This window comes from Diabrotica virgifera, chromosome 3 (genome assembly GCF_917563875.1).
Source record: "Diabrotica virgifera virgifera chromosome 3, PGI_DIABVI_V3a".
In the NCBI taxonomy this organism is placed as follows: Eukaryota; Metazoa; Arthropoda; class Insecta; order Coleoptera; family Chrysomelidae; genus Diabrotica; species Diabrotica virgifera.
Window position 1 is genome coordinate 128,374,941 of NC_065445.1, and position 109,947 is coordinate 128,484,887.

The 109,947-nt window shown below is 32.7% G+C and overlaps 1 protein-coding gene across 1 annotated transcript; it reads left to right on the plus strand.

The window, feature by feature from the left end:
* Positions 1-2,293: 2,293 nt before the first annotated feature.
* LOC126881308 (nose resistant to fluoxetine protein 6-like) lies at positions 2,294-108,165 on the plus strand. The gene is made up of 13 exons (XM_050645515.1): positions 2,294-2,625; positions 32,680-32,852; positions 35,788-36,002; positions 40,931-41,007; positions 42,297-42,493; positions 65,237-65,403; positions 69,550-69,718; positions 80,125-80,324; positions 83,119-83,245; positions 93,789-93,975; positions 94,170-94,312; positions 105,560-105,671; positions 107,933-108,165. The coding sequence occupies exons 1-13, from the start codon at positions 2,430-2,432 to the stop codon at positions 107,986-107,988; spliced, it is 2,019 nt and encodes a 672-aa protein (XP_050501472.1). The 5' UTR covers positions 2,294-2,429; the 3' UTR covers positions 107,989-108,165.
* The last annotated feature ends 1,782 nt before the right edge of the window (positions 108,166-109,947 follow it).

The following is a 109,947-nucleotide window of genomic DNA, read 5'->3' on the forward strand; positions in this document are numbered from 1 at the left end:
ACACGATTTTCGGGTGCCATTTTGTTTATAAAAAAAGTAGCACACTATCTGCGGACTTTGCATACCTATATTTTTAATATATACAATCATAAGATTCGATTCCAGCAATAAAATTGCTGGTAAATAATGTTTCCCAAAAATTGCTTATTCTCCGATAATCTGCCCAGACTATAAACAGATATATAGATTTCGAACCGGACGTGGATTGTTAATTTTACATTTAACAACAAAGAAACAAGTGATTTTTTTCTACCACAGGAGTTAATTTTTTAATTGTTTATTTTATTATTCCATTAAAACCCATAAGTTATAATAAAATTGTTTAGTTTTGTGTCGTTTATTGTTATTTTTATATTCAATTAATTTATTCAAACAAATAAAACGTTTTTCTTGAATATCTCCAAACTAAGTTAATGTCAGTTCGTTCCTTGTTGCATAAGGAGTCCAATTGGTAGGAAGAAATATTAATGGCTCCGAAACCTTCGTCAATGGACTGGCTTATCAGCAGATCAACTATTACATGCCGTACAAGATCGAGATAACGATATTGGTTTTTTAATATTATAAAAAATCAACATTAGGAACAAAAGCAGCAAAAACGCAACTGTAAAAACGAGAATTAAATAAGTGAAACAATATCAATTGATTCGACGGGAGAAAGACAACGCCGCCTTCTTGATAAAATTTGTCATCACAACAATGGTAATTTTTTTAAGCTTTTTGAGCTCTTTAGAAAACTTGATTATGTTTTACAAAAGCACGCATTAGGAGAACAACGAATGGTAGTAACAAGCAGCGTTACTACTTGAGAAAACGTATTCAAAACGAAATTATTCAGCTCCTCCATAACCAAATCAAAATTAAAAACTTTCTGAAATCAGAAAAGTATTATGGTATAATTTTAGATTGTACACCTGATATTTCTGGGATTGAACAGATGACTATTGTTGTACGTTTTGTCGATATAGGTTACTGTTCACAAAGTGTTAAAATTGCAGATCTTTGTTTTGTGCCTGTACCGGAATCCACAGGCTTGTGATTTACAGAAGATATTTTGCAAAAACTGAATGAACTGGGAATACCTTTGGAAGATATGAGAGGACAAGAATATGATAATTTGAAAACATGAAAGGGAAGAACTTGGGAGTTCAAAACAGAATTTTTAAAATGAATCCTAGAGCATTTTTTGTGCAATGTTCTAGCTATTCACATTCACACAACTTTGTCGTGAACGATGCTGTTAAAGCCTCTCAGTTTGCAGTTTCTTTCTTTTCCTTAGTGTCAAAAATTTAAAACTTTTTCTCAGCATATATTCATCGTTGGGCTATATTGAAAAATCATATTTCTAGCATAATCATTGAAAAATTTGTCCGAAACTATATGGGAGAGTAGAATTGATGCAATTACTCCCATCAGATACCAAATTGAAGAAATCTACGATGCTCTTGTAGAAATCAGTGTCAATAATAACAACGATAAAATGGTTGCTCATGAGGCAAGCTGTTTGGCAAATCAAATCCGTTATTTTAGTTTTCTTTGCTCCTGTGGTAATATGGCATGACATTTTACTTCACATCAACGTAGTCAGCAAATCACTGCAGAGTATTGATATGGGAGTGTATCAATTTAAAATCTCATGGAAGTGATTTAAAATTCCTGGGCTATTTGACAGACGCAAAAGAGTTAGAAATTGAGAACACGAAAATCGGAGACACAGTAATAGCAAGAAAGAGAAAAGTGAAAAGGCAAATGGACCTAGATCCAGAGACACGATATAAAGTTGATTTCTATTTAAAAATTATACACAACTGTTAATGCATTAAGTGATAGATTTCAGCAAATTAAGAGCCATAGTGAAATTTGAAACGACACTAACATAAAATTTTTGTGTGTTTGAGTCTACGATGGGGGGGGGGGGGGGTGGGCGGCTGTCGCCGATCTTGCCCAAGGCGGCAAAATCCCTAGGGCTGGGCCTGGATATCGGCAAATTGTCATGGAAGCTATCCACGCCTAAAATTTGGGCACGGTGCTTAAATAAGAAGAAAATTGCATTTTTCACTAAAGTCAATTAAACATTTCTACCCATTTTTCTATTGTAGACTTTTTTCCTGGCGTCATCCCGGACCCAAAACATTAAGTTGGTAAGTGGTTTATTTAAAAATCGATTTATTTTTCCTAAATGCCCTGATATATTTAGATCATTATCGATTGTAAGTAATTATCTGGTGTTCTTTATATAAATACGACAAAACCATAAACTAGTTTTTAATTAGTATAGTTGTACAGTCAATCACATTTTGTCCAGTCTCTCTTTCAACATGCTTGTCGATAGATAACGTAAATTTCAGAAAGATTTTAAAAATATTCGTATTTGTAAACAAAACATACTCGCATAAGAATCTAATAGGACAAAACCGTAGGCGGAAGTAATGAAGTCCCAAATTCCAGTTTTATTAATATTTGTTACCATTATTTTGGCGTTAGTTTTGTGTGAAAAGAGTATTGAAAATACAATAAGTGATGTACTAGAAAACAAGAATACACTATCTAAAAGGTGTAAACAGGATTTGAAAGTTCTACTGGAGAGGCTAAACAGTACTGAAGAAAATACATGGGCTTCAAGGAGTAAGTAATTTTTAACACCAAATTTTACCATCTAAATACAATATCAAAAGCTAAAAATGGGTTGTAAAAAATGACTATTGTACCAACATTTATCCTTCTGAACATATTTATCTTAAGGTATTATTAATGCCTGGTTGCACCAACATATTTTAAGCTTAAAACCTGCCTTAAGCTCAGCCACCTAAACATACGCGTTAAACAATTGAGTCTTATATCAATTTTCAGCTTGCCACAATGGATTGTCACATGTACTGAATCTTAAACTTCGTCTCAGTTAAGACCTGCTTAGATAAAAATCGAAAATTATGGTTCTATGAGCTGAGCTTAGCTAAGCTGACGCTTAAGATTTGTTGGTGCAACGAAGCATAAGTAAAGTAACAAATAAAAACTAAAACATCATCTTTTTTGTATTCTTTGACGAACAGTCTTATATTTGGTTAAATTTTTGAAAATATAATATATTATCTACAGATTGTACAAAACTTACTCGTCTATAACAAATTAAACTATTGCCAAAATGTCGAAACCCAAAAGACTCCATCTTTAAACAAATAAATGTTTAAAAATAATAAATCTTTGGATTTCTTAGTTCGGAAACAGATTCTCTCTTATACCTATTCCCATCCTTCTAAAAATTGCAAGGAAAAGGGTGATGAATGTAGAGACATGGGGAGTCTACATAGTTGCACTCCACAACATATCAATTCACCGAGGTTAAGATCAACAAATCTGCTTCCTAGTACTCGATACGTGAGTAAAACCGTGGGTAGATAAAGGGCACTATATTTAATTTCGATTCAGAGATCATTACCATCTTTCTATGGACCATTTCGAACTCTTTTGTTCTCGTCAGGAAAGCATATGTAATGATGTTCTGAATCGAAAAATAAATATCTTTGCCATTCATGCCAATTACAAAATATAATATAATATTTATAAACTATTGCCCTTTAAATTATCGTTTTGTATGTCTAATTGTTTTAAAATATATTTTCTTTTTCTAAGTTTAATTATCCTCTAAGTTTAATTATTGTATTTAGATGTATTACTAAAAGATTGGAACTCTCATTGTGAAAAATATTAAGAGAAGGAATCATTTTTGAAAATTAGTATGACCAAAGTCACTTTTAATGATTTTTGCTGTTTGTATCGGCAACTCTTCTTTGGCATTTGGGCACTAGGTAATCGCTAATTATTCATCTGGAACTTCTTCATCTTCATCTATTTTACGTCACTGATTCTTCTGGATACTATTTTCTTTATTTTTACTTCACAATCTTCACATGATAAAATTCCACTTTCTTCAAACTAATTAATTGTACTGTACAAGGGATTTATTCAATTATTATTAGTATCGTTAGTTTATCATTTACTTTTCTTGATTTTATTATTTCCTATGCATCAGTATTCTTCTGAGTTTACTTTTGTGCAAATATTTTCATTAGAAATAGAGCCAAATTAATTGTGCTACAATGCTACATTCCTCCCATATTGCTAAAATAAGAGGATTTAGACGAAAAATAAGTAAGATAATTTGAATTATTCATAGGAATGGGAGTAGGGACTGCTTGGTAGTAATCATAAAGGGTGTTTGGTAAAAAATGGACCATAGCTTAACATTAGATTCCTAAGTTAAAAATAGGTCGATTTAAGCTACATTACCTTAGTACAAAAGTTGATAATTACCGAAATACAGGGTGCCAAAGTCAAACTTTTATTTTATTTATCCTTGAATATTTCCTGACAGGCATGAGTTAACAACACGAAATTTGGCAGGCGGGGGTTTTTTGAGACAAAAATGATGTACTGCCCAGAGGGCGCCACATACGTCTTTCAGCGCTCATTTAATACGTTCAATTTTTTAACCCCCACTTTACATACTTTTTGAATCAAAACTTTTATTCTCTTAATATTTTTACTTAAAAAGGGTATACTACATTTTTTATCTCGATAAACTCAACCGTTTTCGAGAGAAACGCAGTTTAAACTGCGATGCAGCATAATTTTATGCATATATCATTGTATGTATCTTCTTCTTCATGTGCCATCTCCTCTAAGAAGGTTGGCAACCATCACGGCAATTCGCACTTTCGATACCGCTGCTCTAAAGAGATCAGCAGAAGTGCAATTAAACCAAGCTCTCAAATTGTTTAACCAGGAGATGCGTCTTCTTCCGCGACTCCTTCTACCCTGTATTCTTCTTTGCATTATCAATTGTAACAAGTTATAACGCTCGCCCCTCATAACATGTCACAGATATTGCAGTTTTCTGACTTTAATTGTATTTAAAACCTCTTTATCTTTTCCCATTCTTCTCAACACCTCGATATTCGTGACTCTATCGACCCAACTTATTCTTAATATTATTCTGTAGGCCCATAACTTGAAGGCTTCTAATCTGTCCGAAACATCCTTCTTTAATGTCCAAGCCTCCAACCCATAGAATAATACGGAGAACACGTAGCATCTCAGAAGTCTTATCTTTAAAGAAATTGTAATGTCCCTGCTACAGAGTACTTTTTTTAGTTTGTTGAAAGCATTTCTTGCCTGTCCTATTCTTGCTTTAATCTCTTCTGTGTACTCATTAGTTTCATTAATTATTGTACCCAAATATTTATATTTTTCAACCTTTTTAATTTGTTCTCCATGTATTGTTATGCTTTCTTGGCGCTGTTGAACTTTTGTGATTACCATAAATTGTGTCTTTTTTGTGTTTAGGGACAGTCCGTTTTCTTGGCTGACTTCTACCACTCTGTCAACCATTTGTTGTAAATCCTCAAGACATTCGGCTAATAAAATAGTGTCGTCGGCAAACCGTATATTATTGATTGGTCGACCATTTACTTTTATTCCCGTGGTTAGGTCTTCTAGTGCTTCCTGGATTATTTCCTCTGAATACAAATTGAACAAAGTAGGAGACAGGACACAGCCCTGTCTGACGCCCCTCTCAATACGTATTTCATTTGAAAAGGCGTTGTTCTCTTTTACCACAGCGATCTGATTATAATAGATAGCACTAATGATCCTGATGTCCCTCATATCTAAGTTTTTCTTTTCAAGTAATTCGATAAGGCGGTTATGTCTGACCTTATCGAAGGCTTTGTTGTAATCCAAGAAACACATATATACTGGCTGATTAACATCCATGCACCTTTGCACAAGTACATTTACAGCGAACAGGGCTTCCCTCGTTCCCATTGCATTTCTAAATCCAAATTGCGTGTCGCTTATGTCCTGCTCAAGTTTGTTATGTATTCTCCGGTGTATAATTTTTAAAAATATTTTGAGTGTATGACTCATTAAACTCATTATCCGGTGGTCTTGGCATTCTTTTGCATTTGGTTTTTTTGGCAGTGTTATGAACGTTGACAGCAGCCAATCTCTGGGAATGATTCCTGTACTGTATATTGTATTAAATAAGTCGACCAATATTCCAATTTGCTGGTCCTCTATTAACCGTATTATGTCTACAGGTATTTGGTCAGGACCTGTTGCCTTGTTGTTCTTTGTTCGCTTTATCGCCTCTAGTACCTCATCTTCTGTTATGTCTGGGCCGTTGTCGAACTTTTCCTGCTACTATTTCAGTCCGTTCGTCTTTAAATAGCTCTTGAATATATTCCTGCCATATTTTAAGCCTTTCACCGACGTCTATAATTATTTTTCCGTTTTTATCCAGCAGTATGTTTGATTTTTTCTTAATATTAGTGCCTGTTATTTCACTAATTTTCTTATGAAGGTTTAAGTTATCATGTTTCTCTACCAACTGTTCAATCTCTGCGCATCTGTCACTATACCATCTTTCCTTTGCCTCTCTGATCTTTCTCCTTATTTCTGTGTGTATAATATTATACATGTTTTTGTCTTTGGTTTTATAAGATCGCCTTGCTTCCATGAGATCTAGAATCTCCTCGGTCATCCATTCATTTTTATTCTTAATTAGTTTAGGTGTAAGTGTTGTCTCACATGTGCGGATAAGAGCATCTTTTAACATGTGCCATTTCCTGTTCGCATCTTCAGTAGGAATAATTTCTATTTTGGTGAGCTCTTCTTTAATTTTTAGTGTGACTTGCTCTTTTGTTGATGGATCTCTCAAACGAGATACTTGTATCGTCTCTACTTTAGTTTTAACCACAGGCTTCTTTAGATTAATTCTAAACCTTCCTACAACTGGGTTGTGATCTGATCTCACACCAGCTCCAGGGTATGATTTTACTGATTTTATGGAATTTCGGTATCGTTTGCAGATGAGAAGGTAGTCAATTTGGTTTCTGATGACGTTATGTTGGTTGTCTGCTGGTGATTTCCATGTATAGAGTCTCCTGGTCGGCAGATCATAATAAGTATTCGTGACAATAAAATCGGTCTCTTGGCAGAATTGAGCCAATCTTTCTCCTCTCTCGTTACGAGTGCCCAGTCCAAAGTTTCCAATAAAATCACCTTGACTTCCTCTACCGATTTTTGCATTTAGATCTCCCATTACTATTGTAACGTCTCTAGACTTGGTTACTTCTAAAGCTTGTTGTAATTCGTTATAAAACTGTTCGAGCTCTTCATCCGATTTATCTGCTGTGGGAGCATATACTTGAATTATATTGACTATAGACTGGGCTGTTTTGAGTGTTACCATCATAACTCTATCCGAGATGGGTAAGAAGCCAGTTACAAATTTCTGGGTGGTTTTATCAACTAATATCGCTACCCCGTTCCAGTGATTTGGGTCATTGTCATTACCAGAGTAGTATATCTTTGTTTGGCCTACTAATATGTCACCTGAATTGGGCCATCTGGTCTCACTTAATCCTAATATTTTTATGTTAAGTCTTTCCATTTCCTGAATGACATTATGGACTTTACCTGCTTGGTATATTGACTTAACATTCCACGTGCCTACCTTCATGCACTTTTTGTCGATTTTAGTCTTCTTTTTGGACGATGTGTTACTGATGGGTATTTCACAGGGATTTCGTTTGATATCGACCTGAGAGGCCCTGTGGTCTATCTGTGATTTGCCTCCCCTGCCGGATCTTGGTCTCCGATATCCATGATCAGTAACAGAGTTACTTTTTTGTACAGCCATGACAATTGTACTAGGGATATCCGTATATGATCTTTAATGTAGTGGTTTCCCCTTGCCTTCTACATCCTTATGCCGTTGACCGTTTTTTTTTTTTTTGTTCATCCGCCTTCGAGGCCGATTTCTCAACCCCAGGACAAAAGAGTGCCCTACCACTTACTAACTCATCCGCCCGAAGCCGTTGGTCGGTAAGTGGGAGATTGCTTATACCGGCAATCACTCGGTGAAATTATCGCCATATCTGGCTACCCTCACTTAGTTTAGCCTGCAGACCAATGCAGTTGCCCGGGGTGTGGCACGTGGAGCCATAAGTGAGAGTTAGTTGTCTTATGAGGACCAGTTATCAAGAACCATCTCCCGTCTATGACGCTTGATGTGGTCGTTCCGATAAAAGGTGCTACCTCTATAACACAACCCTACAACCCATTGTAGTATAGCCCATGTATGTATAGCCCACAGAAATAAGGATTTTCTCAGGACACTCAAATATCCAGGTAGCTGACTGCTTTTTTGGTTATTGTAGACCTTTAGGAAAAAAACGTACCTGTTTCCTGCCTACAGTTCGCGTCCTTTTTTTATTATTAACAATTTAGTGCAAAAAACGACATTTGCTCGATTTTTGCACCCCATTAAAAAGCTAAATAGTTGACATAAAATTACAAAATTTGATTTTTTAGAACATTGAAAAATCTTCAAATACCGATTTTTGAATATTAAAAGTCAATTTGTTGTTTGGTAAATTGCAAAATAAGTGAAAACCGATATTTGTTAATAACTGTTACTAAATTTAATTTAGAATTTTAGGGTTTAACCCAAAATAGGACGTTTGGTGCAAACCCTCAAAATTTGAGACCGATCCATCAATAAGTTTAAAAGTTATTCCCTTTGTTTATCCAAGAGACCTTTATTTTGCAATAACATAGACAGAAACTAATCAATATAGGGCAATTTGAGTATGTCAAATGAAAGTAGAAGAGAGAAAGTATCAAAATGTATTAAAAAAAATAGAAAAATATAATTAATATAATCAAAAATCCTAATACCAAATTTTTGAATATTTGTAGTTTATAAACATTTATAATAATTTTCACAATATTTCCCGTATAAACAATATTTGTATATATTCGAAAAGCTAGTATTTTAACACGAATTTTTAAATAAAAAAATTTAGCCTGGATTCATTTAGGACAAAGTTAGCCATGTGTTTTTTTAATTCACATCTAATTTGTTTATAATAATTAAGGAGTTTCATTGATGCCATTTTAAAGAATGGGATTTGTATCTTCAAAATCTGCACCAACATTGTACCTTCACAGCAACCTCTACGAATTTTTAAAAATGTAGTTCCAATGGTTACTAAGGGGAAACTACAAATCCACTGAGTTCAAATACCCAAAAAGCAATTTCACAGTAATACATTTTTTTTATCTCCGGATCAACTCCATGGATTTTGCTCTTTCTTTTTTTAATTTGGTTAATATCTACGTACATTACAAATATGCATATTGAAAACATAATTTTTCTTCCAAAAATCTATTTTTTCAATGGTAGTACCATTAATGATTATAGAAAAAGTTAAAGTACACTATAATAAATAAATTATTTTTATTAGATAATTATTTATTGAAGATAATTTATTTATTTATTAAAAAAAATTATTTGAATTGTTTAAACAAATTAGACTAAGTCTTTATTAATTAATAAATGTCTAGACAAATAGCATATTTGTAATGTACAGAAAAATTACATACAAATTAAAACAAGAAAGATCAAAATATATTCAGTAGATCCCGAGATATAGAAAACTATAGTAGTTTTAAGTTGCCTTTTTTAGTTTTTAAACTCGTGCATTTGTCGGCTCCCAGTTCCCCCTTCACTTACCACGACTAGTCATCAATTGAACTACATTTTTAAAAATTCGTGTAAAATACCAGCTTTTCGAATCTGTAATAGTTAGTTATGATATAAGTGTTAAAATTACAATTTTAAGGCACGAATGTGAAAGTTTAAGGCATGAGTGCCTTAAAAATGTACTTTTTAATACGTATACCATACAATATTTTTTCTGCAAACGTTATAAATTTATAAAATACAATATTTTTGTTAATTGCTGAAACCATGAAATCTATGACCCGTAAAAGGTAGAACTGGTTGTCAAAACTCGAGGGAAATGTCTAAAAATTCTTAGCGAAAATATTATACCGTTACATAAACTTGTTTTTTCTACAAAGGTGTTAAAAATGCAATAATACAGTTTAAATTAAATTTTAAAAACCCTTTAACCCTCGTAAAGCGGTGCTTAGATTCTTACGTAAACAACGGTGCGGGGTGCATTTGCACCCCATCTGTATATCCATTTTTTTATATGTGAACGTCGGGAAAATTGATTTGAAAGATAATTAGGACTTGTTTATTATAGTATGAAACATAATTTTAGAAACAAAATACCCATTTCTTCTTAAAACAATAATTATTATCGTTGCAAGATAGACACATGAAATTTTTCACAGAGTGAGCGACACAAAGTTTTTAGATATAATACAATTATGTCGGGACTTTCGGTCTTTTTTCTCTGACATAAGTGACACCGACCTTGTCCCATAGCTCTGTTAGCTCCAAGTGGAACACCAGAAACCTCCAATTCAGGATATGAAATTTTTTGCACAATACAGTAATTTTTTAAAAAATCACGTAAACGTAAAATGTTTTAGATGCTGCAGTGGGTGTAATGTGTTTAGAATTAAATTTAATGCTAATAAAAAATGGACAAAAAACAAAAAAAAATATTAAAAAAGATAGGTGAGAAAACGAGGCCTGGGGTGCACGTGCACCCCGGACCGCCTTACGAGGGTTAAACCACCGTTTTCAAATTGCGCAAGTTGTAATATTAATATTAATGTTAATAAATAAAATATAAATATTTTGACGTTTCACATTTTGACAATTCACTTTTAAATGCAGTGCCTTAAAATTTTTAAAGCACTAGTGCCTTAAAGTAGCATTTTAACGCTCCTATGGAGTGCTAAAAATTGCATTTTTAACACGGTTGTAGAAAAAATTATTTTATCTACTCTATGTCATATTATGTATAAGTTTTTAGTTTGTGAAAACTGTCATTATAGATAGAAGTGCGTGAAGGATCTAAAGTGTGCGTGAAGTAACAATATATTTTAAATGGGATTTACTTTTTCGCACTGTTTTTTGGCACACTTTCATATAATCAAATATCCTTAAATTTTGCGTTGTCATGGTGATAATATGTGAGCAATAAATTACAACAAAACTTTTAACAGTTTTGTGGTTTGAAAGACGTTAAAATTTTTAAATCTCGAAGTTCTAAAAATTGTATAATAGAAATGAATTCCAGTGTCGAAGAGTTACAGTTTTTTATTTGTTTATCGTAGATAAAATATTGTATGAAACTGTGCGTGAAGTACTTTTGCGAACTTACGCGATGTATAGCACTCGCGCCGCTATCGCTCGTACTTTAAACATCGCGTGCGTTCGAAAAAAGCATACTTCACAGACTGTTTCATAAATAGCTATTTTCTACGGACAATATTTTTAGAGTTATTCTAAACTTTTATAAACTACAAAACCTCAAAAATTTGGCATTAGGATTTTTGACTACGTCAGATAATTTTTTATCTTTTTTATGACATTTTGGTAGCATAACCTTTCTACTTTCATTTGGCATACTCAGAGTTGCTCTATCTTCATTATTTTTCTGTCTTATGTTATTGCAAAATAAAGGTCGCTGGGATAAACAAATAGAATAACTTTTAAACTAATTAATTGATCGGTCAAGTTTGAGGGTTTGTTAAATACCCCAATGCCCAGCTTTGGTTAAAACACTAAAATTGGAAAAAAATCCTTTGTAAAAGGTATAAAATTTTTTATTAAAAATCCCTTTAAAGGGCTACATCACAACAAAACGTTTTCGATTTTTTTTAAATCATCATCAGTGTTATGATCTAAAAATAAGTATAACCGAATTAATAAATGCAAAGTTGGTATTTAAATTTTGACTAGGGTTATAATAGCAAGTTGGTTATACTTACAAACTTGATTCTAGCTGAGCCACAAAAGAAAAATATTAGGGTAAACACTCTTTAAATATCACATTGATGCGTTATAAGTGCATACTTTGAAAAATTGCCTTGTGATGGTTACATGGCAACTAGGATAATTCCCTAAGGTAATGTATATCCCAACACGTGGGATCCAAAATTTACTTGTTTACATACCGATGACTTAATGGCAAAATGAAATGAGTAATGTTTCTGAAAGGTGTCAAAGGACAGACCGACAACGTGACGTATTACCACTGCCAGCACGTAACACGTAAGTTACCCTGTATTACCACAGTCAGCTTATTGTAATAAAAGATTTTTTTAAAAAAATTTCAACAGTAATAACAAACATCAACAAAGTTGTGGCTATAATTACATTTGAGTACTTTGATTATGAAAGATCTAGGTAGAGTATAAAATGATTTTTATAATGAAAATAGAGAATTAGCCAGAATGTTTGCAGCCATCTATACATAATTCAAATGTAGTCGAATAAATAAGCGAATACTGGATCCATTTATGTTAAAGAATATCTGGGACCAAATAATTAAGTGTAAAATATTTTTGCTAAGATGTTTTAATTTATATGAACAGGTTGATAATTGTGGTTTTTATTCAAAATTGGAGTGAGTCCAACGGTGTTGATGAAAATTTAATTTACTAAGGATTAAAAAGGGGGGTTGTTGAGTCTGTAATATATGGAAGTCTGATATCAAATAGTGTTGAAGTTAGGATAAGTAATATAAGTTACAGGAGGAGACTGATATGATATAATGATATGTAAGTTAATTAGTTATAGATAGCTGAGTGTTGAAATTTTAAGTGAAAACAGAATATCAATTGAACTAATAACCCGGGTAAAAGTATGAGGTCCTTTTATGTAACATAGACATCTAGGACTAAAAATGTTTTTGAATTAAGGATTTTTTTTAAACAAGTTACTGAGCTGAACTGAAAAGGTTTAAAAAGGATGAATGTATGAAGGTGTTTTAGAAAAACTAGCATTATTGGTAAACAATGGTAGGTAATGAATAATGAATAGTGTATTCTTTGATATCAGAATTGTTTGCTGTAATGAGTTTTGATAAGAAAGGCTGGGTACCCCAGAGACCAGACCCCACACCCCATGGGTAAGAGAGTGGAAGTGTGAGGATGAACAATTTTTTTTTTGTATTTTATCTTTTTTCCTGAAATTTAGTTGAACCTAGGACGAAGACTTGAAGCAAATGACGATATGTTGTGAAATGGGGGGAGAAATCAAATAGTCTCACAGTTGTGACTGGCTGATGTAATGAAAACTGTGGAAAGAAAGTTAAAGTAGATTAGAAGACTAGTAGAAAATAAGGGATAATGAGTTGATGTTAGAAATGTCAACTCTTAGACGAGTAAATATGGAGGAAGTCAATGTAAATGAAAAAGAATTTGGAAACAGCAAAGAAGTTCGAAAATTTAGGTTAAGAAAAAAGTTGACGATGTAAGGGATTGAAGTCACGATTGAAAGACACATGGCGGTTGACACAGTTAGGGCCTCTGCTTTTCTCTAATTATTTCCAAGTCCTCGTACAGGTCCAGTCTTAAAAAATTATTTTGTGGTATGTTGTGTATTATAGAAACATTTTCCGGAATATTAAAAGTATGACTGTTTTCTTTTAAATGTTGAAAAAAGGTGGAAGTGTTTTCTCTTTTTGTGTGTTCAAGGGAACGAGATGCTAGTGACCTGCAAGTTCTTCGTATATACGTAGCATCACAGTCAGAACATTGAAGTTTATAAACCCCACTACTATTCATGTAATTGATAGGGTCTTTGGAGTTAGGAAGACATTGTCCTAAATTATTGGAAACTTTAAAAGAGATGTGTATATTGTCAACTGATCTCTTGATAATATTACTGATATCACCGAAAAGGCTCTCTTGATGGAAAAGTAATGAAGCGTAAATGGGTCTGGTAGTCAGGTCCCTGGGAAACGCAGCATCCCTCAGAACCCTCAGTTGTCTCTTATGAAGGAGTTTGGTTATAAGGTTCGGTTCGTAACCGTTATTGAAAGCAATTTGTTTCAGAGTGTTGAGTTCTTTAGTGTAGTTATATTGAGATAGGGGGATGGTTTCTAGCCGGTGTATGTAACTGTGGAAGGCAGAGTATTTGTGTGACATTGGATGGTTTGAAGAAAGGGGTATGACATGATCAGTCTGTGTTGGTTTCCTATAAATACTAAAATCGAAGTGGTCATTTAATCTGGTGATGGTGAGGTCGAGAAAGTTAATTGAATTGGATGATTCGAGTTCCATAGTGAACTTGATGTTGGGGTGGATTTGATTATTTTTAGAAAGCAAAAAATTTTCTAAAATTAATCAAATCCACCCCAACATCAAGTTCACTATGGAACTCGAATCATCCAATTCAATTAACTTTCTCGACCTCACCATTAAGTCATCGGTATGTAAACAAGTAAATTTTGGATCCCACGTGTTGGGATATACATTACCTTAGGGCATTATCTCAGTTGCCATGTAACCATCACAGGGCAATTTTTCAAAGTATGTATGCACTTATAACGCATCAATGTGATATTTAAAGGGTGTTTACCCTAATATTTTTCTTTTGTGGTTCAGCTAGCATCAAGTTTGTAAGTTTAACCAACTTGCTATTATAACCCTAGTCAAAATTTAAATACCAAGTTTGCATTTATTAATTCGGTTATACTTATTTTTAGATCTTAACACTGATGATGATTTTATAAAAAAAATCGAAAACGTTTTGTTGTGATGTAGCCCTTTAAAGGGATTTTTAATAAAAAATTTTATACCTTTTACAAAGGATTTTTTTCCAATTTTGTGATTGATGGTATACAGCCAACTACAGGAAAAACATTTCTTTTTCTTTGTGGATTTTTTAAAACACTAAAGTTTTAAGGTAGTTTTAGTAAAAGTTCTTAAAAAATAACGACCTTCACTTATTTTGCAGTTTGTGTAGCAACAAATTAATATTTTAACTTCAAAAAATCGGCATTTTAAAGGTTTTTCAATGTTCTAAAAAATTGAATTTTTTGTAATTTTACGTCAACTATTTAGTTTTTGAATGGGGTACAAAAAATCGAAAAAATTGCGATTTTTGCACTCAATTGTTAATAATTAAAAAACGGGACTGGCCTAATCGAGCTAGAACGAGTTATTTCGCATTGGAAGACCTCTGTAATATTTTGCAGTTTTGGTGGAGAAAAAGTTGATGTTAATTGATAGGAGTCACAGTGACGTGAATTTATTGTGTTGTGCCCCTGCTGGTGATATTTCGGTGAGTGAAATTTAGTTTTACTGCACTTACTGGCACTAAATATAAACATTCACAACACCATATTTGCTAAACAACTTTTTGCTTCTCTTATCAATAATCACAACAAACCTATTATTGGAACAACTAATCAGCTGTCGATAGGCAGCCAGAATTACGATGAGTAATTACTGGTTGCTGAATATAATATACACAAATAGAAGCCAAAAATAAAAGATCATCTCTAGGGTTGCTTTTGACTACGAGGGCACCCTAAATAAAAAAATATGAGTTTACCAACCGAAGATACCACCACAATGACAAACACCTCACAGCCTTCCACTTCGTACACAGCAGCAGTAAAGAAAAATATACCACCGAAAGTATCCTTCCCCAGCAAACAGCAAGCCGTAGTGATGCACTCTGAAGAAGACCTTAAGTTATACGACTACGTCAAATCCATAAGAGACGCTTCGCCTCAAGGATCTCAAACAGCAGAATATGTATTTATTTAACCAAAACCGACCTAGTTGAGCAGCTTATTTCCACAAACCCTACTATTAACATCGGAAGCCATATCCTGTCAGTAAGAAAATTAGTCACACCAGCAAAACGACTGATCATATCTAATATATGTCCCTCAATACCACATGAAATGTTAGAGATCGCCCTGAAAAATATAGGACTTCAGTTAGTTTCTCCAATATCATTTCTACGAGCTGGTACTCCAGGAGATGAATACAACCATATTTTGTCCTTCCGTAGGCAAGTATATTTTGTTCCACCCCATGATAATCCTGAACTTGAAACATCCCTGATTATTCCATTTGACAATCTTGATCATAGAATATTTTTATCCACAGATAAAATGATTTGCTTCTTATGTAAAAAACCTGGCCACACTGCATCAAATTGCTCCACCCCTGAATCTAATCAATCAGAAAATTCGAACAAAACACCTTCCCCTCCTTCTGATATTTCCCAAGTTGCAAGTCTAAACAAACCACCGGTAGCTCCACAAGACCATAATTCGGAAACTCCCAATGACACGCAAAAAATGGATATAGGTTCAAAAGGTGCAAAGAGACCAAAGTCATCGGACTCGTCAGAAATAGAACAACCAACTAATTCAGAGTTTATCAGACCAGAGCAAGCCACAAAAAAAGCAACTCAACCCAAAAAGAAAGTCAAAAGGGACTCTTCAATTCACGATGACTGCAAAATATCTTTGGAATCCAAGAATGCAATCAGAGACCACTACCAAAAAGATTCTTTTATGTTACCGGTCGATAACTTCATAGCTTTCTTAGAGAATTGTTACGGTAAATCCAGCCCACTGAGTGAAGCACTTCTGTTTACAAAAAATATAGAAGATCTCCTCTCTGATATTTCCAAGATCCACAAATCACTAACAGATAGATCTCTCAAAAATCGACTCACTAGAATTATTAAAAAAATTAAAATGGAACTAGGCTCAAGTAATTCTGACGCAGAAAGCATAATCTCGGTATCCTCACAGGACAATTCAGAAATATAAAGTAATCATTTTCAATTTAATCCAATGGAACTGCGACGGGTTTTACCCCCGTCTAGAACGTATTCAACAATTAATTATGGACACGAATGCTGACATTATCTGCCTACAAGAAACAAACTTCAAGCAAACGGACAAGGGTTATCTTAATGGTTTGGAAGCACATCACTTTTTAAGAACAAATTAAATTAGAGCTAGCGGAGGCACTTCGATATATATTTCTAAAGACTACTATTGTCAAGAAGTACACTTAACTACCACACTAGAAGCCATTGCGGTTACTCTTTGGTGCCCAAATATAATTACTATCTGTAGCATTTACATACCACCTTCCCACAATCTTACTGAATCGGAACTAATAAATTTAATTAATCAACTTCCAGCCCCCTTTATTTTAGTAGGTGATTTTAATGCCCACAATTCACTTTGGGGATCGGAAAGAACATTTGGTAGAGGAAAAGTCGTAGAAAATGTTCTAAACTCCTCGAACATCTGCATCTTAAATACTGGATCCAAAACACACTTCAACATTTCTAGTGGTAATTTCTCCTCAATTGATCTCAGCTTATGTGATCCAAGGTTAACACCACTTCTAACTTGGACCACAATGGACTGCCTTTATGATAGTAACCACTTTCCTATCTTGATTTTTAATTCTATCAGCAAACCCAGAGCAAAAATTTCAAGATGGAAATTATCTCAAGCTAACTGGAAAAATTTTTCAGACTTCATTGAAAACAAGATCAACCAGGTACAACTATCAGAAGATCCTGATACAGCACTAGACTCCTTAGTGAGTTTAATCTCCCTAGCCGCTGAAACACACATTGGAACATGCACAATATCGGCTTCTCGAAAAACTGTACCCTGGTGGAATACTGAATGTAAGAACGCTATCCGAGAAAGCAAAACGGCATTAAATAAATATCGTAGAACCAGAACCGAGGCAAACCTGATCAAATTCAAACAACTAAAAGCTATAGCGCGACGAGTCATAAAACAAAGTAAAAAAGACTGCTGGAATAAATATATATCTTCCATATCTGTTGATGCTCCTTCCGGTCAAGTTTGGAAGAAAATCAAACAAATGCATGGGAAAACAACACACTTGTCAATTTCAGCCCTTAGTTTTCATAATTCAATAGTAACGGAAGACGACCAAATTGCTAACACCATGGCAACTCATTTTCATAATAAAAGCAAAAATGACCACTACAAAAATACTCTAATTCCCCATAAAGTTATTTCTTCTACTACAGATCTGTCAGATGACCTTCACGCTTTAAATTCACCTTTTACCTTTCAATTCAAGAGCTTACTTTTGCGATATCCACGCTAAAAAATTCTGCGGCAGGAACTGACAATATACCATCCATATTCCTCAAAAATTTAGCTATCAATGGACTTACAAAATTACTTTCATTTTATAATTCTCTTTGGATCAACGGAAAGTTTCCTAACCTATGGAGACAATCAATCATTCTTCCAATTAAAAAACCCGATAAACCTTCAATAGAGCCATCCTCTTATAGACCCATCTCATTAACTTGTTGCATGTGCAAATTAATGGAAAAATTAATCAATAATAGACTTATCTGGTTTTCTGAAAAGCATAACATAATTAGCTCGGTTCAATCGGGATTCAGACCACAACGAAGCGCAATGGACAATTTAGTATTACTACAAAATCATATAACCGAGAATTTCAATAAGAAACATGATACAGTTGTGGCAGCCTTCGATATTGAAAGCGCCTTCGACAATATTCCAAAGAATGTAATATTACAGAAACTCATCGATAATAATATTACAGGCAATATTTACGCATTCATAGATAACTTTTTAAATGACCGTAAATTTAAAGTTAGAATAAATGGAAGTGAGTCGCATCTTCTCGAACAACTCAATGGTGTACCTCAAGGCTCTGTTTTAAGTCCAACTTAACAATTAATGATATTTCAGAAGAAGTTAATCAACCGGTAAAAGCTCTACTATACGCTGATGATCTACTTATTTACTGTAGTGGAGCAAGCATATCCAGTACATTAAATCTTATTCAAAATGCTGTAAACAACGTATATTCCTGGTCAACACAACATGGCAGCAAACTTTCCAACTCAAAATCTAAAATACTAAGATTTACCAGAAAGCAATGAAGTGCTCATAACCCGGAAATATATCTAAACGATGTTGCTTTACCCACAGTAAATCATCATAAAATCTTGGGGCTAGTATTCGATCAGAAGTGCAATTGGAAAATACACTTAAAAAAATGTAAAGGACAACTGTGCTGGTAAACTAAACATCTTGAAAACATTTGCACATCATCAATGGGGAGCAGAAGAGAAAATGATGCTGATAATATACAGATCCCTGATTCGTTCCAGGTTAGATTATGGTTGTTTTTTGTAAATGACTGCATCAAAATCTGATTTAAAGAAGTTGAATCCGATACACAACAGTGCTCTGAGGCTATGCTTGGGAGCATTCAGATCCAGTCCCTCAGATAGTTTACACGTTGAAGCTGATGAAGCTCCTCTTTGGGTCAGACGCCAGCAGCTACTACTTAACTACGCTGCTAGGATATCAGCCACTCCCAGTAATTTAGTACATTCTTTGATAGCTAACCCCCAAGAAAATATTGGTCTTACCTCGGGCAAACTACCCACGATTCGACAGCTACTCTCACCGCTTTTACAAAATATAGACTTGACAGCTACTTCCCCCAATAAGATCTCCTCCGTTCCTCCTTGGAATAAAACTATCCCCAAAATAAATACTACCTTAAGTCAATATCCCAAACATGAAACTCATCCGTTAATTCTCCAACACATGTTCCTAAATATTCTAAATCTACACTGATGGCTCCAAGAATAATGGCAGAGTTAGTTGTGCAGTCACAACCTCAACAGAAATCATCAAAACATCGACCCTCCCATCATTTTGCAGCATTAATACAGCTGAATTAGTAGGAATACTTCACGCAATAAACTCTTTATCACATAACTACGCATCTCCAGCAATTTGCACTGACTCCTTAGCATCTATCAATTCCATAAAAAATATTTTCACAAGACATCCAATTGTTAAAGCCATCCATGACTCAATTAACTTACTGACCTCTCAAGGAGTCTTCCCGACAATCATCTGGGTACCCTCCCATGTAGGTATTCAGGGGAATGAAAGAGCAGACGCCGCAGCCACATCAGCACTATCATCAACCAGTGATCCTGAATGTATCCAAATAGACAAAGATTTCAAATGTCATTTTAAACATTTAACAGGCAATTGCTGGCAAACCCATTGGAATAGGCTGCCTTCGAAACTGAAAGAAATTGAACCGAATATTGGTACATTTGCACCGCCGAATATCTGCAGAAAATCAACCGTAGTACTTAGAAGACTGAGAATTGGGCATACCAGACTAACCCACGGATATTTAATGGCTTCTGAAGACCCTCCTATGTGCCAATATTGCCAATGTCAGCTGTCAGTGAAACATATCCTATTCGATTGCCCAAAATATCGACATGAACGACAATTTCATGGACTAAAGAGTAGCCTGAATGAAGCACTAAACTCGCCAACTGATATTCTCCACACCATAAGCTACCTAAGAAGCATAAATATTTTCACTAGTAATACCACTAGAGGTCAAATTATTTCCGGAAATTTTTTTGAGATCATGAATATTTTGAAAATTTCCCGAGTCGCAGACGAGGGAAATTTTCTAAAAATATTCATGATCAAAAAAAAATTTCCGGATATTAATTTGACTTCGCGTGGTATTCGGTAAGAAAATTCCACACCAAATTTGCATTTGAAAATCCAAAGCTGCATGAACAGATTAATAGCGCGCCATAGCTTTGTCAGCAATTATTTAGGCTTTCAAATTCGTAATTTCTACTCATTGTAGTTGCATGGGAATACCATTTCAAGATAGAAAATAGTATATTCTTCAATTTTACATAAGTTTTGAGTAACTACAAGTGATAGAAAATGAATTAAAACTAAATTATGTAAAAAAATAAAAACCAGTCTGTCAAAAATGTTCTGTTATTGTAAACGTCAAAAAATTTCCACTATTCGCTGTTGGGTACCCCACGAGCAAAAATTTCCGATAAAATACCTCCGTTGCCATGGTGATCTGTCAAAATAACCTATTTTGATTGGTTCAAAATTGCAGGTGTGGAATTTTCAATAAAATATAAATGTTCATGTAATGTAAATCACTAGTATCTATGTATTAATTGTATGTATGTATTGTTCAATAATGTATAATTGTACCTGTGTCAATGATCATTGTAATCCAGACACGTTAATTCAATAAAAAAAAAATTAAAAAACGGACGCGAACTCTAGTCAGGAAACAGGTAGGTTTTCTTTCTGTAGGTCTACAATATCTAAAAAAACTAGTCAGCTACCTGGATATTTGGGTGTCCCGAACATGGCCTATTTCTAGCTTATTTCCCTGGAGTAGTGGTTACACCCGAAAAATAAACTTAAAACCATAATAAATTCCAAAACTGTATCACAAATTTCTTCAAATGGGATTTGCGATGCAATAGCATAAATATGAGAACTTGCAAAATTATTATGGTTTCAAGTTTATTTTTGAGGTGTAACTACAATGTTATTATGTAAAAACTTATGTTGCACCGAAGAATTAAAATGCGTATAACTCGAAAACAGTTGAGTTTAAGGAGATACAGGTAGCATACCTTTTTAAGTAAAAATATTAATAGAATAAAAGTTTTGATTCTAAAAGTATACAGAGTGGGGGATAAAAAAAATGAACGTATTTCATCAGAACAGCACAAAAAAACCTCGCCTACCAAATGCCGTGTTGTTATTCGGTACCTGTCAGGAAATATTCAAGAATAAATAAAATAAAAGTATAAATTTGACACCCTGTATTTCGGTAATTCGGTAATCAACTTTCGTACTAAGGTAAGTTAGCTTAAATCGACCTATTTTAAGCTCACGAATCTAAGGTTAAGCTATGGCCCCTTTTTACCAAACACCCTGTATATTTCCGATTCAACGAATGGAATCTCATGACCTAATTATTTTTTTTAGTGTAATATCAAAAGGCATTAAGTAATAATATTGGTCAAAAATGAATAACCATTTTCAATTTCGTTCTTCTTCTTTATGTGCCGTCTTCTACCGAAGGTTGGCGACCATCATACGATAGGTTTCTCTGTTTTGTGCCGCATGTATTATGTTCGCAGCTTCTGGTATTTGAAACCATTCTCTCAAGTTTCTCAGCCAGGATTTCTTCTTCCTGCCCAAACCTCTTCTACCTTCAATCTTGCCTTCGACGATAAGCTGTAGCAGACTGTACTTATCATTACGGAACACATGGCCCAGGTATGACGCTTTCCTCCTTTTAACAGTTGTTAACAATTCCAACTCTTTACCCATTCGTCTCAATACCTCTGTGTTGGTCACTCTGTCTGTCCAAGGAATTCTCAGTATGCGTCGATACAGCCACATTTCTAGAGCCGCTAACTTCTTTATAGTTGCTGCTGTTAACGTCCACCCTTCTACTCCGTAAAGTAGCGTAGAGAGTACATAGCATTTTGTGGCGCGCCATCAATTTCGTTGCAAAACAAAAATACAGCCACATCATATTCTAGTCCAATCAGAGGGTGCAGCAAGAACCTCTACCGGTTTCGAAACTTATTAGTCTCTCATTAGGAGGCACATATGCTGCTCTCTCTAATCCAACCAAAAGAAACCCAGCCGTGCAGTCACGGCCCAGCGGCAACTGCTATCAAAAGACTAAGTTTTCACTCTAATGGCATATAAAACAACATAATGTTACTCTACATCTCATCAGACTGAAAACAATGGAAACCTTCTCTGGTTACACCTCCGAGGCTTCTACAATTTGCAAGCCATACTGATGCTGAGACTAAAGAAGATGAGGGAATTTTACAATTTATAGTTTACATCCCATCTGCTCAGCGCGGTAAAGTTCCAACGAGAATGGTTTCCTTCGTACTCCAATCAGAGTAAACATGTAAATCAAAAATGAATAACCATTTTCAATTTCGTTGCAAAACCAAAATACAGCCGCATTATATTCTTTACCGCGCTGAGCAGATGGGATGTGAATTATAAATTGTAAAATTCCCTCATTTTCCTTAGTCTCAGCATCCGTATGGCTTGCAAATTGTAGAAGCCTCAGAGGTGTAACCAGAGAAGGTTTCCATTGTTTTCAGTCTGGTGGGATGTAGAGTAACATTATGTTGTTTTATATGCCATTAGAGTGAAAACGTAGTCTAATAATATTGACTTTGTCTGAGATTTTGCTTTCTTTATTTAATTTAAAAGTTCTACTGGATTTACTATAGAATTATGCAAGGTACCTATTTGTTTTGGCAAAAGAGATTGAAATTTCTACTTTTTTAAAAATGTCATTAATCATTTTTTGATTGAACAACCTGATTTGATTTATTACTATAAATTAGTGAATATGCGTATACATACTCGTACTTTTCTCAAATACGACTAATTAGTCATTCAGCCAGTTGCAACACATTCTCCAGTCAGACAAATACACAATCCTCTCTATAGCTTCATTTGATTTCAGAATCCTGCTCTTGAAGTTTCTCCCACATAAAAATTGTTGTATTCACAGGGTAATTTGTAGGTGTAGTTTTTCGACCTTTCTCTGAAAGAGTTCCCTGTTTGTAAATGCCAATGGGTAGTCATATTTTGTTAAAACCTTTGTTAGCAGGTTTTTTTTCTTCCTGAAATACCTTTCCAATGGGGCAGTTCTTTTGGACTCTATTATATGTTTTGATAATTCCAGTTTTGAGGTTTATGTTCAAATTTGAGTGGAAATTTAAATATCTATGGTTGTGGGTTAGCTTTTTGTTAACTTTGTTTGCGTATTCTGTGTCTTCTCTGGTAATTAGAACATATAGAAAAGGAAGTGATTACATTTTTTGTTTTTCCATGCTGATATTGACTTGTTCTTCTTTATTTATTGTTGATGTCGGTCGGGAATTTGTCTGATGCTTACTGTCCTATATTATGGGTTGTTTGTCTTGTTTATGTACAATATTTTGTTCGAAATGCTCCATAAATATTAGCTAATAATGGAGCTATAGTCCACAGTACATCGTCTTTTTTGGAAGATAATTACAAAGGCTTAAAAATGGTCTTAACTGGTTAGTTTCCCAGAATGCAAATTTCAGAATGCAGGTTGGATGCGTTTCCGCGTCCAGCGTCATTAAAATATTTAAGTTGTAGGACTAACGAAACGCGGCTGTAAATTTGTCGGACTAGAGATCGACAATATTTATTTATTTAGGGCCGGTTGTTCGAACGCTAATCAACAATGATCATTATCAAATATTTAATTAGTGTTACCAACTGTCAATGTCAACTTAGATTGGGCTGCTGAAATCATAATTATTGATTTCAAATATGAAATTACTTAATCAATTATGTCAATAATTGTTAAGTTAAATGATTACCTAATCTCCAAATTATAATTAATTATGTTTTCAGCAACCCAATAAAAGTTGACATTGACAGTTTGGTGACAGTAATTAAATATTTGATAGTGATCATTGTTGATTAGCTTTCGAACAACCGGCCCTAAGCACTGTAAATTGAAAATTAAGAGTTTTGTAATAACAAAATCGTAGAGTATCGGGAGACACCCGCAAGATGTCCTTCTTGCGCGGTATTTTTGTTATTACGTAACTCTTAATTCTCAATTTAAAGTACTTATATTTAAGTATTAATAAAGATTGTCGATCTCTTGTCCGGCAAATTTACAACTGCGTTTCGTTAGTCCGACAACGTAAACATGTTAGAATAGAATAGAATAGAAATATGCTTTATTGTCATTGAAAATTTTTACAATTTTATGGACAAAGCTTACATATATAGTCAAAAGAAAAATAATATAAATAACAAATAACAACTACAATTTCCTAAAATTAGATAAATCGTCATACAGTACATAAGATATAAAAGCAAAGACAAAAACAATTTATTGCAAAATTTATAAAAATTGCAAATACTTACAACAAATAAATAAATAAAATAAAATAAAATACAACATTAGGAACTGACAAGTTTAAGCTAGTGCATATGAAACCCAATTTTCTTAGTTATTCATTAAGAAATTCTTCTATTGAATAGTATTGTCTTTTAGATAGATAGGTTTTTGTCATTTTACGGAACTTTGGGAAATATATTACAGATTTAAGTTTTAAAAGGAGATGGTTGTAAAGTTTTTTTTTTGGGAATATAGTATAGATTTCTTTACTAACTGAGTGGATGGGATCGGTAAATAAATACCAAAGATTAAATTTATGGTGAAGTAAAGATGATTTGGTCTTGCTGGAAAGACATGAAGGTGTTTCAGAATTAAACAAACCGTTTCTAGAATATATAAAAATACAAGTGTTAAAATTCCGTAATCTATGAAGTAACTTCTGCAACGTGTAGATCTTCTGAGGCTAAACAGATATCTTATTGCTCCTTTTTGCAATTCAAAAATAACATCAAATTGGGCAGCTGTACTACAACCCCAAAAAGGAAGACCATAAAAAACAACGAAAAATACGTTATTTTAGAAGATGCTAAATTGAGTTCCCTTGAGACAGATCTTATTGCATAGCAAGCTGAGGCGAGTTTCTTACTTAACGAATCGATATGAAGGGGCCATTTGAGGTTGCTGGCAAGTTAATGACGCGGGACGCGGAAACTCGTCCAACTTCCACTCTAAAATTTTTCAGAAAGTGTTAGACTCACTCAAATGAAGCAGTTAAGACCATTTTTAAGACTTTTGTAATCATCTTCCGAAAATGACGATGTACTGTGGACTATAAGGATGAGCTCATGAGTAATCCAAAATTTTGCTTACAGAAAGCATTATTATTGATTTGAAAATAAGTTTGTGTAATGTTAGTAGCTCCATGATTGCTGATACACAAGTTTGGTTATGAATTTTAACATTATTTGTTTCAATACAGATTTCAGTCCTTTACATATTATAGATTCTCGTGAATTTTGATATTAAATTCGGGAAACACATTAAACAGCGTTTCTGTTAAACTAATTAACTGATCTTTGCCGAGCCTATGACATTCGAACCCAATTATATAATATTGATTAACTTAGAAATTGGGTACTAGTCATCTTTCTAATTGGAAAATACTGCAGCATTGTGTAGCTGGGTATAAATATTTAAAATTAAAGAAATTTCAACAATTGTAAATATTTTATAAATGTACTTTTAATTGTCTCTAATTATAAAAGACTTAAAACGGGATTTTATCAAATTAAATCATTTGGGGATAATGGACTTTTTATCGCCATTATTCAGCAACATTTGTGTTTGGTAAACAGATGGACATCACAGTTTTATGGACCACGATGTTAGGACATCGAACAGATATAAAAAATATTCATAAACAGGGTGTAACAAAAATACAGGACATAAATTAAATCACATATTCTGGGACAAAAATAGTTCAATTGAACCTAACTTACCTTAGTCCAAATGAGGATACAAAAATAGTTACAGCCCTTTGAAGTTACAAGATAAAAATCGATTTTTTTCGATATATCGAAAACTATTAGAGATTTTTTAATGAAAATGGACATTGGCATTCTTAGTGGCATAGTGGCATTTTTATGGCAGGCACATTTTAAAAATAAATTATAGTTAAATTTGTGCACCTCATAACAATTTTATGGGGTTTTGTTCCCTTAAACCCCACCAAACTTTTTTGTACGTTCCAAATTAAATTATTATTGTGGTACCATTAGTTAAACACAATGTTTTTAAAACTTTTTTGCCTCTTAGTACTTTTTGGAAAAGCTCGTTTTTATCGAGATATTTTGAATATTTGTCAAATCCACCACGAACTTGTATACTGTTGTAGAGACCTGGTAGTAATATGAAATCTATTTTATAAATTACAGTTTGAGGTATATTTTGAACCATATTAGAAAAGAAGCCACATCTCGATAAAAGGTGTCTCATCGAAAAAATACTAAGAGGCAAAAAAGTTTTAAAACATCCTGTTTAACTAATGGTACTTCAATAATAGTTTAATTGGAACGTACACAAACATTTGGGGGGTTTAAAGGAACAGAACCCCCATAAAATTTTTATGTAAACATATTAAAAAAGAAACCGCATCTCAATTAAAACTGGTTTATCGAAAAAATAATAAGAGGCCAAAAAGTTTTAAAAACATTGTGTTTAACTAAAGATACCACAATAATAATTTAATTGGAACGTACAAAATGTTTGGCGGGGCTTAAGGGAACAAAACCCCCATAAAATTTTTATGGGGTGCACAAATTTAACTATAATTTATTTTTAAAATTTTCCTGCCATAAGAATGCCACGTGTCCATTTTCATTAAAAAATCTCTAGTAGTTTTCGATATATCGGAAAAAATCGATTTTTATCGTGTAACTTGAAAGGGCTGTAACGTTTTTGTGTGCATATTTGTACTAAGGTAAGTTAGCTTCATGCTAATGTACCGTTTTTCTAGCCTCCAAGGAAATCAACATTACGAACACATTTATCTTAAAAAATATACATTTTTAAACAGTTTTATGATTGCTACATTTTTATATACCTTATAGTCTAAGAGCTAGAGCCGAAAAATCATCGTCATAAGTAATATGGAGTTTGGCATGTGAAATGTGTCTATTGTATATTGATAATTATGACCCCTTTCAGGCTTACACCTCAGTGGATACAGGAGGTAGCAATAAAGGATGAAAGAGGAAAGTTAGTGTAGTCATTAAAGGTTTTCACAAACTAATTTTTTAAACCTCCATCGATATGCATGAAAATTGGTGACTAGTTAGATCATACCTCAAAAATAAAACTGATTTGGTGCCAACTTACACTTTTACCCTGGGGGTGGATACCACCCCTTCTCGGCGGTAAAAACTATTTTATTAAAAATAACCCCACAAATCCATAGAGGGACACATTTGAAGTAAAATTTGTTATATCATGTTATTAAAATAAATCAATAGTTTTTGAGTTATTAAAGATAAAAGATTTGTCTGTTTAAGAGCACATGCGTGAAGTTACGGATGATAAAAAGAACATATTAATTAATTGTATCTTACTAAAGTATTATTTTTATATTATTTCGATATTATAAATTTAGCAAGTGTATTCGAATATATCAAAAGTACCCATTATTGGACACCCCCAGTTTCTGAATATATTCAGTTTATATTGATAGAAAAAATTCTAAATATCGAAATAATATAAAAATAATATTTTACTAACATACAATTAATTAATATGTTCTTTTTATCATCCGTAACTTCACGCATGTGCTCTTAAATAGACAAATCTTTGATCTTTAATAACTCAAAAATATTGATTTATTTTAATAACATGATATAACAAATTTTACTTAAAATTTGTCCCTCTATCGATTTATGTGGTTATTTTTAATAAAATAGTTCTCACCCCCGAAAAGGGGTGGTATCCACCCCCAGGGTAAAAGTGCAAGTTGGCACCAAATCAGTTTTATTTCTTGAGGTATGCTCTAACTAGTCACCAATTTTCATGCAAATCGATGGAGGTTTAACAAAATAGGAGGTGAAAACCTTTAATGACTACACTAACTTTCCCCTTTTATCCCTTATTGCTACTTCCTGTATCCACTGAGGTGTCAGCCTGAAAGGGGTCATACTTATCAATATACAATAGACACATTTCACATGCCAAACTCCATAATACATATGACGATGATTTTTCGGCTCTAGCTCTCCATCTATTATAATCTATTGAATTTAACAATAATTAAAAATTAGTGAACATCCCTAATAGGGATGCTAATAAAATAATTGACAAACAAACAAACTCAAAAACTCATACACATAAACAAACAAACTCATACACACGCATTAGGCTTTAAGTTACTAGACTATAATTACTTGTTTTTACAGGAAAGGCTGTTGTGGCACTTAGAATTACAAAAAACGCTTAATTTTTTGCATTTGTAGCATTTTAAATTGCATTGGCCACTACAATTTCAATGGCGGAATCCTTAACTGCCTAAATTCAAATCTTTACGAACGCATTCACTGAGACTTATTTTAGTATCAGGCGCTACATTGACTGAAATAAGTGTTTCCTTGCAGGTGGTAAATTCGTTTCTTGCATGAAGTTGGTTTAAAATACCATGCTTATTGCCTAGATTGTATAGCTTTTCATCTATAACGGAACTAATAATGGCAATCATGTTTCGGATATCGGCTTTAGCTCTATCAACTTCTGGAATTCGTACTCGAACACTTTGACCCACTTTTTCAACAGGGAATCTATTATCAGAATGCTTTAACTTTCTGTCAGATTCTTTTATAAGTGACTGTTTAGCAAGATGCCGAGTCTTCTGAATTTTCTTTTGAAGTTTTGTCAATTGCAGTGCCATCTTTTTCGTCTAACTCTTTTTCTTTAACGCCAATACTGGCATTGTCAAGGATGTTTTTAATCCTACTTTAGCCTTATGTATTTAATACATTAAATAGTGTATTGCCCAGTGGCCGCTTCTGATTACAGATTGACTAAAGCGCTGGTTTCCTCGAAAGCGGTGCCGACAAACTACGACCGTAACACTGCGATGAATGACGTCATAAAACACTGCATCATGCAAGATGATAGCGGTGGTTTTCAAGGATGCGTTGGAAGCCGCCGCTTGCTGAGTTTGCACATTCCATTGCCGCAGTGAAGAACCTTGAATTTTTCACCGTAATCTGACGTTATTCATCGCAGTGCTACGGTCGCTGTTTGTCGGTGCCGCTTTCGAGGAAACTAGCGCTTAACACTGTGGTATGCGCTATGCGCCGTATTTAACTTGGGTATTTTACAGTGACTAATAAACCTCCCTACACTCCGCAAACTTCTACGCACTTAACGGTATTGCAATTTATGGGGTATTCCCATCTCGGCTCACTATAATCCTTTAGTCCTTTATGATACCCCAGGTACATTTTAAAAACCCCCAAGTCGGCTCGAAGATTAACAGGTAGGTATTAGCATTGATTAATAACTACAGGAATATTTATAATCAATGGTATTAGTACCATATTAGGGGTTCTTTGCGAATTTAAGAAACAGTTTCTCTTGGTTGGAAATGTTGGTCGTGGAATCGCTTTCACTACTGATACATAGGATAAAGTTTGGTTAGATGTTTGAAACATATTGACTGTTTGAGTATCTTCTACGCCACTGCTCATGTAGTCAAAAGCAATTACGCTTTTAGCTTGAAATTATACCTAATTTAGCTTCTATGTATTATGGTAAAGGCTCAGCTTTTTATCTGTTTTACAATAAAAATAGATTGCCGATTGTAAAGCGATCTTGTTTAAATTTTTCTTCTGTTTTTAACAGGTGAAACAAAAAATAAACCTCAACTAATAATGACTGATTTATACATACATCTGTTTCGAGTTGAAGGTACACTAATATCACTAACAACCCCTTAGGGTATAAAAACATATATTTATTGCCCTTGATACATAAATAACTAGTTTTACAATGAGATGTAAAATTATTTGATATATGGTAACAATTAATATCCGATGAGCCGAGCTGGTATATTTTATATCGGGCAGTTTTAATCCTTGCGCCGACTTGGGACATTTTTAAAGAACTACCTGTTTCTTGGGCCGAGATAGACACTGCCCCAGTTTATCACATCTACCCTTCTAATCCGGGATTTATTAATAATTACCGGTCGATGTGATTAATTCGGGCATATTTATTACTTTTACTTCGCTATTCGGTTTGTATTAATAATAACCGGTAATTATTAATAATTTCCAATTAATCATACTAACCGTAATATATATATATATTATAAACTGTAGGATTTTACCACCCATACTAGACATTAAAGTAGACAGTGCAACAAGTGAAGGGTCTACTACTGTATAGTATAAGCCCAACGTACCAGTGTGTCTAGTATCGTGGCGGTTAATGTATATCTAAAACACTATTAATGTAGAGATAATTTTTTTTTGTGGAACATCCAAAAAAGTTAAATTTCCTCCCAAATGGATGGAACATCAAAATTTAAAAGGGAAAAATCTGTGTGTTCATATTTTTTTGTTAAAATGGCGATCACTTTAAAAAAACTTAATACTGCTTGTAACTTTGATATTATAATGATTCCTAGAGACTACTGAAATATTTTTTGCAGTTAATTTTATCTACTTTTAAGAACCACTTCGAGTCAAGGGGGCATCGGTATTAAGCAAAAATAATTTGCAAATTTTTTAAACGCTTTTCGTATCTGTTTTCGCATAGCAGTTGGAAAAGTCGTATAATGTTAATTAAAATAAAGTTTATTAACAAAATATTTATTTTTTAAAAACCCATTTTAAGGACCTTGATATTGTGTTTGGCAGAGTTGGCAGTTAGATTTGTACAGTGTGTTAACCTTACCGAATTTCGCGTAAAGTATTTTATTTTAACGATTTTCGAAAAATTCTTAATGCCGGGTACGTCAGCAGCCAAATGTCCAAGGCTAGGAACTGACATTGTCCACAACTCATTGAAGAAGCTAAGGCCAAGGAAAAAGAACCAAGTTCGTCTCTAATTCTATTGGTGCAGATGGAAAAAATAGTCGAATTATTATATTCATTTAAGAAAGCTAAGAAAAACTTGTATATCAAATATTAATCTAAAAAATAATAACGTTTCATTAAAATAAACCATAATAAAAAAAATTGTGCCAAACAACAATGTTTGCCATTTTCTTATTAATAAAGATACGTGTAAAATCGGGTTTCAAAATACAGGGTGTAACAAAAATACAGGTCATAAATTAAACCACATATTCTGGCACCAAAAATAGTTCGAATGAACCTAACTTACCTTAGTACAAATATGCACATAAAAAAAGTTACAGCCCTTTGAAGTTACAAAATGAAAATCGATTTTTTCGAATATATCGAAAACTATTTGAGATTTTTTATTGAAAATGGACATGTGGCATTCTTATGGCAGGAACATCTTAAAGAAAAGTTATAGTAAAATTTGTGTACCCCATAAAATTTTTATGGGGATTTTGTTCCCTTAAACCCCCCCAAACTTTTGTGTACGTCTCAATTAAATTATTATTGTGGTACCATTAGTTCAATGCAATATTATTAAAACTTTTTTGCCTTTTAGTATTTTTTCGATAAGGCAGTTTTTATCGAGTTGAGGCTTATTTTTCAATATGTTTACATAAAAATTTTATGGGGGTTTTGTTCTTTTAAACCCTCCAAATGTTTGTGTACGTTCCAATTAAAATATTACTGCGGTACCATTAGTTAAACACAGTGTTTTTAAAACTTTTTTGCCTCCTTGTATTTTTTCGAAAAGGCACCTTTTATCGAGATGTGACTTCTTTTTTAATATGGTTCAAAATATCCCTAAAAATGTAAATCATAAAATAAATGTTCATATTATTACCAAGTCTCCATAATCGTACTAAACCATATACAAATATGTGGTGGATTTGAGAAATATTCTAAATATCTCGATAAAAACTGACTTTTCGAAAAAGTACTGAGAGGAAAAAAAGTTTTAAAAATATTGTGTTTAACTAATGGTACTACAATAATAATTGAATTGGAACGTACACAAAAGTTTGGGGGGGATTTAAAGGAACAAACCCCCCATAAAATTTTTATGGTGTGTCCAAATTTCACTATAATTTTTTCTTAAGATGATACTGCCATAAGAATGCCACATGTCCATTTTCAATAAAAAATCTCAAATAGTTTTCGATACATTCGAAAAAATCGATTTTCATTTTGTAATTTAAAAGGGGTGTAACTTTTTTTATGTGCACATTTGTACTAAGGTAAGTTAGGTTCAATCGAATTATTTTTGGACCCAGAATATGTGATTAATTTTATGACCTGTATTTTTTTTACACCCTGTATAATTGGTAATATTTTATTTAAAAATATATAGATATTTTTACCAGCTTTGGGGATCGATCCCCGTCCTTCTACGCGAAGGTCAGACAATCTACTGCCCGAGCTATCCTGAGCTATGTATGCATATAAATATAGTATAGTTCTTTTTTCCCAGTGATAGAATCAACATCAAGAATCGCAACAAGTAAATCTTCGTATGACTATGGAGACTCAGGTCATTTTGAAGAATGTATCCAATTACAATCAAAAGAAGATCATATTAAAGGAAAATACTGTATTGCCGATATTACATATCAATATATGAATTTTACATCAGAAGAAAATCCGGTAAGTAAAATATCTTGTAAAACTTTCCTGCATACTTTTTTTAATCTATAGCTGCGCAACGTCTAGTAAGTAATCTTGAATTGGAACAATTAATTGGAGATTTTGTTACTCACAAACAGTTATGTTACTGGGCGTCTCGCCTAGATCTCCTTTGGTCTTCCATTGCTATTCCTTTCAGTAACGAACAAACCAACAATTTTCATATTGGGCAATTAACATTTCGACGTTGGACATATTATCTGAACCATATTAACCAATAATCTCTTATTTTGACATCAATTAATGCCACTAGACTTTCACTAAAATATTTTTTCCACCTACCTCTACCGAAAGTATACTTTTCCTGACCTGATTGTAGAGAGCATCCCTAGGGAGGAAAAGTAAAAGTGACGTCATGGTATTTCATTCATGAATTATAACTTATTGGCGCCCTGTACAATATCTATTTTCTAATACGTAAGTATCTAACTTTTATTCTGTATAAAATGAGGTGTGTTCGTTGGAGAATTAAGTAACGAAACTACTGAAGGAAATGCACAAATTTATTGAGATGTTAACAGTTAGAGATACAAAACGATACTGAATTCCAAATTAATGAATACAAAATGTCTTAAAACCTCTCACAGTCCTGGCACATGTCATTGACAACTCTAAATCATCAGCGTGGGTGTTTCTAATCTCCGCTGTAGTCTAGATATGAGAATAAAAACGCACACAGTGGCGTGCTCGCCATAACATCTATACATTTTAACGTTTATTTATAAAACACCCTGTATTTTGCAGAATGGTAAAAAACAGTAAATTGTTATTTTGATTTAACAATGTTTACATTAATAATTTGACTTATATTTGGCAGTTGACAGTTATATTGTACCTACTTGATAGTTTTAGTTCTAATAAATTTTGTTGGTTAGTTACATAAATAAATTATGTAAAAATGAAAAAATGACTTGTTATTTGAGGAACGTGGAAAAACCATATGTATAACATGGGAGTAAAGTGCATTTTCCTCCTTTGAATGATTTCCTCCCATTTCCTCCCTTGAAACTTCATTATCGGGAGGAAAAGTAGCACTTTCCTCCCTTGTTATACAAATTAGCTATAATTTTATCCACTCATCCATATAAACATTCTGATTTCCGTCACATGCATTCGTTGTATAATTTGAATATTTCTGTCACACAATACACCACTCGCTTCATATCCATCTATTTTCTTATTATTCTGTAATACTAATATTAGGTGATTAATGCCTCGTTGCACCAACTGATCTTAAGCTTAAGACGTGCTTTAAGGTCAGCTTACGAAACATACGCATTGAACCATTGAGTCTTAGAATAATTTTCAGCATGCCGCAATAGATTGCCACGTGGATTGCTTAGATAAGAATCGAAAATAATGCAACGTAAATGAGACCTAAGGCGGCTCTATCTATAAGCTGAGCTGGGCTAAGCTGGAGCTTAAGATTTGTTGGTGCAACCAGCCATTAACCTATTATTTTCCAAAATTATTTTAAAATCTAAAATTAGAAATATATTTTTACGAACTGTATTTTTAAATAACTAAACATTCCAGCTACCCTACTTTTTTCCTAATAAATTCTAAACCTTTTTCATACGAACTTGTCTTCAATGTTCCTGTTTTTGTTCTAAATACATACCTTTCAGTGTTTCTCACTAACACTACATTATAAGCATACATTAAGCACCAGGGAATGTTTCCCTATAGTTTTCCTCTTATCCGATTTAACACTAATAACGACGAATACGGAGCCCTAGTGCAATCTTACTTTCATATGAATTTTAGCTCTTTCCTCCTACCACTGTTCTTGCACTAGGGGTTACTCCCTCATTACGTATTTCACAATATACACATATTGTCCAGGAACTCCTTTCTTATGGAACTTTCACCACAAAATCTATCGATAAACTCGTCATATGCTTTCTCAAAATCGATGAATATCATATGCGCTTTTTTTCTTTTTCCTACATTTTACTGCAGCTGCCTTGTAATGAGCGTTGTATCTGTTGTTGATCTGCCTTGCATAAAACTGAACTGATTGTCTGATATCTCGGTTTCTTCATCGAAATTTACGGGTCTATCATTACCCCTTCAATATTTTCATGGAATGACAATCTAGTTTGATGGCCATATAGTTCGTGAATTGTTTTAGTTCTCGTTAGTTTTTGTAAACAGATATGGCTTCTCCATTTGATTAAATAAACCTGTTAGCCAACTCGTTCCTATCTGTCTTAAAGCTATCCAAACTCCCCAGGAATATCATCTGGTTCATCTACCTTACTTCCCTTTATTTTTTTTAGGTGTCTGAATGACTTCTTTGTTTGTTGTTTTAATGATCATATCTTTTATCCATTCTATTTTTCAAACCCATTTAGCGCCAAAGGTGCGAAAACGCACCATTTTTTTGTAGATTTTTTTTTGAGAATTCGTTAATGTTTTTAAATTTTTGTATTTTTAAGCAGCCAGAAAATATAAGTGTAACTAAATTTAATTCTGTTTAATTTCCAAACTCATGCTTTCATCACAAAAATATTTTCTAAATGTCCGACATTTTCAATCCTTCGACACAACTTTATTTTTACTGTAATAATTTTATTGGCATACCACTTTTGTGGTCAAATAAATTAAAACATTATTTTTTTAACCTATTTGTACACCAATTGTTATAAAAATACAAAAAAAAAATTTCCGAGTCATCAAATCTCGTGTTTGAAAATAATGGTTCGATAACGAACCATTGGCGGAAGTCGACATATAATCCTGTCTGATCAGGAATTTTTATCTATTTATCTACGTTTTTAAATTACCTTTTCCCATTTGGATTTTATTTTACTAATTTTTTTATTTCTAACCCTCAACTATTTTAAATTTAGGCTATACCATAACATTTTCCATAAGTTTTCATTGTTTTCAGGTTCTCTTAAAAGACTTAACATTAAGAATCACAGGGGGAATGCACATGCTTAGATTTCCAACACGAGCAGTTTGTCTTCCAAGTAACTGCTCTGATGCAGATGCTGGTTTTATAATGAAAAAACTGCAATACTCCAATACCACTATAAAGTCTCTTATGTGCCAAACTAAAGAGGAAGTTTATGAACCATTGGATCGCAATGCGTATGTGGGAATGTGAGTATACAATATTGAATTCTTTAACTTTTCTCTAACCAAATATTTACATTTCGCCTCACCTACTTTAGTATTTAAATAACTTTCACAACTATATTAGTCCAGGGCGCATCTGTTTTAAGATGGACGTTGAAAGGTGATTCAAATTTTTTTGCATAAATGCAATGTAATAATAATTGAGTTATTCTCCCACTCAAAAAGGTCCGGAACATTGTTTAAATAATCAAAATGTCAAAAAACGAAGGAAAAATTCGAATTTTTGATTCGTTTTTTGATTATAACCTTAAAAGTATTCATTTCCGAGAAAAGTTGCACTAACATAAAAGTTGCGTAATTAAATTTCCTACAATATAGGATTGGTTAAAACTTTTTAAAAATTGTCACTCTTGTTACAAAATAGCAATAATTGCAAAAAAACCATCAAAAAACAAGTATTTGCATTTTACGTTTTTCAACCATTTATGCTACACTTAAGACCTTTGTATTTTACACAGAAAAACTATATGATAAAATAAAACAATAGTATAAAGTTTAAGATCGGTTTAGCAGATTTTACAAAATAAATTTTGCAATCCAGGTTTAGCTAAAAAAATTCATTTTTTCAAAATGTTGCAGGACTGAAAACAAAGCAGAGAGTAAGTTGAATTTTTTTGCATAGAGAAGAGTACCGTACCTTTTACTTGCAATTTTTAGAATTAAAATCGATTAACTACCACGGCGTCAAGATTTTTTTTTAATAAACATTAATTTTTGGTGCTACGCGCAGGACAGCGGTGTTAGATTCACACAAGTTGATTTTCACCAAAATTTCTTCCAATCTTTATCTAATATATTATTTTCTTGCTCTATATTTTGTTGTATTTTAATATTTTAATTCTAAAAAAATCAAACTAATTTGATTATTGTTTTGTGAAATTATGTTTAAATAATTGCATATGTTTAAAAATAATAAACTTTTATTCTCTAACTTTTATTCATATTTATATATGAACAAAGAAGGAAGCTAAAAAATTGCTAAAAAAAGTGTTATTTCAAAGGACAGTGTACGTGTTTTTATTTTGCAATAAACAAATTTATTTATATATGTATGGAAATATACTAAAAATTAAAATATATTAATCATTATCAAAGGTCATTGGAATGCCCAATCAGCGCACACTATCCGCTGTCCTTCGCGTAGCACCAAAAATTAATGTTTATTTAAAAAATTTCTGACGCCGTGGTGGCCAATCGATTTTAAATTTGAAAATTGCCAATCAAAGGTACAGTATTGTTCTATATGCAAAAAAAAATTTAACTTGCTGACTGCTTTATTTTCAGTCCTGTAACATTTTGAAAAAATGAATTTTTTTTGCGAAAGCTGGATTGCAAAATTTATTTTGCAAAATCTGTTGACTCGATCTTAATATAATTCACAGTATTTTTTTACTACATCATATAGATTTTCTGGATAAAATATGAAGGTCCTAAGTGTATCATAAGAAAAATATAAAATGCGAATACGTGCTTTTTTATGTTTTTTTCGAAATTATTGCTATTTTGCAACAAGGATGACAATTTTTAAAAATTAAAAAAATCCTATATTATAGGAAATTTAATTGCACAACTTTTATGTTGGTAAAACTTTTCTCAGAAATGAATACTTTTAAAGATATAATCAAAAAACAAAGAAAGAAATCGAATTTTTCCTTCATTTTTTGATATTATTGATTCTTTAAACAATGTTCCGGGCCTTTTTGAGTGGGAGGATAACGCAAATATTATTATTTGAGTTATTTTCAAGCAATTTCTGCAAAAAAATTTGAGTTACCTCTCAACGTCCAAATGTACTAATATTTTTACAGATGCGCCCGGGGCTATATACATATTATAAGAATGAAGTGCTGATCATTCTGATCTTCTTCTTTACGTGCCACCTCCGCGACGGAGGTTGGCAATCATCACTGCTCTTCTGTTGGCAACAATCATTCTTATACACATCATTAATCTTTCTGATAGAGGAATTGCATCCACCAAAATTCCGACTTCTTTTGGATGGCTCTGCTAATTGTCGCTTCCAGAATAGTATAGCATCCCATATCCCATTGCTTGTGGGGCATTTACCATTACCTGGCCATCTGACCTTACTAATTCCTAAAATTTTGTTTTTGAGTCTGGACATTTCTGTATCTAAATTATATAATTTATTACCTTAAATAAGTCTGCCAGGGACTGAGGGCCTTACCTTGTATTTCTGAGTAAAGAACATAATTTCTTCCAGGCACCAGGAGATTGGTAGATAATTATGGCTCACGTGATCAGGGTTGCAATCCTAAATTAGATCTGTTTCCTACCGGCAAGGTAAAAGGGTATCTACCAGATACAAGCGCACTGTACATGAAAGAAAGATATGTAGAATGTTACTTCATCATTCAATCTTCACTTGTCCACAGCTGGACATAGATCTCCCTCATAATTTTTCATCTATTCTGATCTTGTGTCTCTTTCATCCAATTCCTATGACAAAGTTTTAGATCATCAGTCCAACGTGTTGGTGGACGACCTCTGCTTCAGTAGGCATCATCTCTCAGACTCCATTCCAGTATCCGCTTTGTCCAGCCATTATCTGTCATTCGAGCAACGTGACCTGACTAGCTCCATTTTAGTGTTGCTACTCTACTGCATCAGCCACTCCTGACCTTTGTCGTAGCTGGCGGTTTGGGATCTTGTCTCGTAGTGGAACGCACAACATAGAACGCTCCATCTCCCTTTGAGACACACATCTTATGCACTGTTCACCTTGTCATAGTCAACGTTTTCGCACCGTAAGTCAACATTGGAAAATCACAGTGATTAAAGGTTTTTCTTTTAATGCATATTGGTGTGTCAGACGAGTTTAATGATAATTATGAGTTTATTTATTATTTTAAATTGGAAATAAGCCACAATTTAACTTAAAAAATGATTTTATTAACATTTCAACTTCCACTTCGGACTTCGTTGTCAAAACAATAACTAAATTGCCGATATGAATGAGCCAGGGTAAATTAAATTATTAGAAGGAGACTAAGTTTCCACTCTAATTGCATATAAAACAACATAATGTTACTCTACATCCCACCAGACTGAAAACAATGGGAACCTTCTCTGGTTACACCTCCGAGGCTTCTACAATTTGCAAGCCATAACGGATGCTGAGACTAAGCAAGATGAGGGTATTTTACAATTTATAATTCACGTCCCATCTGCTAAGCGCGGTAAAGTTCCAACGAGAATGGTTCCCTTCGTACTCCAATCAGAGTAAATATGTAAATCAAAAATGAATAACCATTTTCAATTTCGTTGCAAAACGAAAATACAGCCGCACCATATTCTAGTCCAATCAGAGAATGCAGTAAGCAAGAGAGCAGCATATGTGCCTCCTGATGAGAGACTAATAAGTTTCGAAACCGGTAGAGGTGCTTTGCTGCACTCTCTGATTGGACTAGAATATGGTGCGGCTGTATTTTCGTTTTGCAACGAAATTGAAAATGGTTATTCATTTTTGATTTACATGTTTACTCTGATTGGAGTACGAAGGGAACCATTCTAGTTGGAACTTTGCCGCGCTGGGCAGATGGGACGTGAATTATAAATTGTAAAATTCCCTCATCTTCCTTAGTCTCAGCATCCGTATCGCTTGCAAATTGTAGAAGCCTCGGAGGTGTAACCAGAGCAGGTTCCCATTGTTTTCAGTCTGGTGGGATGTAGAGTAACATTATGTTGTTTTATATGCCATTAGAGTAAAAACTTAGTCTTTTGCTAGCAGTTTCCGCTAGAACATCTATGCCATTTCGTTCGTTGCAATCCGGGACTGCACGCCGGGGTTTGTTTTGGTTGGATCAGAGAGAGCAGCATATGTGCCTCCTGATGAAAGAATAATAAGTTTCGAAACCGGTAGAGGTGCTTGCTGCACTCTCTGATTGGACTAGAATATGGTGCGGCTGTATTTTCGTTTTGCAACGAAATTGTAAATGGTTATTCATTTTTGATTTACATGGTTACTCTGATTGGAGTACGAAGGGAACCATTATTGTTGGAACTTTACCGCGCTGAGCAGATGGGACGTGAATTATAAATTGTAAAATTCCCTCATCTTCCTTAGTCTCAGTATCCGTATGGCCTGCAAATTATAGATGCCTCGGAGGTGTAACCAGAGAAGGTTCCCATTGTTTTCAGTCTGGTGGGATGTAGAGTAACATTATGTTGTATTATATGCCATTAGAGTAAAAACTTAGTCTTTTGCTAGCAGTTTCCGCTAGGACATCTATGCTATTTCGTTCGTTGCAATCCGGGACTGCACGCCGGGGTTTGTTTTGGTTGGATCAGAGAGAGCAGCATATGTGCCTCCTGATGAGAGAATAATAAGTTTCGAAACCGGTAGAGGTGCTTGCTGCACTCTCTGACTGGACTAGAATATGGTGCGGCTGTATTTTCGTTTGGCCACGAAATTGAAAATGGTTATTTATTTTTAAAATATTAGAAGAGTTTTTTTACTAAGGACCATTTTTGTTTAATTTATTAATATTTTGTATTTTGACAACGACGTCCTAAGTGGAAGTCCAAATGTTAATAAAACCGTTCTTAATAAAATCGTTTTAGTAGTTCTAGCACAATCTCCAAGGCTAACTTTACCTTTCATGTATTACAATGTTTTGGGCCTATATCTGTTATCCACAAATAATTATCATGTATTCTTATCCATTAGGACTAATAAGTCCGATATTATCGGACATATTACCATTATTTTTCTTGTAGTCTTTGTTACATGATGTTTTCTTGATGTTTTTACATAATGTTTTTAACAGGTATATTTCTAGGTACAGACAACCTTTATTTAAAAAAATTAATCAAATAAACATATTATTATAGAAAACATGTTATCTGCATTTAAATCTTATTTTTTTTAGAGTAATAATAGTGTTAATTGCTATCGTGGTTTTTCTTGCAACAATGTACGATCTTTACTGCCAGAAATATACGCAAGGTAAGAATTCTCTTTCAATATAATTGAACCCTGCATCGTTTTCTTTCTCATAATCCTTAGTGTCCTTCAGGGCGTTGGATGTCGGGTTCGGCCTCTTATCCATTTCTTCCATGCGCTTTTATTGGTGGCCAGGTTCTTCATCTCTTATACTCATTTCTCTCCTTTCACCTATATCCTGGATCTGGTCCAAGAAGACATGGAGTCTTCCTCGGCCTTCCCTTTTTTTTAGTTTGTTTCCCATTTTGTTTCCATGTACCTTCTTTGTTAGTCTGTTTTGTTCCATTCTTTGTCTGTGGCCAAAACAGCTCATTTGTTTATTTTCGATTTTCCTCATTACAGGTTCTTGTTCCAGCTCACTCACTTTTGCACAATCCATGTTTGCGCACCATAATAATATGTCATTATCGTATTTACTATAATACTGTTACATACTCCGAGTTGAATATCTCCATTGTTAGGTTTTGTATAGCCCAATTGTTCCGAGTATATATTTCTCCATTTATTTTTAGTAGGTTATAGGTTAGGAAAGCCCTGTAGTCTTTTATTTCTAGCTAATTTCAGTTGGTGGATCATAAATTTCCTTTGCTGTTTTAATGCTTTTGGGTAATCTTCTCTAATGTATTTCTATTATTTTGGTTTCTTACTCTATGGATATTCTGTGTTTCCTCATTTTCGTCAATTGAAATGTTCATTTTACTGCTAATTTATTTGATTTTATGACTCAAGATTTCTCTATTTTAATTTGCTGTTTCATCTACACCATGTATAACACTGGTTATCTTTCTTATTTTTTTCTTTATCTCCTCTTTGATTTCCAGGTTTTCCCTCTTAATCAATTCATTTTCTAATTTTAGCTGATTTAGTTCGATTGATACAGCATCTATTTTATTTTCTACCCTTATCTCTCTCTCTCTCTCTCTCTCTCTCTCTCTCTCTCTCTCTCTCTCTCTCTCTCTCTCTCTCTCTACCATTTTTTAAAAGTTTTTCCAATATTTCTTCCATGACGATGTATTTGTTTGTACCTTTTCCTACACGACTACTCAACAATAAAGGTTTATCCCAATTCAATCCAATTCCTTGAGTGGATAAATGTAGTTTGTCCAGATTTTAAGTTAATAATTGTACTACTAATTGAATTAGGTTTATGAAAAAAAATTAATAGCTATGATGAATCAATAATGTAGTATCACGTAGACATTCTATTTGATCAAACTTAGTTTCACCAATCAACCAGTTTACGTTTTCCTTAATAATTACTAAAAATAATTTGTTTTAAAAATATGTTTTAGAAAGGGGTAAACCAGGTCTGGTAGCTTTTTCGGTATATACTAATGGCAAAAAACTTCTCCAAACAAGTAACAATCGAACATCATCTCTTGATTGTTTAGATGGAATTAGAGTACTTAGTATGATATGGGTCATGACTTTTCACATGTATGTAAAATACATAGCAGTGCCAGTTTTTAACTCAAAAGAATCAATACAGGTAAACTTATTTAGTATATTTTTAAGAAAAATTTTTTAACAAAATATTGTTCGGAAGGTATTTCCTTGTAGAAATAGAAACGTAAAAAAGCCCCTATTCCCATTAAAAAAAATCATCGATACATCATCCCGCCCAGATGGATAAAGTGACTAGTATGACATATTTGCCAAAAACTAATAATTTATAAATAGAAATAGACCTGTTCCGGGATTTGACCCGTATAAAAAAATTATTTTATTCCAGAATTTTGCCCCCTCACTATTATATGATTTGCTATAAGCAAAAAGCGTTAAGTCTAAAGATGTAACGTCTGGGAATGGGACAAAAACGGTGGCCCCTTCAAATTAAAATATTTTATTTTCGAAAGGTGTAAAATATGTTTTAGATGAAATAGTTTTCATCCTAATAGCAATATTAATAATATTTACAATTATTAAAATATTACTAAAAGATTTTTAAATTGAAAACATATTGGTCCATTTTCTTGGTAACACCTCCAAGGCTTCTAAAATTTGCAAGCCAGATGGATGCTGAAGCGAAAAAGACAAGAGGGAATTCAAAAACTTACAATTCACGACCCCGTCTGTTCAGCTGGAAAATTTCAACAGAGAATGTACCTAGTTACTCCAAGAGGTAACGACCAATATAAAAATAAAATAAAAATACCATTTTTATTCAGTTGCAAGGCGAAGGCAAAACAATCTTATTTTTCAACTAGAATACGGAGCGCAGTCCAGCCCTCCGAATCAACGATTTTCGACTCTTGTTGGAGTCTCATCGGAGAGAACGTAAGCCGGGTACTCCATACTCCAATTGACCAACACCGAGAGTTTATCGCCCACACCGCAACTGACGTGAATGAGCTAGGTGACTAGCGTCATCTGGCAATTGAAAGATGAAGTAGTTTTCAGTCCTAATAGCAATATTAATAATATTTAAAAATATTAAAATATTACTAAAAATTTTTAAATTGAAAACTTATTGGTCCATTTTCTTGGTAACACCTCCAAGGCTTCTAAAATTTGCAAGCCAGATGGATGCTAAAGCGAAGAAGACAAGAGGGAATTCAAAAACTTACAATTCACGACCCCGTCTGTTCAGCTGGTAAATTCCAACAGAAAATGGACCTAGTTACTCAAAGAAGTAACGACCAATATAAAAATAAAATAAAAATTCCATTTTTATTCAGTTGCAAATAAGATTGTTTTGCCTTCGCATTGCAATTGAATAAAAATGGAATTTTTATTTTATTTTTATATTGGTCGTTACTTCTTTGAGTAACTAGGTCCATTTTCTGTTGGAATTTACCAGCTGAACTGACGGGGTCGTGAATTGTAAGTTTTTGAATTCCCTCTTGTATTCTTCGCTTCAGCATACATCTGGCTTGCAAATTTTAGAAGCCTTGGAGGTGTTACCAAGAAAATGGACTATAAGTTTTCAATTTAAAAATCTTTTAGTAATATTTTAATATTTTTAAATATTATTAATATTGCTATCATAATTGAAAACTACTTCATCTTCCAATTGCCAGATGACGCCATTCACCTAGTCCATTCACGTCATTTGCGGTGTGGGGGATCAACTCTCGGTGTTGGTCAATTGGAGTATGGAGTAGCAGGCCTACGTTCTCTCCGATGAGACTCCAACAAGAGTCGAAAATCGTCGATTCAGAGTGCTGGACTGCGCTCCGTATTTTAAGTGAAAATAAGATTATTTTGCCTTCGCATTAAAACTGAATAGAAATGGAATTTTTGTTTTATTTTTATATTGGTCGTTACTTCTTTGAGCAACTAGGTCCATTTTCTGTTGGAATTTACCAGCTGAACAGACGGGGTAGTGAATTGTAAGTTTTTGAATTCCCTCTTGTCTTCTTCGCTTCAGCATCAATCTGGCTTGCAAATTTTAGAAGCCTTGGAGGTGTTACCAAGAAAATGGGCCAATAAGTTTTCAATTTAAAAATCTTTTTATTGTACGAAAATCTTGAGTTGTTAAAGTATTTCTAAGGGGCTGAATTATTATTTTGAAAATGAATTTTATCTGTTTTGCTGCAAAAAGTTGGATTTTTTGCATTTAGCATAGAAGTTTATGGAGTTTATTAGTTTTGTTTTAAATTTTAAGTAATAACAAAAGTTAATATTTCAATAAATTTTATTTTATACTTTATATCAGGGGTCACCAATTAGCGGACCGCGGTCCGCATCCGGACCGTGGGCTAGTTTTGTGCGGACCGTCAATAAATTCAGAATGTACCTAGTGTTTGGCAATTTTGAAAATGTTTAGCCATGAAATTGTGTACTATGTTTAGCTCAACTTATGTGTGCGAAGCCGCTTTATCAAGAATGAACATTATTAAAAGTCGGTAGAGATCTCACTAAGAGATATCTCAACTCCCTAATGAGACTCAGTTGCACCTAACTCACTCCAAACTTCAGACAGGTTGTACATAAAAAATGTCATTTCTCTCTCTAATAATTTAATTTTGTAAAGGGTTTTCCCCCTTATTGTTATACTTACTAATCATTAAATTTGAAATTAATCATTAATTATTAATTTTGAAACTGTAATATAAATTTGTCATGTACACTTTTTTATATTCATTTCCTCTCTATTATATGTTAAGTGGATAAGAGAAACGAGTGGATAAGAGAGAAAAACAAAGTTAGGGATGTTAGACAAGAAGTTGCAAAGTTGAAATGGAGATTTGCCGGACACACTATAAGACAAAAGGAAGATCGATGGAACAAAATTCTCATAAATTGGAGACCGTGGGAATATAAACCAAGCAGAGGAAGACCACAAATGAGATGGACAGATGATGTCAAGAAGCACGTGGGCTCTAGGTGGATAACTGTAGTGAGAGACAGAGAAGAATGGAAAAGAATTGGGGAGGAATATGTCCAAAGATGGACCGAAGAATTATAATTAGATAGATAGATATGTTAAGTAGGAGTACTTTTCAGATGTGCATTTAACTAAAATAATTTTCAGATTTAATAAGTTTGCAGCAAACACTTTGCATTGAAACTAATGTAAAAAAGATAAAATGTTAATTAGCATTTTGTATTATGATTATTTATTTTAAATTCATCAGTTTCCTTTCTCCAAATTGAAGATATCTAAAAACTTCATTAGCATTCAAAATATAAATTCCTAAATTTTAAAATATTCCCAGTAATAATTTTACAATCCTGCTGTTTTCACAATATATCGATAATAACATCAAAACAATACACAATGAATTTATATTTTATTTATTGTACCAGGAAAACAGAAAAGTATACATTAACCAAAAAACAATGAGATATTATTAGTTTTGCTTTCCATATAAGTCCATGTGTGAGGACACTTTCGTATGGAAAATGTTTCTGACTCGATTTCTTTGCAGATGCCTGTTAAAAAATGTCCCCTTTAAACAAATCAGAAGAGTGCCGGGTGAAAAATGTTTTTAAGCAAATGCAAAATTACTTTTTGTCTCAAAAATGTATTTTGAGGTTTCTTGGGTAAGTATAAACAAAAAAGGTATGTTGTCATATTTCCGAAAAGTTAATAGTTTTCGAGTTATCAGCGATTTAAAATCTGAAAAATGCGAAAATATGCATTTGCGATGCTTGAAAACTCTTAAGTTTTAATAAAATGGCAGATCTTTTTTGTTTAAGATGGCCCAAAACTGCTAAAAATATATTTTAGGGTTCAAAAAGGTGATGTTTTGAATTTGATAAAAAAAGTTAAACAATTTCTGCCCAAAAAATTTGCCCGGCACCCTTCTGATTTGTTTATAGGGGATATTTTTAACAAGAATCCGCAAAGAAACCGAATCAGCCAGATACAGGCAGTATAAATCCGGACCCCGGAAGTGTCATAGGTTTTCGAAACGGACCCTCAGGGAAACTAATTGGTGACCCCTGCTTTATATGATTATATACATTCGTAACAATAATAAAAACATTTTAGACATTTAATTCTGCCGCTTCTTTAATTGAGACGTTCAGAGCAACAGTAGCCTAAGCCACAAATTGAGCATTTCTAGATATATTATATAATATAGGTTTACAACGTTTTTCAACGTCTTCCGATTTCCAATCTCCATCTCGTTCTGTCATTCCATAGATCGTCCTCGAGTTCTCTGTCTCTGATTTCTCTATCAACTCCTTCTCTCCAACTTCTTCTAGGCCTTCCTGGTCTGCGCCTTCCTCTTGGTTGCCATTCGAGGATTTGTCTTGGTATTCTACTCTCCGGTATTCTTCTTACGTGTCCATACCAGCTAAGTTGTTTCGTCCTGATGTCGTCAACAATAGTATGTGTAACATCCATGATGTCTCTGACTCTCTCGTTTGTTATTCTGTCGCGTCTAGATATTCCCGCCGAAGGGCGCCAGAAGTCCATTTCTGTTGCTCTAAGCATTTTCTATGTTCTGACTTTTAGGGGCCAAACTTCGTATCCATATGTTGTGATTGTTTTTATTATAGTGTTATATATTATTGTTTTATTTTCTTTAGAAATATTTTTATCCCACAGTACGCTGTTCAGTGAGGATATGCCTTTTTTTCCCTGTGTATTTTGTTCCTTAATAGCGGCATCTATATTTCCGTCTTGAGTGATCTTTACTCCCAGGTATTTGTAGTCTTCACATAATTTTATTTCTTGATTTTCCTCTACTCGGGGGCTATGTCGGTCTCCTCCGATACTCATGTATTCAGTTTTTTCCATATTCACTTCTAGGCCCCACTCTTGTAAACTCTTCTGATAGTTTTCGCATCATGTAACTAATATTTTCAGAGTCCTGTGCGGTGATCACCTGGTTATCAGCAAAGCACAGCGTGTACAAATTTGAGTCCGTTAGTGGTATGCCTATATTCGTACATTTTTTCTTCCATTTGTTGAGTGCTGCTTCGAGGTATATTTTGAATAGTGTTGGTGAGATACAGCATCCTTGCCTTAGTGATTTAGTTACTGTGAATCCAGGTGTTATGAGATTTCCAGTTTTAATTCTTGTTATCAACTATTTTCAATGGGAAATAAGCCACAATTTTACCAAAAAAAAAATTATTTTATTAACGTTTCGAAGCCCAAATCGGGTCTCGTTGTCAAAATTTGGACTTCTAAACGTTAATAAAATCATTTTTTTTTTTGGTAAAATTGTGGCTTATTTCCCATTGAAAATAGTTGATTATAAAAATGCCACAAGGAAATAGCTTCAAAACAACATTAATTCTTGTTGTTTGTTGGTAGTACAACGTTTTTACGGCTTCAACCAATTCTATATTTACATTTGTTTTCTCCAGTGCCTCCTATAATCTAACCAGCGGGACACTATCATACGCTTTTCTAAGGTCTACAAACATTAGATGGACTTCTTGCCCACGAGCAACTTTCTTTTCAATTACCTGAGTAATGGAGAAAACATGATCTATTGTAGATCGACCTGCGAGAAAACCAGCCTGTTCTTCGGCTTCCATATCTTGGTATTATTTTTCTATTCAATTTTTAATAAGTTTTCCATATATTCTGCTGATACTACTAATGACTATAATTCCTCTATAGTTTTCAGGTTTTGATTTATCTCCCTTTTTGTGGATAGTGCTCAGATGTGACTCTTTCCATTCTTCAGGTATTTCATGGTTATTCAATTATTCAAGCATTGCTGGAAAAGTTGTCTTAGCCGCTTAATTAGAACTTTAAGTCCATATTTGATGAGTTCCACATTTCTAGATTATTATATCAATAAAAGTAGTAGCATTACATCTTCGGATTAACAAGGGTCTACACAACCTACCTCTATATATGGCTAAATGGCGCTACATAATTTGTAGCGCCATCCCATGAAGAATAATGGAAATACGAATGCAAAGATATTGCATTTATCTCAAAACTTCGGTTTTGGTGTTAGGCCACTGTTGCTCTGAGCGCCTCAATGATGACACATTAATATTCTTTCCCTTCCCCACAAACGTCACTATGTCCTTAAAAATAAATTGACGTATTAGGCCAGGGTAATTAGACAAAAATATACACTGTTCGTGACACTTCAGCAGCCAGGGTACTGAAGCGTTTTTTCGACAGGTAATACCTATAGGAACAAATTATAACTATTTCCTGCGTAGGATCTGGCGGCCATTTTTATTAATAAAGAATTAACTGTCAAAAAATGGCATTTTCCCTCTTTTTCAAATCAACGGAGAGCAGTAAAACTTATGATTCTTTTAGTACAAATATCTTCGAGATTATGGAAAACGCTTTAAAATGAAGTATCGCAAAGTTTGATATACTCATCTATTGTTAATATATTTGCGAAAAAAGTTCGGAATGGCAAAAAAAATATTTTCTCAATAACTGTTGTAAAAATTAGTGTACAGCTTTGAAATTTTTGTCAAATAAGGGTTCTTTGGTGTTTAATATATGATAAAAATTTCAAAGCGATTCATCCACTTGTTTAAATTTTATTCAAATTTTTTATCCCAGTGAGCATTTTTTTTGCAATAACATAAGTCAGAAAAAATGACCTTAGAACCATTTCACAGGTGTCAAATGAAAGAGCATGAGCTACATTTTCAACATGGTTTAAAAAAGTGAATAAAAAATGCATTTATTAGTAATAAATAATTATGCAAAATATCGTCAATTTTTCTTTATAAACTTTTTGAATAACTTTTTCCAAAAAAATTAACTTTTTTGCCCTGTTTTAAGTGCACAACTACCAAGTAATGTTATCTATATCATAAATGATAAAAAATTGTAATAAATATGTATAATTTCCTTATATAACACAATAAACATTTATAAAGAGCGATTACGATACTTTTGCATAATTATTTATTACTAATAAATGCATTTTTTATTCACTTTTTTTAAACCAAGTTGAAAATATAGCTCATGCTCTTTTATTTGACACCTGTGGAATGGTTCTAACGTCAGTTACTTCTGACTTATGTTATTTCAAAAAATGCTCTCTGGGATAAACGATTTGAATAAAATTTAAACAATTGAATGAATCGCTTTGAAATTTTTATTACATATTAAGCACCAAAGAATCGTTATTTGACAAAAATTTCAAAGCTGTAGATTAATTTTTAAAACAGTTATTGCGAAAATAATTTTTCCACCTACCTCTACCGAAAGTATACTTTTCCGGGCCTGATTGTAGGGAGCAAAGTTGTACTTTTCCTCCCTAGGGAGGAAAATATTTTTCCTCCCTAGGGAGGAAAAGTAAAAGTGACGTCATGGTATTTCATTCATGAAATATAACTTATTGACGCCCTGTACAATGTCTATTTTCTATTACGTAAGTATCTATACATTTTAACGTTTATTTAAAAACACTCTGTATTTTGCAGAATGGTAAAAAACAGTAAATTGTTATTCTGATTTAACAATGTTTACATTAATAATTTGACTTATACTTGACAGGTGACAGTTATATTGTACCTACTTGTTAGTTTTAGTTCTAATAAATTTTGTTGGTTAGTTACATAAATAAATTAAGTAAAAATGAAAAAATGACTTGTTATTTGAGGAAGGTGGAAAAACCATATGTATAACATGGGAGTAAAGTGCCTTCTCCTCCCTTGAATGATTACTGCCCTCCGCTACGCGTCGGGCAGTAAACTTCATTCTCGGGAGGAAAAGTAGCACTTTCCTCCCTTGTTATACAAATAGCTATTTCCACCTACCTCTACCGAAAGTATACTTTTCCGGATCTGATTGTAGAGAGCAAAGTTGTACTTTTCCTCCCTAGGGAGGAAATGTAAAAGTGACGTCATGGTATTTCATTCATGAAATATAACCTATTGACGCCCTGTACAATATCTATTGTCTATTACGTAAGTATCTACACATTTTAACGTTTATTTATAAAACCGATATTATTTTGCCGAATGATAAAAAACAGTAAATTGTTATTTTGATTTAACAATGTTTACATTAATAATTTGACTTATATGTGACAATTGACAGATATATTGTACCTACTTGTTAGTTTTAGTTTTAATAAATTTTGTTGGTTAGTTACATAAATAAATAATTTAAAAATGAAAAAATTACCTGATATTTGAGGAAGGTGGAAGAATCATATGTATAACATGGGAGTAAAGTGTCTTTTCCTCCCTCGAATGATTACTGCCCTCCGCTACGCGTCGGGCATTAAATTTCATTCTCGGGAGGAAAAGTAGCACTTTCCTCCCTTGTTATATAAATAGCTATTTTTTGCAATTCCGACCTTTTTTCGCAATTATATTAAAAATAAATGAATATATCAAACTTTTTAATACGTCATTTTAAAGCTTTTTCCATAATCTCGAAGATATTTGTACTAAAAAAACCTTAAGTTTCCCTGTGTTCCATTGATTTGAAAAAAAAGTGAAAAATGCCATTTTTTGACACTTAACTGTTTATAAATAAAAATGGCCGCCAGATCCTACGCAGGAAATAGTTACAATTTGCTCTTATAGGTATTACCTGTCGAAAAAACGCTTCAGTGCCCTGGCTGTTCAAGTGTCATGGAAAAAACCTTATTACCCTGGACTATATAGACCACTCATCAGCGGTAAAAAACTGTAAACCGTGTAATTTTGAGAATCAACACCGATTTTTATGAAAATTTGGTTTTAAGCTCTGTTGACACTCTTCTTCAAAATGTACCCTATGCCGAACTGCGCTTTTGCGCTGGGGGTGAAAACAACACCATCTAGGGGATGAAAATTTTTTAATCAAAATAACTAGGGAAATCGATAAAGTGACCAATTCTGCGTAAATTTTGTTCTATAAAATTTTTTTACAAAATTGACACTTTCCACTTGACACAAATGAAGTTATTTGCGATTGAAACTATGCATTTTTCATTGAAAAAACTCACGTTTTATAACCGTTTTTCATGAATAACTTAAAAAAATTTAATTTTATAGAAAAAATCATTTCAAATAAAATTGTGGCTAATAAAAAAAAACAAAGAGATTCTCGTTAGAAAGGCCTAGTAAACCCAATAACGACTGAGTTATTCCTCTTTAAAGGATGGTTAGTTTCGAAGGACCTCGAAATGGAGGACTCTCAATCTCAAATAACTCGAATGTGGTGCAAATTTTTGGGAAAACTTAAAATACATCTTTTAAAGCTCATTAAAAAATCTTTTAAATAAGCTCTAACAAAAGTATTTGTATAAGAACTGATTGACTTATGACGAAAGTAAAGTCGCTCTCTGCTTTTTTATTTTTGAAATGTAAAAATTAAACCCTCGTCGTTACAATCCTAATAGAAATGAATAGTTTCCCACTTGAAATTAACTTTATTTAGGTACAGTTGATACGATCCATGTGATTCGACCGTTTTGGAATGCTTAGTTTAGAAAAAAAAAGTTGATTAAATAGAAAATGACATTATTTTAATTTAAAAAAGTGCATTTTTCTTAAATAAACCTAAAAGTATTCATGACACAAAAACAAAAAAAATCAAAATTTTTAGTAAAAGAAATTGTAAAATTAATATTTGAAACATTTTTAAAATTACGAATACTTTTAGATTTATTAAAGAAAAATTCACTTTTTAAAATTTTAAAACTGTCATTTTCGATTAAATCAACTATTTTTTCTAAACTGAGCATTCCAAACCGGTCAAATTACATGGATCGTATCAATTGTACCTGAATAAAGTTAATTTCAAGGTGAAAGCTATTCATTTCTATTAGGATTGTAACAACGAGGTTTTAAGTTTTACATTTCAAAAAGAAAAAAGCAGAGAGTGACTTTATTTTCGTCATAAGTCAGGCAGTTCTTATGAAAAAAACTTTTGTCAGAGCCTATTTGCAATATTTCTTAATGAACTTTAAAAGATATCTCTTAAGTTTTCCCAAAAAATTGTACCACATTCGAGTTATTTGAGATTGAAGGTTTTCCATTACGAGGTTCTTCGAAAATAACCATCTTTTAAAGAGCAATAACTCAGTCGTTATTGGATTTAGATAGGTATTTCAGACGCGAATCTCTTTATTTTTTCTTAGATACAATTTTTTTCTTAATGATTTTTTGTATAAAATTAATTCTTTTTAAGTTATTCATGAAAAACCGTTATAAAACCTGAGTTTTTCAATGAAAATTGCATAGATTCAATCGCAAACAACTTGGAAAGTGTCAATTTAAAAAAAATTTTGGAACAAAATTTACTCAGAATTGGTAACTCTATCGATTTCCGTAGTTATTTGTATTAAAAAAATTTCATCCCCTAGATGGGGTTGTTTTCACCCCCAGGTCAAAAGCGCAGTACGGCATAGGGTAGATTTTGACAAAGGTTATAATTACTACCTAAATCCAAATTTTCAAGGAAATCGACCTTAATTCTCAAAATTCCACGAGAAAATGGCTGTTGATAAAAGGTTATGCGGAATTAGATTGCCAATTAGATCCAAGCCAAGTCAGATAATTATTTTTTGTTTACCCAGGTATTGTCTTCAGCGATTCTTAATGGATTAGTTCTTAAAACATTAATAATAACTGCACCTCTCAACACGCGGTCAGATAACATTAAGAAAACAGACCTTATACTCTATATTAAAATAAAATACTGACTACTGATAGTACTGATTAATAACTAGCTCTCGATAAGGCTCATTTCGCACCAAAGGAGTGCACTCCAGTCCAGTCCTCCCGAAGTCCAGTCAAAGCAAGACAGCCATTAACTTGCACTGAATGTGTCTTGAGGAGTCATCTCTCCCGTGAAAAGGAAAAACCTAGTAACTGAGTTTTGATAACTTTTCAGGAAACGAAAAGAAAGAAAAGTATATCGCCGTTTAATAGAATTATATTATTTTTTGTTTTTTTTTTCGTTCAGTGGATTTCAAGTGTATGTCCCTGTAACTGTAACTTAGTTTTTTCCAAATATTTGCAGTTTTTTTAATTCTATGTCACTTACTATTTTTGAAATGCAAAGAAATATTGATTTTGCTGCGGAAAAAGCTAGTATGCTTACTTAGTTCCTAATTCATACTATTTTTGCCAAGGAAAAAACTAGTAGGTACTATATTACACTTGCTAATATGATACTTTATGATTGCTTTAAAACTATGTAAAATCAAGTAGTTAGGTACATTTTGGTTTTTAAAAATAAAAAGTAGGTAAAGTTATAATTTTTACATATATTTTATTAGAAAAATTACAAAAAGTTTTTGAATTCAACATTTAATTACATAAAACAAACAAAAATAATAAAAACTAAACTCGATTATTTAGTAAATCATTTGATGTTTCAGAAACAGGTAGTTTCTCCCAAAAGAATCTTTTTTGGCTTAGCATTGCAGGAAGAAGCTCTGTAATTATTTTTTGTTTTTTTTGAACATTTACACCCCTATCTTCAGTTTTGCTCTCAGGCATTTCCAGATTAAATTTAGGTTTTAAAAAGTCAAAATTAATAAATTCGTTTTCAGTATGACTTTTCTTATAAAACATTTGTCTTGACCCTTTTCTAAATTGTACTACTTTAATCACGTTAAGTTTTGGGAAATTTTCATCTTTTTTTGTTCTTTGTTTTACACCGTCTTTAAAGCGATAAAAATCATCATGTTTCATTAGTAAGGTTTTATTTTTTCTAGAGGCTTTTAATATTAGCTCATTTAAGTCGTTCATTTCATAAATGTTGGATCTCTTTTTCCATAGCTTGCCAATGTTTCCGTGGACACTGTCGGCTCTCATAAAAGAGTGCCCAGCTTCAAAGTATTTTAAAGTAATACTGTTTGGACCCCAGTTAGAATTGACAATTACCACAAATGACGTAAATAATTTCCAGTTTTTATTTTGGGCACTGCAGTTGTCACACCAAAATTCGTAGTGCTCTACGTTAACTGAGGATCTTTGAATAAGCCCGCAATATGCTGATGCCACATCTTCCGCCGAGCGACCACTTATAGCTTCATGCCACAAAACGCAAATATTTTCTTCATCTTTTGTTAACGAAGCAAAAGTTTCATTGAACACAACTAATTTACTAACAAAGACAGATTTTTTTAAAGATAACTTTGGAAGTAGTAACACTTTTTGCATATCCGCGCAATAAACTTTAAATGAGTCTGGATAGTCGTGCTGTCTGTCATTATCATACGCTTTTCTGGCAGCAATATATGCCATATGGTGATCATTAAACGTATTACATTGATCACAAGTCTCTGGAATTGTACATATTTTTTTGTGCTCTTTTTGATGTACGCAAATGTCACACTCATCTTGATTTGGTTGATCAAATCCAATGTTAAGTGAATTAAATTCAGTTCTATATCTGTCATAAGATATTTTTTCATGAGTTTCACAAAAATGTTTCCACATATCAGTAATAGATAGCTCTTGAGATAAATATCTTCTATTGGGAGCATGTTGCAATTTATAGTGTGATATTTGCGGATTATAAGATTCAATATGGTTTCTTATTAGAATGGGATCCTTCTTGTTAGATGGAACAGACGAGCCTCGTTTATCCTTAACCAGTTCTAACCCCATAGATTGTTTATATCTGTTTTTGAAGTCCGTTATCATACCATCAGTTTTCATTCCATGTGTATGTAAATACATTTGCTTACACACATTCATTTCAATACCATCATCCTTGAGCAACGAGTATGTAAGGACGTGTTGACGTTTATTTTCACTATCTACTTTTCTTCTCTTAATACCCCCAATCTTTATACTGGCATTAAAATATTGACTTCTCTCGCCAAAACTCATTTTCCAAAATGACTGGCAAATATTTTGTCTTCTTTCTTCTGATAAAAATTCTCTACATTTTTTTTTACAATTACATGGTTCTAATAACTGATATTTTTCTAGATGCCTCTCAATTTGCTCTTTCGCTGTTCTTGCTCTTTTTTTTCTGTTTTTCTCGTATCCTTCATCGGTTTTATCACTGATTTGTGCTTCTATAAAAAACGTAGATATTAGTTAATTCATGTGAAACACAAAATACAAAGCATTTTTACCTGGCAGAGTTTCCTGGTTTATATCTTTCAATTGTTTATCTACTAAACCTTCATTTTCCATAACAGTGCCAACTACACTTTTTTCATTTTCAGTTTGAAAAAATTTTGCTATTCTCCTTTTTTTCTTTGTCTCATAACTTATTTCTTCAGATTCTTGTGGGTCATAACTAGGGTCTAAATCTGAGTCATCGTCAACTGTGTCATCTAAAAAGTATAAGTTTGGTCTAATTGTTTATAATAATTAATATTTTATTTAGTAACCTTTATTATGCTGACAAACGTCTATAACATCAACCGATTTTTCTTTGTGACATTCATTATTAACATCCGTATCATTTTGACTACCATCCTTTGTTCCATCAATTAATGGTAGCGGTTTTAATTCGGTATAAACTTTTGTGTTTTCTTCCTTCCTAATATCTCTTACTAAACATATTGGTTGAATATCATAAAAATGGTTTTCATTAGTAGAGGGGTTATCATTATCACTAAAAATAAAAAAATAAAAATCAAAAATGCTAGCGACAAACGTCCATATTATTATTATCATTGTAATAATACTCCAAACCAAAAGCTTTTGAGTTCGAAGGCTCTTCTGAATAAACTGTTATGCTTAGTTTATTTGATTTTTGTTTATAAATTACTCTAAAAATAATGATAATACACATATTTTAACTTCTGAAGTTTAGAATTAAAAATTGCTACATTTGCTATAAATACACAATGTGTTTAAGAAATACTTTTTAGTATACGAATATGAGCAAGATAATTAAAATAATTTCCACGAAACATAGTCAATAGAAAAATGTTTTGGTAATTGAATATCCACTGCACACAAATATAACGATTTTTGTTACATAAGTAATGGTAACCTAAATATTTATTAACAATCAGCTGACATGCGAATTTTCTAAATATCAACTAAATTAATTTGTTGTAACCTATCACCTTTTACAGTAATAAATAAGTCGGTTCATATTATTTTTTGTTTCAAGAAATGTTGATTTATTCAGAATATGTTAATTTTATAATCAGAAGTCCGTATAAATAAATCTAGAAACCTACTTTTGATTTTGTAAGCCGTCCATCATCAGGTTATCAACCAAATAATCGTCTTTCACAGTATCTTGTATCGATTTCAAACAATCTTGACCAAAGGACGCAAGTTCACTATACCTATAACAAAAAGAATGCATTCGTTACAGCATTTCTTTTGAATTATCTACCATTTTACTGATTGTTTGTTTTTTGAAAATCAAACAAACAAAATTGTACTTTGTTTGTAATGTAAAAACTAATACTCACCGCTTTTCAAGATCACCCACTTCCTGAACACAAACTACTTTATTTTCCTTAGCCAAAGCCATTATAATGTTTTTTCTTTTAGACATAGTTTTCAAAACTTTATATAATTAGATTAAAACAAATTCACCACCAGACGAGTAATTATGTAGGTATACACAGTTGAGACTGGCTCGACAGACTGAATAATTTAACGAAGTGCATTGGAAGAACATAGTAAAAGATCCTTCGTTTTCGCGCCAAAGCGGAATTAAATTGGAAATACCTAGCATACACACTTTAAAATAATTCGCCGAGTTTAAATGACCGGAAAAAATATGGATATATCTAGTAAATGACTTTGCTAGTTTTTTGTTTAGAAATATGACGTTTTTGTCTTTCGGCTTAAAAATGGTAAGGTATGTTATTAGGAACTTCCAATTTAAAAAAAATATTTATATATACACTTTTCAAAGGAAATATTTAGTAAAAGCCTTTGTTATATTTTTCCTTCTGAAATAAGTAGAAATGTATCGTTCACTGTATAAGTTGCTATGTTTATTCTAAAAAAATAACAAGATGCTAGGTTTTTCCAACCAAATTTATTGAAATTACCATTTTGCTAGGATTTTCCATCTGAAATAACTTTCTTAAAAATGCAAGTATTTACAAGTTTTAAGTACCAGTCGATAAAGAGCTTCATGGGGTTTCACACAATTGATACTAAGCATAAACCTAGTAAGTCACTTTACTAGGTTTTTCCTTTTCACGGGAGATCTGTGTAGAGATACTAGCGGTTAAAAATGGATGTAGTGGTTCAAAAGATAATATTACGTCGCCTTCTAAGAAGAAGAATGAGGCAACGAGGAAAACTATTTTGGTTTCATCCCATAAATTCTAGTAGATATGTTTCTGGTTTATTGAGTCATATGTTTTCTGAACTATTAGATGAGTCTCCTCCAAATACTGGCAATATAATTTCAAATTGAATGTTTCGGGTGTTGATTTTGATTGATTTTAAATTGATTCTAAATTTCATCACTATCTCGAACTAATAATATCATTTTTTAAAGGTATGTATAGATATTCGCGCCATATGTTCGTCGTGCGTTCGTGGCACCGACTGAAGTTTGATCGTGTGCTCACCGTTTGTGTGCCACTTGAAAACACGTACTAACGCGTACTAATCTAACGAAACCTGCCACAAATGCGTAGCGCACACACGGCGCGCATATCTATACGTACCTTAATAACGCGGTCTATATAGACATTTGAAATAACAAAAATTGCCGTAAAGTCAAATTTTGGTGGAGAGCTAGGGTTTACCATAAAAAAAGTTTTATAAATCCCCATCAATCCCATGTGTGCAACAAAAGTTATTCGGGGTCAAAGGTCAAAATTTGAGATTTTCTGGATTTTTCTCGAAAACGGTAAGTTTTATCAAAAAAAAAACTTCAAACCAAAGTTGTAGACCTTAAAATTTTCTACGAAAATAGTCCTTACGATGTTTTTCCTAAGAGTTGCCATTCCTGAGATATAGGGATTCTAAGAGTCACATTGTACATGATATGCACACGTTTCCACACCACCTGTGAGGTAGTGTACTCGGCGCGTTTTTTTACCGTGGTTTCTCCTGTAGGCGTACTCCACTAACTGTTTTGACAATTTTAAGATAATTTAAGGAAACAGTACCGGTCAAGTTCTAGATATTACCTAATTATTGATATTGATTATTGATATTGCTATTGATTACACCAGTTTACCCCCAATTTGCGACTCAAATGCAAAATCCTGTTTTTTGTTAATTTTTGCTCGCTGAATATGATTATGATGGTAAAAAGTTCCTAACACGTAAGTTTTTGAGTTATGATTTGTTCAAAAAAATGAGTTATGATTTTTAAGTTATGAGTATTTTACTTTTTTTTTTTTTAAACGTCATTTGTAATATATCGGGGCGTGATCTTATCAAATTAACGTTTTTCGGTAGTCCTTAATCAGTAAACTTAACAATTTCAACTTTATAGTTCTAAACCATTTTAACAACTGTTACTCCTGCATGATAAAAGTTTTCAAGGAAGGGCAAGCATACAATTGAATATCCAGATATTACCTCAGCAATAAAACCGGTTTTTCATGGAGAAGATGTACCAGTTACAGGACCTCGGCGAATTGGGAGAAAGATTTGGAAATGTATGGTGACAAAAGTGAACCTGATGATGAATCAGAAAAGAATGATTCTTATTTTCCCGAAAGCGACGAAAAAGCACCTTATTGCATCCAACAAGCCGAATTACATGATTTAGTTCGAGACCTTCACTTGTTCAAAGGACATGCTTACCTAACCCTTAGGTTCTAGAGTACAATAATGGATTTTTTTTACATGGAATTTACTGGCCACGACAACTTATACTATTTAGGGACCGTAACCAGGAGCTATCTTCGTTGTTTTTTACTATACAGGATAAAATGTGTGTTTGATAATCCAAATAGTGTTATGGGAAAACTGGGATATGCACAAAATTGTGTACAAAAGACTTAATATAGTTTTTGTTTCTAGTTCTGAACTTGTGTGTATATAGTATATAAGACTTTTTATAATAAACAGCCATATTTGGTGCATTATATAACTCCAAATCTAACATTTCACCAGACCAGACAATGTATGGTGGACGCTTACGCAGAAATGCACTTTAAGTAGAAGATAACTCAAAATATATACGTGTTGGAACATTTTGGTGTTTGAATTCGCATTCAGGACGTTTTAAGCTCCCCAAAACAGCTATTTTAGCATCAGTCGCAACTTTTTTTTTTGTTTATTTGTTGACTAGTATTATTGGATTAACTATTAGTCCATTAAAATGTTACATTTAGGGTTGCATATTTTGGAAGAGTCAATTTTATTCTTTTAATGTGTAGGGGGATTCAGTAGAAGCTGAAGTTCAAGTTTTTGGGGTTGCCACCCTTGTCTCCCGGGCGCCATCTTGGAAAAAGGGGTGCAAAGGGCTGTTGCACTGTATCTCCTAAACTAGTAAACCTACAGAAAATTTAGTTACACATAAAATGTAGCCAATTAAATTTTCTACAGTTTTATGTCTATTACTTTTTATCGTCAAGTGACCAACATTAAAGTTATGAACGAAAATAAGAGAAAATTTAGTAAGAAGTTTCCTTTGGAGGTTATAACTTTTTTTTTCGTTCATTTCACATAAAATAACATTATAACGATTTTGTAGAGGATTTTTCAGCGAATAATTTTAACTATAAAGTTGTTTAATTTTATTTATTTATCTAGGTTTTACAGCGCTCCAAACTTGACAAGATTGTCGAATTCGCATGGGAATATTCTAAAAATAAAACCTTAGGCTTACTTTTCTATCTATATATTTATTTTTTATGATTTTAACATTCCTATGCTATTATTAACCTATTTTTGACCCTTTTTCCCGCCACCTAAGAGGTAGAGTCTGAAGGCGCGTTTTTTGTGTGGTACCCGCAATAGGCCTAATCCATGGACAAGTTCTAGGCAAATAATATTATTCATTATTACATGTTGAAAACGATCTATCATAGTTATTATTGTTTCATATTTTTCTATGGTTCAGGCTGCGAGTCAAGATCTGAATCGGTATCCCAGGTGAATTTTTGTGATATAATAAGAATTAGAATTTGCGTCATTGTCGATAATACATCTTCCAATTCATTTTCTTCAATTATTAATGTTGATATGTCCACGATGTTGCTAAAACTTTTACAACCACAATGGAGGCACACTGCTGAATATTTAAGGTCTGCTTTTCGGCAACCACATGCACTTCCAGTTTCCATTGCATCTGCAAAAGATGAATTTAATAAGCTCTGGGTACTGGATGCTTGAAATTTTGGATTGGTATCCAAAATTTTCCATGCTTTTTCCAGCCCCAATCCTCTGGATCACAATGTTTACCGAGCCATGACTGAATCTGGTGATACACTCGGAGTCTGTGGGCTGCATCTTGTGTTGGAGGAAGTGAGAAGAGATTAAATGCATTTTTTGTCGCTGTTGTAGCGAATCGTTTGTATCTCAGGGTTTCCAGAGAATTGTCTTTATTTCCGCCATATAAAGAGACGAAAAAATTTCGTCGACAATAGTGAGTAAAGATGGCTCGACTTTCCCACTGACAAATAATTTTCCCCAGAGGTTTCTTACAACTAAAATACCCACCACTCATGATGCGCGCTTAAAAAAACACAAAATGCTTGTCTAATCATCAAAATATAAATTTTATCTACAAGACTCTCAATCGTATTTTCTATAAAACTTAAAATACTTTTCACAATTTTTAATACGACTTCACGTGGCCAAATAAGTAGCACAACTGTCAGAATAAGTTAAGTAGAGGGGAACCGACTGCTGTGCCACCTAGGATAAATTATAATAAAAAAAGTAATAGCAGGCAGATATTCAGTCCTATACGGAAGAAGAATGACGTAACTGCAAATTTTGTCAATTCCTGTTTATTGCGTAATTAACTTCTAAAATATTATGTATAGATGATACAAAAACGACCGAACTCTAAAAATGTGCTGAGCCACTATAGGGTAGTTGCGTCGTTACTTGTTTCAGATGCATAATGACGCAACTGTAGGTAGGGTAGAAAATGGGGCGATTAAATTAATAAAATGAAATTCGAACCAATATCGATGAAATTAAAGCCATCGTTGTCAAAAAACCAACGCCATACCGATGCTCCTTGTCGATTACTCTTCATTTAATCCCTATTTTAAAAATTTAAAAATCGTTTTTTTGTTCTTCTGGAGAAATTTGCATTTTGCGGTTGCGTCATTCTTCTTCTGGACCTCAAACAACTTCTTGGGCCTTTTTTATATATGCTTAGTGTTTTACGTTTTATAGTGGGCAGATAGGTCAAAAATACATAGATTAATAATAGCATAGGAAGGTTAGAATCATAATAAATTGTATGAATAAAAAAATATATAGATAGAAAAGTAAGCCTACCGTTTTGTTTTTATTGTATCTCTATGAGCATTAGAGAATCTGGTCAAGTTTGGAGCGCTGTAAAACCTAGATAAATAAATAGAATTAAACAACTTTATAGTGGAAATTATTTACTGAGAAACCCTCTACAAAATTGCTAAAATGTTATTTTATTGTAAAATGAACTAAAAAAAAGTTATAACTCCAAAAGGAAACTTCTTAAAAAAATTTTTACTTATTTTTGTTTATATATTTTTTGTTGGTCACTTGACGATAAAAAGTAATAGAAACAACATTGTAGAAAATTTAATTTGCTACAGTTTATATTTGATTAGATTTCCGTAGAGTTGGTACTTTACGAAAAATAGCGCGAAATCCCTTTGCACACCTTTTACAAGATGGCGGCCGGGGGACAAGGGTGCCGACCCCAAAAACTTGAACTTAAGCTTCTACTGATACCTCCTATAAATTAAAAAAAATAAAATTGACTTCTCTAACAAATGCAAGGTAAGGCCTAAAAAATGTAACATTTCAATGGACTATATTGTTTTGATTTCTTTAGATATTTTAATCAGATTCATATTCTTGAAAGTCTACTTCAAGTAAAAAACCATACTGAAGTAAAAACTTCTTTTGTATATTGGTATAAAAAGTTTTATTAAAAAACATAAAAGTCCTCCAAAAGGATTTGCAAAACGTTTTCAATCTGAATCAGATCATCCTCAGTGCGTTCTGCTTCACAAAAGAAACTAGCAACTTATTTAGAAAGGTTACATCGATATAAATGGTTTACATAACAATTAAGTGATATTTGTAGCGACTCCAAGTCGATGTTACAAGATGAAATGTGCTAGGAGTGCACATTTCATCTTGTAACATCGACTTGGAGTCGCTACAAATATCACTTAATTGTTATGTAAACCATTTATATCGATGTAACCTTTCTAAATAAGTTGCTAGTTTCTTTTGTGAAGCAGAACGCACTGAGGATGATCTAATTCAGATTGAAAACGTTTTGCAAATCCTTTTGGAGGACTTTTATGTTTTTTAATAAAACTTTTTATACCAATATACAAAAGAAGTGTTTACTTCAGTATGGTTTTTTAACTATGGTATACAGCCAGCTACGGGGACTTTCCCATTGATTTTCTACTTCAAGTCTTCTTAGATTTCTTCTTCTTCCTCTTTCTCTTGCTGGATGTTCAAAAGTAGACGCTTGTAATAAGTAGGTACGTATATTAACTTGAACTGAACTTTTAGCACTAAAAGAAACAGGTATGTGCACAAGACCTATGGACAATACTGTAGCCATTGTTTAGAATAGACAATCTGTTCTTTTTTAAACAATGTTATAGCCAAATGTTTTTCAAGGCCTCGTGGATAGAGGAAATTCAGTTTGGGCTGTATCTTTTGAAGAAATATTTTCAGAATAGTATAATTATATATTGTATAAAAGAGACAAAAATAGGCATTTTTACTTGTCTTAAGTGCCTGATATGTATATACGTGGCTTATATTATGTGCATATCATACAGTGTGTCAATTTTAAAACTTACAATGGCTATATCTCACGAACAAAAGCTGAAAACGAAAAATGCTTGAAACCGTTTCTAGGATAGTAAGGGGGAACTAAAATGGCATGAAAGAGAACTCACCCCCATCAACCCCCTAGGCCCCACCCACCACAACCCAAAAAGTTTAAATTGCAAACCCCTACTTGTGATACATCATTGAAGAGGCTATAAAAAATGCTATCCAATGGTATAAACAATAATTATACAGGGTGAAGCAATAATTGTGAAACTTTGGCTTAAATGAAAAATTTAATGAGGTTTTGTTGAATTGCAAATTTGATACAAATGTCAATTAAATAAATTTGCAAAGTGGGTTCCGTTGTTTTGTAAACAATAATACAGTCTATTTTCAAATCCTGCACGAAATTTGGCAAATGCTTTTCTAGTAATAGGGCGACATGCTTGAGTAATTATTTCTCGCAATTTCCCAAGTGACGCAAGTTAAGTTTTATAAACAACTGATTTAAGGTAAAAATAGCAAATTAAGTTTTAATTCAACAAAAAAAAGTTCGAGCGGACATTTACCATTTAAAATAATAGTCCGGGAGATAGCATTACAAATACAAAAGTCATAGTAAGTTAGCTGATATTAACACCCTGTGTAATTAATTTTTATACCATTGGATGGTACTTTTTATAGTAGAATAGTATATTACTTTTTTCTATGGGGTTATCTTAAATCAGTTGTTTATAAAACTCAACTTGCATCACTTGGGGAATTGCGAGAAAGAATTACTCAAGCATGTCGCCCTATTACTAGAACATTTGCCAAATTTCGTGCAGAATTTGAAAATAGGCTGTATTATTGTTTACCAAACAACGGAAATCACATTAAATATTTACTTAATTGACATTTTTAATCAATTTGTAATTCAACAAAACCTTAGTAAATTTTTCATTTAAGCCAAAGTTTCACAATTATTGCTTCACCCTGTATAATTATTATTTATACCATTGGATAGCATTTTTATAGCCTCTTCAATGATGTATCACAAGTAGGGGTTTGCAATTTAAACTTTTTTGGGTGTGATGGGTGGCGCCTAGGGGGTTGATGGGGGTGAGTTCTCTTTCATGTCATTTTAGTTCCCCCTTACTATCCTACAAACGGTTTCAAGCATTTTTTGATATCAGCTTTTGTTCGTGAGATATAGCCATTGTAAGTTTTTAAATTGACACACTGTATATCATATATAATGTAACTTTTAAAATCACGAAATCTCAGGAATGGTAACTCTTAGGAAACAAAATCGTAAGGACTATTTTTGTAGAGAATATTAAGATCTCCAACTTTGATTTGTGGTTTTTTTTGTTGATAAGACTTACCGTTTTCGAGAAAAATCCAAAAAATCTCAAATTTTGACCTTTGACCCCGAATAACTTTTGGATTTTTAAAACTTTATTTGTTTTGATAAACCCTAGCTGTCCACCGAAATTTGGCTTTCCGGCAATTTTTGTTATTTGCCAACTATTTTGATACCTAAGTTGACCGGATTAAAATATACATCTTACAGGTAGCACTCACTGAGTGATGTAAAAAATTCGACATGTCGAATCATGAAGAGTCTTGACTTGACGCAACTGGACTCGACTGGGTGTGATTGGGTCAGTGTGAAACCAAACAGACGCATTTGGTTTACTTTCGTATTAAATCAGCTGGACGAATCTTCGAGCGTCTGACCAGATTGGACGTGACTCGACTAGACTCGCTTGTTGCGAAATATGACGCGTCTTCACGTGAGTCTAAAACATGCTTGTGATTCATTGCGATGGGCTTGTTTTGGTTTTTAAGCGGGTGGGACTTGATCTGATTGTGTCCAAGGTAACTTTTAGCCGACTGAAGTATTTTAATTCTCATTTTCGACCAACGGTGAACGCTGAAATGCCTTTTGTTTCTGAGCACCTCTCATTCTAACTTGAAAGTGTTGCTTTTACTTTAAATTTATTTTATATTATGTATTGTATTATTTTAGATTTCTGGTGGTATATTAGGCATCCTCTTTACTACTGGACATTTAGCATGCGATGCTCTATTTATAGTTGGAGGCACTTTAGTTACATACGTATATTTTTCAAGAACAAAGGAGGGCGACCTTACCTTATACACTATCATAAAACACTACATTCACAGATATATCAGGTAAATAACATGTAAATCAGATTACTTGATAACATATTTTTTATACGAGATCCATATTCAAATTTGTACTTACATATTATTATATTTTCTTTCATTTTATTTAAACTTTAGTGAGTTATGTTAAAATCTCCTTTGCTTATCACAGGTGACGTGGAGGCATTGAATGTTTTCTATATTGTTTTATGTGGTGCCTGTTTTTATCTGGATATATTTTAATGTGTCATCATCAAAGCCTCAAAGCCTCTAACATATAGAAAAATTCAGTGGAATGGGAATACCTTTAAACAATAATAACACCCTATATTATAGACTATGTTTTCCAGATGAACAGGTAGTATTGCCGCTAGACCTTGATAACTTGGAATATGTGACAAGAAATAAATAGAACAGAATCGAAGATTATGTCTAAATACCCATTCTGACTAAGACACTGACACTGGCGTCCGCCACCGGTGTTTAATTGCAGCAAATCATTGTTGTAAATGAACGACTACAGTAACAGACGAGCTACTTTGAGTCTCAGGATGATTTTAGTGATTCAACAATGCTTTGCTGCTAGTGAACACCGGTGGCGGACACCGGTACCTACTAAAAGTTAATGGTACTAAAAGTCATCATAAAGAAGACAAAAAACATGTATAGGAGGATACGACGAAAATATCATATTCGGAGATGTAAAAAAATTTAATGTTATCCAAAACATTCTGGTAGTAGTTTACCTTGTACCCTAGTTACCCAATACCTGGGCTCACAAATAACTAAAGAGGGAACATTCGACAAAGCAATAAAAGAAGTAAATCCGTAGGGTAGAAAATCCTATCTCTGTGCTCAGTGGTATCCTTTGGGATCCGAACATTTTAAAGAAAATAAAAAGTAATATATACGTATCTCTATTCTCAAAAGATAAGACAGAAATGAATTTCTGGAAAAGAGCATTAAAAAGATAGAGAATATATATGGAGACAGCCGAAAGAATTATAGAAATACTGAAATAATTTGAACGGCCACGCTGAACATAATATGAATAAGACTAGACTACCAAATAGCTTTTTAGATGATCACCAAGAGGGAGAAAAAAGTGAGAAAGACCTAGAAAAAGTTGGACAGAACGCATAGATAAATAAACTGAAAGGAGATATTGACTAATATTAATATATTATGTGGTCTGAAAGAGATCAGTGACAGGGAGCGACGAGAACGTTATAAACCGATGTATATATCGCAAAAACTTTACATCTTTTATTGCTCACATTCAGGAGCTTACATTACATTTTGATAGTCGATAGATAACACATCCAGTATGCCTATAAAGGTTTACCAGGGTACAGTATGCACAGAAGAATAAATGACTTTCTAGTAGAATCCGAGGTATAGTAATAATATGTAGTAAAACTGAACAAAAATACTAAATTTTAACAATTCCAGGCCCGTCGAAAAATTGCTGCGCTTTTTTAACATAACTTTTCAGGCTCAGGACGATAGAAAACGATCGTGCGTCAGTGTGTTTATGAATTAAGTGAGCTATGGTCCTGGGTCCGAAAAATTTAAGTTAAAAGGAGCGCAGCAATCATTTGCGCGGCCTTTCACGATCGTGTAGAGCCGTCCTGACCGCAATAATTGACCCAAATTACGATATCACATTGTAAATTAAGTTTATCACACACTGTTTGATGTCATATTTGATATTATCATATTTGTTTGGAGTCATATTTTCGAATGAAACATTATGACCGGAATTTTGTAAAAATGATACAAAATTACTAGAATCATAAATATCAATCGCCGTAAAGTTACATGAAGGGTTCAAATATCGAATTTCGGTTTTACTCCTGCTTATGTTGAGTAAAAATGTAGGACTTTCTAAGCATGAAGATGCAGATATTCATAGAGTATACTCTCTAGACTCTAGAGACCTTCTTCAAATTTGAAATTCTTCTCCACGAGCCAAATTTATGTTCCTCGTCTTTAACCAGCAATTTCTCAGACTGCTTTAATATTGGCATTTAAATCAATTGATTGTGTTTAGCATCACCAATTGATCCAGTTTTTGAATTTTTCAATCCCTCTTTTCACAATTACTGAACTTATTATTCCGACATTATTTTGTAAGAAATTTTCGAAATTAGGCTACCTAATTTTCAGTAGAGCTCTAAAATTATCGATTTGTTTCCCGAGTGACATTTTGGCAGTTTTAATTTCACGACCCGAAGGGAAGTGAATAAAACTGTCTTTTTAAATCATTTTAAATAATATTTTATTCATATCTTTACATGAAGATTTGCTAAACCTCTCTCTTGGTGTTCTCGGAATGTTTATTTTTGCGCAGTAACGAAGGGCATCTGACGTAATGCTTGACGACAGGATATTATCAAGTGAGAATAAATTTTGAAAATACCGCGACAATTTTTCAAAAACTTGTTGTTTGGCAATAGGCAACTGGGCTATTGCCCAGTGACAACAAATTTGAGAAAATTTATTCTTACTGTCGTGTAATATTTGTAAGGTTATTTTTTAATACCTACTAATATATTTAAGTCTTTTTATAAAAACATACAGTGACATTGATCCCAATTAATGTGACACACATTTTTCAACTTGTCAAAGTGACCAGTACAGTTTAGCAAATATTTAGAAGAAGATATTAAGAATATATTAGTTAAAATTATTTATTAATACAGTTTTATTGTTGAAATAATCTTACCGCAGTAAACTCGAGCGCTTAAATTCGCCGATTTGTGTTCTCCTCGTGACAATTTGACATTAGATGCAGAACTAAAAGTTTATTATGAATATTTTTTTAAATGTGACAGTTGTCAAAACTAGGAAACTGGTTTCAATTAAACAGAAACGATCTACTTAAAAAAATTTCGACTCAAATTTTTTGTAAAGTAGAAAATTACCGATGTAATAATAATCTGACTGGACAGAATTAAACACGTGATTTGAAGTTAAATCATAGCCCGGTTTTTCAGTGAGCGGTTAAAATTTTGGTTAGCTAACCTAGTTTAAATTTTAACCAGTATTTTAACCCTCATAGCGTTTTTCAGTGCTTTAAATCAAGTTAAGAAAATCTCGGTTAGCTAACCACTTTTTTCTTCTGTTGGCAGCAGTAACTGTACGTGCGCATGTGCAATTCGAGAAATAATGATCAATTTGACAGAAAAATAAATAGAAGACAATTTCATAACCAAATTAAAAAATGATTAATGCAATTCAATATCAAGTTCAGAATCTTTGTTTAGTTCATAACGTCTACCTCGGTTTCATAACAGAAGAGAATTAGAATTACTGGGACGATTTAGACTTTTCTTCCGATTTTGTTTGTCAAAGACCACGGTCTTATCACTATTTGAACAGATTGACCAGGAAATAAGAAGTCAGACTCTTTGGTAAATAATTAAATATTTTGCTGTGTAGACAAATATAAAATAATCTTTTTAAAATATTACTTAGGAATCATGCATTAAATCCTTTTACAGTAAGTTAAACATAGGTACCTGTTACAGTTATATTTAAATATATTTCCTTATAATTCTTTCCTATATAATAACGATAATAATTTATAATTTCAATAATAATAATTTCCTTATAATAATAAGGAGGTATTAGAATACTTCCCGCGATGAAAGAAAATAACATAACCCAACTAATCCCTTCTGTCAGGCAGGTACTCAAAAAAATAAACATGATTCATTCACTGCACCAATGCGCAAGCGTAACCGCAAAATTCGGAGTTAAACGAGGATCGGTTAAAATCGTGGTTAACTTAAACGAGTTTAAGCTCTAACCTAGTACTGAAAAACTGATTAACCATGAATATTTCGGTGACAAATAATAAATAGGTTAACCCAGCACTGAAAAACCGGCCCTAAAAAATAATCGCTGTAATTTTTATTTCTGTAGCTTTCTATTGGTCAGAATCTTCTATGAATGAAATAATCATTATTATTAAAATATTGTTCAACAATGAAAGCGCGTTGTCTTTTTTATCGCCAACACTTGAATACACAAATGGCGGCAAGTTCAAATCTTGCGTGTTTTTTGGGACACCCATTAGATGCTTCTTTTTCTCGCTTGTGAGGTGTATTATTGAAGAGATTGAAATTCCTTTTTTAAAGATTTTTAAGTTTTTGTTTTGTATTCTAGATTGACGCCTGCACTAATTGGGGTGATAATAGTAGTAGCAACTTTAATAAAATATACAGGTTCTGGTCCAAAATGGCCGGTTGTGGATACACTATATCAAGAAGGATGTCAAAAATATTGGTGGTCTACTATACTCTACATTCATAACGAAGTATATGTGGATAATATGGTTAGTATACCTACATCTCTACAAAGATAGAATAAAAATTTTATTTTTTAACATAACGCGGGCACATAAATTTGATACACCCTGTATATTGATTTGTAAATATTTATTAGAAGTTAGCTTTCAACGCAAAATGGTTTCTCCTTAATGAATTTTTCCATGAAGAATATTAAAAACATTTTTTAAATAAAAGTGAAGTGAAAGTTATTTAGGATTAGTATTTTAAACCGATTGTTTATTACGGGAAAGATAGAAGCCACAGGTAATTAGTTCTTAGAAAATTAAGGTAAAGAAAGTTTGGAATTTTAAACTTTTTGTTTAACCCCGAGTAAATTTTGTAGAATTTCCCGAAAGTAATTAGTATGATGGTAGGAATAATTTTGAAGTATGAGTGGGTTTTCGAATGAAAAAAAGAATGGGGAGAGAGAAATGGTTCTGAATGGGTTGGAAATTTGGAATGGGGAAAGTTTTGTTTGAATGTTGAGACAATTTGGGAAAGAAAAGATCATTGTGTTACCGGCAGCCGAGAGGAGCAGTCAAAAGTATTCATGAGTAGTTCAGAAGCAAGTACTAGTGGTTGTGGATAAGTGAGAGTAGCTGAAAAGTGGAACGAGAGACAAATCAAATCGAGAAGAAATACTTTTTGGTTCTGTAAAGTCCAAGAGAGTAAGTTACAAGAATTATCGTTATAAAAATTAGTTGTGACACCAAGTAAAAAAGATACTTGGGTCTCAGGAGATTATTGTTGAGAGAAAGAGAGGAGAGAGATTTGGAGTTTATTGAACGAGTCCTGGTCAAAGGAAGCCTGGCTTGTGTTTTTGGAGAAATAGTTGCTGGTATCCTGCTGGATTTTTGCTGAGAACGGAGAGGGCTTTGATTGGTAGCCTAACATAATCAACAAGGAGGAGCTCTTTGGGTCAAGAGGAGACATAATTGTGTGTGAATTAAAAAGGTCAGTCAATAACCTATGTGATAGATTTTCTTTATAATCAGAAGTTAATTTTTTACGTAAAAGCATATGCATTTAAGATTCCAACATTTCAAAAATTTAATAGGAAGTATAAGTAATTTGCGAATACCAAATTTGTTTGTTTAGCTTGTTTTTTATTAAGGGTATCAAGAGCAAAGCGATAAATATTTGTTTGAATTAGATTAATTTATATGGTAAAAGTTTCTTTTGGACAGTTATGCCCACTGGATTTAATTGATAAATTTATAGAGCATTGCTTTTGATAATAAAGGTATTTGTATGTGTTTATTTATGATTTTTCTATTTATTTCCTTTTCCTATTTTATCCCGATAAGGATCAACTAAGAGATACTAAAACCACGAGAGAAGATAAGTATAACATAAGATAATTTAGACTTTTTTTATATTATAAAAAGGCACCCTGAGATTCTTTCTTAATTTTTATGTATGATTTGCTTTAATTAAATAATTGATCAAATAAATAATAATTAATATAAAAGTAATAGAGAGCAGATCATAACAACATGACGAACCAACGTAAGGCGTGAAAGTATCTCTGGTTGTGAATTTGAAAGGATAGGAAAAGGAAAAACAGGTGAAGGAAAATTTATTTGCCCGTCAGAAAAAGTTGATATATTTAAAATTTTTGAAATATTTTGTTTGACAATTTTTTTTATGTAGGTACAATTTTTACATATTTATTTTATTTTTGATTGATTTGAATTTTTGATAAATTTAAAAACTTGTGTGATAAATTGATTATATTTGGGGAGAGAAAATATAATTGAGGTATTCTCGAATTTCGTATCAGGCGCGGATAAATTTTAACTACATGTCGATCACCAGAAGCAAAATCAAAGAAAACAAAAAACAAGAAGAACATTTGGAACAAGAAGAACATATAGAGCCAGAATACATTTTCGAAACAGCAATCATGGCATCAGAACAACAGGAATTATCAGGAATAGATAAATTATTACAACTGATGCAACTCCAGTTACAAAAAATGGATAAAAATCAGGAAGAAACATCAAAGAAAATGGAAGAAAATCAAAGGGAAACACTACAAAAATGGATGAAATATTAAATAAAATGGATAAAAATCAGGAAGAAACATCAAAGAAGATGGATAAAATGGATGAATCACAACAAAAAATGGATCAAAAAAAAATTTTTTTTTAAGCTCCATTTAATTTACAATCTGTTATCACTCGTAACAATAAGTAAATTTTATGACAATTATCAGAAGAACAAATGACATGTAGGAATTCTCTCCAGTGAGAGGCTTCCTTTAACATATAATTAACAAACAAAGTTAATAATGTAATGGTAAATGTTAATTAATTTTATTTAAATCTATTTAATAAGTCTGTAGGCTTAAAACGCTTTAGTCGACGCACTTCATCGTTGTCATTAAACAGTTCGCGCACTAAGTGATTAGAGTGAGCACTAGTTTTGTTTTTGTATTTTTCACTGTACTTTGTGACTTCAGTTTTTACGGATTGAACTTGTAGGTCTTTTTCTATTATGTTGTTCGAAACATACCACGGAGCACTGACTATAATTCGAAGAACTTTGTTCTGGAATCTTTGTAGGATTTCTAGGTTTGAATTACTAGCAGAACCCCATAATTGAATTCCATACGTCCATATTGGCTTCAGTACGGCTTTATATATTAAGAGCTTATTTGTGAGATTTAATTGTTATTTTCTGCCAATAAGCCAGTAAAGTTGTCTTAGTTTGAGACCCAATTGTTTTCGTTTTGTAAATATATGTGTTCTCCATGTTAATCTTCTGTCAAGATGTAAACCTAAATATTTGACTTCATTTCTCTGAGTAATCATTTGATTATTTAATAACACTGCTGGACATATACCGGTTCTTAGTGTAAAGGTAACATGGGTTGATTTGGTCTCATTAACTCGAATTTTCCATTTTTTTAACCATGCTTGGATATTATTAAGGCTGGCTTGTAAGTTTCTTGAGGCAGTTACTGGATCATGATGTGAGGCGAGTATTGCAGTGTCATCTGCGAAGGTTGCTGTTATTGTAGTTCTTGAAGTTGGTAGATCTGCAGTAAAAAGCTGGTACAGCATTGGTCCTAACACGCTACCTTGCGGTACTCCTGATTTTATTTGGTGTAATTCTGAATATTCTGAATGGTATTTAACTGAAAAGAATCTGTCAGATAAGTAAGAATTTAGAAGTTCATAATACGGATGAGGCAATAGGTTTTTTAGTTTATAGATTAGGCCTTTGTGCCAGACTTTATCGAACGCTTGGCTTATGTCAAGAAACGCTGCTGAGCAATATCGTTTATTTTCAAAGTCGTTGCTGATATGTTTTACTAGTCTATGGACTTGCTCTATGGTTCCATGTTCTTGTCTAAACCCAAACTGATGTTCTGGTAGGAGATTTTTGCTATCTAGTATTGGCTTGATGCTTTTCATTATTAATTTTTCTAGCACTTTGGAAAGCACAGGCAGTAAACTTATTGGCCTGTATGATGTTAATTCCTCTAGTTTTTTTCCTGGTTTTGGGATCATAATTATAACTGCCATTTTCAGTTGTTGCGGAAAATAATTTAATCTTATTATTGCATTAAAAATTTGTAATATTGCCGTTACTCCTTTCTTTGTTAATTTTTGTAGTATCCTACCCGTTATCAGATCATAACCAGGAGCTTTTTTAGGATTAATTTCTTTCATTATTACATCCTTAACTTCATTGTACTTAAATTTCGGTATGGGCAGCTCCATTTGGTAAGGTTCATTTAGTACTCTATTTATTTCCTCCAATTCTTCAGGTGTTGATTCCAAGCTGTTTGGTTGAAAGACTTGTGAGAGATAGCCACCAAAGGCATCTGCCTTCTCTATGTTATTTCTTGCCCATTTGCCATTGCTTTTTCTTACTGGTGGTATTGGTGTCTGAGGACTTTTTAGTTTCCTTGTGGCTTTCCATAGTGAGTAGTCGGTGGCTTCTGTTGGTGTAAGCTCTTCTAAGTATCTTTGTATAGAATCATTTTTTACTTCAAGTAATATTTTTTTTTAGTTCCCTTGCTGCTTTATTAAATTTATTTTTATTGCTCACTGTTCTGTTTTGTTGCCAATTTCTTCTTAGCCTTCTTTTCTCTGAAATTTTTTCTTTTATAGTTGGAGGGCAGGATTCTTTTCTTGTTGACTGTTTGTAGTTTGGAGTTGCTGCCAATGAAGCTTTCTGTATATTTTTTATGAGGTTAGTTATCGCCCATTCAATATCTGCAGGTGTTTTTAATGGTATTTTTAAATTTATTGCTTCATCTAATACTTCTTGAAAAGTATCCCAATTGGTCTTTTTATTGCACAGAGCGGGTGGATTTGGATTCTGAGTTATATCGGAGTACATGTTCATAAGGACTGAAGTGTGATCCGAAGACATGTCTAAGCTGGATCTTGCTGTGACTAGTTTACTGTCAATTCCTTTTGTGATATAGAAATCAAGAAGGTCTGGTATTTTATAAGGGTCCGAAGGCCAATATGTGGGTTCTTCTGTTGACAGGTAGTTTAGATTATTGCACTGCATTGCAGTTAGTAGTTCACGACCCTTAGTAGTTGTAACTCTCGCACCCCATACTGTGTTTTTAGCATTATAATCTCCACCCGCTATAAATTTGTTTCCAAGCGTTTTGAAGAAAATCTCATAGTTGTCTCTTTTATTGTTGTGCTTGGGAGGGCAGTATACAGCAGATATTTTGGTGATTCCAGTAACTCCTTCTATTGCAATGGTAGTGGCTTGTAGGTGATTTTCTGTAAATCTTTCCAGTTCGTGATGTTTGATTGAGTTTCTTATTAGTATTGCTGTGCCTCCATGTGCAGTCCCATCTGGATGGTTGGTAAAGTAAATTTTGTAGTAAACTAGGGCTAGGTGACTTTTATTTGTGAAATGAGTTTCAGTAACTAGCATGACATCTATTTCATTGTTGGTTATGAAACTTTTGAGTTCATGAGTATGCGGGTTTAAGCCGTTTGCATTCCATAATGCTATTTTTAGTGTTTGAACCATTATGACCTATTTGAGACAAGAGCGGTCATAAGATTCATTATTGTTTCCATTTGCGTAATGAGATCTCTCATCATTGCTTTTAGGTCAGAGATATCATTAGGTTGACTTATACTATTTTGTTGGTACATAATGTTACCTTCTTGTTGATTATTTTGATTGGTTACCTGTGCATATGTCATTCCTTGTGTTGTAGCCCTGTTTCCTTTAGATGTTTGTCCATTTCGTTCTCTAAGTTTTGGATGCATTTTCTCTTGAAGTTGCTTATGTATAATACACCCTCTGTAATTTGCGGGATGCTGTTCTCCACAATTTACACATGTCACATTTTCATCTTTTATTTTCCTGGTACATTCTGAAGTGTGATGTGACCCTGTGCATTTTACACATCTGGATTCTCTATGGCAAAATTTTTTTGTATGACCGAATCTCTGACATTTGGTGCACTGTGGAATAACTCTTCTAGCATAAGGGGCTTCAATTGTAACTATCGAGTGTCCTAGTTTCTTGACATTATAGATGTCTTTATTATTTTCTTTAATTTTTAGATTGACAAAGAACATGGGCAATGGTTTTTTTGTTATGTTTTGTTTAACATTCCATAGATTTAGAACTTCATGTCCAAGAGCTTCTATGTCCCGTTTAATATCGGCAGGATTTGTTGAATAATGAATATTTTTTACTACTATTCTAAAGGGCTTGCTTTGTTTAGACTGGTATGTATGATACTCTGTTTTTTTAGTGTCCAATGCTTTCACTATAGTAGTATATGCTTCACTCGAAGTTGGCTGGATTCTTACTTGACTTTCACCCAAGGCTTTTAAGGTGTACTGATCTTTAGCAATTTCAATAAGAAGTTTATTTAAGTGATTCATATCTTCGACATCGGATACAAATATCGGTGGTGGTTTGGGTTCTGTTTTTTCCGTTTCTGTTTTAGATTGGTCTATTTTATCCTCATCTTCTTCTTGGAGATTGTTATATATATTGCTGGTGCTGGTGCTAGGTTTAGACAACCAATAATCTTTTATTTTGGTTTGTCTTTTAGCGTTCCTGTTATCTTCAGGGCTTATTTGCCTTTTTTTGTAGTTCACTGTTTGCCATTCAAACGTGAAATCAACGTGGATCAAAAAATGGACGAAAATCAACGTGAAACGAAACAAGCCATGGAAGAAACATCAAAGAAAATGGATAAAATGCAAGAAAATCAGGAAGAAACAAAACTAGCCATGAAGGAAACACAACAAAAAATGGATGACAATCAACAGCAAACAAAACAAGCAAAAGAAGAAGAACATGATATTCTGGAAATGGACAAGGAACATGAGAAACGGAAAAAGGATAATTTAGACAAAAAACAAACGGTGGAAATGAATTTGGCAATGAAGCAAGGACAGAAAAGAAAGAGGAGAAAGCTGCAGAAGATAAGTAAAGAAAATGAAGCCTGGGATTCCTCGAAAAAAGAGATGAGCCCAGAAGAAGAAAAAGAAGAAAAAAGATTGATACAAGAAAATGAAGCTTGGGATTCCTCAAAAGAAGAGATGAGCCCAGAAGAAGAAGAGATCAGAATAGAAAAAGAAGGCGAAAGAGATACCATTGAAACTGTGTTATTTGAAGAAGAAGTGTGCAAAATGGAGGAGGCAGAATACACAATAAACATGTATAAAGAATTGGAAGAAAACGAAAGAAAATTGACATGTGGAGAAGAAAAGGAGAAGGAACGGCGTGTAATATTGAGGGAGTATGAAAATCTAATAAATGAAGAAAAGAGAGTAGCCAAAAAGTATGAACATTCATTTGAGGTTAAAGATGTAGGAAATTTTCGATCGAAAACGTACCCAATCCCATATAAGTACAGACACTGGGACAAAGGAAGCAATTGTTTTTCAGGCGGGAATAAATATTTTGACATAAGAGAAAACTGTTGTTGTCGAGAGAAGATCATTTTTTCGTTGCACTTATTAAAAACGATTTTATCTCAAAACAAGGCGGGGATGTTATTGTGGATCAATCTATCAATCAAAGATAGAATAAAAAATTTATTTTTTAATATAACGCGGGCAAATAAATTTGATATACCCTGTATATTGATTTGTAAATATTTACTAGAAGTTAGCTTTCAACGCAAAACGGTTTCTCCTTAATGAATTTTTCCATGAAGAATATTAAAAACATTTTTGTAAATAAAAGTGAAGTGAAAGTTATTTAGGATTAGTATTTTAAACCGATTGTTTATTACGGGAAAGATAGAAGCCATAGGTAATTAGTTCTTAGAAAATTAAGGTAAAGAAAGTTTGGAATTTTAAACTTTTTGTTTAACCCCGAGTAAATTTTGTAGAATTTCCCGAAAGTAATTAGTATGATGGTAGGAATAATTTTGAAGTATGAGTGGGTTTTCGAATGAAAAAAAGGATGGGGAGAGAGAAATGTTTCTGATTGGCTTGGAAATTTGGAATGGGGAAAGTTTTGTTTGAATGTTGAGACAATTTGGGAAAGAAAAGATCATTGTGTTACCGGCAGCCGAGAGGAGCAGTCAAAAGTTTTCGTGAGTAGTTCAGAAGCAAGTACTAGTGGTTGTGGATAAGTGAGAGTAGCTGAAAAGTGGAACGAGAGACATATCAAATCGAGAAGAAATACTTTTTTGATTCTGTAAAGTCCAAGAGAGTAAGTTACAAGAATTATCGTTATAAAAATTATTTGTGATACCAAGTAAAAAAGATACTTGGGTCTCAGGAGATTATTGTTGAGAGAAAGAGAGGAGAGAGATTTGGAGTTTATTGAACGAGTCCTGGTCAAAGGAAGCCTGGCTTGTATTTTTGCTGCTGGATTTTTGCTGAGAACTGAGAGGGCTTTGATTGGTAGCCTAACATAATCAACAAGGAGGAGCTGTTTGGGTCAAGAGGAGACATAATTGTGTGTGAATCAAAAAGGTCAGTCAATAACCTATGTGATAGATTTTCTTTATAATCAGAAGTTAATTTTTTTACGTAAAAGCATATGCATTTAAGATTCCAACATTTCAAAATTTAATAGGAAGTATAAGTAATTTGCGAATACCAAATTTGTTTGTTTAGCTTGTTTTTTATTAAGGGTATCAAGCGCAACGCGATAAATATTTGTTTGAATTAGATTAATTTATATGGTATAAGTTTCTTTTGGACAGTTATGACCACAGGATTTAATTGATAAATTTATAGAGCATTGCTTTTGATAATAAAATATTTGTATGTGTTTATTTATGATTTTTCTATTTATTTCCTTTTCTTATTTTATCCCGATAAGGATCAACTAAGAGATACTGAAACTACGAGAGAAGATAAGGGTAACATAAGATAATTTAGACTTTTTTTATATTATAAAAAGGCACCCTGAGATTCTTTCTTAATTTTTATGTATGATTTGCGTTAATTAAATAATTGATCAAATAAATAATAATTAATATAAAAGTAATAGAGAGCAAATCATAACAATATATTAAAGTTTACTCAGATAATAAGATATTATCATATTAAAATACCAGATATAATATTCAGTTAATGTAAATTCCGATTACTTTCTGTTACTTTCGGAAACATTTGATTTTCAAACAAAAATTATTAAAAAAATAACTTTTAAATAATGACGTATTTGGATCATACCTATATTAATATCCTTCACAGTCATATCCCGCCTTAGTGTCTTTAGCCACGTAGTCTTTGGTCTTTCTCTCTTATTTCCAGAAATACTCAACTTAGCAATTCGTTGCATTGAATTTGCGTTAATTATGTTAACATATGATTTTTAATATTTTTCAATGACTACTATATATGAGAGTTTATTTGCCTATTTATAATTTTTTATTAGCTGTCTACATGTATTTGTCTATCGATTACTCTCTTTTTTATTTTGATGATGTGAATAGGCAGTTTAATAACCCTGTAGTTTGTTAAATGTCTTCTTCGTTTTTTAAACACCTGCTAATATATGTTTTCTTTATCATCATCATTCTCCTTGCCTTTATCCCTATGCTGAGTCGGCTTCCATAACTGCATTTCTCCATAAGTTTCTATTTTGTGTCATATCAATATTAATCCACCTTACTGACATATCTTGTCTAAGAGTTCCCCCAGGTTTTCTTTTGTCTACCACTGGTACTTCTTCCAGGAACCTGCAGTTCAGAAATTCTTCGTATTGGGTGATTGACATCTAGACGTTGAACATTCCCAAACTATCTTAACCTATGCTCTCTTATTTTGGCATCATTTAGTGCCACCCCTAGATTTCCCCTAATATACTCATTCTTAATCTTATCCATCCTTGTCATTCCATTTGTCCATCTAAGATATTTATTTCCGCCTCGTGCATTCTTTGTTCCTATTTCTTTTTTAGTGCCGAACATTCAGTTCCGTACATCATATCCGGCCTTATGACTGTTTTATAGAATTTGTCTTTCAGCTTCATTGAAATTTTTCTGTCACACAACACACCACTCGTTTTCTTCTACGTCATCCATCAAATCCTAATTAATTCTACTGCATACATCTCCATCTATTTCCCCACTACTCCGTAATACCAATCTTAGATACTTAAAACTTTTATTTTTCACAATAATTTCACCATCCAAAGATATCATTTTATTTGTAGCAACTCCATTTTTAAAAGAACATTCCAAGTACTCGGTTTTTGGTCTACTTAGTTTTAAACCTTTTTCCTCAAGAGTCTCCGTTTTCTTTATGTGTTTGGAACTTGCCTCTTTTCCATAATTCTATTAAGAAAAGCTGATAGCCAACTTAGGACAGTCTGTTCTAACAACCTGATGCCTGAGCACCTTCCTCGTTTGCTATTTTGGTAATTATACCAAAAAATTTACAATCAAGATGCAGTAGAAATAAACAAACCAAGATACGTTAAATGCTACTAGGAGCACTCCCGAATCATAATCTAGAATATTATATAAACTGTGGAAATCATGATTTGGGATTTACAATGTATAACATTGTAAATTATGATTCGGGAGTGCTCCTAGTAGCATTTAACGTGTCTTGTTTTTTTTTTGTTTCTACTGAATCTTGATTGTAAATCTAGTGTATATGTTTTGTCTTTTATACGAACAAACATTGGACGTCCAGTTAAAATGAAGCTACTCTCAAAAGATTAGCTTGTGATATAAATGGTGAAAATGAGCCTGGGATCCTAGACTATAAAGGCCGGCCAAGACGTACCATAACCAGGAGGCAGACGCGAATCAGGACATAAAGAATGATGCTGGCTTAAAAACATACAAATTGGACAAACTTGGGCTCAACCGATTTGCTAAGGAAAACACAGAACTAAGAAAAGTTTGCCAAAATTGTACTGATTTGTTTTTTAAGGTATAAATGTTGACATAAAATTTATTTAATTTGTTACTTCTATGTTTTAGTGTGTAGCACATACCTGGTATATTGCAGTTGATACACAGCTTTACATAATATCACCTCTAATATTTTATATGCTTAAGAAACATACAAAGATAGGAGTAACATGTATAATTTTTGCAATCCTGGCATCGATAACCGTGGCATTTGTGAAAGGATATGACGGCAATATCATAGCTACAGTGAGCGATGCGTACTATGCCAAGTAAGTAAAAACACATTTGACGCGCTCAGAGCAACAGTGGCCTAATCCACAAATTGAGTATTTTAAGCCTAACAACATTAAATCTTCCGATTAACAAAGCGTCATCCCATAAGCATAATGTAAATACGAACGCAAAGATTGAATTTATCTTAAAACTTCGTTTTTGGGGATAGGCCACTGTTACTCTGAGCGCTTCATTTATTCATCTAATAAATGTAATAATATCCATGCCAATGATTATGGTTTAACAACTACTACTGTTTAAAAATTAACTGGAACAAAGCAGGAGTCATTATTATTGGATCACAACTCGTTATGAGTTAAAGCCCTCTTCAGAATAATCCTCCATTTACCATTATCTCTGGCAACTCCTCTCCATGCTCTAATTAAAATATATTTTAAGTCGTTCTCTAGGTTGTCTTGATACCTATGTTTCGATCTTCCTCTGTCTTGTTGTTCCATAGTCTTCCGTCAAAAAGTTTTTGACTATTGCACTTTCCTCTCGCCTTTTTACATGCCTAGGATCGATTCGCATTTTACGGAGCGTTAACGTCCCGTCCACGGAACGTCCTGGCTTAAAATACACTAGAGAATATTTTGACGGGACGTTGCCGGTCCGTGACGGGACGTTGATGTTACGTAAAATACGAATCGACCTTTATATATCTACCTACTACCTACGCTACAGGCGTACTACCTTAATGAAATTTACAACGTCAGGTTCATCAAGATTTCTATTGGCTCCGTGCGTCTCCCCTCTACCTACAGTCACGTGACACGCTGTCAGATTTTGTAAGGACGTTTTAACATTGAGTCTTATGGGATTATTTTGTTAAACTTGAATATTTTATTTTGTAGTGATAATAACCGAATACAATTGTTAGAATTCATTAGTTATTTATTTATACTGTAATTTATAGTGCAACAAAAATATTTTCTTTTTCATTAATAAAGATTTATTGACATAAACTGCGATAGTGAGGTTATGTATAGAAAATCAAACTGATAATCAATATTGGAAAGTGAAGAATTTATATCAGATTAAGTGCGTTTTTATTTTCTGTTTAAATTAATACATAATATCACTAGCGTGACACTTTATTTTTTTTTAAATGTCTAATTTAAACATACACAAAGCGTCCTGATAAAATTTCAAAAAACCGCCACCATGAGCAGGTCGGTCGATTTTGCTTTGACACTTTGTTAACGCTCGGAGCGAATACATCTCAAAGGTGTAACGCCTGTGCAACAAACCTTGCTGCTTTATTTCTCTTTTCCAAGAAAGCAGGAGCAAGAAATCTTAAATAGGTACGATTTTAATTAACATGTAACACGTTCTCTCTCAAGGGGGTATTTAAGTTTCGTCCTCATAGACTGTTATTGTTTTCACACAATTTTGAAAAAATGTGAAAACTTTGAATTATCTACGTCTGTCTGTTTGTCTGTCTCTCTGTCTGTCTGTGAACACAACTCCTCCGTCATTATACCAGGTAGAATGACAAATGAGGCGTCAAATAAAAGTTTATAATCCAAGGATGGTACTAAAGGTGAGAAATTTGACATATGCTGTCTGTCCGTCCGACCACGAATATAACTCCTCCGCCATTAGACCAGGTAGAATGATAAATGAGGTTTCAAATGAAAGCTTATAATCCGAGGATTTTACCAAAGGTGAGATATTTGACAAAGGCTGTCTCTCCGTCCGACCTCGAATATAACTCTTCCGTCATTATATCCGTCAGTATACAAGGCTGTTACTAAGGTGAGAATTTTGACCTAGGATTTCCGGTTTTAGAAATGCGACCATAAGTACTGCTTTCAAGTCAGCGGAATAGTACAAGTGATATATTATTCGACGAGCTTTCGCAAGAGGAGAACAAATATAAATATACTTCCGGTTCCATGACTGTCTGTACGCCCGCGAATACAACTCATCCGTTATTAATACAGATCGAATGAAAAATGATTTGTCGAATGAAAGCTTATAACACGTGGATGGTATTAAAGATGAGAAATTTGACATCGGGCTTCCGGTTTTAGAGTTGCAACCGTAAGTACTGTTTTAAAGTCACCGAAATAGAATAAGCGATATATCAGCGATATATCGAAGCGATATATCGAATAGAAAGATGAGAACAAAAATATAAAATTTTCGGTTTTATATCCTTTCCGGTTAAAAAGTTCTAACCAGAAGTGCCATTATAGTCGTAGAAACAGTACATGCAACACATCAACCGATGAGTATTGAAAAGTTGAGTTTGAATCTTCAGTTACGGTTTTGAAGTTATTTCTGTTTAAACAAATTTGACCCAAAGTTTAGTAAAAATGACTCCAAATTAGTAAAATCGTATATCAATCGACGCAAAGTTACACGAAGAGTTCAAATATCGACTTCCAGTTCTACTTTCGATTACTTTGGGTGAAAACCTAGGACTCACGAAGTTCAATTACTTGTTTAAATTGTCATTATGTGCAGTGCGATCCCCGGTTCAAGGGTGACACACTGGTCTATGCGAAGAATCGATCTTGCTCATATTATGAGTCACTTGGTAGCGGACGAGTTAAAATGGTTTTGTGCCGTAAGGCACACTATTATAATTGCTTCTCTTGATTTTTTGATTTAATTTTTGTCATCTCACCAACTGTTAATACCTCTGTTCATTAGATTGCGCAGTACACGTTGTCTATATATAGAATTTGATTAATATTATAAGGGTTCTTCCTCTACTTCACCCTACTTCACTCTTAATTTGATCCTTTTGTATAACTCCACTAATAAATAAACTCTTTTTAGCGTGGACGTAGCATTTGTTATGTTGTACTTTTATTTGAGTACGGTAACTAGAGCAGCACCTTGGTTCATGGGAACACTTTTGGGGTATCTACTCACTAGGACAGGATTTAAAAAACCATTATCCCAGGTAATATTAACTACATAATGTATATATTATAAGCCTTAAGTTTAACCGAAAGTTACAATATTTCATGCGTTGTGATAATTTCAATATTGCTATTCAATATTTCAATATATATAATATATTCAATATTAAAAGATAAATATAAAATTCACAAGATGGATTCTTCACAATAGTGAAGTGTTTAGACATTTTATAAAATTTATTTTGTTATGTTATTTAGTGTAAGCTTTGATTCTATTATGGATGTAGCTATGGTTGACGCTAACAACTGATATATTGTATTGAAAAATAACTCTTGTCAAAGCATCAATCAAATGAAAAATATATCCCTTTTTGTAATTGAAGTTTTACGTTAATAAATTATTAATTCAAGAATGTGGTCAATCATCATTGATTAGCCCGAAGTTTGTGCACTATCCTTAAATAATTTTCCCATCAAATATAATAATTTAATGGTTGTGGTGTATTTTACCTAGACCGAGCCAATTGATTCTTTCTTCTTCCTGTTTGGTTTGTTGTTATCTGCAGTTGCTGATGATGACTCGTGTTGAGCGCAAACGCTTTCAAGGTGTTTTAAACTTGTAAACTTGATTTGCAATCAATTTTGGAGAGAGGGTAGTATTAACAGAGGGTAGCTCTGGAACGGAGAATACTAACATTGAACTCAGCGATCGCAAATCCAGTGAACAAATAAGTAGGCGTTCAAAAGTAACAGATGTGATCAAAAAGATTGCCATGTTAAAATGGAACTGGGTAGGACAAATAGGAAGAATGGAAGACAAGGGTTGGAAAACGAAAATTGTTGAATGGAGACCAAGAGCAAATAAAAGAATTAGAGGTAGACCTCAAACCAGATGGAATAATGACATCAAGCGAAAGCCTTATTATGAATGAAGGCAAAAAACAACGAATAGAATTGAAGGGACACACCTAAGCGAGGTTTACATCCGACGATAATTGGAATATATGTTGATGATCATGATTGTTTCTAAAAAAAAAATACTGTTGAATAATATTTCGGCATTGGACAGGTTCAAATCAAAGGATGTCAAAGGAGGAAAGGTAAAATCAAAGGATCCATTTATTGTACGCAAGAAAGGTACCACGAGGAATAATTAAAACGATCGAAAACAGCACCGTACCATTGTCTAATATATTTAAATACAATTATTATTTTCTGGAGTATTTAACTTAAAGAACTGTTTCATAAAATGTATAATATTATTAATAATAAAAAATGTTTTTGGTTATTCAATTTATATAATTCTAAAATTCTCAATGTAATCGCGATTACGTTTTTCTTATTATAATACCATGTTGACACTTTTGCAGGATCGGTCAAGAGAAATGTCAATTTTAAAGTTGATGTTTATTTACGTTAATTAAGATTATATTACAAAATAAAAGTATTTCAACGTATTATGAATATAGACCAGTAAGGATTTGCGAAAAAACGTCTATTTTTGGATGTGAGAGGTGGCATTCGGATTTTTGCAGATAAAGTTAGGTGACACCTTCAATAATAATAATTGACTTATGCTCCTTCTCAAATATGCCCGGAACATTAATAAAAAAATTAAAATATTTAAAATTTTCGAAAAACATCGATTTTTTTCTGCTTTCTTTGATTATAACTTTAAAACGATTCGTTTTGGGACAAAGTCGTACAGAAATAAAATAAAGATAATTAAATTTTGTATGATATACGACTGGTAAAAAATGTCTTAAGGTATTACCTTTTCTGCAATATAGCAATAAATACAAAATAAGGGGGCAAAATAAGTCTGTTGTTGTTCAATATTTTTAACCACTTTGATGGCACTTAGAACCTTAGTAATTCGCTTAGGAAATTCTAACATACTTAAAATTAAAATCGAACTAATAAATTTTGCATAATAAATTTGCAATCTAAATGTTTCTAAAAAATTTCAAATTTTTTAAAATCTTTCTGAACAAAAAGTAGACCATTTAGAAGATGGATAATTTTTTTACATATATAGAGGTACTCTACCTATCTAATACACTTTACACAATTAAAATCGGATTATTTAAGGGGCCCCAGCAATGTTTTAAATTTATAAACATTTTTTTGGCTTATAAACAAATAGCTTTGTTTAATAATAAAAAAATTAATTTTTAGCAATGCAAATAATTAAAACCGGTATAATTTGACTTAAACTTTCAAATGCTGTCAGCAGAATTGCTATTTTATTTTTTAATCAAACATTATTCGCGTTCAAAAATTGCAATTTCTCGATTTTTTGAAAGTTCCACCGCGTTTATCTCGAAAACTATGCACCCTACAAAAAAAACTTCTAAGAACATGTTTTGCTTAGAATTACCCAAGAAATACAAAAAAAAAATGTTTTATTTTGCCAAAAATCGATTTTATGTAATTCCTCAAGTTTTTGCTTATAACAATTTTATCGACATCCGGATCAACCGTTACCCAAAAAATTCCTGTTCTACGGGTAAAAATACATAAAAAAACTTGGGTAAGTCCATCTAAATAAAGGAGCCCGTAGCACCCGCTCCTGGCCACAGCACTAATTTGTTTATAAACCAAAAAATTGTTTTAATTTTACCTTCTTTATATGCAAACAAATTGACAAATCTTCGTATGTTCTAGTTTTTGTTGTGCAAGATTTTAAAAAATTTTTAATTTTTTAAAAAAGTTTAGATTGCAAAATTATTATGCAAAATCTAGTAAGTCAATTTTAATGAAATTTGGTATGCGATTTTAGCATATTACAAAAATTTTCTAAGCGAATTAGGAAGGTTCCAAGTGTAACCTAAGTGATGGAAAATCATTGAACAAGGACAGGCTTGTTTTGCCCCCTTATTTTATATTTATTGCTATTTTGAAGCAAGGGTGATAAATTAAGACATTTTTAACCAATCGCATCTGATAGAAAATATAATTATCTTTGTTTCTTCCTATAGGACTTTGTTCTAAAGTGAATAGTTTTTAAGTTATAATCAAAAAATAGAAAAAAAAAACGAAATTTTTTGAAATTTTTTAATATTTTATTTTTTTTTATTAATGTTCCGGGCATATTTGAGAAGGAGCATAAATCAATTATTATTAAAGAAGTTATCACCTAACTTTATCCGCAAAAATCTGAATGCCACCTCTCACATCCACCTAAAAACAGATCCTTACTTGTCTAATATACTTCGGCAAGGAATGAAAACCGATTGACATCATTAATTAGAATAAAGAATTAGAGATATTTGTACAGTAAACAAAAACAAAGAAAATATCTGACAAGTACTTAATGACATTAACGTGGCTATGATGGAAAGTCACATTCTAATAATTTGGCAGTGCTCTGGCGTCAGAAATTTTGACTTTCTTGTTTTTGTAGTAAAAAGACTATAGCAATAAGAATTAATCATCTGCAACTCCCTAATAGTAGACAACCAAGAATAGAAACTTTTCAAAGTTTACTAGAATAGTTTCGACGTACTAGATACTTAGATTACGAGAACGTTCACACTAATATGCAGATTCTCAGCGACACTAACATTTAATTCATTTTAATCATTTACAATAGTTTTTGTTCGATCAGATTTCTCGTAGTCTAAATGTCCAGTTCGTTGAAACCGCTCTAGTACATTTTAAAAAGGTTCTCTTTTTGGTTGTCATCTATCATGGAATTTCTGATGGTAAATTCTTATTGCTAGTAGTATATTTTTATTTGTTATACTCTCCTAGAACAAAAAAATACCTGAATCAGTTCCTCATTAAAAAAATTCATATTAGTAATGATAGCAAAGCAAATATAACTTCAAAAATAATAGAATGTTTAAGCAAAGCAAATGTTTAAGAATATTTAGTGTCAAAGTCATAGCCAATTAGATAGAATATTATATGTTTTTATTAGTATTAAACAAACCAACAAACTTATTTTGTTATATCCACCAGTATTAATAACTTAAAAGTCAGTCGAGATTAATATGTGTTTATTTTCGAAAAATTATTTATGATTGAATATTTTCACGGCAAACCTAATAAAATTTCACGTAATTTTTGTTGCAATTCATGTTTGGCTTAAAAAACTACGAATAACTTACAAATTAAATCAGTTAGGTATAGGAATGCTTAAGAAATAAAAAAGTACTATAAAATATCATTTCATTGCAATTCAAAAATAAAGGGTGTTCCGTTTAAGAAAATTCAGAAAATACTCATTCCGTGTTTCGACCAACCCTGTATACTAAAATTAAACATTTCGCTATATTATTAACTTCTAATAATAATACGTAGACTATACTAAAAATAACTTGAACATAAATGGCGTTTTTGTTATCAAATCAGTGTAATTTTACAGGGTGTGAAGTTTACTACAAAATTTATAAAAAACCGTAATTATCTTTTAAACTACCCTGTATAATATTACAAAATCTCATATTTTAAGAAAGAAGACATCGAGCAGAACCCAAAAATGTAAAAATATACATTATGTCCCATTAAAAAAAAACGAAGTTACAATCAACTTCCGGTATAACCGGAAGTAACAAAGAGACCAAAATATTTTCATTAAATACTCCATACCTTAAAACCCATGTATTTCAATTTTCATGATTCTCTTATCTTTAGTTCTCGATATATTTCTAATAGGCCCTTTATCTGCCTCAACCTGTATAATCCAGGCTCTTGTGGAATGACGAGAAGAACTTGACATATTATATGTTGAACATAACAGTATCACACTGATATAGTTTACAGGTCTGCACTGATATAAAACAGCTGACTTACCTTAAAAGAACCAGCTACAAAATCACAAAATGTATATGTACCCTAATAGCACACGACGTCCAATGGACGTCCAAAATAGGTCCATTTTTGGTCCTAACGTCCATGGACTATAAATGGACGTCCTTTGGACGTCCCATGTTGGACGTCCTTCGGAAGGAATAAATATGGACGTCCTTTGGACGTCCGACGTTGGACGTCCTTCGGACGGAATAAAAATGGACGTCCTTTGGACGTCCGACGTTGGACGTCCTTCGGAAGGAATAAATATGGACGTCCTTTGGACGTCCGACGTTGGACGTCCTTCGGACGGAATAAAAATGGACGTCCTTTGGACGTCCGACGTTGGACGTCCTTCGGAAGGAATAAATATGGACGTCCGACGTTGGACGTCCTTCGGAAGGAATAAATATGGACGTCCTTTGGACGTCCGACGTTGGACATTCTTCGGACGGAATAAAAATGGACGTCCGACGTTGGACGTCCTTCGGATGGAACAAATATGGACGTATATTTACTGGACGAAATACGGACAATTCCCTAATAGCACACGACGTCATTTGGACGTCCAAAATAGGTCCATTTTTGGTCCTAACGTCCATGGACTATAAACGGACGTCCCATGTTGGACGTCCTTCGGAAGGAATAAATATGGACGTCCTTCGGACGGAATAAATATGGACGTCCTTTGGACGTCCGACTTTGGACGTCCATACTGGACGAAATACGGACGTTTTATGAACGCTTATATTGGACACATTATACCAATTACGAGATCAAATAGCAAAATAATTCAATAAAATATTAACTTGCGTTAACTTTACGTTAATGAAATACAGTCAAACCTGTCACTAACGGCCACTAAAATGAAAGAACTATTGGCCGATATAGAAAAGTGGTCGTTATTGCCAGTTTTTGTAGCCTAGATATACAGTACAACCTGTGTTACTGGCCACCTGTACTAACGGCCAGTTTAAAAATTCCCCAAACCAATTATATCTAGACTACAAAAACTGGCAATACCGGTCACCTTTCTATATCGGCCAATAGCTTTTTCATTTTTAGCGGCCGTTACTGACAGGTTTTACTGTAATTAGTGTGGGGAATTTTTAAACTGGCCGTTAGTACAGGTGGCCGGTGTTGGCAGGGGGCCGGTAACACAAGTTTTACTGTAGTTTAAATCGATTAGATCGAAAGATTAAATCTTAATTCAAAATTGTATATTAAATTATTACAATTATAAAACTATATAGTTTAATATCCAAAACATGTTTTGATTTCATGTAATGTAATGAAAATCTTATTTGTAAATTATTGGTTACAATGTTTAACAACAGGAAATATTCAAGAATAAATAAAATAAAAGTTTCCCCTAACAACAAAACATTCCAGGAATTCTACTATCAAAGTTCTATTCCGTGAACATCTGATTAAATTATGGCTGGAAAGTTACCACAAGATATTCTATGAAAAGAGTACAATGTCCTCCTGGAGGGGTAAAATTTTCCATACTCTAAAGAGAGGCCATTTACTATTCAATTTGCGTTCATTTTCAAATTTGCCGCGCGAGTATCTATGTAGCGTCGCGTGGTCATTGGTCATCAAGTCATCAATTATTTCATTTTCATCATAAGATAACCTAAAAATTTAGTAAAAATTTTGATTGGAAAAAAATGCATCGATAAGGGGGTGAAAAATGGAAATTAGTGGCTTTTTTTGCTGTACTCAACTGTACTGTTTAGTATGCTAGTTTTGGCTATGGCTGGATCTCTTAAACAATTATGTAAGTATTATAAAATCCGTTTTCAATTTTCTTTATGAAACGAATCATTTATGCATGTATTACCTGTAAATATTTTGATTTTTAATTGTAAAGAATAGAAAAATTACCGTTCATTTTAATTTTTTTTAGAATCAGCTGAAAGTGGTCTACAAAAAACCAGATATAACCAAAATAAAGATATAAAAAGTGTATTGGCTAATTGGAAGAAACAACATTGTCCATGCATAATAAGTTATTACTTTATAAACAAATATTAATACCTAGGAATGGAACCTGGATATAATCATCAAGAAGATAGCAGGAATCCCGACAAACAACTTAAATAAGTACAAGAATATTGAGGAAATCCTCCTCGATACTACTGGGCAAACTAGAAGATTGAAGAGGACAAAGCCTTTTGAACTAGTTTGAGTGATAGGTGATAGTGAAAAGCAGAGCATAGTGCGTGATGTGGCTGTGTATGTTAGAATAGTGCACGATCTTGTTAGATTAGATAAGAGACGCTATCGGGTAAGCTCTTCATTTTAAGAAACATTAGTAATTTAGGTTAAATTAAAATTGCTCATTGGTCAGTTATGACCAGATTGCTTTTTTTATGTTTGGCAAAAAGGGCGTAAGTCAGAATTGCACATTGCTAATGTTTTGATGATTTCTGGACCAGCAAAAAACTGTTGTAGACGTAAACTGTATGTACCAATAAAAAGAGCCGATTTTTCTGGTCCAGAAATCATCAAAACATTATCGATGTGCATTTCTGACTCAAGCCCTTTTTCCCAAACATCAGAGAATTGTAATGTACAAATTCTCCTATCTGATTTTTCATGAATTTTGTAGGAGACGAAAAACCATTTTTAGGATCATCTCCTGCTTTCACATGTAAATTTTGACATGTCTTGTAGTAAATAGATAGTTGAATTTACTACAAAACATGTCAAAAAATATATGAAAACAGGAGGTAACCATAAAAAAGTTTTTAGTCTCTCTTACAAAACTCATGAAAAAACAAATCGGAGGTATGTCACATCAGTGACTATATCCAGGGAATGTCTAAAAAATATTCTTTGATGTCCCAAGAACCAAATATAACCTTTATATATATACAGGGTGTAACAAAAATACAGGTCATAAATTTAATCACATATCCTGGGACCAAAAATAGTTTGATTGGACCTAACTTACCTTAGTACAAATGTGCACAAAAGAAAAGTTACAGCCCTTTGAAGTTATATATTAATAGCACCAAGGGCCTTAGAGGCCCATGGCTTGAAAAGTTTGTTTTTTCTTCATTTTCACGTTTCTTTATGTACTGAGATCTTCTCTGGCTTGATATGTGATTTTTCTCCATTCCTTCCTCTTATTCATTTTTCTTTTCTGACCCTGTAACACCATTCTTTCCAAATCTTTTTCGACCTCTTGCTTCCATCTATTTTCCGGTCTTCCTCTTCTCTTTCTTGAAGCTATAGTGTAGTTTAGTACCCTTTTCGGAGTCCTCGTTTTTGGCATCCTTTCAATGTGACCTCGTGATCTAAGTCTCTGTGCCTTTATCACTCATTTGAAGTTACAAAATGAAAAGTGATTTTTTCCAATGTATCGAAAACAATGTGCTTTTGTGCACGTTTCAATTTAATTATTATTGTAGTACCTACCATTTAAACAACGTTTTAAAAACTTTTTTGCCTCTTATTGCTTTTTCGAAAAGTCAATTTTTATCGAAATATTGTGAATATTTGTCAAATCCACCACATATTTGTATATGGTTAAGTACGATTATGGAGACTTGGTAATAATATGCAAACTTATTTATGCTTTACATTTTTAGGTATATTTTGAACCATATTAAAAAAGAAGCCAGACTCGATAAAACGTGCCTTATCGAAAAAATACAAAGAGGCAAAAAAGTTTTGAAAACACTCTGTTTAACTAATGGTACCTCAGTAATAGTTTAATTGGAACATACAACATTTGGGGGGTTTAAAGGAACAAAACCCCCATAAAATTTTTACGTGGACATATTAAAAAAGAAGTCGCAACTCGATAAAAACTGCCTTATCTGAAAAATACTAAGAAACAAAAATATTGAATTTAACTAATGGTACCACAATAATAAAATTGAATTGGAACATACACAAAAGTTTGGGAGGATTTAAGGGATCAAAACCCCCATAAAATTTTTATGGGGTGCACAAAATTCACCATAATTTTTCTTTAAGATATTCCTGCCATAATAATGCCACATGTCACATGTCCATTTTCAATAAAAAATCGCTAATAGTTTTCGATATAATCGAAAAAATCCATTTTCATTTTGTAATTTCAAAGGGCTGTAACTTTTTATGTGCATATTTGTACAAGGTAAGTTAGGTTCATTTGAACTATTTTTGGTCCCAGAATAATGTGATTTAATTTATGACCTGTATTTTTGTTACACCCTGTATATACAGCCCATTACGCACCACCTTAAAAATTGGGCATTTTTGATGTCTCGAATTTCCTAAACCTGTTGTTGCATCTAAGTGATTTTTTTTATAATATTCTAGCCTAGGCCCTAGAATATGTTACCTCCTTATGCTTGTCATGCACAGGGAGCTATACTGTAATATATATTATATCACATTACTATAGAGAGCGATATGATATAATATACATATATTACAGCATGACAAGCTTAAGGAGGTAACCTATAGCCTAGGCTATAATATTATAAAAACATCACTTAGATGGGACAACAGGTTTAGGAAATACGAGACATCAAATATACCCCATATTTAAGGTGGTGCGTTAATTTCTTGGAGAAGTGTATTGTAATTTAATGTAAATACTGTAATATCCAATAATTGTAATTTGATATAAGATGAAATATAAGTTCCTTAAAAAATATATTTTTTATTTCCCACAATACATTCTCCACAGGTCTAAATATCGTCGCTAGACGTCCACCGAATGACCTTCCAGGACGTTAGATGGATGTTCAGCAGCAAGACATTGGACCAAACTGGGACATCCTATGAATGCCCAAATGACGTCCACCGAACGTCCCCTCCGACGTTAGGTGGACCTCCATTGGACGTTTAACAACTTGGCCTTTGGACCAAAATTGGACGTCCTGTTAAGGTCCAATTCACGTCCCCTAGGACGTCCGATTAAGGTCCAATTCACGTCCCCTAGGACGTCCGATTAAGGTCCAATTTACGTCCGATTAAGGTACAATTTACGTCCGCTTAAGGTCCCATTTACGTCCGATTAAAGTCCAATTTACGTCCGATTAAGGTCCAATTTACGTCCGATTAAGGTCCAATTTACGTCCGATTAAGGTCCAATTTACGTCCGATTAAGGTCAAATTTACGTCCTATTAAGGTCCAATTTATTTCCGATTAAGGTCCAATTTACGTCCGATTAAGGTCCAATTTACGTCCGATTAAGGTCCAATTTACGTCCCCTAGGACGTCCGATTAAGGTCCAATTTATGTCCGATTAAGGTCCAATTTACGTCCGATTAAGGTCCAATTTACGTCCCCTAGGACATCCGATTAAGGTCCAATTTGCGTCCGATTAAGTTCCAATATACGTCCCCTCGGACCTTAGATGGACGTCCAATGGACGTTCGGTAGCGCGACATTTGGACCAAAATAGGACGTATAAAGGACGTTCCTCGGACGAAAACGGACGTCCAAAGGACGTCCCTAAAGTCCGTGAAGGACGTCCAATGGACGTCCATTGGACGTCCTTGTGCTATTAGGGTATTGGACTCCTTTGGTGCCATCTCGCTTCGATGTTTGGCAGTTAACTTAGATACGCATCGGCTGTGAAGCTCTCGGACCATGTTTAGCCGAACTAATATTGCAGGTCCTTGACCCAAAATTGTTTTTTTTTTCCCATTGATATTTTCCCCTACAATTTGTGTTCAATATTCAACCAAAGTATTTCGTATCTCTCTCTCCCCTAACATATATAATATACTTTAATTTACGTCCTTTAAGATTTATTATTATTTGTATTATTTTAGGTCATTATAATACCTGTGTGGATAATAAGTTTATTTGTACTCTTCTTATGCGCCTTAGGAAACCATCCTGCCTTCAGAAACGAAGAATATTCTAGATTTGAAAATGCCGTATTCAGTTCACTTGTTCGCCCTTCCTTTGCATTGGCAGTCGGTTGGGTGATATATGCGTGTGCCACAAACCAAGGAGGTAAGCAAATAATATTCTTGGTATATGTTTTAGCAACATTATTTGTTTCTGATGTCTTCTTCAAGTTATCTTTGCACTGCCACCCTAGGTGTTAGTGATAAAGCAGTAGAAAAATTACAGTTGTCAATAAATAAAATCCATGATTAGACTAAAAGATGGAAAATCAAATCTAATAATTAAAAATTTTGTTTTAGGCATTATCAATAGGATTCTCTCATGGTCCATTTTTAAGTTTATTAACAAATTTATATATAGTATGTACTTGCTGCATCCCAACATGATCGACATTATAGTTTACTCACAAAAGTCTGCGATATATTTTAGTATATTTAATATGGTAAGTTGAAAAATGCACACAAACCTGACAAAAATTATTTTTAAGTAGATTTACTGGAAAAATGGTTTGGTGTTTAAATAGACCAGCCCAAATGTCAATTTTTTGTCCAAACATATTTAAAGTACTAAAATGAAAGCAAAGACTACATCCTAATTGATTTTTTAAAACACCAACGGATGCCGTTTCCTCTGAAACGGAATGAAAACATAGATTGTATTTCATTTTTCGTTTACTCATATTATGAGTTGTAACAATCCTATAGGATAACAAAGACAAAAAATATAGAACCATTAACACGTCAAATGCCAAAGCCTCGACGGTGGGCACCAGTTTTTGTAGCACGACAAATTAAACAAGCATAAAAATAGATTTAAGCAATGTTATAAAGTCATAGGCACTATACACTAAATATACTTTGTGCTACGTAACTTTTCGAAGTGTCTCAGTAGCTCTAGTCTCAGAGACCTAGGAGCTGGGTACTTACTTAATAGACTTCAAATATAATAGAAACTCAAATGATCCGTGGGCGCATAATAAAATATAGAATATGGTATAAATATGTTTACGTGTAAAAGTATAAAACTAAGAATGAAATATTTCTATACTTGAAATATTTGTACTTAACGTAGCTACTCTTATGCTTGGTTATTTTCTAAGTAGGATAGAGGGTGGTAAAGAAAATCTAATAATTAAATATAATTCTTACTTTATTGAAAACAAATAAAAATTTGGCAAAGTTGATATTAAGAAAAAAAAGTCCTGTAATAATTTTATTAATTTGCGAGAAAACGTAATAGACTATTGAAATGTTACATTAAGGGTTGAATTTCTTAGAGGAGTCAATTTTATTTTTTTAGTGTATAGGGGGGTTCAGTAGAAACTTAAGTTCAAGTTTTTGGAGTCGCCGCCCTTGTCCCCCGGCCGCCATCTTGGAGAAAGGGGTGTAAAGGGCTTTCGCGCGGTATCTCCTAAACTAGCAACTCTACAGACAATTTAATTACACATAAAATGTAGAAAATTCAATTTTCTTCAATTTTATATCTATTACGTTTTATCGTCGAGTGACTAACAAAAAAGTTATAAAGAAAAATAAGATAAAATTTTTTAAGAAGTTTCCTTTTGGAGGTTAGAACTTTTTTCCGTTCATTTCACAATAAAATAACATAATATCGATTTTGTAGGGGATTTTTCAACAAACAATTTTCACTATAAAGTTGTTTAATTTTATTTATTTATCTAAAACGAGAAATTATTCGAGAATCTGGTCAAACATGACCAGATTCTCGAATTCTCATAGGAATACAATAAAAACAAAAACATAGGCTTACTTTTATATCTATATATTTGGTTATTTTGACTTTAACACTCCTATGCTATTATTATTAAGCTATTTTTGACCCTTTTTCCCGCACCTATGAGGTATAGTCTGGAGGCGCGTTTTTGTGTTTGTTCTAGACAAAATAATATTATTTATTATTATATGTATGTTGTATGTTGAAAAAGATCTATCATAATTATTATTTTTTCATTTTTCTCGATGGTCCAGGCTGCGAGTCAAGATCTGAATCAGTATCCGAGGTGAACTTTTGTGGTATAATGAGATTTAGAGTTGGCGTCATTGTCGATAATTCATCTTCCAATTAATTTTCTTCAATAATTAATGTTGATATGTCCTCGATGTTACTTCAACTTTCACCACCACAATGGAGGCACACTGCTGAACTGAATTGAACTTCTGAATTTAGTAAGCTCGGAGGTACTGGAGGCTTCGAAGTTTGGATTGGTATCCAAAATTTTCCATGATTCTTTCAGTCCCAAACTTCTGGATCACAATGTTCACCGAGCAATGACTGAATCTGGTGATACAGTCGGAGTCTGTGGAAACGGGCTGCATCTTGTGTTGGAGGAAGTGAGAAGAGATTAAATGCATTTTTTGTCACTGTTTTAGGGAATTGTATCTAAGGGTTTCCAGAGAATCTCTTTATTTCCTCCATATAGAGACGAAAAACGTTCGCCGATAACAGTGAGTAAAGATGGCTCGACTTTCCCACTGACAAATAATTTTCCGCAGAGGTTTCTTACAAATAAAATAACCACCACTCATGATGCGCGCTTACAAATAACACAAAATGCTTATCTAATCACAAAAATATAAATTGTATAGTATTATCTATAAAACTCAAAATACTTTTCACAATTTTTAACACGACTGCACGTGGCCAAATAGTCAGTACAACTGTAAGAATAAGTTATATAGAGGGGAGCCCACTGCTGTGCCCCCTAGGATAAATTATAATAATAAAAGTAGTAGCAGCCAGATACAGTGTTCCCAAACCTACCGAAAATTCGGTAGATCTAACCATTTCGACGCATTGCTACCGATCTGACGAAATATACTGAAATTCTGCCTAATTTTATATTCAGATAGAAATCTTTAATTATTCCTAAATCTAAGAAGAAATAAGACACAAACAATTTTTACTAGTGTGAAATGAACATGACAAAACGAATCCCGACCTTAATATGCACTAAAAGAAAATCTGGCAACAGAGTAATCTTGTATTTTCCCACTTCCTTACTGTTACTTGTCAAGTTGTCAACAAGCCAGCAATGCCAACTTCTCATTTTCAGCATCACCAATATTATAGCTTTGTTCGTGGAGACAATCCAATTAACTTCTAAAGTACTATGTACAGATGATACAAAAACGACCGAACTGTAAAAATGTGCTGAGCCACTTACAGGGTAGTTGCATCGTTACTGAAATACGCGCTATGTAGACCTTGTTTCAGATGGATAATGACGCAACTGTAGATAGGGTTGACAATGGGGCGATTAAATTAAGATATTGAAAATTGAACCAATATCGATAAAAATAAAAGCAATCGTTGTCAAAAAACGAACGCCATATCGATGCTCCTGGACAATTACTCTTTATTTAATCCCTATTTTAAATACATATTTAAAAATCGTTCTTTTGCTCTTCTGAAGAATTTTGCATTTTTCGGTTGCGTCATTGATCTTCTGGACGGGCGAATTTGTCCTCAAATTACTTCTTGGGCCTTTTCTATATGCTTAGGCTTCTTAATTTTATAGTGGGGAGAAAGGTCAAAAATAGATTAATAATAGCATAGGAATGTTAAAATCATAAATATAGTATGAATAAAAAAATATATAGATAGAAAAGTAAGCTTAACGTTTGTTTTTATTGTATCCCTATGAGCATTCGAGAATCTGGTCTAGAATTAAACAATTTTATAGTGGAAATTTTTCGCTGAAAAACCCTCAACAAAATTGCTATAATGTTATTTTATTGTAAAATGAACTTAAAAAAAGTTGTAACCACAAAAAGGAAACTTGTTAAAAATTGTTTACTTGTTTTTGTTTATATCTTTTTTGTTGGTCACTTGACGAAAAAAGTAATAGAAACAAAATTGTAGCAAATTTAATTTGCTACATTTTGTGTTTATTAAATTTTTCATAGGGTTGGTAGTTTACGAGATACAGCACGAAACCCCTTTTCCAAGATGGCGGCCGGGGGACAAGAGTGGCGACCCCAAAAACTTGAATTTAAGCTTCTACTGATCCCTCTCTACACACTAAAAAATAATAAAATTGACTTCTCTAACAAATGCACGGTATGGCCTAAAAGATGTAACATTTCAATGGACATACCTTAAGAGTTCAAAAATCAAAAATAGCGCAAGTACCTTGTCCTTTTCCTTATCCGTGGGTGTTCCATAGTCCATGCGGCAGTTACGGTGTTAAACAATTTCCTTGATGTCACGACACATTTGCTGTCACGGCACATAACTTCACTTATTTTGACAGATAAAGTACAGCTAATAATTATATCAAAGATGAAATTCCATCGTTCGCTTTTGTATTTAAGATATTAATATTTTTATTATTATTGAGTAAACTTAAATGAAAGAAACGTAAAACTTTTCGACAAAAGAAAACCAAATTTGGATCAGGTTAATCCATTACTGTAAACTCAAAATTGGGCCGAGAATTTTCACTCTCTACGATCGTAGATACAGGGACACTTGAGCCTACTTCAGCTACTGGAACTTGAACCAAACTGCACTAAATACATTTAACTATCTCCATTGAACTATTATTAAACAATTATCTCGGTCGGCCGAACCCGACGGAAGCACACCTGACTTCCACTCTAGATTCCCCAGAACTGATGTCAAATCTCCCTCGGAATCCTCAAAACCAAAACTTATTCCCTTTCCTATCATTCTACCCCACTCAACCATGTCAGGTTTTCCAATCAAAAATTAGCCAATTTTCACTCCTCATCTCAACAACAAATAAAAAAAATCAAAGCAAATCGTTTCATCAGAATAACAAGGTTCTATCTGCAATTTTTTCTAAACTGAGATTTTCATGTAACTTGGTTCTATTTTATGTTCTTCACCTTAATATGATACTAGCACAGACATCTATTAACAGGTGGTTGAAATACGTATGTTACAAGGTTCTATCTGAGAGAATTTTAAATGTTGATAAGTTAACAAGGTTCTAACTGACATAAAAACAGTCAACTAAGTACACAAGGTCCTATCTGCAAGAACTAAAAGTATTTATAAGTTAACAATAAGACTTTATCAAAAATAACTTGGTTTTTTATTATATAATATTTGTTAAACAAGTGTATATGTGGATGATAAACCTTTATTAAAATAAGTTTAAATAATGTCTCAAATCAGAACTCTTTTGTATTAACTATTGAAAGGATCTTTTACGGTTGATAAAACTATATTAATTTTTTTTTAAATTTACATTATTAACACATAGAAATAGCAATAATAACAAAATAAATACATAACATAGAAACTTAAAACAGTCATAACTAAAAATGGCACCTGAGGCAGATAGAACTTTGTCATTCCAATGCAACGAAATACTAATCACGCCTCCAAAAGGCGGTGAGTTCTTTCCTGGCCAACAGGAATCAATAAACAAAATTCTGATGACTCTTTCCTAGCTCAATATTCTCTCATGATAACCGCAACGTCATCACTATCGCAGGTGACCTGATTGCTGAGAAATTAATAGCTTCTTATCCTTTTTATCGGCTGTAAAATGTAGGGTCCGTAGACTAAAGCATGCACATAAGTCAAAAACTATAGATTTTCAGAAATCGAATAAAACTGTATAAAAAAATAATTCAAGATTTTTTAAAAACATTTATTGCATTTTATGAGAGTGGGTATAACATATTTACTAGTAGCTAAGTATGACTCTATAAAAAAGTATGGAAAATTGTTTTTCCTGACTTATGTTAAAAAGTACACAAGCATATAATGACTTATGTCTAACAGCACAACTAGGTATTTTTGTTTGTTACAATGCAATATTTTCTTCCATCAATCCATATTAGCTAGATTTTCCTTATTACACAAATCTATATAAAATTTATGGAAAATATTAATTTGGTATTAATGTTAGTAGAGAAACTCAGTCATCTTTTTTTATTTTGACATAGGTAAAGGCAATAGTGATACAACTGGAATGTTAAAAGGTATAAAGGATGTCATCAACACGCCTAACTTCACGCGCAACTTTTATATATCCAAAAAGCATAGGCAGCAATTTGGATACGACCTATCATATTCACACCAACTCGTATACATAATATTAAGGAAAATAAATATTTAGAATACATATTATAAGGTTTGTTCCAACTCGATACAAAACCGTTCTTGAATCGTTACGCGCATGCGCAAGAACGAATAATTATGCGCAGTAACACATTTTTGTTACTGCGCATACTCGTAACCGTTCAAGAACGGTTTTGTATCGAGTTGGAACAAACCTAAGGATATTGAATCAATGATGTATCAAAGTTGCGCGTGAAGTTAGGCGTGTTGATGACAGTTGAGATTTAGGGGGCGATCCACAAAGGATGCCCTTCGTCTTAAATGTATCTTGTGAAATTCTGATTCCATTTGTAAGGTGTCTTTGTAGGATACCATTCCAAATTCCGTATCCATAGCGGAGCCACCTTTTGTCCAACCATTTAAACTGCTTTCCATCTACATCTTTATTTCTTAATACCAAAGTCAAAAGTTCAAAAAGGCAGTATTTCCACAACTTGAAATTTGTTACTGCTGGCCTAATGAGTTGACTCCAGTTATGAGGATGATATATTTGGATTTCTGTTTTCTTTTTCTTCTTTTCTATTAACCCATGAACTGTTCAACTTCTAAATGGCTATGTCCGGGAACCATAAATTGATGGTCGATTCTCTCTAACTGTAAGTTATGTACAGCCCACGTAAACATAGAACCGACGTGAGAATTTCTATTCTGACGTCCGCAAGTATCAGAGTAAAATATTACACTTCTTGTATTATTAGGTAGATTTGTTTGAAGATGTTTAAAGAGAAAAGATGCAATCTGATTCGCTCCTAAAGCAGGAGTAGATTCATATCATACAGCTCTTCCGGTCTTATTGTCATGTATGGTCAAATTGAACGTCCACAACTGACGTTTATAAAAAGCTACATAAGAAGTCAATGATGGAGTCGGTATACTGGGTAATGAGAAAGTGGATGAGTTGGCCAAAGATGCAATAAAAAATGGTGAGATCCTAACTCAGATCTTATTGACAGATGCAATAAATGACGTCAAAGATAGAATAAATAAAATATGGAAAAAACAATGGAAAAATATTTCAAGCATATCAAAAAATTTATATTTTTCTTTACATCAAGAACTTCCTCCGCCACCGGAATACATATTTAAGTATAACCTGCCAAAGCAAGATATTTCTACTATCGTCAGATTAAAAACTCGACACGGAAAATATGAGGCACATCTGCACAAATTAGGAATAGTTAATTCATCAGTCTGTTTTTGTGATAATGTTTCGATTAGAGATTTGAACCATATTTTCTTTGAATGCAAAATGAACCAGAGATATATAAATCAATTGTATTACAATTTACGACAAACACAAGTTCATTTTCCAATTAGTATAGAATATCTACTAAGTTGTCATAAAATGGAAATATTTAAATTACTCATAAACTACTTGAAAGAAACAAATATAGTCATTTGAGTCAGATAGGTGGGAATATAACAAAACTAATAAATTGAGATAAAAATAAAATAAAAATCTGTGGCTAACGGACCCGCATCCAAGCCATTTTTTCACACACACACACACACATGGAGTCGGTAAACACTGTTGTAAATCACATGTAGGTTTACGCTTGTACGGTAGTACTATCATTTTGATAAATCTGTGTGTCGTTTTTTTTTAGATTCGTAAGCTTGATCTGCTGTCATTTTATGATTATCATGTTGCGAAGTTATTTCAGTTTTGGTTTGCTCATCTTGACAAAGTTTAATTTGTATTTTAAACTTATCACAAGTGTAGCATGTATCAACGCGGGGTTTTTGAAACACTATCCTAATTTGTTAAATTCTTGGCTGTAAGTTTTTATTGAAGGAGGTTTGATAGAAAAATAGTCGATATATTTTGGTGACTGTTATAAGGGAAGGCAAATACTTCTTTGATGTACTCTTTTTTACGACGGAAGAGACAAAATATGATTTTTTATTTCCTTCCTTTTGTCATCGGATATTTTATTTTTAGGTACAGTTGTTCCACGCATATCATTAATTTTTGTACCACCTACTGAAGACTGTTTCTTCATTTCCACCCCCTAGAAATAGCTTAACGCACTCCATCTATTACAACCAAATAAGTATTTATACGTCTTCATACGAAATTTCTGTTTTCAGGGTCTATTTCGCGTTGTCTTTGAAAAGCTTTTTCTTCAATCTCTATTGATGATGACATGTAAGCAGACCTTTTTTTTGTATGTACCCATTATCCAGTATTCATGAATATTGCTTCTCTCTTGGCCATGTTTGTTTTAAGTAGGTACCTAAAGTTAAATATCTGTATATTCTTAAACAAGTAAGACCATATTTGAGGTACCTCAAATATTTGAGGTACCTAACAACTTAAGTCATGCTTATAAATCAGCAAAGCTGAATATATCAGTTGTACTTTTTCACATAAGTCAACTTATGTTCTTTATAACGTCTAAAGATTTATAGGAATTGAAAAAGTACGCTACTTAAAATCAATGTGAAATATACATGTATGACTTATGTGCTTGAGTCAGTCGGTGGAGAAAAAATATTAGTCTAGTAAAATAAAATTACACTACATGTAAATCAAAATGTAAATTCGTACAGGTTGAAACAAATTTTATATCAAAGTTTAGGTGGGTACAAAAGATATTTTCAAGAAAGTATCCAAATCATACAAGGGGATCATTGTTTTAATAATTAAAAACGGGTCACTTTTGCAAAAAAATTACTTTTTTAACTGCTAAGGTCATTCAATTACCAATTAAAGTATATAGGATTGTTTTCTGCAAAGTTGAAGGGTAAATCTTTCAAATAAGACTTACTAAATTAAATTTTACCCCCTATTTATTTAAATAATTATACATAAAACTTTAAAAACAAATTAGCAAAAAAATATTTTTAGCGTTTTAAATAAGCACTACAAAATATCTTATTTTACAGGAGAAGTTGCGCTATATTATGGGTATAAACCAAAAAAAAAATTGGTGTAAAAATATTTAATATTTTATGAGATATTGAATCTGTTTATTAAATGTTACTCTATTTTCAATTGCAAAAACGCGGTTGTTACCAAAATAATATTCACCTGTATTAAATCTTATTATTTTTATTTTTATATATATTTTCGATAAATGTATTGATAAATTCAAATTTCAATTAAACTTCCCCCTAAAATGGCATTTGAAAATTACTCAAATTTGTTTATAAATTGTTTTCTTAATAACGTCGCGGAGATTAAATATTTTGAAATTCCGTTTTGATAATTGGGTTTCTGGGAATTTTTCACTAATTAACAAATTTTTTTGTCTTTTTTTCCTTTTCTTTTTTTTTTTTTTCTTGGAGTTATATTACTACGGGCCCGTTTAGGGTTAAGTTTCATTAAGAATGTCGGATCTCTAAGTTGTAGACTCTAGACCTAAAAATATTAAGATTGGTCTAAAATCACTTAAATAAAATGTGGCTACTTACTGAGTTACAAGGTGTTTTATTTAAAAATTTAAAAATTATTTTTACCAAGTACTTTCAAACTATTTGACGTATCCTTATCATACTTGGCAGAAAGTGTGGGTACTATACAGTCTACTAAATTGTGATAAATAAATTTTTCTAGCTACTACCAGAGGCGTACGACAGGGGATAGTTAATGGTTGACCCTTCCCAAATCCTACGCCATTGAGGGAATTAGTATTTTAGCGAAATTTTTCGATTCTCCAATACTTTCTATGTAAATAATATACTCTTTACTGCTAACGATTAAGTCATTAGTTTTCGAGATATTGGACGTTACAAATGAAACGGCATAGTTACTTTGATTCATTCATTCATTCATTTTAAACTTCCAATATCTCTCAAACTGATGACTTTATCGATACCAATAAAGTTATTTACATACAAAGTATAGGAGAATCGAAAAATTTCGCTAAAATAGTAATTCACTCAGTGGCGTAGAATTTGGGAAGGGTCAGTCATTCACTATCCCCTGTCGTAAGCCTCTGGCAGCAGCTAGAAACGTTTATTAATCACAATTTAGTAGGGTATATAATAGCCACACTTTCTGCCAAGTTTGATAAGGATATGTCAAACAGTTCTAAAGTACTTGGTAACAAGAATTTTTAAATTTTTAAATAAAACACCCTGTAACTCAGTAAGTAGCCACATTTTATTTAAAAGATTTTAGTTAGATCTTAATACCTTTAGGTCTAGAATCTACAACTCAGAGATTCGACATTCTTAATAAAATTTAACCCTAAAAGGGCTCGTAGTAATATAATTCCAAGAAAAAAAAAAGAAGAAGAAAAAACCAAAAAAAATTTGTTAATTATTAAAAAATTCCCAGAAACCCAATTATCGAAACGGCATTTCAAAATACTTAACCCCCGCAACGTTATCAAAAAAAAATTATAAACAAATTTGAATAATTTTCAAATGCCATTTTAGGGGGGAGTTTAATGTAAATTTGAATTTAGCAATACATTTATCGAAAATATACATAAAAATAAAAATAATGAGATCTTAAACAGGTGAATATTACTTTGGCAACAACCGCGTTTTTGCAATTGAAAATATAGTAATATTTAAAAAAACGTTAAAAATGTATTTTTTTTGCAAAAATGACCCTTTTTAATTATTTAAACAATGATCCCCTTGTATGATTTGGATACTTTCTTGAAAATATCTTTTGTACCAACCTAAACTTTGATATAAAATTTGTTTTAAGCTGTACGAATTTACATTTGGACTTTTTTTTATTTTATTAGGCTATATATGGACATGTGCATGTACAAAAAAAAATCGGTTTTTTTGACTTATGTGCTTTAGTCTGCCGGCCCTAGAAATAAACACTCTATAGTTTTACTGTCTCCAAAAGCAATTAGGTCTTTGTCGGCGAGCTTCCAAGTAAACAACATTGAGATACTCAAAAACAATTACATCATATTCTGCAGAAAAACAGACCGTTATACATTCGACGTTCGTGAGAATCACAATCATAGATGATAAGATTCGACAGTTTTTTAACGAAAAACCATTACATACGCTTAATATTTGGGAACGGTAAATGTATACATATAGGGTGATTCGTGGGTGCCTTTGAGACCATTACAGAATACACGGAATCAACTTTTCATGGAATTTTTACCTAGATGAATTAACGGGAGGAGACTGCATATTATACATAGAGTCTCTCTCATCTGTTTTATTCATCATCTGTGTTCTTTGTAATTTGTAGAAAGCACGGATGGAAGCTGTAGCCAGTAATTTGGTTCCACAGTAAAAGTTTTTAGAGTTTCGGATCTGGGACTTCTCATTTTGTTAGCAGATGTCGCTACAGCAGCGTCTGAAAGCGGATCATGCTTACTAAGCTGTAATTATTGTATAATTTTGCCTAGTAAGACGGTTTGTTTTCGCTACGATTCATAGCAGATCACTGGCCTCTCTGAAGCGCCAAAGAGGGTGAAGCGTAGGTAAGGGATGATGGTCGCCTCTGAAACGGAATGAAATATGGAACGGAATGAATATTTTGATCTTTTAAAATAAATAATACTATTAAAGAACAACGTTTTGTTTTTTTTAAAAACTTATTGGAATGCCAATTAAATAAGTAACTAATAACGTTTTTTTTTAGATATTCTGGTTCTGGGGCATTTTTGTACTGGTTTTCGCACTTTCGATTGTATGGGTGCTGGTGTTTGAAATCCCACCAGTAATTCTTGAGAGATTAGCTTTTGCTAAAATTGGTTAGTATATTCTACCCTTTAATTTCGACCTTAATTTGTGTAATTTATTCTGATTAAGTGTTAAATAATAATAATTAATAATTATAATACAAGCATAACGTTCTGGAAAATAAAGGAATGATAATGTGATATGAGAGAAAACAAAGTTTCTAGCGTGTAACTGTTTAAAGATCAGCGTTTTATATTTTTAAATTTAAACGGGAACTGGTGTATGTTTTCAAAAGACTGATAGTGTGTAAATAAATTTATTAAATCAGCTAAGTACTTTCAGCATATTATGCCATCATCAGAGCTATCGTCTTATAGGTGTAAAAACCTCAAAAGAAGAGAAAACTTCGAACAAACACATTCTTTAGTTTAAAATAAACCCAGGGATATAACCACTGGTTAGGGTAAAAACCCTTAAATGTTTAAAAATTACATTTAATGTGTTTTTTATAAAATGGCTACCATTCTTACAAACAGCTCTTACTGTTGTTTGTAAGAATGGTAGCCATTTTATAAAAAACACATTAAATGTAATTTTTAAACATTTAAGGGTTTTTACCCTAACCAGTGGTTATATCCCTGGGTTTATTTTAAACTAAAGAATGTGTTTGTTCGAAGTTTTCTCTTCTTTTGAGGTTTTTACACCTATAAGACGATAGCTCTGATGATGGCATAATATGCTGAAAGTACTTAGCTGATTTAATAAATTTATTTACACACTATCAGTCTTTTGAAAACATACACCAGTTCCCGTTTAGATTTATATAGAAGTGTGTACAAGTCAAACAGTCTTTTTCTATTTATTTTATATTTTTATTCGATCAAATATGTAATATTAACTATTTTATAGATTACTTACTATGTCGTATTATTGGTTTAATTCCGTCGTATACTATCGTTTAATTCAAATAATTTTTTAATTTATGTTTTTAGACAACGAATTCTGGAGTGGAAATCGAAAAAATATTACCACAATTAGTTAAAGAATTTAGTTCCAAATTATTATAAAAATCGCTGCATTTGAGAAAAATATTTAAATACATATCTATAATTATACAGTATGTCCATCCCTGTAAGTTGTATCCATATGGAAAACTTTTTTATTATTAATTTTACGAAAAAAGTTATTCTTTATAAAAAGCTCTGCATAGTACAAAACCTAAGATTTAACCATTAAATATCAAATTTTTTGAATATTATACGAGTTATGTCAAAAAGTTTGAATTTCACTCAAGAGTAAAGAAGCTTTATTTTTCACAATATTAAAAATTGCTATTATGAAAAGTTGTTTGGAATTAAAAATTGTATTCTAGTATGTAATTACGTGCTTTTAATTGAAAAATTTTTTTTTTGAAAAATTATGGTTAACAACATTATTTTCAGTTATTTTAATTCAGATAACTCTTTTATAATTAATTTTACGAAAAAAAGTGATTCTTAATAAAAAGTTCTGCATGGTCTAAAATCTAAAATACAACCATCTTATGTCAAATTTTATCAATTTTATACGAGGTATGTCAAAAAATATGAATTTCGCTCAAGAGTAAAATATGTTTTTTTTTCAGAATATCGAAAATTGTTATTATGAAAAGTTATTTAGAATTAAAAACTATGTTTCAGTATGTAATTAAATCCTTCTAATTGAAATATTCTGAACTATAAAGGTACTTTACTTTTGATCTAAATTTATCTTTTTTATACCTCGTATAAAATTGATAAAATTTGATATAAGATGGTTGCATTTTAAGTTTTAAACTATCCAGAACTTTTTATTAGGAATCACTTTTTTTCGTAAAATTAATAATAAAAGAATTATCAGAATTGAAATAACTGAAAAAGTAATGATAGTTATCCATAACTTTAAAAAAAAATTTCAATTAGAAGGATGTAATTGCATATTAGAATATAGTTTTTATTCCAAACAACTTTTCATAACAGCAATTTCCAATATTACGAAAAATAAAGCTACTTTACTCTTGAGTGAAATTCGAACTTTTTGACATACCTCGTATAATATTCAAAAAATTTGATATTTGATGGTTAAATCTTAGGTTTTGTACCATGCAGAGCTTTTTATAAAGAATAACTTTTTTTCGTAAAATTAATAATAAAAAAGTTTTCCATATGGATCCAACTTACAGGGATATACTGTATCTATAACATTTTTACTTTTAAGTTTTTGAAGTTATTATTTTCTTTCAATATTTCGGTATACTTTATCACCAGCTTATTCCAATAAATATCTTTTTATTTACACCTTTTTGGACTTTTAGAACCGAAGAAGAAGACAAGCGAAGAGAAATTACACACGGATGCTACTACGAATTAAAAAATTGATATATGTATGTTTCCATGCATCACATAATGAAGCAACACTGCATATAATATGCACATTGTGCATTGTCCAATTATTGATACCATAATGCCTGAATTGAACTCAGAATATGTTCAAATTTTACTTGTAACATTGATAGTATATTATTATTAATACATTTATTTTAATACCTATTTTTTTTTATTTTCCCACTAGGAGATTTTTCAAGAGATTTTTCAGTGCCGACGACATAGTACTCATAACAAAAGCAACAATACAGAGGAACTGGTCTGCATGCTGAAAGAGCTTAAGCGAGAATCTGAGAAAATCAGTTAAAAAATGAATTTACTTAAAACAAAAGTGATGACTTGATGACAAATCAAAATATCACAATCGACTTATAGTGCAGGAACCAAAGCTTTTTACCTCGCAGTTTTTACAGAATGGATCAATTTGCTTGAAAATTTGAGAATAAGTAGTGGATAGTCCATGAATCAAAATCTATACGATGGGACAGAAGCTTTTACCATGGGGGTGGTTGCCACCCCATCTCGGGGGTGGTAATTTTTTATTATAATTTGACCACAAAATTAATAAAAACATTTATTATAAGCAAAAAAATGTTCTATACATTTTTTTGATAAAATTAATGGTTATTGGCTATCGAAAATGTCAGTTTTATATCTAAAAAATCAATGTTTTTCGATGGTATACTCATTTACGACTCACTCAGTTTTTGCCGTAGAACAAATTTTATCAAACCAAGTTCTTGGGAATTAAATAGCCTACAATTTCCTATTTAAACATGTTTTCGTATCTCTGATGCTAATCTTTCTATTCTGAAGAAAATGGCATTTTTTACCAAATTGCAAACATTCGTTATTCGCTTTAAACTTCAGTTTTTTAAAAACTGATCATTCTAAGCCAGTCAACGTTCTAAAATATATTATTAATACAAAAATAAAGAAGAATAAATAAGGCCAATGAATAAAAACATCGATAACTTACATTATTATGCTTCCAATTGGATTTCTCCTTATTTTTTTTTTCAAAAAAATATATTGATTTTTTAACCGTAACTTTTTTTTATTTTTATTTTAGAAAGTTTCTTAAAAGAGAATTTTGTAGGTTTTTACAAGATCTATAAGACTGTTAATATTAAATCCATTTAAAATTCTCAGTCACAAAAAGAGGTGGCATTGAAAGGGTTGGTAAAGGTGGTTTATGAAGTTATACTTCTTTACCGGCGATATGAGGGTGAATTTTTATATGTTAAAACTTATGATCCCGGGGCATGCGCATTATAACTTCGTTCTGATTGGATGTTCAAATGACATGTCAAAAATTATTCAATATGGCGGCTGTGGCACAGCTGTAGTTTGATTATTTATGGTTGTTGCGTTTTAAAATTTGTGTGAAAAAAACAACAAACAAAAGTTAGTTAATAGTTATACTGCCTTTTTAAATAGTTTTCATATACCTATATTTTTGGACTTTTGGACTATTTTGGACAAGGAAAACTCATTCTAATTTGGTAAGTACTTTTTATTATAATCATATTGTAATTATACATTTGGATTAGGTTGAAATACAGTAGAGCGTCGATTATCCGAACTAATTGGGGGACATAGGTGTTCGGAAAACCGATTTGTTCGGATAATCGAACTACAATATATTGATACATATTTATAGTCATACATATTTATCCACAAGTGAATAAAAGCCATATTTATGTACCTACATATTTATTTATATCTTGATAATGACAACTAGCAACTAAACAAAAAAGTGCAGTCTTTGCAACAACATAATTATTTTTGGATACAATATTGAAGAAAATTGAAGATATTTTAAGCGTCAATTACTAACGCTTGCTCGGTATTCGAGTGCAGGACGCGGGAGTCGATAGTTCGAATAAGCGGTCGTTCGGTTGATCGACGTTCGGATAATCGACGCTGTACTGTACATTTATTT

Coding starts and splice junctions, on each gene's coding strand:
- LOC126881308 (XM_050645515.1), top strand. CDS start 2,430: ATGAAGTCCCAAATTCCAGTTTTATTAATATTTGTTACCATTATTTTG. Junction 36,003..40,930: donor CGCAATGCGTATGTGGGAAT/GTGAGTATACAA, acceptor TATTTTTTTTAG/AGTAATAATAGTGTTAATTG. Junction 41,008..42,296: donor CTGCCAGAAATATACGCAAG/GTAAGAATTCTC, acceptor AATATGTTTTAG/AAAGGGGTAAACCAGGTCTG.